General features: G+C 51.9%; 9 protein-coding genes and 1 long non-coding RNA gene across 34 annotated transcripts; 5 read left to right on the forward strand and 5 right to left on the reverse strand.

The window, feature by feature from the left end:
• Window positions 1-1,247: 1,247 nt before the first annotated feature.
• On the reverse strand, window positions 1,248-17,505 carry MBD6 (methyl-CpG binding domain protein 6). Of its 2 annotated transcripts, XM_041128864.1 has the most exons (7): window positions 16,433-17,505; window positions 16,262-16,364; window positions 12,799-13,015; window positions 12,563-12,684; window positions 11,970-12,146; window positions 9,156-9,161; window positions 1,248-1,459 (listed from the first exon to the last, which is right to left on the reverse strand). In XM_041128864.1, exons 1-5 carry the CDS (start codon window positions 16,543-16,545, stop codon window positions 12,018-12,020), a joined length of 684 nt encoding a protein of 227 aa, XP_040984798.1. In that variant the 5' UTR covers window positions 16,546-17,505; the 3' UTR covers window positions 1,248-1,459; window positions 9,156-9,161; window positions 11,970-12,017. The 2 variants fall into 2 exon arrangements, with proteins under 2 accessions (XP_040984798.1, XP_040984799.1); XM_041128865.1 differs by lacking the exon at window positions 12,799-13,015 and having other exon boundaries at window positions 1,257-1,459.
• A 680-nt stretch (window positions 17,506-18,185) lies between these two features.
• DDIT3 (DNA damage inducible transcript 3) lies at window positions 18,186-19,710 on the forward strand. The gene is made up of 4 exons (XM_030037418.2): window positions 18,186-18,353; window positions 18,705-18,752; window positions 18,866-19,030; window positions 19,125-19,710. The coding sequence occupies exons 3-4, from the start codon at window positions 18,890-18,892 to the stop codon at window positions 19,530-19,532; spliced, it is 549 nt and encodes a 182-aa protein (XP_029893278.1). The 5' UTR covers window positions 18,186-18,353; window positions 18,705-18,752; window positions 18,866-18,889; the 3' UTR covers window positions 19,533-19,710.
• Window positions 19,673-24,843, reverse strand: MARS1 (methionyl-tRNA synthetase 1). 4 transcript variants are annotated; one of them, XM_030037409.2, is made up of 22 exons: window positions 24,696-24,843; window positions 24,488-24,578; window positions 24,329-24,407; window positions 24,115-24,249; window positions 23,887-23,962; window positions 23,618-23,790; window positions 23,402-23,526; window positions 23,146-23,262; window positions 22,861-23,064; window positions 22,504-22,705; window positions 22,333-22,407; window positions 22,081-22,251; window positions 21,897-21,992; window positions 21,684-21,801; window positions 21,234-21,447; window positions 21,023-21,154; window positions 20,804-20,908; window positions 20,545-20,728; window positions 20,370-20,441; window positions 20,237-20,263; window positions 20,014-20,103; window positions 19,673-19,929 (listed from the first exon to the last, which is right to left on the reverse strand). In XM_030037409.2, the coding sequence occupies exons 1-22, from the start codon at window positions 24,796-24,798 to the stop codon at window positions 19,777-19,779; spliced, it is 2,742 nt and encodes a 913-aa protein (XP_029893269.1). In that variant the 5' UTR covers window positions 24,799-24,843; the 3' UTR covers window positions 19,673-19,776. The 4 variants fall into 4 exon arrangements, with proteins under 4 accessions (XP_029893269.1, XP_029893270.1, XP_029893272.1 ...); XM_030037410.2 differs by having other exon boundaries at window positions 23,402-23,514; window positions 24,696-24,842; XM_030037412.2 differs by lacking the exon at window positions 20,237-20,263 and having other exon boundaries at window positions 23,402-23,514; window positions 24,696-24,842.
• On the forward strand, window positions 24,811-33,626 carry ARHGAP9 (Rho GTPase activating protein 9). Of its 5 annotated transcripts, none has more exons than XM_030037413.2 (19): window positions 24,811-25,442; window positions 25,907-25,944; window positions 26,631-26,981; window positions 27,468-27,667; window positions 28,510-28,737; window positions 29,254-29,331; window positions 29,572-29,685; window positions 29,755-29,816; window positions 30,427-30,514; window positions 30,682-30,777; window positions 31,141-31,239; window positions 31,337-31,454; window positions 31,544-31,657; window positions 32,191-32,289; window positions 32,379-32,456; window positions 32,583-32,636; window positions 32,728-32,862; window positions 32,961-33,066; window positions 33,320-33,626. In XM_030037413.2, the coding sequence occupies exons 1-19, from the start codon at window positions 24,811-24,813 to the stop codon at window positions 33,498-33,500; spliced, it is 2,871 nt and encodes a 956-aa protein (XP_029893273.1). In that variant the 3' UTR covers window positions 33,501-33,626. The 5 variants fall into 5 exon arrangements, with proteins under 5 accessions (XP_029893273.1, XP_040984792.1, XP_040984791.1 ...); XM_041128858.1 differs by lacking the exon at window positions 24,811-25,442 and adding an exon at window positions 25,740-25,756 and having other exon boundaries at window positions 28,510-28,746; XM_041128857.1 differs by lacking the exons at window positions 24,811-25,442; window positions 25,907-25,944 and adding an exon at window positions 26,360-26,512 and having other exon boundaries at window positions 28,510-28,746.
• An 8,300-nt stretch (window positions 33,627-41,926) lies between these two features.
• Window positions 41,927-50,992, forward strand: LOC115351069 (dynactin subunit 2-like). Of its 4 annotated transcripts, XM_030037384.2 has the most exons (16): window positions 41,927-42,099; window positions 43,239-43,307; window positions 44,536-44,544; window positions 45,668-45,673; window positions 46,085-46,181; window positions 46,297-46,358; window positions 48,871-48,969; window positions 49,053-49,210; window positions 49,322-49,469; window positions 49,549-49,614; window positions 49,695-49,733; window positions 49,856-49,933; window positions 50,078-50,149; window positions 50,265-50,367; window positions 50,482-50,573; window positions 50,660-50,992. In XM_030037384.2, exons 1-16 carry the CDS (start codon window positions 42,064-42,066, stop codon window positions 50,744-50,746), a joined length of 1,221 nt encoding a protein of 406 aa, XP_029893244.1. In that variant the 5' UTR covers window positions 41,927-42,063; the 3' UTR covers window positions 50,747-50,992. The 4 variants fall into 4 exon arrangements, with proteins under 4 accessions (XP_029893244.1, XP_029893245.1, XP_029893246.1 ...); XM_030037385.2 differs by lacking the exon at window positions 45,668-45,673; XM_030037386.2 differs by lacking the exon at window positions 44,536-44,544.
• An 879-nt stretch (window positions 50,993-51,871) lies between these two features.
• LOC115351396 lies at window positions 51,872-54,323 on the reverse strand. Its single transcript, XM_030038067.2, has 6 exons — window positions 53,910-54,323; window positions 53,432-53,596; window positions 53,264-53,328; window positions 52,806-52,875; window positions 52,588-52,634; window positions 51,872-52,259 (listed from the first exon to the last, which is right to left on the reverse strand). The coding sequence occupies exons 1-6, from the start codon at window positions 54,321-54,323 to the stop codon at window positions 52,130-52,132; spliced, it is 891 nt and encodes a 296-aa protein (XP_029893927.1). The 3' UTR covers window positions 51,872-52,129.
• Window positions 54,324-58,971: 4,648 nt separating this feature from the next.
• LOC115351071 (patatin-like phospholipase domain-containing protein 7) lies at window positions 58,972-95,606 on the forward strand. 8 transcript variants are annotated; one of them, XM_030037390.1, is made up of 11 exons: window positions 58,972-59,911; window positions 60,907-60,961; window positions 61,060-61,131; window positions 63,860-63,948; window positions 64,334-64,474; window positions 65,881-66,070; window positions 67,107-67,187; window positions 85,450-85,530; window positions 86,134-86,277; window positions 94,511-94,652; window positions 95,443-95,606. In XM_030037390.1, the coding sequence occupies exons 3-10, from the start codon at window positions 61,102-61,104 to the stop codon at window positions 94,619-94,621; spliced, it is 867 nt and encodes a 288-aa protein (XP_029893250.1). In that variant the 5' UTR covers window positions 58,972-59,911; window positions 60,907-60,961; window positions 61,060-61,101; the 3' UTR covers window positions 94,622-94,652; window positions 95,443-95,606. The 8 variants fall into 8 exon arrangements, with proteins under 8 accessions (XP_029893250.1, XP_029893248.1, XP_029893249.1 ...); XM_030037388.1 differs by having other exon boundaries at window positions 58,972-60,961; XM_030037389.1 differs by lacking the exon at window positions 60,907-60,961 and having other exon boundaries at window positions 61,009-61,131.
• Window positions 95,607-103,993: 8,387 nt separating this feature from the next.
• LOC115351398 (RIMS-binding protein 3C-like) lies at window positions 103,994-105,958 on the forward strand. Its single transcript, XM_030038068.2, has 3 exons — window positions 103,994-104,312; window positions 104,384-105,174; window positions 105,835-105,958. The coding sequence occupies exons 1-3, from the start codon at window positions 103,994-103,996 to the stop codon at window positions 105,895-105,897; spliced, it is 1,173 nt and encodes a 390-aa protein (XP_029893928.1). The 3' UTR covers window positions 105,898-105,958.
• An 8,584-nt stretch (window positions 105,959-114,542) lies between these two features.
• Window positions 114,543-131,183, reverse strand: LOC115351077. Its single transcript, XR_003926688.2, has 5 exons — window positions 131,173-131,183; window positions 128,063-128,065; window positions 116,304-116,394; window positions 116,040-116,213; window positions 114,543-114,751 (listed from the first exon to the last, which is right to left on the reverse strand). It is a non-coding gene; the product is annotated as an uncharacterized LOC115351077 (long non-coding RNA).
• On the reverse strand, window positions 117,795-133,774 carry LOC115351073 (patatin-like phospholipase domain-containing protein 7). Of its 7 annotated transcripts, none has more exons than XM_030037399.2 (8): window positions 133,600-133,774; window positions 129,074-129,139; window positions 127,855-127,982; window positions 125,041-125,129; window positions 124,515-124,655; window positions 122,922-123,111; window positions 121,805-121,885; window positions 120,683-121,402 (listed from the first exon to the last, which is right to left on the reverse strand). In XM_030037399.2, the coding sequence occupies exons 3-8, from the start codon at window positions 127,882-127,884 to the stop codon at window positions 121,319-121,321; spliced, it is 615 nt and encodes a 204-aa protein (XP_029893259.1). In that variant the 5' UTR covers window positions 127,885-127,982; window positions 129,074-129,139; window positions 133,600-133,774; the 3' UTR covers window positions 120,683-121,318. The 7 variants fall into 7 exon arrangements, with proteins under 7 accessions (XP_029893264.1, XP_029893259.1, XP_029893258.1 ...); XM_030037398.2 differs by lacking the exon at window positions 133,600-133,774 and adding an exon at window positions 129,690-130,015; XM_030037401.2 differs by lacking the exon at window positions 133,600-133,774 and adding an exon at window positions 128,025-128,079 and having other exon boundaries at window positions 127,855-127,926; window positions 129,074-129,547.
• Window positions 133,775-135,858: the final 2,084 nt, after the last annotated feature.

The following is a 135,858-nucleotide window of genomic DNA, read 5'->3' on the forward strand; positions in this document are numbered from 1 at the left end:
TCCTCAGCAAGCTGCGCTGGGAGACCAATAGCGAGGAGGCTGCTCACATCCTCCGCCTCCAAGAAGAACTGCTGCTGCAGAGAAGACTCTTCCTAAAGTACGTCTTGGAGCGGTTCGATGGCGAGCAGCGGGCTTCCTGCAATGAGGCCAGGGCCAAGGCCACGGCCTGGCACCGCTGCACCCTCCTGGGCACCGGGCCATCGGGCCCTGCTCTTTGGAGAGCCTCATCGCATCTTCTTCCCGTGATGGAGAAGGGCAGCGGAAAACCCACCGGAGCTTAAACGACACTCGCCTCCAGGAGGAAGGCAACAGCATGGAGTCTTTGCCTGAGGCTGTGGGGCAAGACTTGACGCCGCACTGCTCGGACTCCCCGCCGCAAGGAACGACCCGCAGCAGGCGGTCTGTGGCAGAGGTGGGTGTTCAGACTGTAGGGCAGCAGGAGGACTGGCTGCCTGGAAGCAGTCACAGCAGGCTGCAGGAGCAGAACGCCCGCCTCCAGAGAGCCCTGAAGGACCTCGAGAGGCGATGCAGTGTCCTTCAAGAGGAGAACTGTCTTCTGAGGAAGGCAAGCTCTCCTGAAGTGCGGGAGGAGCAGGAGAGGATCAAGCAGAAGACTGCTAAGCTGTGTCTCATTGCCAAGCAGCTGCAAGAGCGAGCCAGGCGGCTGGAGACCAGCCATTGCCTGCTCAATACTCAAGTGCCACTGCCCATCCAAAGCTCCACCGAGGAACTGCGCATGACATCGTCTCCTCAGCAGAGGGCTGGAGAAATGGGAGAGCCTGCCAGAGCTTCCCTGGCACAGGATGAGCAGGTGACTTCTCACAGAAGGCGGCTGAGGAGCTTCAGGCCCAAGCGGCTGCAGATGAAGAAGGCTCCTATTATGTGAGCAGCCACTGCCAAGCTTGTGAGGAGTTACAGGTGCAGCTTAGGGAGATGACAAATGAAAACACCCGACAAAGAAAGGCAAAAAGAGAAAGAAAAGAGAAAGATCCAACCGTATCGTTGCCAGGCCGCGCCAGGCTACCCTGGGAGTAAACAAGGAATCCATCCTCCTGGAGGCTATGAGAAAACAACCGGCAGTGCTTCGAGCATTCATAGCTCAGCACAGCTAGGAGCCTTTCGACGGTCTCAATGAGCGCCCTGCACTAGAGCTCCCTCTAGTCGCTGGACAATATGTTTACATCTCTGGAGACATGGATGAAGACGGTTGCGATGTGGGAGAGCTGACCGGCGGCACAAGGGGATTTGTCCCCTCCAATCTTGTTGAAGAAGTTTCAGATGACCACCTGATGACGCCAGAGTCTCCAGAGACAACTGACTGGTACCAGGACACAGATGACGCCTGTCCGTCCTCTCATACCTTCTTATTAAATCTTTCCTTAACTATCTCTCTGTGTACTCTCACTCCTTCTCCTGCGTGTATGTGAACTGAAAGGACTATGCGCCAGCTACTGGAGTCAAGCAGGGGGTGCAGGCACCCCTGGCTTGCGGTGCCAGCCACTGGAGTGGGTCCCAGTGCAGCCAGTGGAGTGAGTGGGGTGATCTCAGTGCAAGGTCCAGCTCCTGGTTCAGGGCAACTCCCAGTATCAATACAGGCTGAGGGATAAAGGGATTGAGAGCACCCCTGCTCAGAAGAACTTCGGGATACTGGTGGATGAAAAGCTGGATATGAGTCGGCAACATGTGCTCTTAGCCCAGAAAGCGAAACCTATCCTATGCTGCATCAAAAGTAGCATGGCCAGCACTTCAAGGGAGGTGATTCTGTCTCTATACATAGTTCTCTGCTGAGAGAGACTCGCCCCCCCCCCGGAGTACTGCATCCAGCTCTGGAGTCCTCAGCACAGGAAAGACATGGACTTATTGGAGTGAGTCCACAGTGCGGCCACAAAAATGATCAGAGGGCTGGAACACCTCTCCTGTGAGGAAAGGCTGGGAGAGTTGGGTTTATTCAGCCTGGAGAACATGCGGAGAGAAGATTTGATTAAATATTGTAATCATTGGTGGCCTCTGTATAAGCTTGATGAAGGGGAAAAGTGGCCTGTGAATAAGACACTAAATTATAACACCCTGTTACAACTTATGTTATTTTTGAGACGTGAGCAGAAATGGGATGAAGTTATGTATTGTGATTTGTTCTTTACCTTAAAGAATCATCCTCAGTGGCAAAAGGATTGTGGAATTAATATGCCACCCAGCAATCCTTTTGTGCTATCTTTGGAAAAAGAGAAGAACAAAAAAGGTGATAATAAGCTCAAAAGGTGTTGTTCTGCATGTAGTATTGGGCAAAGATGTTTAAAGTTATACGAGCAAGAATGAGAGGATGATACTGAAATGATAATTGGATCTCAAAGGGCCCCACCTAGAATTGCTCCCAGAAATAGTGATGAAAGAGAACCCATGAATAGTCCCATCACACGGCGAACAAGAGCTAAACAGAGCAAAGTTATTCAAGCTCCTCTTTGTCAGGTGCTTGGGACTGAGGGTGTGGCAACTATTAAAGTACCCTTTTCCATTGTGGATTTAAATAACTAGAAAGTAGCAGCTGGGAGTTATCAAGAAAACCCTGATCAAACAGCCCACGCTTTTGAAACAATGATTCAGACTCAGGATCCTGATTGGAAAGATATACAAGTAATAATGGATGTACTTTTTGATAGTGCAGAAAGAGATATGATCCGGAGGGCTGCTAAAACCCAGGTAGAAGCACAAGCGGCTTCTGGAGTATTACAGGGAACAGTGGAACAAAATTTTCCATCTACTGATCCCAAATGGGATCCTAATAATTTGGCTCAGAGAAGACTGCTAGATCAATATCAAAAATGGGTTCTATTCGGAATTAGAAATGCTATGCCTAAGGCGATTAACATGTCTAAATTATATGAAATTAAACAAGATAGAAAAGAGTCTCCCACTGAATTTCTAAGCAGATTAAAAGATGCTGCTAGGAAATACACTAATATGGATCCTGAGTCTGAAGAAGGAAAAGCTCAATTGGCTCCTTTATTTATAGGACAATCCTCTGATGATATCAGAAGGAAATTACAAAAATTACAAGGAGCAGATTCTCGAGATTGGGGAAAATTATTAGAAGTTGCTTGGGTGGCATACAGAAATAGAGATGAATTACAGAGCAAAACAAATGCAAGGTTAGTAGCTGCTCTGGAAGTAGGAGCTGGCATGGGACGAGGCAGAGGAGTTATTCCTCAAGGAAGGGGACATGGCTGAGGAATGGGACGAGGGAGAGGAACTGGATTAGGGTCACCAGTGGGATTCAACCAGCCCCTACGACCGAATCAGTGTGCATACTGTAAACAAGAAGGACACTGGAAAGGGGAACGTCCCCTGAGACCTACAAGGTCACAAGTGATCCCAATTTCAACCACACAATCTCAGCAAGTTCCCCCTTTCTTGGGAAAGTTGAGTGAGAGTATCTGACGGGGACCGGAGGCGAGTCTCCCAGCAGAACCTCTGGTTACAGCTAACCTGGGAGAACAGAAAATTGAATTTTTAGTTGACACTGGAGCCACTTTTTCAGTTTTAAACACCTTAGAGGGGGAGTTAAGTTCTGAAGAAATTAGTGTTGTTGGTGCAACAGGTGAACAAGAGACTAGACCCTTCTTTAAACCTTTGACAATGAAATTAGGAAAGCAATGGGTCACTGTCCTGGTTTCAGCTGGGATAGAGTTAACTGTCTTCCTAGTAGCTGGTACGGTGCTATGTTTTGAGTTTGGTATGTGAAGAATGTTGATAACACTGATGTTTTCAGTTGTTGCTAAGTAGTGTTTAGTCTAAAGTCAAGGATTTTTCAGCTTCTCATGCCCAGCCAGCGAGAAAGCTGGAGGGGCACAAGAAGTTGGCACAGGACACAGCCAGGGCACCTGACCCAAAGTGGCCAACGGGGTATTCCATACCATGGGACGTCCCATTTAGTATAGGAAGTGGGAAGTGGGGGCAGGGAATTGCCGCTCTGGGGACTAGCTGGGTGTCGGTCGGTGGGTGGTGAGCAATTGCACTGCGCATCATTTGTACATTCCAATCCTTTCATTATTGCTGTTGTCATTTTATTAGTGTTATCATTATCATTATTAGTTTCTTCTTTTCTGTTCTATTAAACCGTTCTTATCTCAACCCGCAGGTTTTGCTTCTTTTTCCCGATTTTCTCCCCCATCCCACTGGGTGGTGGGGGAGTGAGTGAGCGGCTGCATGGTGCTTAGTTGCTGGCTGGGGTTAAACCATGACAGTCACTCATCAGTTTCTGTCTTTGCCAAATTCTCCTAAACCCGTGTTAGGGAGAGACCTACTTGAGAAATTGGAAGCAGAAATTAAATTTAAAAATGGTGAGATTAAAATTCTAATTCCAGAAACTAAACATATCGAAGCAGTGGCTTTGCTGTTACAGGACAGTCACCAAAAGCAGCGGATCATACCAGTCGAAGTAAATAATACTGTAATTCCAATCATCTCGGCTGGGGAAGTTCCTGGTAAATCCAAAAGAGCAGAGTCTGTGAGAATTGATTTAAAGCCAGGATCAAGTCCGGCAAGAATTAAACAATACCCCCTAAAACTGGAAAGTCGGAAAGGGTTAGTACCGATAATACAAAAATTTCTAAAGTACAAATTGTTAATAGAATGTGAATCCAAATATAACACCCCAATCTTGCCTGTTAAAAAGGCTAATGGAAAAGATTACAGGCTAGTTCAAGACCTCAGAGCAATAAATTAAATAGTACAAGATATTCATCTGGTAGTAGCAAATCCTTATACTTTGTTAACAACCCTAACAGAGAAACAAGAATGGTTCACAGTGTTAGACTGAAAAGATGCCTTTTTCTGTATTCCCTTGGATCCCAATAGTCAAGAGCTTTTTGCTTTTGAATGGGAAAATCCTGAGACTGGGAGAAAAACACAATATACATGGACAGTCTTGCCTCAAGGCTTTAAGAACAGCCCTACCATTTTTGGAAAATCAATTGGCACAAGAATTAGAGATTTGGGAGAAAGAAAATAATGAAGGAATCTTGTTGGAATATGTGGATGATTTATTAATTGCAGCTGAGACAGAAGAACAATGCACAAAGTTAACTATTAGCCTTTTGAACTTTTGGGGAATCAGTGGATATTGAGTGTCAAAAGAAAAAGGCCAAATAACCCAGAGAGAAGTAACTTATTTGGGTTTTGAAATCCTGAAAGGACAGAGACAATTAGGAACTGAGAGAAAGGAGGCAATTTGTCGTCTCCCTGAAGCTAAGACTCTAAAAGAATTGCGAGCATTTCTGGGAATGGTTAGGTGGTGTCGCCCATGGATTACAAATTATGACTTGCTGGTCCGACCTTTATACGAGCAGCTCAAAACCTCAAACAATGGATTTATAGATTGGGCTGATGCCGGGAAAGCTGCTTTCAAAGAACTAAAACAGGCTTTAATGGAGGCACCAGCCCTAGGCCTGCCAGATCTCACAAAGACATTTGAACTTTTTACTCATGAAAGAAAACGTATAGCTCTGGGTGTCCTGGCCCAATATCTGGGACCAAGTTGGCGAGCTGTGGCCTACTTCTTGAAGCAATTAGACAATGTGAGTCTGGGATGGCCTGGTTGTCTGAGAGCCATCGCTGCAACTGTGCTATTGATCCAAGAAGCTCGTAAATTCACCCTAGGACAAAGAATTACAGTGTATGTTCCCCACATGGTAATCACTGTGCTCGAACAGAAAGGGGTGCATTGATTATCCCCTAGTAGAATGCTGAAATACCAAGTGGTGTTGCTGGAGCAAGATGATGTTTACTTAAAAACTACTACTACTGTTAACCCTGCTGTGTTTTTAACAACTGATCAAGTTGAAGGAGAACTGGAACATGACTGCCTGCAGATAATTGAAGGAGTCTACTCCAGCTGACCGGATCTCCGAGATGCACCACTGGAAGAAACAGATTGGGAACTATATACCAACGGAAGCAGTTTCATCCGTGAAGGAAAATGTTTATGAGGATATGCGGTAACCACTACTGAGATGGTAACTGAATCACGAGCTTTGTCTTCGAATATATCTGCCCAAAAGGCTGAATTGATAGCTCTTACCTGAGCACTGGAACTAAGTCAAGGAAAGCGAGTCAACCTTTGGACAGGCTCAAAGTATGGTTTTGGAGTAGTACATGCACATGGAGCAATATGGAAAGAAAGAGGACTGTTATCTGCACAAGGAACCACCATTCAGCATGCAGAACAAATACTGAAATTGTTAGAAGCCATTCAAAAGCCAACAGCAGTCACAATAATGCACTGTAAAGCACATCAGTCAGGTAGGACTGTCCCTGAAACAGGTAACCAATTGGCTGAAAGAGCTGCTAAAGAGGCTGCAGAAAAAGGCATCCTAGCACTAGCTCCAGATAAAAGTGTAAATTTACCTAAAGATGCTCCAAATTATAATGAAAAAGATGAAGAATTAATTATTAAATTGCAGGCTAATAAAAATGAAACAGGATGGGCTATAACACCAACAGGTCAAATAATAGTCCCACCCGCAATAATGAGAGAAATTGCCCAGGCTGAACATAACAAAGTACATTGGGGAACAGAAAACCTTGTTAAGCATTTACAAAAGTGTATTTTGAGTAGAGATATGACAAAGATTATTCGAACAATTACAACTGGATGTGAAATTTGTATATGCAATAATCCCAAAACCAGTAATAAGATTACTTTTGGAATTACGAAACAAGGAAATTCTCCAGGAGAATATTGGCAAATTGATTTTACAGAATTGCCCTGAAAAGAAGAATATCGATATATCCTAGTTCTAGTTGATACTTTCACTGGGTGGCCTGAGGCTTTCCCTTGTCGCACCAACAAAGCAAGAGAAGTAGTTAAAGTCTTGCTCAAAGAGATAATACCAAGATTTGGGGTCCCTGTAGGAATGTAATCTGACAATGGCCCTCATTTTATAGCAAAGATTGCAAGACAGTTGAGCAAAGTATTGTTTATAGATTGGGACTATCACACCCCATATAGACCACAAACAAGTGGGAAAGTAGACAGAATGAACTACCCTCTGTGTGGATTGGCCAGCTCATAGTTCACAAACGAGTTTCACCATGTCTAGTGCACACAGGCGACTCATGGGGGGTTACAAAAGTGACCCAGCCTTGGGTTGCCTTGAGGCCCTGTCTCTCTGCAGAGACGACTCACAGGGAGCTGTGTAGACAGCTTAGCCCTGGGTTGTCTGATAAACCCTAAAGTAAACAGGGCAGTGGCTGCACTATTCAAAGAACCAAAACCTGAACTGAGCCTTGAAATCCCTTAACAAATAGTATGCCCTGAGTCTCAATCCAACCACTATTCAGTTGCTGAGGAAGCAAGGTTAAAAAAAACCCCAAACCTGGAGGGTTTCAGCTTCAGTTTCAAAAGGCAACCTTGTGTATTCAAACAATCACAGACCAATGAAGTAAAGATAAGGGGAAACTCCACTCAGATATACATAATCCAGTTAGGCATATATCATAATCCACTCAGACATAGTCGTACACACCATTCCACAAATCAGGGGATAACAACTCTAAGATTCAGGTTGGAAACAGGGGGAGTCACTTCTCTAACTATACAGTTGGCTTGCGAAGGAAACCCTTCCCCTGCCTTGATCGGGACACCGGTCAAGGTAACTTCCCTGGGATTGAGACCCCTTAACTGGAGGGGTAAGTGAATATTGTTTATGCTTTAAGTTTGTAAATGCGTTTGTGGTTGTCTGTGAATTGCTTGTGGTTGTAATAATGTACTACTCTTGCCTTAAAAATTGCAATAGTGCATTCCTCCATTGTATCTGTAAAACCTGCAATAGTGGCGTGTTAAGTCTGTAAGTGAAGTTCGAATAAGTTGTTTGCTTGAACCTTGCAGTTAAGTCTGTGAGTGAAGTTCAAGTCGCTTGCTTGAACCTTGCAGTTAAGTCCTTTTCCATCACACCCTCTCAAGCAACAGCTGAGTAAAATTTGTCAGGAAACCTCACTTACATGGGTTAAAGCATTACCCATGGCTCTATTAAGAATCAGAGTACAGCCAAAAGGGAAAGGAAATTTAAGTCCTTATGAAATGTTATATGGAAGATCATATCAAGGGTCCTATGTTCCAAATACCTTGAGCGCTTTTGGAGATATGTCTTTAAAGGGTGTTATGATTTCTTTAGGAAGCTCTTTACGAGAACTTCGTCAGTATGTCTCCACAGCTGGACCCTTAGAATTGGACACAGCAGCGCATCCCTTCCAACCAGGAGACTGGGTATATGTAAAATCGTGAATTTCAGAACCACTAGCTGAGAAGTGGAAAGGACCGTATCAAGTCATTTTAACAACATATACAGCAGTAAAGGTCTGGGGACCTTGGCTTCACTATTCAAGAATAAAGAAAGCACCAACAGGGAATTGGAAGTCTAAAGAAATCGGTCCTTTGAAATTGAAAATCTATAAATAAGTTCCATGCTATGTACTTGGGAGAACAATTGTGTAAAGCTTATAATATTGGGGTTGTTATTAGGGATATTGTCAGGGACAGTAATTCTTTTGTGTGTTATAGGTTTTAAATATTTCCTTTTAAGTTGTTCTAAACATAAGATAAATAACAGTAAATGTAAAATTACAAAGGTAAAATCACGGATTGACACGATAAAAGAATCTGTAGTATAAGATAAACAAAATGAAGCAATTATTGTTTGAGCTACTAATCCTGATACTAGTCGTCCCTGTGATTTTGATAAAAGATAATCTAGTTTTACAATTGATTCAACGTTTTGCGAAGGTATAAAATTTAACCTCAATAACAGCCTGCCTTCCGATTCCAAAGTCAGCTGAAAATCCAATTCCATGGGGAATATTGACATTGAATCTAACCAAAACTTGGGAAAGATGTGGGACAATGACAATCAGTTTAGCAGATTAAATTGGACGGATTTGGATGGCAATTATTCTTTAAACTCTGAAAGAAGGAATTACAGCATTTTGAACTGTAACATTACCAAGCCATCCACCTCATGGGCAAAAGAATTAATTTATCATCCTTCAGGAGAAACTTGTACAAACACCCCTTGGGGCTGCCAATTGCCAAAACCATGGAGACAAGTGCAGAGAGGAACTTGGGATCATATTCAAAATACAGAATGGTGTTTGGAATTTACTGGAGTTACAGGGCCCTTGTTAGATCCACCCAGAGCCAGAACTATCTATGGAAATTTAGATCAGACTACACAAACAGAGAAAAATCACACATCCTAAATGGAACTGTACGGAAGTTTATACTTGTAATTCCTCTGACCCAGAAGTTCAAAGACTTTATCCAGTAGCTAAAGCTCTAAGACGGGGATGTGCTTGTAGAAATTATAGTAATGTTTTAAATGATACTTGGTCCCCTCTTAATAATGGAAGGAAAATTTGACCTGGAATTGACTGTATTAAAGGACAGGTGGAAAGTTTAGGATTAACTGTCTGGGTGAGTAGTGATGGTATGTGGTCCACCCACCTTCCCACGAAAGACAAGAGTAAACAATGGACTTTAGGCTTATTAACTTTATGCCCTCTCTGGAAGAAATCCCCCTTGCGGCCTCGATGGTGGAATCAGGTAAAACGAGAAGATGATTCCTGACAAACACCAAGTACTGGAACCAAAACATGATGGGTATTGGAATCTATATTCTTACCACACTTAACAACTCTTCAAAATAAAATTACTCTCCACAATCTTTCACTCCAAGTAGAAACATTAGCTAATGCTACTCAAAGTGGGCTAAATGAACTCAATGCACAAGTACAGGCTACTAGTAAAAGGGCAATGCAAAATCGTATAGCTTTAGACTTACTGCTACTAAAAGAACATGGGAGTATGGGGGTACATTGGATTTTCAAATGATTCGTGTTGTATCCACATACCAAATGTGACAGATGATTTAAACCATCAGATAGACAGAATAAGACATGTAGCTCAAAGTAGTAGAGAATTGAGATCAAACGTACAAAAGTTTTTGGCTAAACAAAATATTTCAAAACTTTGGATTTTCTCTGACTGGATGGTTAGCTGGGCTTTTGCAAAATGTAATTGTGATTGTTATCATCATTATTATAATCTGTGTCACTTTTAGCTGTCTTAAAAGAGCTGTGACACGATCTGTATTCAGGTGAGACTACTAAAAGAATTAGTAGCCTCAAACAGAAAGGGGGGAACTGATAGCATATGTCCATACATTTCATGTCGTTTGTTCAAATTTTTATGGTTTTAATATTTTGTACCAGCCGTGGAAACTGGTTTGCTGCTAGGTGACTGTAAAAGTGAGATTTGGTAAATGATCATATATTAACATTAAGGTTGAAACAACAGACAAAGGGTAGCCAGGGAGATAATTACAAAAGTGTAGTCAAGTGAATAACTAGTAATTATTCATAAGTTTTGCCGTTCTTTGCTCTTACGACTAGATATTCCTGTACACTAGATGAGAACAATGTTGAAACTGACCACATGTGATTGAAACTGCGTTAAGCTTCAAGATCAAAGAACAAGGACAAGAACAAAGACTTCAAGGACAGCCAACAAGAACTTCAAATGGGTCGGTGGTCATAAAAGCAGCCCTTCGACTCAAATGGATCCTTCATTGCGCATGATCAGATGTAGGCAGTACTATGATCATCAGTTATAATCATTTTTATGTATATGTATACTAATCTGATTAATATGCAATTAGTTATTCTATATAACCTGTTTGTGCTAAAGCTGTGGTATGCACGCTAGGTGGAACTATCCCCCATGCATCCAGCGCTGCGATAAAGAATGCCGGCTTTCTAAAACTCCAAAACTAGTCTTAGAGTTTCTTCGACCGGCTTTTCAATATCAGGGGGTGCCCCCACCCTGGCACTGTCACGTCAGCAGCTTCCTCCAGTGGTTCTTGACAGGGCATCCAGGCAACGAGTGCCAAGCCACAGCCAGGTCCACCTGGGGGAGCAGATTATGGGGGAGGTGGGAGCAGAGACCTGTGTCTCCCCCATCCCTCCCCCAGTCTCCCTTCCCCTCTTGTCCCCCTCCTCCATTCCGCTCCCCCCATCACATGTCTGTCCCCACTTACGGTGGAGCCGGCCCCTGGCTTGGCACTAAGCCCCCTCCATTGCAGTGTCTCCAGGCAGGTGCTGGGCTGGGGGGTGCTGCAAGGACCAGGAGGTCAGGCAGGGTGGGGGGATGTGGCAGGGCTCCCCATGTACCCCACGCTCACCTGGCCTTCCTCCCTCAGCCCCGCCAGGATAAGTGCAGATGCAGGGAGTTCCTCTGCATGAGGAGGGGGTCAGCATGGGGGTCCCCAGCACTCCAGTGTCTCCCAGTACACCCAATACCTCCCTACGGCTCCCACAGTCCTGGCTTCACCCTAGCACCTACTCCTAGTGCCCTCCCAGTTGCCCTCCCCAGGGCCCCCCAGTGTCTCCAGTATCTCTCTATTGCTCCCCCACAATATGTCCCACCCCAGCACACACTCCCAGTCCCCCCCCAATACCTCCCAGTTGTATGCAATGGCCCGCAGTATACCCACAACAGCAACCAAATGTTGTACCCAGTGTCTCCCAGTATATCCCCACTGGCACCCAGTGGGTTCTTACATCCAACCCAAGGGCTCCCAGTATCCCCCCAGCAGGATCCAGTATCCCTCAATAGGTCCCAGTAGGTCCTAGTACCTTGATCTCCTCCACTCTGAGCTGCTGCTCAGCAGCCAGCAAGTCCCTGCTGCAGCACCAGGGAGGGGCGGGGGGCAGGGGGGCCTGCGGGGAGAAGCCCCTTCTCACCCCTGTCACCCACCTGCTACTGAACGCCCGAGGCCCCCCGGCCAGCCCCATGCCGGGGGCTCTTGGTGCTGGGGGGGGGGGGGCCACAAAGGGATGGTGTCTCCCTGTTGAGCCCCTCGGCCCGCCGGCAGCCCCGCTTGAGGGGAGGCTGTGAGGTGGGGCACCCTTGGGCACTCCCACTGGGTCTGGAGCTGCCCGGCTCAGCCGACAGGGCACAGGGGGCTCTAAGGCACTTGGGGTGCCCTCGGGGTGCCCTCGGGGAGGCTGGGAGGTGCAGGGGGGCTGGGGGAGCCTCCAGCACTGGGACCCAATGGTGTCGCCGACTTCTCAGAGGAGCCAAAGCTGGGGCCCAGCTGTTGGGGGGCAGGGAGAGTCAGCAAACACCCCCATGTGTCCCCCACATCCCTCCTTGTCCCATACAACCCCCATACCCTTCTTCCTGCCCAGCCCATCCCTGTGAGTCCCTCTATCCTCCCCGCACTCCTGTGTTCACCTATTCCCTTTGTGTCTCCCCATCACCCCCAGGACCCCCACATCATACCAACACCCCCAAGCCTCCAAAAGCCCCCCATCCTCCTAACACCCCCAGACTCCACATGGTCTCCAATTCCATCCATCACCCCCTCTGACAGTCCTAGGCCTCCCTCCGTCCTTTCCCATGTTCCCCCATGCCCCTCACAAACTACTGCTCAACACCTCCTGGCCCCACCACCCCCACTTCCCCCCCCAAAATCCCAGGGCCCCTCATGCCCCTGCCTCAACAACCCACCTGCAGACTCTGGAGCAGGCTGGACATGGGGCTGGCAGTGCCCAACAACACTCCCAGGACAGGCAGTGTGGGGAGCAGCAGTGGTTGATTCTGGAGCAGGGGGCTTGGCACCAGTAGGTTGCCTGGGGGGGTTGAGGGAGAGGCAGGATGTTACCCAGGAGCACCCCCTGCCCCCTGGCATGCAGCATGCCCCCGGTGCTTCCCTGGGCACCCAGCACCCCTTGTCCAAGCAGTACCTCCACCAATGCCTCCAAGGTGCCCAGTCCCCTGGCCCCACTCATCCAGCAGCATGGCACCCAGCAGGGAGCTGCCCAGATGGGGCCCCAGCAGGTTGAGGTGCTCTGGGGCGTCCACGGGGTTGTCAGGGGCCCAGCCCTCCCCACACGGGGCCTCAGTAGTCATGGAGGGGGTATCAATCGAGGTAGGTGCCACAAAGGGGCTCACAAGGCTGAACTGCTGGCAAGAGGGGCAAGTTGGGGGCACCCTCAAGACATGGGGCATAGACACCCCCAGGCCTCGCCACCAGGGCAAAACCAACCTATCCTCCTCATCCTCCTCCTATGCCCTGGGGGCAAGCACCCTCCTGCACCCTCCTCCCCAGCACAAAGATTCTGCTCTCCTGGGGGCACATAAATACCCCCACCTTCCTCCCCAAGGGCAGCTACTTTTCCTCTACCCCAAACTGGGTGCTAACACCTTCCACCACTCTGTTCCCTGGGGCAAACACTCTCCCTTGCCCTCATCCCAAGGACAAATAGCCCTCCTGCCAGTGCCTTGAGAATGATGTTCCCCTGCTGCTGCACTGCGGGCAAACACGCTCCTTCCTGTTTCCCAGGGTCAAATATGCACCCAACACCACACATTTGTGGGAGCAAATCCCCTAGGTACCATCACCCTCCCCACTAGAGGGGGGAAATAACTCCCCCTCATCACTCTCCTCCCTACAAGGGGTAAATAAACCCCTTCATCACTCTCCTCCCTACCCTGGGGCAACACCAGCGGGGCGGTGGGGGCAGGCTGAGGGGGGCCCAGCCCAGCGGCCAGCAGCGTGGGGTGGAGGGCGAGCGAGGCAGGCAGCGTGGAGAAGAGCGGGGGCCAGGTGGGCAGCACTGTGCAGCCCTCAGGGCTGCGCACCGGTGCCTCAGTGCCCCTCTCCCCTGGCCCAGGGGGCAAGGGCAGCAGGGTGGAGAGCAGGGTCCCCAATGAGGGCAGCAGGTCCAGGGCAGGCAGGGGGATGCCAAAGGGCAGCAGGAGCAGGGAGGCTGAGAGCAGGGAGGGCAGGCTGGGCCCCTCGGGATCCACCCCACAGGCTGGTGGGTGCTGGCCCAGGGCTACTGAGAAGGGCAGCGTGCCCAGGAGGCCTGGTGGCAGGAAGCCCCCCAGTGCCAGTGCCTGCTCCTGCACCACAAAGGCTACAGGCTTAGTTGCAGGGGGCAGCAGGCAGCCCAGCGCCCCCCCAGCACCCCCATCCCCATTACTGCCAGCCCCTGAGGTAACAGCACCTTTGAGGACACCTGGAGAAGCTGCAGCACCTGCAGGGGACGGGTCAGAGCACAGGGCTGCCACGGCCACGTCTGCTGCTGGCCCATAGACGCAACCCACCACATCCTGCCAGACCCGCAGCCACATCCCACCTCCCCCAGCATGAAGCTATGGCCACATCCCACCAGGTCCCACAACATGCCTTGAGATCCATGATCACATCCTACTAGGTCCCACCACCCACAGCACCAACCCACGGCCATGTCCCACTGGGTCCCACTGCCTCCCACCTGGGCCCAGAGCCACAAGGGGCTCCCTGGGGGCAGGAACCCCCCAAGCACCACTGCTGCAGTCACCCCAGAGCGGCGTCCATCCCCAGTTGATCGAGGGACATCTGCCACAGCCCTGCTCCCCACCAGCTGCCCAGCCCCATGGGCAGTGCCCCACATACCTGGGCCGCCATTACAGCCAGAGGCTTTTGACCGCGGGGAGGTCCCTGAGGTGGGTTCGGAAGATGCTGCCAGCTGCCCGAAGAGACCCCGGAGCCACCTGCTGAAGTCCTGGCCGGTGGGCAAGAGCCCAGTGCCAGGGCAGGGCGAGCCATTGGTGGCAGGCAGGGGGCCCAGGGGGAGGGTGGGGTCCCCCAGGTCTCCCCTGCTGGCGCAGCCCTGGGTACCCAGCAGCCTCAATAGGGCTGCAAGAGGCTGCCCGGTCACTGGGGGGTGCGTTCCCTTGGCGTCTGGGGGCACCCTGTAAGCTGCCAGGTCCTGGGCGTTGGGGCGCTGGGGCCACCGGGCCCCCCTGCCCAGGGCCCGCTCGCTCACGAGAGAGCGTGCTGTCAGGGACCAGGCAGGGGGGTAAAGTGCTTGGAGCGGGCACGGGGTTGGCGTTGCCCGGCTGGGCCTTGGCAGCCAAGCTCAGCAGGCTGCTGGCGGGGAAGGGGATGCTTGCTGGCAGCAGCCCCAAAACGCCCCTGCCCTCAGGGACAGCATTTAAGGGCACTGGTGGGTTATTGCTGCTTGGGCTGGTTAAGGCATCACTGACAGGTGAATCGACCTTGCCTGCCTGGGGGGCACTGATGGTGGCCGGCAGGCACAGCCCTGGCCCCCCCAGCTCTGGGCTTTCTCCAGTTGCCCCCTGTGACAGGACGGCCCAGCTGCTAGTCCTGCCTGGGGGGCACTGGCTCCGGGTCCCCTCAGCGAGGGGCACCACAGGGGATCTAGGGGGAGTCACCACATCTGGCAGGGGCAAGCAGAGGCCAAAGCAGGGGCTGGCAGGTGGGCGGCTCCTGGGGCTGCCGTTGGCCTGAGGGATGATGTCACGGGGTTGCAGAAAGGGTGGGGTGATGAGCCAGGTTCCCGTGGGGGCAGATGTGGCCTCTGGGATCTTCACACCCAGGGGGACCCTGGGGAAGCTGCTGAAAGTGCTGGGTGGGGGGACACCAGTGCTGGGGGCCATAGCCAGATGCCCCTCTGCTGAGAGCAGTGGGCTCAGGCCAGGACCTGTGGGGAACCATGGGGAAACGGGTGTCAAGCAGGTACCAGCGGGGCCTGGGCACCTCTATCCCTAAACTGGGGTGGATCAGGTAGGCAGGGGACAGGAAAGATCAGGGGGGCAGGATGTGACAGAGAAGACAGGGGAGGCCTAGGAAACATGGAAAAACTAGGAGGGCACCGAGAGGACTGGGGAGCATGCCAAGAACCTGGGACATACAAGGGAAACAGGAGGGCTCTGGGACTGGACAGGCATGACCAGGAGACGTATGGGGTAACATGGACAAGGTGGGTACACCAGTGGGAACCTGGGGGAGGACAGGCCAGGGACTAGCATGGACAGGGGACCCTGGTACCTGTGCCTGGGCGGCAGAGGCGCAGGGCGCCCTCCATGCTGTGGTACAGTGTGGCCATGGCTGCTGTTTTCCGGCAGTGATTGCAGAGTTTGGTCATGTCCTGCTGGCCCTGGGCCCCAGGGGCCCTCCACCCGGGCACCGCTGCCCCCGGGTCGAAGTTAAACACCTGCAGGGACAGGCCAGGCTGAAAGTGGCAACCAGCCACCCCACAGGGACCCCCAGACCCATCCAGCACAGGGCAGCCGCATCCCCCACTCCTGCAGCCAGGGCCATCTCTTGCAGCTCCCTGTGTCCGGGGAGTGCCCCCAGTGCAGCCCCTCCCCAGCTGCCCCTCCCTGTTTCACACCTGACAGCCCCCTGCCCCGCACCTTGTGCGTGTTGAGTGGACACTCAAGGCCACACTTGCAGGTCCCGTCAGCCAGGAGATAGGCGCAAGTCTGCTCCAGCGAGGTCAGCGTGGTGCCACTGGGGCTGGGGGGGCACGTGGGGTGAGTGGGGGCCGGGGAGGGGGCTGTGGGGGGATCAGGGGCTGCTCCTACCTGATGTAGCACACAGAGCCCTCCTCCACCTTGCGCTCCCAGCCCACAGGCACAGGCCCAGCCAACGGGCACGTGGGTCGGTCTGTTCTAGTGCAGTCATCACTGCTGCTCATTGTGCCCCCCCGTCACACAAACACCTGCAGTGGGCACTGACGAGGGAGTCACACCAGGAGAGAGGGAGAAAGCAAATGGGACAGCAGGACTCAGCAGGACTGGGGGTGCCAGGGCACTGGAGAAGCACTGGGGGGCCCAGGGGTGCTCAGAGCCATAAGGCAGCAGCAGGAGTCCTCGGGGGTGCCCAGGGGCAACAGGATGGGACCAGGGGGGTCTGAAGGTGCACAGGGAAGTAGAGCAGGACTGGGGGCAGCAGTTGTCCCCTCCTCCCCCTTGTCAGCCCTCCTTCCGCACCAGCCGCCCCCCCCCGTCTTGTTAATCCTGGTGTCTGGGGCAGGAGAAGACAACAGTGATCTATGAAGCACCATCGAGGAACTGCAGCTAAAAGGCAAACAGCTGCTGCTGGCCCTGATCCCCAGTGGCAGGGAGGCCGGGGACACCAGAATCAGCGGGGGCAGGGGTGGTGGTGGGGTGCACATCTCACCTGCTTATCCCTGCAAACATCTCTGCGCCAGGCCCATGGCCGGTGGGCTGCGGCACCCACATTTGGTGCCCCGGTGCAGCCCTACAGGTCTCTACACGACAGAGAGACTCAAGCCAAGCTTTGGGGAAGGGGTAGCACCCACGCAGGGCCCTACAGCTGGGGGTGGGGGGGGGGGGCAGCACCGAGACATCCAGAGACCTCCTCTGGAAAAGGGACCCCAGCGTCCTGCCCTGCCTCGCCCCCCCCGGTACCCCCAGGCTGTGCCTTTGCTCCCTGCAGTGACACGCAGGAGACACCCCCTCTCCATGGGAGCACTTCAGGGAGGGCACGGGGGTGGCTGGGCCACCACACCCCAAAAACCCTGGAGAAGGGGGAACAGGGGGCCAGGCCCGCTACATTCTGCCAGCAAGATGGGGGTCACATCGCCCCAGAGCAGGTGCTGGGGGAGCGGGGGCGTAAAGGGCCTGGCACAGCAGGGGGGCGCCGCGCCCCTCTGCGGTGGGGCAGGGGACGAGCCCCCGCACCAGCCATGGGGGGCAGAGGAGGGGACGCTGCCAGACTGGCCCGTCGGGCAGGGGCTGGGACGCCCACGCGGGTGCATGTCCAGGGTGACAGGCAGGGGGCGGGGGGGCAGGGCGTCCCGGCCCGCCCCCACCGACCCACCTGCGTTCATGGCGGCGGCCGGCGGAGGGCGGCAGCACCGGCCACCGGGCCACGGCTCCGGTCCGACTCCGCCAGGAAGAGGCGGGGCAGCGCGCGCTCCGCCCACGCGCCAGCACACAGCGGCGGGGAGGCGGCGATCCCGGCGTGCCCCGCGCGGGGGAGCAGCGGGAATGCCCCGGGGACGTACTGGGAAGTGCCGGGGCTCTGGCCCGGGAGCTCCGCTTGGGGCCGGGGGCCGCGCCGGGCCCCTGGGGCTAATCTGGGGCTCCCCCGGGGCTGCAGGAGACCGCCGCCCCTCGCTCCCGCCGCGGCGCTGCGGGCTCTTTAAGGCGGGGCGGGGCCGGTTTCCAGCCGTTGCATCATCCGCTCCGCCTGACTCACCCCAGGGCGCGCGGCCCGCCGGGGCCGCTCCTGCCTGGTGGGCGGTGGCGCGCGCCCCTCCCCTCGCCCGCTCCCATTGGCCCGCGCCGCCCCGCGCGTCACGGCGCGGTGGGCGTCCGTTGGCTGCGGCTGGCGAGAGCGTTGCGTCACGCGGGGACCCTTAAAAGGGGCGCGGGCGGCGGCACAGCGGGAGCGGAGCAGTGCGGGACGATGCGGACGAGGATGAGCGGGGGGCAGCGCTCGGGCTGGAGCCGTGGGGAGCCGGGGCCGCCCAGGAAGGTGCGCCGGGGGGAGGACGCCGGGGAGCACAGCCCCGAGCGCAGCCGGGGCGGGGGAGGTGACGGTAGACGGGACCGTTCCGTCCGGTCCTGGGGGGGACGCCAGGGCTCCCGGAGAGCGGGGTGGGCGCAGGCCACCCTCACCGGAGAGTGGCCTTAGGGGCGCACCACCACACTCCCCGCCCCCAGCGCGAGGCAGGCGGGGCGCTGTGCCCGGTACGTCGCCACCCCCCGCCCCCGCCGGCGGTGGTACCCCTGGGGGCGCGATGGGGGCTCCGAACCCCCGGGGAGCCCTCCACCCGCCGCGTGGTGGTGGGGGGCGCAGTCTGATCCTGTTCTTCTCCCTCCCCAGGCATCCAGGAGAAAGTGCGTCCTTGTCGACCACCACACCTGAGAGCAGGTAGGGGAGGGGGGGTGGCGGCACCGCGGGGTGACCGGCACCCCGCAGGGAGCAACGCCCCGTAGCTGCGGGTCTCGGCCTGACTCACCCCGTCTTCTCCCCACCCCCCACAGCCCTGCGCTGGCCCAGAGGTGACAATGGCAGCCGAGGGGCTGCCTGCGGGGGGACCCACCGGTGCCCTGCCTGGCTGGGAACTGGAGGCCTGGTACCAGGACCTGCAGGAGGTGCTGGCAGCAGCAGAGCCCAGCGGGCCATCCGTACCCTGGGGGGCTGAGCAGGTGAGCTGAGCAGCCAGCAACACACCCCTGGCAGGGGGGGCACAAGGCAGGGGACACTTGTCACCAGGGGCTGGCTCCTCCTCTCTCCCTGCAGGCAGAGCTGGCTCCACTGTGGGGCACAGGGGGAGCTGGCGGTGGTCCAGAGGGCTGCGAGCTGGATGCTGCCCTGGCTGCTGAGCTGCTGGAGCCAGAGAGCACAGCTGGCACAGAGCCTGCGGGACTGCCGGGCTCAGCTTCCAGCAGGAGCTCCCCACCCCAGCTGGGCGCAGAGGAGGATGAGGCAGGGGCAGCTGCGTGGTGTGGGGTGAAGAGGAAGAGGTGCAGTGGCATGGTGGCAAGCAGGGAGCTGGCCAAGCGCCGGGAGCAGGCCAATGAGCAGCGAGTGCTGGAGCTGACGGCCCACAATGAGCAGCTCCGGGAAGAGATCCGGCGGCTCAGCGCAGAGGTGGAGCGCACACGGGCAGCCCTCATCGACCACATTGTGAACCTCCGCCGGGCTTAGGTGCCAATGCTGCCCCACAGCTAGTGGGGCAAGGACTCCACTGCCTCTACGGACCTAGGAGGCAGCCATGAACTGGAGGGGCACTGCCCCACTGGCACAGACTGATGCTGTGGGGAGGGTACCACTTCTGTATGCGATTGTATAGTTTTTGCATTTTATTACACGCATATAACCACCAGCCAGCACCACTCAGTCTGCTCTCTGGGTAGCACTGGGGCTGCCAGAGCTATAGCAGAGCCAGGTGCTACTTCTTCCGCTTCCCCTTGGGCACAAGGACTTCAGGGCTTTTGCCCTCTGCAAGTGCCAGCTGCTTCTTCAGCTCCAACAGCTTCGCCACCTCTGTGTCAACCTGGGCCTTCTCTGCCTTGTTGGCCTTCAGCTGCCGAACGTGGTTGCCCTGGGGTGGGGGGAGGAGGGGAGGGTGTGATAAGGGTTTGGCAGGGTAAGGGGCAAGACAGGACCAGCCCCCAGCACCACTCACCTGCTTGGCCACCTCCTCTGTCAGCTCCTGGATCAGCTCGGGGTCACCTGGAGCCATGAGGGTCACTGAGGCTGGGGGGGTCTGTTTGGCCTGTGGAAGGACAGAAATAGGTGTGAGCCCTGGTCCCAGCCCCCAGAGGCAGAGCTCTGCACCCCCACACCCCCCCTCATGCTGGAGAGGGGTGGGTTGCTGCAGCACCACTGAGGCAGTGCCAGGGAGGTACCTGGGGCTCTACAGCAAGATCTTCAGGCTGGGAAAGGAGAGACAGCAAGTGAGGAGGGACAGAAAGCAGAGGTGGAGAGGCAAGGAGGTGTCCAAGGTGGAGGAGCTGTGGGGGCACTGCAGCATCCACTCACCTGCCCTCCCCCGAAGCGCTTGCGCAGGGCTTCAATCTGGTCATGCTCCAGCTTCTGGAAAAGGGGGCTCACCTGGAACCAGGAAGAAGAGGGGTCACCTCTGCAGGGCCAGCACCCCCAATCCTACCCACGCACTGCCCGGGGAGGCACAGCCTGCATCCCCCCTGCCACCTACAGTGCCCACACGATGCCCAGGTGGCAGGGTGCAGGTGAAGTTGTGGCTCAGGACGAAGCAGTCCGGGGGAATGCAGAGCTGCCCCTGGATGGCCAGGCTGACGCTAGGCATGTAGGGCTGTAACATGACAGCCAGCATGGAAGCCATGTTCACCGCCACACCGGTCACTGTGCCGGCACGTTGCCTGCGGGGCAGGAAACCCTCCGTCAATGCCAGCTCCCAGCCCTGCCCCACCCCCCATCCCCCCATCTCTCCCTACCTGTCCTTTTCATCCCCCTTGATCCGCTTCCAGGGCTCATTCACCTGGATGTACTGATTGCCATGGCGAGAGATGCTGAGGATACATCTCAGGGCATCACGGATGCTGGTGGGGGCGGGGGGGTAGAGGAGGGCTGAACACCTGCTGTAGGTCAGGTCTCTGCCCTCCACCCTCACAACAATTCAGCCCTGCTCCAGCCCCAGGCTTTCAGCTACCCACCGGACTTTCTCCAGCAGCTGATGGTACTGGTGCAGCTCCAGGGTGACACGGGCCAAAAGCCTCTTGTCATCTGGTGTCAGGACCATGTCTGGGACAGTGCCACCAAAGAACTTGCAGACGAACATGCCAGCTCTGGGGACAGAGGTGGAGCAGGCGTGAGCACAGCCTGGGGACAGAGATGGCCCCTGCCACTGCCAGGGTGTCCCAGAACCTGTTGATGAAGTTGCCCAGGTTGTTCAGCAGCTCCGAGTTGTTCTTGAGCATGAGGTCGCTCCAGGAGAAGGCGCTGTCCTGCCCTTCTGGTCGCAGGTACAACAGGTAGAAGCGCCAGATGTCCGCAGGGATGCCTGTGTCCTTGGCCATGTCCCCAAACACTCCCACACCCCGGCTCTTGGAAAACTTCCCATCCTCGTAGTTCAGGTACTCTGGGGAGGGGAGGAGAGACCCCACCATGGGGCCCAAGCATGGGCCCAGCCCTCTCTCAGGCAGGGAACAGCCTTGCAACACAGGGAGACACTGTCAAAGTGCCGATAGGCTCATGCTGAGCTCAAAGGGGCTTCCAAATCAAGGAGGGGCAAATGCAGTTCTGTGCCCATGCAGGGCAGACTGGACTGTTCCCAGGACTGAGGTAAAGCAGGGAAGTGTGGTGACCCCCCAGTACCTGTAGCAATGAGGTGGTTCACCAGGGTGTAGTTGTCATCAGCACCCAGGAGTGAGCAGGGGAATATGACACTGTGGAATGGGACGTTGTCCTTGGCCATGAAGTTGTAGAGCTCAACCTGGTAAGTAGGGGGAGGAGGTGGGGGGGACATCAGTGGACCCTGGTGTCCAGCTCTGTTCTTGCCTCCACCCTGCAGCAGCACCAGGCTCCTACCTGCTGTGGGTTCTTCCACCACCTCTCCCACTGGTCGGTGTAGTTGGCTGTAATGGACAAGTAGCCAATGGGAGCGTCAAACCACACGTAAAAAACCTGAGGGAAAAGTGATACATGAGCAGGGGACCCCCAGGCAGGGCACCTGGGGACAGATGCTGCAACCAAGGGGCCAGGTGGGAACCACCTTGTCACGGAAACCATCGAGGGGCACAGGTGTGCCCCACTTCAGGTCACGGGTGATGCAGCGAGGTTTGAGCCCATCCCGGATCCAGGAGCGAGTGATGTAGCGAGCATTGGCTGTCCAGTCCCCTGTGGCCCAGGACTGCTCCAGCCAGGGCTCCAGCTGCTCCTCCAGCTGTGGGGGAACACATGGGGATGGTCAGTGGTACCAGGGGGTGCCCCATCCCTTCCCCACTCTCCCAGGGATGAAGCACACCTTGGGTAGGTCCAGGAAGAGGTGCTGGGTAGGTTTCACCACAGGGACGCCCCTGCAGAGCTTGCATTGCGGATTCTGTCAGAAGGAGAAACCAGGACAAGGCTGAGGGTCCCAGGCAGAGCTGGCAGGGGGTTGTGGGGTGGGGTGGTCCCCAGAGGGATCCTGTCCCACCTTCAGCTCCACAGCATTGATGAGTTTGCCACATTTATCACATTGGTCCCCCCGGGCCTCCTCATAGCTGCAGAAGGGGCAGGTGCCCTCCACAAAGCGGTCAGCCAGGAACCGCTGGCAGTCCTCACACTGCAGCTGCTCCACAGTGTCTTGCAGCAGGAAACCACGGGCCAGCAGGCGCTGGAAGATGTCCTGAGCAATCCTAGGACAGGAGAGGAAGAGCAGGGGGGCAACCCCCATCAGCCAGGGAACCCTGGAGAGCCATAAAGCACCCTCAGCCAGGCATGCTGGGGCTCCCCCCAACATTCCCCAGCACCAGTCCCTCCATATGAGCCCCTGGGGGACAAAGCCACTCACATGGTCTGGTACGGTGTGGTAGTGCGGCCAAAGTAGTCGAAGGAGATGTCAAACCAGCGGTAGATGTCAGTGTGGATGGCGTTGTACTTGTTGCAGATCTCCTGGGGTGTCAGCCCCTCTTCCACCGCCTTGGTCTCAGTGGCTGTGCCATACTCGTCCGTGCCGCACACGTACAGCGTGTTCCAGTTCCGCAGGCGGCAGTACCTGTGACACCCGTGCAGGTGTTGGGGGCATTACAGCCCTCCATGATGATCCCCCAGCAGCTTTCCCACAGCCAGGTCTCACCTGGCAAAGGTGTCAGCACTGAGGACGCAGCCAATGATGTTGCCGAGGTGGGGCACGTTGTTCACATAGGGCAGAGCGCTGGTGATCAGGACATTCCTCATGCCCTCCACGGGCAGCCTGGCATAGACAGGGGCAGTCAGAGCAGGCACAAAGAGCAACAGGGCCACCCCAGAACAATGTGGCATCAGTCTGGGAGCCCCTGCCAGGCCCCTTGGAGGTCTGGGACAGCCAGCCGTAGTATCATCTTGGAACTCACACAGGTTTCTGAGGCTGCCAGGGCTTGGGCAGTGCTGCAACACCGCGGGCCCAGGCGTCCACAGCAGCTGTGATTTCCTCCTCTGTCAGGGCAGGCTCAGAACCTTCTTCCTCCTGTGGGGAAGGCTGGTCCCAGTGAGGGTCTGTGTGCCTGTCACCACCAGCCCCACAGGGGCCCATCCCTGGGGCAGGGCTGAGCAGGGGGCCAGGGCTGCACCTCGGGCTCGTTACTGGTGGCTCTCTCCATGGCCAGGCAGGGCGGAGGCTGCTTCTGCAGGTAGGACTTGAACTCCAGCAGTGCCTTGGGCATCAGAACAGAGTCAGCAGCTTTCCTGCAGGCCTCTGAGAGCGTCATGCTCTGGAACCAGGTCCTGAGCACCTGCAGCTCACCTTGGGGGAGTGAGGGAGAGAGAGAGAGCAGCACAATTCTTACAACCATAGGAACACAAGCAATGCTCCCCCTCGGCACCCCTATTTCACTCTTACTTGGCAGGCTGGTCTCATCCTGGAGGACAGGGAACAAGGTACCCCACACAACCACATCAGCCACTGACTTGGTGTCCTGGACCAGAGAAGCAGAGTCAGGCCTTGAGGCAGCCTCAACCCAGGCTCAGGGCTCTGCCTCAGGGCAGGCAGCAGCGAGCTCAGCTCTCCAGGGAGAAGGGCCCCCCCCCCCAGGAGGCAGTGCTCCCCCCACCCCACAGTCCCACTCACCCCAGCGAGGTAGGCAGTGCCTCTCCTGGACAAGTTCAGCTCTATGTGGACCAGCAACTTCCCCAGGACCTCCACTGCCTCCAGACCCTTCCTGCCGTGCACCAGCTGAGCGTACAGGGCAGCCGAGGCAGCCGGCTGGGGAGCAGAAAGAGGCAGAAGGGGTCAGGTAGGCCGGGCCCGGGGGTGGGAAGCCGCCAAACCCCGGGGCACCTACCTGTAGCTCAGTGGCCTCCCATTCCAGCCACTGGTTGGTGAGGTCGGTGGGCTCCTCCCCGCGGGCCAGGAAGAAGAACCTGGGGGGAAGGGGGGGGGAGCTGGAGGCTGCGAGGCCGTGCCCGCGCCTCCCCCCCCGCCCCCAGCGCTCCGTACTCACTGGCAGATGGCGTTGGGGGAGAAAAGGACGGTGCCGCTGTCCAGCTCCAGCGCGGGCGTCCACGGGGGGCTCAGCGGGGCGAGGGGCTGCTCTGCAGGGGGAAGCAGGCCCGTCAGGCCCGGCGGCCCCCGCCGAGGGGTGGGGATCACCGGGGCCGGTACTAGGGGGTCCCTGCCGGGGAGGGGAGCAGCTGCGGCGGCGGTCTCACCTAAGGGGCCGCCCCAGACGAGCCGCACCGGGGCAGCGGCGGCCCCGGCAGCCGCCAGCACCTTCAGGGCGGCGGGGCCGCCCGCCGCCACCCGCAGCCGCATCGCCGCGCGCTGATGCAACGAGGCCGCGCGCTGGGCACGCCGGGACCGGCCCTCCCGCCGCCGCACTACAGCTCCCGCAACGCCCCGCGCGGAGGCGGCCGGCCCGCTCCCCCAACTCTCGCGAGAGCGCCGGCCGCGCGGTCGCCATGGCGACACGGGAGCCGGCCCGCCGGGGTTGCCGTGGCCACCGGGCGGGGCCGCCGCCGCCCGCAGCATCCTCCGCTCCCGCCGCGGAGCGGGGACGTGATGTCGCGGCGCCGAAGCTGCCCGGCAGCACGGCGCTCCACGTCACACGATTGTCCCCCCTCCCTCCAGGACGTGGGCCCAGAGGTGGACCGGGGCGCGCCCCCCCCCCCCCCCCCGCACTGCCTCCCGGGGCCGCGGGCGAGGACCCAAGCCTCCTGCCCCCCGGGCCCGGAACAGCCCCAGCTCCGCTCGCCCGCCCGCAGCCCCCCCCCCCGGCGTCCGACTGCCCGCTCCCGCTTTCCCACCGGGATACTCTCCCTTCCCCCCGGGAGGACCCCCCCCTCCGCTCCCCGTCCCGCCCCGCAGGGCGCCCCGTCTCGTCCTGTCACATGGCCCGGGGAGGTGTCCCCGCCGCCGCCGCTACGGGCGAGCCGGACCCGCCACCCCGGCAGGACCAGGTGGGTTGGGGAAACCGGGGGGCCCCGCCGGGGGGTCGCTGGCCTGGACCGGGGATCCGTGCAGGCACAGCCCCCCCGGCCCGTTCCCCCTCGTCCCCCCCCCCGGTGCCCCAGGAACCGGTGGGGCAGAGAAAGCGAAGGGAGGCGGGGGCGGGTGTCGGGAGCGGCGTGGGACACAACCGGGCCGGCGTCCCGCCCCCGGGGCAAAGCTGATTTCCTCCGCCCCCGGGGCAGTGCCATTACCCCACTTGCCCTGCTTCGCCCCCCCCCCCGCCTGACCCCTCCCGGCAGCACAGCGTGGGCAGAGCCGAAAGGTGCTTAGAGCCGAGCTGGGTCGAGCAGGGCCGTGGGCTCTAATCCCTGCACCCCGTGGGTGCTCGGCTGGCTGGGTGCAGGCAGGATGCCGGCGTCCTCTGCCGACACCCCGTGGCAGCCACCCCCCCACCTCTCTGTCCTGGCATCAGGTCCTGCCCACCGGCCCCACAGCGGTGCCCCGAAGATGGTGAGTGTGTCTCCAGCTGGGGGGCAGGCCTGGGGGCTGTAGGGCCATGGAGTTGGGGAGGGCTGCAGCTCTGGGAGCCTAGGGCTGTGGGGCTGGGGACCAGGGAGTGTGGGGTGGGGGGCTGGGGGTCCTTGGCACGGGGACCAAGGGACTGGGAGCCACAGGGCTGCAGAGCCATGGGATGAGGACCAGGGGACTGGCAGCCATGGGACCATGGAGCTGAGGCCCCTGCAGCACCACCCCCCAGCCCCATGCTGTGTGGTGGGAGGAAGCCGCAGCCTCACTGCTTCCTGCTGCAGCAGCTGCTGGGTTTCCTGCACGCCCCTGAGCCCTGGCTGCCCCAGTACACCCAGTCCCTCTAGCCCCCCGGTGCCCCCGGTCCCCCCATTCCCCTGTACCCCAGGGCTGGGCATTGGCTTCCCCAGCACCAGGAACTGGGCCAGCACATGGTCCCTCCACTGCTTCTGAACAGGATTGCTGTGGGGTATTGCCATGGTTGGGTGGGAATCCACAGCCATGGGAAACAGCCTGGCCACAGGGCACAACATTGTCCTGGCCCTGCAGGCAGGCAGGGTCCCTGCTGCCACCCGTGGCACCACTCAGCCCCATTCCACTACAGCCCAGGGCCATGCCAGCCATGGGGAATGCAGCACATCTGCCCTGACCCCCAGTCCTGTGCCCTGCAGATGTTGAGGACCAGGCTGCAGTGTGCCCAGGCACCCTGAGCAGGGTGAGGATGCTGCCAGGGCGGTGGCGGCTGGAGGGGCGGCGGTGGCGGCGCACCGAGCCAGCTGTGGTGCTCCGCGCCCTCTACAACTACGCGTACCGTGCTGAGGACGGGCGGCAGGTGGCCATGGCTGCTGGGGAGCAGTTCCTGCTGCTCCACAAAGCCAACGAGGACTGGTGGCAGGTGAGACGGGCCAGCGAGCCCCGCTGGGCTCGGCCCTTCTTCGTCCCTGCTACCTATGTGACCGAGCTGGACCCTGGTGACACTGGGAGACAGAGCATGCTGCCCCCCAGCCAGCCTGCAGGCATGAGTGAGTGGGGCAGAGGGGCACAGGGCTGGGGCCATGGGGCAAGCAGACCCAGGATGGCAGGACACTGGGAGAATGGAGCCATGGGGCACTGAGGTGGGGGCAAGGGGTTGGGGGCATTAGGGGCATAGGATGAGGGGACACTGGCAGTACAGGCCTGGGGGACACATCACTGGGAGTCCCAGGCTGTGGGTCTGGTGCACAAGGCCGGGGGAAGATCGGGGCTGGGGGCATTAAGGGTACAGGATAAGGGGGCACTGGGGGTACAGGGCTGGGAGACACCCATGAGGGACGATGGGGGCCAAAAGGGCTGGGAGTGCAGGAGGTGGAAGGGGCACAGAGCTGCAGGCACTGAGAGACATCCGGGACATGGGGCTGGGGGGACCCTGGGGAAAACAGGGTTGGGGCCCAGGGGTGGGGGTCTGTGCCTCCCACCGCCAACCCAGAGTATCGTTTTGAGTTTATAGGTACCCTCCTCTCTTTCCCCAGGCCTGCCACCACAGTACTGCTCACTGGAGGACCTGTGTGGCCCACCCCTGCCCCCCCACCAGGAGGCCAGGCTGACCCCCAACCGCCCCGAGGGCTGCTGCATCAGCACCAGCCAGCTGGCAGAGGGGGCCCTGCCCATCCCCTCCTCAGCCCTGTCACAGTGCCAGTCCCAGCAGGAGCTGCTGGCCCAGGGCACTGGGGTGAGTGGGAACCAGGTGGCACCCAGAGGACACCCTGTGCCCCCAGCCCTGTTCCCCTCTGAGCCCCTGCAGCCTCACTGGTTCTCCCTATCCCCGCACACCCCCCAGCCTTTGCACCCTCCTTCCCTCAACCCGCACCCTGCGTCTCCAACCAGCATCCCCTCCCTGCACCCCTACACCCCCCAGCTCCACCCCCAACTTCACTCCTCTGCATTGCCCACCTGCACCTCCCACCTCCACTGCTGCACCCCCAACCTTGCCTCCTGCATTGCCTACCTGCACTCCCCAAATTCACCTCTCTGCATCACCCACCCCACTGCATCGCCCACCTGCACCCCCAACCACACAACCCTGCTGCGCTCCCTACATACCCCCACCCCAGCACCCTCCAACCCCGCCCTTGCTGCCGCCGCTTCCTCGTCGCCGTGGGGCAGCGGAGGAAGTGCTGGGGGGGGGGGGGGGGGCTGTCCCGCCCGCAGCGGGGTCGGGGGGGGCCGAGGGGCGCCGGTACTGCACGGCTGCGAGCAGCAGGTGGGAGCGGGGCACCGGGCCCGGGCCGGGGAGCACCGGGGGGGGGCCGAGGCTACCGGGGGGGGGGGGCGGCAAACGGCTCCGGGGAAATGATTGCAAAACCCTGATCCGGGCTGGGCAGGGCGCTGGGGGAATGCGGGGGGCTGAGGGGCAGGGCAAGGGGGCACTGCTGGGGGGGCTGAGGGGCAGGGCAAGGGGGCACTGCTGGGGGCTGAGCAGAGAATGAGGCTGGGGGCAGGGTATGCGAGGCACAGCATGGGGCTGGGTGTACGCTATGGGCATTGTCCATGTGCTCCCCCTGCAGAGTTTAGGATCTGTCCCCCCAGGTGCCCCCGCTGGGAGCTACCATGATCTACTGCAATCTTGAGGAGCTGCAGCGGGTGGGGGGCCAGGCTGAGCCGCCCATGCCAGCCGGGCCCCCCCTGCAGCTTTTGGGGGCCTGGGAGCGTCACCTGGACCCCAGCACTGGTCGCTGTTTCTTCTACAACCCCCAGACGGGCATGACCTCCTGGAAACCCCCCCGGCAGCACCGGGAGGCGGTGGGCATGGAGGGCAGCAGGGGGGAGTACTGGGGCCCTGCCAGCCTCCCCGCCAGCTGGGTCTACACAACTCCACCCCTCCCTGCCCCTCCATGTCCCCTCATTTCCCCACCAGCATCCATCCCACTGCCCCCCATACTCCCCATGCCCCCTAGCCCCTCCACCAATGCCCACACTTTGTGCCCATGTCCTTCAAGGTCCACTATATCTTCCTCGTGACCCCCATGATTCCTCGATTCTCCTAAATTATCTCCCCAATATCTTCCCTCCCACTCCCTCTGTGTGGCCCCACTGCTGCCCCCCTCTGACTCCCCCAGTGCTCTCCAGGTCTCCCTCACTGCCCCTCCCCCCCCTCCCCCCCCCCCCCCCCCCCGTGTCCCTGGCACAGCCCCGCTGGGCTGCTGGCAGTTAGTGCCAGCGCTAATTGCCAGCGCTAATTGCTGTGTAGGGCCCTGTCCTGGGGTCCTGGCTATGCCATCCCCTGAGGCTGACCTATGTCTCCTGTGTCCCCTGCAGGGCCTGCCTCCCCCTGCCGAGCCCCCCAGGACCACGGCATGCTGGACCTCCAGGGACGCTGGGGTTCCCGGTGGCACCGTGAGATCGGGGATGGGGACGGGGACGGGGACGGGGATGGGGACGGGGCGGGGGGGGGGGGGGGCAGAGGCACAGGGAGAGGGCAAGATGGGAGGGGGCTGGAGAGGAGGGAGGATGGGGGGACACTGGGTGGTAGGGGAGGGGGATCAAGGCATGGATGCATAATGGGGGGCACTGGGAAGGGTATGGGGGGGCACCACAGAGGGCCTGGGCTGTGCCCCCCATGCTGTCCCCCCACAGCAGGTGAGCCACGGCCGGACCCTTGCCCACCACAGCCTGCAGGACCAGGCAGCAGCCCCCCAGCCCTCCCTGGCCCCATCCGAGCCCCCACCCTGCATCCCCACCCTGCCCACTGTGAGTTACCTTGGGGGCCGGGGGGGCGCTGGGGGGGCGGCAGGGGCGGCACTGACCCTGTCCTCGCAGGAGGTGCAGAAGGCCGGGCAGCTCAACAGGACCAAGATCGCTGAGGGTGGAAGGAAGCTCAGGTGGGGGCTGGGTTGGGGAGGGGGCTGGTCAAGGCTGGGGTCCTGGGAGGGGGTTCCCAGTGCAGGGGGCTGTGGTCCTGCTCCAGGGGGCTGTGACAGGTTGGGGTCCCGGGGGGGTGGTGCTGGTGCAGGGGCCTATGCCAGGCTAGGATCCCTGCAGGGGGTGCTGTGCCAGGCTTGGGGAGGCCCATATTGAAGCAAGGACTCTCTGTCAGTCTGGGGGGCCATGCGAGTTTTTTGGGAGGTCCCTGCTTGAGCAGAGGGGTTTTGCCAAGCTGAGGGGGCCATGCCAGCCTGGGTAGGGGCGAGTTTATGCCAGGGGGGGCTGTGCCAGCTGGGGGCGGGCATTCCAGCCTGGGAGGGGGGGTGGCGTGCCAGCCTGGCTCCTGACTCTTCACAGCTGAGGGGCTCCAGACAAGCAATGTCCCTGGCACACAAAGGCACTTTTGGCCGTGCCAGGCTGGGGGTGAGGGAGCGGATCTGGGGTGCTGCCAGCGCCCAAATGATGCCTGGGGCCTGTGTGGGGATCTGCTAGGGCAGGGGACACCCAAGCCTGCCCCCAGCCCTGGCTGGGGAGGGTTTGGGGGTGCCCCTCACCTGCTGCCCCCAGGAAGAGCTGGGGTGTCTCCTGGGTGGTGCTGGCCGGGAACAGCCTCATCTTCTACAAGGAGTCCAAGGGGCCGGCACCCACTGCCTGGGTGAGTGGGGGGCACGGGGGTGGGCTGGGAGAGTGGGGGCATGCCAGAGCGTGGGGAGGTATGGGGGGGACAGTGGGGACAGCAGGCAGAGAGGGCTGTGGAGGAATATGGGGTGCTGTGGAGACACAAGGGGGACAGGACACCTGTGATGCCTGGTGCTCCCCCAGTGCCCTGCCAGCAGCTGCCCCGAGAGCAGCGTGGACTTGCGGGGGGCTGCCCTGGATTGGGCCCGTGAACTCTCCAGCAAGAAGAACGTCATCCATGTGAGTGGGGTGGGACCCCAGGCTGCGGATGTGGGAGTGCCTCAAGTGCAGAGCCCTGGGGACATGGGGCTCTCCATAACGGTCCGAGCATCAAAGGGATCCTCCTAAATGCAGCCCATGGAGAAGGGGACCCCACAGCCCAGCATGTACAGGAACCCCCAAAATGGGATAAAGGGGTGCCACTCATATACTCCCCTGGGGTGTGGGTGGGGGGCATAGGGACACCCCTTGGGTTAGGGTCACCCCTGGAGCCCGCCATTGGAGAGGGAGTAGGGCACCCCTGGAGTCCCTGGGTCCCCCTGGCCCCTGTAGAGGTCCCCAGGGGTCTCTGCCCCCCCCCCATCCTGCTGCCCCTCCTGCCAGCTCCGCACTGTGACGGGTAACGAGTTCCTGCTGCAGTCGGACCAAGAAGCCACCATCCAGGAGTGGGCCCGGGCTATCCGGGGTGTCATCCGCCGGCTGGTGAGTGCCTGGAGGGGGGGGAGGCAGCGCCCCATGGCTGCCCCCGGCCCTGTCGGCATCCCCAACTATCCCTGACCACTCTGCCACCCTCCCACAGGACCTGGAGAACCCTGTGGACGTGCCTGTGGGTTGGCTGCACCGTGGGGACACTGGGGGGGAGCTCAGCGGGGACGAGGACGAGGCGCCGCGGGTCACTGAGGGGGCCAGGGCTCCAGGTAGGTCTGGGGGGCCAAGGCGGGGGAGCAGGTCTCAGGGCTGGTGTGACTGTGACCATGACTGCACTCTGGGCCCACTGTGCCCCCAGGTGCCCCCCACACCCCCGATGCCTCAGAGAAGAAGCGGGTGAAGAGCAAGCTGAGGCGCTTCATCGTCAAGCGGCCCCCGCTCCAGAGCCTGCAGGAGAAGGGACTCATTCGAGGTGGGGCTCCCCGGCTGTGGGACCTCCCGCCAAGTCCCACCACACCCTCGGGACCTCCCCAAACCCTCCCACAGCCTCCCTCTGCCCCCAAAGTGGGAGAGGAAGCCTGAGAGCTGTTGAGCCTTGGCTGCCTGTCCCCAGTGGGTCCCAGTGCCTCCCCCCCGTCCAGTGTTCCTGCCCTGAGTCCCTGTGCACCCATGGGTCCCAGTGTCCCTCCCAAGTCCCAGCATCTCTTCCTGGTCCCTGTCCCCCTCCTGATCCCAGTGTCTCTTCTCCACCCCCCGCCCCGAGTCCCAGAATCCCCGCCTTGGTCTCTGTGCACCCACCGGTCCCCGTGTCTCCCTCCAGTCCAGTATCCCTTCCTGGTCACACCGTCCTCTCCCAGTCCTGGTGTCCGTCCCTGCCCTCGCCACCACCCTCCCAGACCTCAGCATTCCCTCCTGGTCCCTGTACCCCGCTCCCAGTCCCATTTACCCCCCACCAAGTGCCAGTGCTCCCCCATCCCGGTTTGCCCCAGCGCAGCCCTCTCCCAGACCAGGTGTTCGGGTGCCGCCTGGATGCCCTGTGCCAGCGGGAGAGCACCACAGTGCCCCGCTTCGTCCGGCTCTGTGTGGAGACCGTCGAGGAGAGAGGTAGGGTCATCCCAGCTGGCAAGCCAGCATGCCCCCCACAGCTGGCATGGACTTCCCCCACCATGTCTCACCCCCATCATTGTCCCCAGGCCTTGACGTTGACGGGATCTACCGGGTCAATGGGAACCTGTCTGTGATCCAGAAGCTGCGTTTTGCCGTGGACCGGGGTGAGGAGACTGGAGGGGCACAGGATGGGGGTGCTGGGGAGGGTACGGGGGAACTGTGTTGGAGCATATGCCCATGGATAGGGGAAGGTGGTTTGTCCCCCCATGAACCCTCCTTTGTCCCCACAGAGCGAGCCGTGACCTCGGATGGACGCTATGTCTTCCCCGAGCAGCTGTGTCAAGGTCAGCTGGGGTGGCTGGGCAGGGGGTGGCCCTGGCGGTGCTGGGGCCTTGGGGGGCCCAGGCGCAATCTGACTTCCCCTGTTCCTCCCAGAGGAGCGACTCAGCCTGGCAGACCCCGAGTGGAGCGATGTCCACGTGGTGACCGGTGCCCTCAAGCTTTTTTTCCGGGAGCTGCCCGAGCCCCTAGTGCCCTACGAGTTCTTCAACCCTTTCATTGAAGCTATCAGTAAGTGCCCCCCTGCAGTGCTCTCCGTTGGCATCCCCAGGATATGGGTGCTGGGGGGCGGGGGGGCCACTGTATCTGACTGCTGTGGTTCCCCCCAGAGCTGCCGGACCCCCAGGAGCAGGTGGAGCGGGTGGCTGAGCTGGTGAAGAGCCTGCCCCCCACCAACTATGCCACCCTGCGCTATCTCCTGGCTCACCTCTGCCGGTAAGGGGAGGGCCACTCCTGGGCTGGGGTGGCTGTGGAATGGGCTTAGAGCTGCCCCACAGATGGATGGGCTATGGGGTAGTATGGGGTAGCTGGGGGGGATATGGGGTGGCCCTGGTATGTCAGGGGAGGCGGGGGAAGGATCAGGGCATGCCAGTGATGAAGCCCTGGCACATGGACCCCCTGGGGTGATGGAGGGAGGCCTGGGCAGATGGCATGCATGGGACCACCCCCCAACCCTGCACATTCCCAGGGTGATGGAGCGGGTAGATGTCAACCGCATGACACGGCAGAACATCGGCATCGTGTTTGGGCCAACACTGCTGCGGCCGGAGCGGGAGCCGGGCAGCCTGGCGGCGGGCATGGCCCAGCAGAACAAGGCCGTGGAGCTGCTGCTGGCACACTTTGACCGCATCTTCCCCGCGCCCCCCTGAGCCTGGTCCCCTGCCCCCCCCAAGTCTGGTATGGGTGCTCTGGCTGCCAGTGCCCCTTCCTGCCCCCCCAGTCCTCCCTGCCCCATGTACCTTCAACTCTGCAGTAAGCGGGCACCTTCCCTGGGACCACCAGTACTTCCTGCTCTGGCCAGGGTTGGGGGCGTCTGTGGCACCAAGAGCCACCCACCTCCCACTGCCTCCCCAGAGAACGTCATCATCCACGCATATGGCAGCCCCCAAATGCCCTTCTCTCTGCCCCCTGCCATGCCCTGTACAGCTCCCCAAGGTCATTACAGTGCTGATTTATTTCCACCATTTATTAAATACATATCTGTCGCCATCAGATCCCCCCCAGGAAGGGCCCCCGGCTCTGCTGGCAAAGCCAGTGCCAGGGCAGAATCTGGCCATACCAGGGCTGGGTGTCTCTCCGGGGAGTGCCCTGGGGTGCCTGCACACTGCTGCAGCCGCCACCAGCCCCTGCAGACCACAGGGTGGCCAGCACCACCAGGACTCCTGCCTGCAGGAAGCAACAGTCAGTGTCTATGGGAGCTGTCAAAATGCCCCATCAGGGTCACCATCCCCCTGGGCCTCCCAGTGGGCCCAGCCCCTCCCAGGGCCTCAGCACCCTCCCTGTGTCTCCTAGTTTCCCAGTTCCCATCCCTGTGTGTCCCCCAGACCCCTGCTCACCAGTTGCACCAGCAACTCCCAGTTCCCAGGCAGCAGTGTCCACTGGATCTGTTCTTGGACCAGGGCAGGCAGGAGGTGGAGGGCAGGCAGGGGCCCAGGAGCTCCAGGCAAGAAGAGGCAGAAGGGGAGACACAGGAGACTTGGGAGGCACAGAACCCAGGGGGGTACAGCTGGATCCCGGGGGGCTCCCAGGGAGACACCAGCCCTGCTTTGGGCAGGGACTGATCCAGAGGCTCATCAGGGTCTGGGAAGGACCCACTGATGCCCAGGGGCGGTCCGCTGGTGTGGCAGTGCAGCCCTGGCTCTGAGTGGTGGCTGGTGCCTGTGTCGTATAGCCTTAGCAACCCCCAGGCATCCCAGTGCCAGGGTCCCATCCTGGGCTGGGTGGGGGTTCCAGAGGGTGGAGGGTGTCCCAGGAGACACCAGGAGGTGTGCAGGTGGGTGGTGTAGGAGCTGGAGTGGGCGAAGCATTTCTGGCAGCCAGCACAACAGCAGGGCTGCTTGCCTGGAGGAGAGTGGTTCAAAGGCACTGGGCAGGGGCTGGGGGGTGGCCCAGGGGCAGAAAAGGGTGTAGGGGATGGGGTTTTTTAGGGAATGGGGGACCTCATGCTATGAGTCTCAGACAAGCTCAGAGTGATGGAAGGGAGGGTACAGAGGTGATGGATGCACGATATGGGGCAGGGTGATGTGGGCTCACAACTGTGGATGTGCAGATGGTGCCAGGACTTGGTTTTTCCCACACCAGGCACAGGGGAAGCATCACCCCGTCCTCCCCGCCCCCACTCCCTGCCTGCAACGAGACAGCGGCTCAGGGCCCCCTCTGACCACCACACGGCTCCCCTAGCCTGCACCCCTCAGCATACCTGGCTGGGTAGGCGGCTCCCAGGCGCCCCTTCCTCTTAGACCTGGGGTGCTGAGAGCAGGGCTCTGCCCAGGGCAACTTGGAGTGCTGGGAGGACAACGACCTGGCTTGGCCCATTCTCAGTGGCATTGTCAGGTGTCAGAGCTGGAGCAGAAGGAAGCAGGTAGTCGAAGGCAGTGATGGTGGAGATGGACAGACAGCCCGAATCCCCAGCACCTAAACCCCTGGGCACCCCCCGATACCTCCTTCCCCTGCTGCCCTCACCCTCATCCCAGGGAGGAGCACCCCTGGATCACAGGTAGACCTCAGCTCCTGTATCCAGCCCTTGCCCGCCCCAGGCTCCCCATCTGCAGGTGAGAAAGCGCCCAAGGCCAGCAGCCCCTACCACCAGGGAACCCCACCCTGCTCGGGTCACACCTTGTGTCAGGGGGGTGCAGCAGTGCCCCCTCAGCCCCACGGGCAAAGGGTACCACAGGGACTTGGACCTGGAGCTAGCCTGGGACACCGGGTATGGCGAAGGGGTGTGAAAGAGGTTGGGAGCCCCCACTGCACTCACAAGACCCTCTCCCATCCAGGGACACTCAAGCCCCACTCCTGCTGCCTCATCTGCGCATGACCCCTCGCACACACACTCTTGTATGCATGCTCTTGCACACGCACCCTCGCACAAGTGCCTGCTCTCCCCACAGGCCCCAAAGTGCGAGTTCCCTCCCGGAAGACCAGCTGCTCTGCCCCATACCAGGCAGCCACAGAGTGGTATCGGAGAGGTGTCCAATCCCCCCTGCAGTCGGGGTGCACTGGGGGAGGGGGTCTGACGCCACCCCACAGATCCTCCCCTTGCATAACCATCCCATGCAAGCTGTGCCCTGGCATCACATGGGCTCCATCACACGGAACATGGGGGTCCCAGGGGTCTCCTACTCTGCAACACCCAGATAAGCTGTGCCCCCCCCCAATCTCTGCCTCCCACAGCCCTCCTTGTGCCAAGGCAAAGCCCCCTGGCATAGCCCCCACGCCAGTAAGAACAGGTGTAGAGTGGTACTGGCGGTACCACCACCGAGCATGGCCCTGTAGGCACCTACACCCAGACCAGACCTGCCCGCAGCAGGAGCAAAGCCTGCAGTGCCCTCCCCCCCCGAGCTGCTTGGGGGCCCCAGGTGGGAGGGGGCCACAGCTCCCTGTATGCACCCCAGCTGGAGCGGATCCGCAGGACACCCAGCTATAAGCCAGATGCCTGGAATCCAAGGATGGGAGAGGGGATGCACTGCCAGCCCATGCCTGTTTCCTCATGTGAACAGGACTGGGGGCTCAAGACACCTGAGCCGCAGGGACCCCTGAGAATGGGTTGCTGCAGGCAGGCATGGTACCAGACACCCCAAGCCACCAGTGCCCTGGGATGTGGGTGTTGTGGGTTAACCCTGTAGGCAGCTAAGCACCACACAGCCACTTGCTCACACCCCCCCATCCCATGGGACGGGGAGAGAATTGGAAGGGTAAAAGTGCAGACACTCATAGGTTGAGATAAAGACAGGTCAATAAGAAGAAATAAGAGAGAGAGAAAGAGAGACAAAAACAAGTGATACAAAAAAAAGAAACAATTGGTCATCACCAGCCAACTGATGCCCAGTCAGTCCCTAAGCAATGGCAGCCCCAGCAAACTTCTCCCTTCCAGGTTTTTATTGCTGAGCACAATGTCCTATGGTCTGGAATATCCCTTTGGTCAGTTGGGGTCAGCTGTCTCAGCTGTGTCTCCTCCCAACTCCTGTGCACCCCCAGCCTGCTCGCTGGCAGGGCAGGGTGAGAAGCAGAAAAGGCCTTGGCTCTGTGCGAGCACTGCTCAGCAGTAACTAACACATCTCTGCATCATCAACACTTCTCAGCACAAATCCAAAACATAGACCTACACAAGATAGTATGAAGAAAATTAACTCTATCCCAGTCAAAACCAGTACAGTGGGGCATTGCCCCACGCTCACCCTGTGCTGGCACCAGGGCTGCACTGGGGCTTGGCTGGCCCCTTGGCCACGGCTGCCACGGGAGCAGGTCCCACTGGTGTGAGGGCTGGGGGTGGGGGGCAGGTGGGGGCAGGCAGGGCACAGAGGGGAAGGCGAAGCAAAGCTCAGGGCACTATTGCATGTGTGAGGTCTGCAGGGGCCACCAGAAGCACATGCTGGGGTGCGGGGACTGTGCCCCTGCTCAGACCCTTCCCCTGCAGCTACATCCAACACCCATGGCCACCTCCTCCCGAATCCCCAAACACCTTCCTAAAGCCCTGGCTGTGAGCCCCAGGGGTGGCACTGCCAGACCCTGCTGTGCAAGGCAGGCGTGGGTGGACCTCAGTCTCCACATCCAGCCATCACCTATCCAGGTTCCCCATCTGCAGGTGACAAAACGCCCGCAGCCTGCATCCCCTACCTGCCTGGGCCCTCCTGCCCCAAGCCTGCTGCACAGAGGCAGGGCTCGCGTCCAGACGTGGCAGCAGGGTCTTCACTCTCTGGCCATGCACGCAGGGGAGAGAGACAACCCAGACCTCTATCTTCAGCCCAGGCTATTTCACCTCCTGCTGAGATATTGGGGACCACAATGGTTCTTCCTCCCCTGGGCCCATGAGCCACAGCCCAGTGTCTGATCCTGTACCCCTGGCACAAGAGCTGCCATGTTCATCAGTCACTGGGGCAGGAGCTGCTCAAAGCGCAGCAGCTCCATGTTGCTGGGGTAATGCAGCACTGCAGCTTTCCTCAACACTGCACAGGCCCTGGTTACCACTTCACAAAACAAGTAAAAAGCATCAACTGGAGTACAGAACCAGGGGTCACATCAACCACCATGATTTAGTTAACTGCACAGGTCAGGACATTTTCTGGGAGCTCCATAAAAGTAGCCACTCATACTTCTGTACATATTCCCCCAGTCTTCTCAAGCAGCACTGTGCAAGTTCATGTCTCCTGCTCTGGAAACACAGGGGCTCCCCAAAGCAAGGACGCTGTCAAACCGCACCCACTCCCCACACCAGTATGAACCAGACTGGTAATTTGTTTAGTGCAGTCGTCTCCAGAGTGGAGTGGGGGAAGAAAATGTTAAAACTTATGTTTAATTTTTACCTTAGAAAAAAAGAAAGAAATTAAGCCGTATTTATATTTATTATACAGCTGACCACTGACACCCTCATGCAGTCTGTGTGTCAGATGGTCCCATGTCATGCACGGTACAGGCAGGGTGTCCTGGAGGAAGAGTGGGTGCTCACAACGCAGAGTGGTTCACAGTGCCACCCTCACTTGCTCACTCAATTCTGACACATTGCAGTTTACCTGTGGCTGGTTAAGTGCATTTATGGATTATATTATCTAGTTTTAACTAAGCTAACCTTCACAAAAGCGACAAGTGGCTTAAAAAGATACCTGCAAAGAAACTGCGCGAAGGTGATGCTGATAATGTGAGCACAAGCAAACAGCAAGAAAACAGCAAAGCCAACACTTCTCCTCCTCATAGGAACTCTTTGCTAGCTGTATTATGAGGTAAAAACAATGATGATCTAATCAAATCTGACAAGAAATCAGCCAAAAAAATTCAGAGTTATCAAGAAGACTTTCAAATCTGGATTTACATTCACTACCATTAGCAGTGAACCTAAGTGCGTATTGTGCCTTGAGATATGAGCTATTGGTAGCAGGAAGACATCACGACCAGCAAGGCATTTAAAAAATGAAGCATCCAGAACATAGACAAACCTGCAATACTGACATCACTAGGGATTTTCCAGCTTGTTAGCCCTGGAAACAGGTGTGCAATATGACCAACCACACATACCTAGCTGGGACCAGCCCCCTGGACCACTGTGGAGCCAATTGATCAGGTTTTCTTCAGAGGACCTGGCCTCTGTCAACTTGGTGTTACACTGCAGAACTGCAGAACTGGAGAATGACCACCTCTGTGTGGTCTGCACCCACCACAGAGGCATTAACTTCTTCCATGGTATCTGCTGTAATCTGTGCAGAAAGACTTGTGCACAGCTCAGCCTTGAGGAGTTTCAGGAGACCTCAGCATATACTGCCCTTTCCAATAGTTTTGCTAGCCAGCTTTATAATCCACCAATAGCAGTTTAGAGACCGCAAGAAAGGAAATCGAGCAAGTCCCAGACTCTTCCCAGCCCTGCTGGTGATGATCTCAGCTGTCCTTTACCACCTGTGCCTGCAGCATGCTAACAGCAGACCAGAAAAATCACAGAATAGGAAAAATTTAATTTCCTATGTCATTTACCCCAAATAACTTCACTTGCTTTCTTGCAAACTGTAGACAAAAAACAGACTCCACTCCAGTCATTTCCAGGAAACAAACAGCATAATCTGAAAAACTTTCAATCTAAATCTGACATGTCTGAAGTATGGAAGAATAACCTGAAGTTTGACTGTGGTTAGTAGCTCAGATGTCAATATAGGTGGCTATGAGAATGACAGATGTTGGTGGTACGCCAGCTAAGGCTGACGATGGTATCTATTTCAAGGGAAAGAATTGAGCATACTGGTGTTGCTCTCCTTTTCAGTCTGACAGCTTTCACATGGAGGGATCCCAGCCCTGTGGGAGATACACAGCACTGGTTAGCTCAGTGTAAACACCATATACCCTCCAGCCAGGAATTTCATAGAATCGCAGAATGGTTTGAGTTGGAAGGGACCTTTAAAAGCGATCTAGTCCACCCCCCCTGCAATGAGCAGGGACACCTTCAACTAGATCAGGTTGCTCAGAGCCCTGTCCTTCGTTAAGTTTTAGCCAACAACACACCAGTGAAATTGCCTGATCTTGTAGCTGACCCTGCTTTGAGCAGGAGGGTGGACCAGAGGCCTCCTGAGGTACCTCCAAATCAAATTATCCTATGAGAGACAACACCTAGCCTAGTGAGACAGAAATGGAGCTGCTGCCATAACAAGAAGACACAAGTCCTTGCAAGGAATTGCGACTCGGCCAAAGTGAAACAAGGAGCAGTAGAATGGATTAGGTAAATTGAAATGGATTTTTACATAATCATCTAAAAGGGATAAGTGATCAGGACTGCCATCCACTGGGAGTGAGCAGTAATGCAGAGGAGAAAAGTTTTGACAGCTGCCAATTGGGAGGTGTTAGGGTCCAGAGAGTACCAAGAGTCTCTACCACCCCTTCCCCCAACACCCCAGGCATTTTGCTGCCTCTATTCAAGCCGACCTCTCACAGGGTGCATCTGTGTAACATGGGAGCAGACTGATGTACCAAGACCTGAGCTGTGAGCAAGAGCTGTGAGAAGCTTCATCCGGGACCTCCACCCATACGCCCTCTGCCCATTGGCTTGGGAGTTGCGTTGAAATTCACTTCCCCCGCCTTGGAGCAGCCAAGGCTGCTGCTCCCTGGCTGTTAGTTGAGTCTTTCTCAAGCCCTGACCTGACTATGATTGGACCAGGCCCTAAGGCTGTGCAGTACCCTGAGGACCAAACTTGCAGACTAAGTGCTGTGAGTCTTACACCCTGGGGACCCCCTGGACTTCATGGCGAGTCCCTCAGCTATGTCCCCCTGGACACATCAAATGTGACCCAGCAGCAAATGAGGACTGATTCATAGTGACCCTGAGACTGTTGACCCAAGTGAAGTGAGCCCAGCCCCAGGGTACCAGTGGGGCTCAGGCACCAAAGCACACAGCAGCGTGTCCAGCCCTGGGGTACCGGCTAGGCTCGGGAATCCTCACACACAGCAGTGTGCCCAGCTCCATGTACCATCAGGGCTTAAGGCCCTTGCACACAAACATGTACCCAGCCCTGATGCTCTGGAGAGACTTGGGGATCCTTGCGCCCAGCAGCAGGTCCAGCGGGTGCATTTGTGGGGCTCAGAGACCTTTGCATGCAGCAACATTGCTGTTACTGGTGCACTAGAGGGATTTGAGGATGCTTGTACACAGCAGCTGACCCAGTGCCAGTGCATCAGCGGAGCCTGGAGACTCCTGTGCCCAGCAGCTTTGCAGAGCTCTGAGCTACCAGTGGCTCAGGCACCCGTGTACACAGCAGCATGTCCAGCCCCGGCCTACCAGCAGAGCTCAGGAAGCCTTGCACATAGCAGCCTTTTCTTCCCAAGGCTACTGGTGAGGCTCATGAATGCTTGCCCTGTGGGCTCCATGACCTGCTCTGTGGAACTGGCAAGGCTCATCCACCCTCACACTCAGACACAGCTGCATGACCAACCCTGGGACACCAGGGAGACTCCGGTACCCTCACACACAACAGTGTAGCTATGCCCGGTGCAGTGGCAGGGCTCAGAGACCCTGGCACACAGCAGGTTGCCCATCCCCAGGGTAACAACAAGGCTCAGGAATCCCCACACTCAGCAGCATCTCCAGTCTGGGGGTACTGGCAAAACTTGGGAATCCTCACACAGAGCAGCACACATTTCCCAACTCTGGAAAATAGACAGGGGCTGAGAATCAATGCACACAACAGCGTGCCTAGTTTCCCAAGCCTCGATTCCCAAGCGGCGCTGAACGATCGTTTCGCCGCTTTCCTAGAACGGGTGCGGGCTCTGGAACGGCAAAACGGGGCCCTGCGAACCGCCCTGGGCCGAGCCGCCGCCGCCGCGCCTCCCCCCGCCCGGCGGGTGCATGGGGGGCCGCGGGAGCCGCTGTAGCACCTCGGCCGCGACCGCGACCGGCTCCAGGCCGAGCGAGACGGGTTGGCCGCCGATCCGGCGGCCCTGCGGCAGCGGTGGGTGGGCGGGCGGCGGGGCCGGGGGATGCAGCGGGGGAGGGGGGAGCATAGGGATGGGGGTGCACCGGGGGGGGAACCGGGCTGGAGTCCGCGGGATGGCCCGTGTGCCGCGCCCCCCCGCACAGGTACCGCCCCCCGCGCTGCTCTCGCGAGAGCGGCCGCGACCGCCCCGGCCCTGCTCGGCGCTTCCTGGATCGCAGCACCGATCCCCCCTTACTGGTCCCCCCGGTTACCGACCCCACCCCGTTACCGATCTCCCCCGTTACGGTCTCCCCCCCTTTATCGATCCCCGGCCATGGCCGACCCCAAGTATTCCGACCTGTCCGGCATCGTGAGTGCAGGGCCGGACCGGGAGGGTTTGCGGGGGGGGGAACCTCTGGGTCTGAGGGGAGCAGGGAGTCTGAGGGGACTGAAGGGATCTGAGGGGATATGGGGACCTGGGGAAGAATGAGGGGATCTGGTGGGGCAGGTGTCTGAGGGGATCAGGGAGTCTGAGGAGACCGAGGGGGCGGGGCTGGGGATCTGAGGGGATCGGGGGCGGGGGTCACAGGGGTACTGAGGTGGTCCAAAGGGATCGGGGGGGTCTGAGGGGATTAGGGGGCCTGGGGGAGAATTAGGGGATTGAGGGATCAGGGGTGTCTGAGGGGGTTGGGAGTGTCTGAGAGGATTAGGGAGTCTGAGGGATTTGGGGGTTGGGCCTGGGTGGTCTGAGGGGAGCAGGGGGCTAGAGGGAGAATTGGTGGTTCTGGGGGGTTCGAGGGGACTGAAGGGGCCTAGGAGGATCAGGGGGCCTGGGGCAGAATGAGGGGTTCAGGGGTATTTGGGGGAGGTCTGATGGGTTGGGAGCGGTTTGAGGGGATCAGGGTGTCTGAGGAGATCGGGGGGGGAGGATGTGTGGTCTGAGGGGGTCAGGGAGCAAGGGAGAGAATGAGGGGATTGGGGGGCTTGTCTTATGGGTTATGGGAGGTCTGAGGAGATTGGAGGGAGTCTGAGGGGACTGAGAGAGTGTGAGGGGATCAAGGGGAACTGAGGGAGTTGGGGTTGTCTTGGAGTAGTGGGGGAGCCAGGGGGTCTGAGGGGATCGAGGGGGTTGTAAGAACTGGGGGGGATCTGGGGCAACTGTGGGGATTGGGAGGGAATGAGGTGATTGGAGGGGTTTGGGGGGGTCTGAGGGGATTGGGTGTCTCTGGGTCAGTAAATGGGGCATTTGGGGAGACTGGGTGACTGGCATTTGGAGGTGTCAGGGGGATGGGGGCCGTAAGTGGGATGTCTGGGGACATGAGGCGTGTCCAGATAGGATGTGGAGTCTCTGGGGAGGTGGGGGGTGTGGGGGCGGGCAGCTGCCACGCATGTCTGTGGGCTGAGGTGGTATCTGAAGCTGTTTGGGGCAGTTGTGGGGTATTTGATCAAAAGCAGATAATAAATAGCTGAGGAGAGCTGGGGTTTCACCAGAGCCCATTTGTGCCCCAGGCCAGGAATGAACCTGATGTCTATGAGACCGGTGACGTGTCCGAGGATGACCAGGCCAACTTTGAGACGGTAAGGCCTTGCTGGGGCCGTGCCGCAGGGTGGGGGCGAGCAAGCATGCCCATGCCCCCATCCTGCAGCTGTCGGGTGCAGCAAGAACAGCACCGTGGCAGGGAAACAGTTCCTGTCCCTGCACACATCCTTGCAGTGCCACATCCCCCCTACCATGATGTGTCCCAGTGACACACCACCCCCATCTCTCAGCCTGCCAGTGCTTTGGGGGGCCAAGAAGCGAGGGCAGGGCTCAGCCCCCACCTCATGCAGGGTGCGTGTCCCCATCCCCGGCATCTGCATCCTGCGTAATGTGGCTGAGGGCAGCAGAAGTAAGCAGGGCTGGCCAGCCGCCTGACCCTGTTTACTTTGCTCAGGCTGTGCCCACTGGGCAGCACACGGAGGACGAATGGGACCTGTTGAGGGGGGTTCACCCCCATAAAACAGTTCTGAACAGTGGCAAGGGTCCCGCAGACCAGACCTGCGCCGGAGCCCATCATGCCCAGGCCGTGGCTGTTCTCTGTGGGACTGGTGCGTGGTGGCTTTAATGTGGGGTGATATAGGGGGCCTGTCCTCGAGGCCAGCACAGCATGAGGGGTGCACCTGGGACTGCGTGGTGACCCCTGGCTCTGCCGGCGAGGCTGAAAGCCAGCAGGTGCTCATGGTTCACGGCCTAAATGGCTGCTTAGTCCCCCTCGGGCACTGCTTCACCGGCACGTGCTCCCGGTTGGCCCAAGCTGGGGAGGTGGAGCTGGGCCTCGGTGGCACGGAGTTGAGACCTGGCTTCTCCCGGCAGTGCAGCCAGCATCTGTAGGGGACACGGGGTCAGCGCAGCCCCACCACGTGTGGGCTGGCATGGCACTGTGTACTGCATGGGGAGCAGGGGCACGCCGGGCACCCGGCCCCCAATTCTGAGGGGGACAAAAACATCCCTTGCAAGATCCAGGGCAGCAAGATGGACTGAAATGGGTTGTCTCCACCCAAAGTTGCCCTCGTCAGGCCTAGGTCACCCCAAAATGGTGCCCGAGAATAGAGAGGTGCCACACTGGTGAGTCCCTGTGGTTTTCCTTCCGTGTGGCCTTGCTGCAGGCAGGAGGCAAAGGGTTACCAGGGTTTTAGTTGCTGTCATCTCCTGTCCTGGGAACCCCCTGTGCAGCTTTGTTGTGTTTCTTGGCTCTTGCGCACTGAACTGACCTGAGTTTTTCCACCGCTCTTCCCCTCCGTGCTCCCCACCTTGCCTGGACACTAGTTTGCACAAGTAAGCCTGCTCACTGCTTCTAATTCGGCATGCTGTTTGGGATTGATTTTTGCATGCGGTAGATGTGCACGGGGTCCCGTAGCCGCTGCCTTTTGCTGCATTGCCTGGTCGTGGCTGTGGGTCACCCTGCCCTGGGGCAGAGGAGAGGCAGCTGGCAGTGGCTGTGGGTCCCAGGGTGCGACGTGCTACTGCTGCTGCCCCCCTGCTCTCCCTTGCCCTCTTTGCATCTGCTCTGCCTGACTGCACACGCTGTCCTCCTTGTCCTTCGGGACCCCCAGGGACCCCCTGGCCCCCCACGATGGGTCTCAGCCACAACATGCTCCTGCCCCGGCGGCCTTGTGCCCCCCCCCAGTGATGCTGCCTGCACAGAGGGGTGCTGCCCAGGGCCAGTGGCTGCCATCCTGCTGCAGCCCGTCCTGCCAGGCTTCACAGTACTCTGCAGGCGTGGGCAGGACATGGGCAGGCGAGTGGGGCTGCGCTGAGCTCCCATCCTTGCTGCCAGCACAGCATGGGTCTGGCTGCTAAGCAGGGGACAGGTCGTGCCCCTCCAGGGACCAGCATCGGGGTTTTGTCCCCCTGGACTGCAGCCAATGCCTCCCTCCTACCCTGGGAGACCCAGGCACCCGCCAGGCGTTGGGCTGCTCCGTGGGGGCCCATCCTGCCCTGAGCTCTGCCCACATCCCCCCAGGGGAAAAGAAGAGCTGGAGCTGGAGGGGAGGTTATCAGAATGGGGGCTCAGCTGCGTTGTCCCCGGACTCTGGCTGCCCCCTGCTCCCACACTTTCTTTGGGCACCTTGAGCACCCCTCATGGTGGCCACGACCAGTGTGCCCCTGGCTGTCCCCAGCCCCGGCTGCCCTGGCGCACCCAGCCAAGGGGTCCAGCCCACCGCTGCCCCTGCTCTTGCAGCCACTGCCCCCGCCACTGCCCTCATTTCCACACTGGCGGTCCCGTGTCCCATGTGGCTGCTGAGCCCTCACGTGGGGCCAGCCCAGCAGCAGCCTTGGCAGAGGGATGTGGGAGATGGTGGGCCGAGCATGGGACAAACCTTCTAACGCGATTTTTGTCTCTCTCTCGCCCCTCTCCTTACCTTGCTCTGGCTTTCTCACCTCTGGGAAACGCAAGGAGCTGGTAAGAGCCCGTCTGTCGGCCAACGTAACCCTGTGCTCTGCTCATGGGTGCTTGCTCCTGCCTCCCCTCAGCCAGACGGCCCCCCCTAATGCTGCTAGTGCTGCTCCCACTGCTTTCACCCCTTCTTGTCCACCTGCAGCACACTAGGGCTCCCCGAAAGCACTTCAGGCCATGATGGGGCACAAGGGCTGGAGAGGGGCTGCTGTGGCCCAGGGCAGCAGGTGGGGGATCCTTTGCTGGCTTCCATTGCTGTGTGTCAGTCCCTGGAGGCTGTGCCCCTGTCCTGGGGAGGACGGGGCCACCGTCACCCCCTCTGTTACTTTCCATCCTCTCCCCAGCGCCGGCCCCAGACGGCTGCCAGTGCTGCACCCTCGCAGCTGCCTCATCCCTAACGCTGAGCGTTGTGTGCAGGAGGAGCTCACCAGCACCAGCGTGGAGCACCTCATCATTAACCCCAACGCCGCATACGAGAAGTTCCGGGACAAGCGCCTGAGCACCGAGGGAGTGGGTGAGCCAGGGGGTTCAGGGAAGGGTGGGCTGTGGGGATCCTGAGCTGACCCCAGGGAGGGCACAGCCACCCCAGGTATTTTGGGGTGACACCCTGCTCCTCCTCCCTCTTCCAGATTTCTCCGATTGCATCAGCAAGCCCAGGACAACGGGCTACAAGTCTGGGGAGTATGAAATTGTGAGTCCAGAGCACAAGGGGATGTGAGCCACCCCAGTGCACAGCCCCTCGTCCCCACTCGCCCCACAGTGATGTCCCTGCCCAGGGCCACAGATCACACAGCATTACAGAAGGGTGGTGGTGGGAAGGGACCTCTGGACCATCTGGTCCAATCCCCATGCTCAGGCAGGGCCCCTTAGAGCCAGTTGCCCAAGACCATGTGCAGGTAGCTTCTGAATATCAAGGATGGAGATTCCACCGTCTCTCTGGGCAACCTGTGCCAGCGCTTGGTCGCGCTCACAGTAAAAAAGTGCTTCCTGATGTTCGGGGGGAACCTCCTGCACTTCAGTTTGTGCCCATGGCCTCTGGTCCTGGCACTGGGCACCACTGAGAAGAGCTGGGCTCTGTCCTCTTGGCCCCCTCCATTCAGGTATTGATAAGATCCCCCAGAGCCTTCTCCTGTCCAGGCTGAACAGTCCCAGCTCTCTCAGCCTTTCCTCATAGGAGAGATGCTCCAGCCCTGTCCATCTCTCTCTCTTCTGTACTGGGGAGCCCAGCACTGGACACAGCAGTCCAGGTGTGGCCTCAGCAGTGCTGAGGAGAGGGGAAGGCTCACCTCCCTCGACCACAACACTCGTAACGCTGCCCAGGACACCGTTAGCCTTCCTTGCTGGATCATGTTTAGCTTGGTGTCCACCGGGACCCCTGGAGCCTTTTCCAGAGAGCTGCTTTCCAGATGGGTGGCCCCCGGCATAGACTGGTGCCGGGGGCTGTTCCTCCCCAGGAGCAGGACTTCTCCTTGTTGAGCTCCATGAGGTTCCTGTTGGCCCATCTCTCCACCCTGTCCCAGGTCCCTCTGGACGGCAGCACAACCCTCTGGCGTCTCAGCCACTCCTCCCAGTGTGGCGTCATCTGCAAACCTAGTGAGGGTTCACCCTGCCCCATCATCCCAATCACTAATGAAGATGTTAAAGAGGATCAGACCCAGCATTGACCCCTGGGGCACACTGGTTGTACTGGCCTCCAACTAGACTTTGGGCTGACGATCATCACCCGATGAGCTTTGCTGTTGGGGCAGTTTCAATCCACCTCACTGCCTGCTCATCCAGCCCAGACTGCAACACCTTCTCTTGGAGGATCTTATGGGAGATGGTGTTGAAGTCTTTCCTGAGGTCCTGGTAGACAATACCCACTGCTCTTTCCTTGTCTACCAGGCTGGTCACTTCATTGGAGAAGTTGATCGAGTTGGTGGAGCATGACTTCCCCTTGGTGAAGCCATGCTGCTTGCTTTTCATGTTTTTTCTGTCATTCATTTGCCTGGAAAGGGTTTCCAGAAGTAGCTGCTCCATTGCCTTCCTGGGGAAGAAGGTGAGGCTGACCAGCCTGTGGTTCCCTGGGTCCTCCTTCTTGCCCTGCTTGAAGGTGGGGTTGACATTTGCTTCCTGCCTGTCCTCTGGCAATTCTCCCAGTCAGAGAGTGAGGGTGGCCTTGCAATGCCATCAGCCAGTTCCCTCAGCCCTTGCAGGTGCATCCCACCTGTGTCCATGCACTTTTGTCTGTCCCATTTCCTTAAGCGTTCCCTGAGCTGTTCCTCTTCCACCAAGGGTACCTCTGCCTTGTGCCAGCCTTTCCCCAGCCACTGTCACTGGGGATTCCTGATGGCCGGTCGAGACAGAGGCGAAGGTGGCCTTCAGTGCCTCAGCCTGTCCCATGTCCGGTGTCCCTGGCCAGGCTGAGTTCCAGCTGGACTTTGGTTTTCGTAACCTTGTCCCTGGCTTCTCAGGCAACATCTCTCCTCCTCCCAGGTTCCCTGTCCCTGCTCCAGCTTCTACCTTCTTCCTTTCTGTGTCTGGGTTTGGCCAGGAGCTCCTGTTCACCCAGACAGCCTCCTGGCTTTTTTGCCTGACAGCCCACCCATTGGGACAGAGCGGTCTGGAGCTTGGAGGAGATCATCCCTGAATATCAACCAGCTTTGTTAGGCCCCTCTTCCCTCCATTGCCTGATCCCAGGGGACTCTTCCAAGCAGACCTTTGAAGAGGCCAGACTGTGTTCTCCTGAAGCCCAGGGCTGTAAGCCCCCTCCTTCCTGCCCTCAGCATCCTTGTGGTCACTGCTGCCCAGGCTACCTTTGACGTCCACATCCCCAATGAGCCCCTCCTTGTTGGTGAAGATGAGCACCAGCGGAGCCCCTTTCATTGGCTCCTGTGTTACTTGGAGGAGGCCGTTGTCATCAGTGCCCTTAGGAGCCTCCTGGGCTGCTCATGTCCTGCTGTGTTGTCCGTCCAGCAGGTCTCTCTGAAGTCCCTCATGAGGACCAGGTTCCTCTGAACATGAGGCTGCTCCTACCTGTCTGTCAAGGGCCTCACCCGCTTGTCCTCCCTGGTCAATCCCTTTTCTTGCCTTTCTGCACAGGTATGGGCAGGCACTGAGGGGAGTTGGGTACTAGCATCCTACCCAACCCCTCCTGCCCTGGGTGCCTGGTGCACGGGCAGGCCGTGAGCCCCCACCTGACCCCCCTGTTCCTCTCTCTGCAGCTCGGCAAGGGTCTTGGTGCCAAAGAGATGCCCCAGCAGCGGTACCAGCGGCTGCAGCATGAGGTGCAGGAGCTGGTTAGGGAGGTGGAGCAGATCCAGGTGAGCATCACCCCTCCCCTGGGGACCAGTGGGGAGGCTGTCCCGGGGGGGTGACACAGCCACCTTTCCTCCCCTTCCAACAGAGCACGGTGAAGGAGGTGGCAAAGGAGGAGCTGATGCCCATGGCCTTGGCCAGGCAGGTCGAGGGCCTGAAGCAGCAGCTGGTCTCCAGCCACCTGGAGAAGCTGCTTGGCCCTGCTGCAGCCATAGACTTTGCAGATCCCGAAAGTGCCCTGGCCAAGTGAGTGGGGTCCCAGGACCTTGGGGCTGCAACTAGGGGAGTTGAGGGAGGATGGCAGCATCCCCATGGGGTGGTGCTGGGGCCCCGTGCCCACCTTTGCCCCCTGCCCAGGCGCCTGCTGCAGCAGCTGGAGGTGGTGAAGTGCAGCAAGGTAGCATCAGGGAAGACCCCTGACAAAGCCCCGGTGCCCACTGGAGGTGCTGTCACCTTTGAGCTGTACTGGTGGCTGGAGCAGGACCACGTTGCCCAGACTGCCAAGGTGAGCATGACGGGGGGGGACACTGCGCCTGACCCCAAAATGGGGTGTCCTGCCATCTCAGCCCCTCACCTCCCCCCAGATCACAGAGCTGGAAAAGCAGCTGGCGCAGCTGGAGACGATGATGCAGTGCAAGCCCGACAGCCAGGTGAGGGGCCAGGGTTGCCTGCCCTGCCACTCTCCTGCCCCCCCCATCCTGCCCCACTGATGCAATTTCCTTCCCCACAGAACCTGCTGTTGGTGGGGCTGAAGGGCACCAGCCTCGTGGTGAGTCAGGCAGGGTCTGGGGGCGTGCAGGGTTCCTTTCCCCCACTCTGTACCCATAGCACTTGGGGAGGGCAGCCCCAGGGTGCTGCCGTGTCCCCCCTCACCCTGCTTTCTGTCCCCAGGAGACCATGCAGGTCCTGCAGGCCAAGGTGAACATCCTGGACATGGCTGTGCTGGACCAAGTGGAGGCCCGGCTGCAGGTGAGGCGGGGGCAGAAGGAGGGAACTGCACCAGTGGGTGTCAGGGGTCCACAGGAGAGCCACAGGACAACAGTGGCCAAGGTCATGAAACTGGGGGTGGGCAGTGCTGGATTTGGGATCTTGAATCTGCTTCCCCTTTCCCAGAGCATCCTGGGGAAGGTGAATGAAATTGCCAAGCACAAAGCAACCGTGCAAGATGCTGACACGCAGAGCAAGGTAGGAGCTGGAGGGGAGGGCCCCTCAAAGGCAAGCCCGGCACAGCGGGGGATATTCGGAGCCCCCCCTCCACACTGTGCTTACCCCCAACTTCTTGACCCGGCCCATCCCCCAGATCCACCAGATCTATGAGACGATGCAGCACTGGGACCCCGTGGCCAGCACCTTGCCTGATGTTGTGCAGAGGCTGGTGACCCTCGGGGACCTGCACGAGCAAGGTGAGGGGCTGGAGGGGATGTTGGGGACAGTGGCATGTTGTCACTGGGAGCATCTTGGGAGGGGTGGTGGCTCTGCCTCCCGCCTCCCGCACTGAGCTTTCTTCTCCCTCCCAGCCACACAGTTTGAGCAGGTCCTCATGCACTTGGACACCACGCAGCAGGAGATAGTGGGTGCTCTCAAGGCCAACACCATGCTGCTGGCCGAGGTGGGTCCCACCAACACCCACTGGGCTGGAGTGGGATCCCCTTCCTGCCCCCGCCACTCACCCCCTTCCCCACTTGCCCCCCCCAGGTCCAGCAGACAACGAAGGAAAACCTGGCTGTCGTAGAGGACAACTTTGTGGACATAGATGCCCACGTCAAGCAGCTGCAGAAGTGACAGCACCCTGGAGTCACCCTCGCATCGGGCATCCCTGCCGCCGCCAGGGCCCTGCGACCCTCTGGGGAATCTCTCCCTCCCCAAGCAGGTACCAGCCCCTGCGTGTATACACCCTGGCTCTGCCCCCCTGCCCAGCATGGGGGCTGGAGGGGTCCTCCCCACCCCTCCATTCCCACCTCGGGGCGGGGGGTGGTGGTGTCTCTGTACACCCCCGATTTACCCCAATAAACAGCTCAGCTCAAAGTGTATCCGTGTCAGCATGTCCTCTAGGCTGTGGGGCATGAGCGCGGCCCAGCTGCTGGGTTTAAGTGTGTCTTTTCATGGTGCATAACCCCCCCACCCCACCCCCCCCGCAGCCTCCTCGGTGCACTAAATCCAATTGCTCTGTCAGAAAGCTGCGACCCACGGGGAGAACGTCTCCTCGTTGCCAGCCGTGGGGCAGGAGGTAGTGTGTGTGTGTGGGATGGGGATGACCCCGAGCGGGTGGGGGTGGCCTGGGGCAGGGGCGCATGGCCCCCCCACAGGCTGGTGGAGATGATTATTGCTGGGACTGGGGGATGGAAGGGGGGAACCTCGTTCTTGGTGAGGGAGAACCTGGTGCAAAACTAACCCTGAGTAGATCCAGCCATGGGGCTGCGACCCCCTCAAGCCAGAGGTGAGGGGGGGCAGAGGGACCCCCCAGCATGCAGAGTGGGCACTGGGGACGGAGCCCTGGCTGCATCCCCTCACACCAGTCCTGTCCCCCCAGCGCGGGGGCTTCCCTGGGGTGGGGGCCACCTCTGGCCCTGGTGGGTTTGAGCCCTGGGGGCAGTTGCTGGGCCATGATCTTGTGGGGATGGCGGCCAGGACTGGGGTGAGCACTGGAGGGACACAGGCTCTTCTGGAGGGACAGGCCAGCACAAGGAGGACGGGAGTTGCCCTTTATGTGAGGGAGCAGCTGGAGAGCGTGGAGCTCTGCCTGGGGATGGGTGAAGAGCTGACTGAGGGCTCCTGGGTAAGGACTAAAGAGCAGACAGGGAAGGGTGACGTTGCAGTGGGTGCCTGCCACAGGCTGCCTGGCCGGGGAGAAGAAGCGGGTGAGGCCCTCAACAAACAGGTAGGAGCAGCCTCATGTTCTCGTGGGCCCTGGTCCTCATGGGGGATTTCGGAGAGACCTGCTGGAGGGACGACAGCAGGACATAAGCAGCCCAGGAGGCTCCTAAGGGCACCGACGACAGCGGCCTCCCCTTCCAACAGCAAGGCCCTTCCCCTTCTTGTCAGTCAAGGTCCCTTGCACATGGCTTCAAAGCCATCTTTACATGGTGGTTTTTCTTACGTAACGTTGACAAGGTGACGCGCTTGTCCTACAATCACAGATTTCTTTGTTCTCTTTCTAGTTTTATTTCAAGAGAACCGGGACCTCACTGGGCAGCTCCCAAAGGCGTCTGTCAGCACTCCACTGAGGATGTCCCTCTTCAGGAGGACCAAGATGAGGATGGCGATCTGCAGGAAGGCGAGGAACAGAAGAAATCTCCTGCGGGACAGGAGAAAGGTTAGGCCGAGCAGGGGGTAAATTTGTCTCCAGCTCTCGACAACCACCCTCTTTGAATGCCACCGTGGGACCTTGCACCGTGCTGGGCACAACACATCCTGCTTGGGACTGGGGTGAGGCTCTGCTGTACATCTCCCCAGTGGGCCCCCAAAATCCCCTGCTATGTGCTGCCCAAGCAAGGAAGAAAAGAAATCCTGAAGTACTTGATCCCTGACAAGTCCAAAGCTGCCCAATGCCCTTGGACCACTGGCACGGGCATCCCGCTGCGTAGGGAAGAGCCCCGTCACCCCGAGCCCCCAGAGCAACTCACCGCAGCCAAGAAGTGACCTTATGCCTCCTTGACGCCAGCTGCTCCTCCTACAAGCCAAGGCACACAGGGACATGCGTTGGGGTGCGTGAGGCAGCTGAGGTCTGGGGGCTCAGACCCCCTCCCTCGTCCCTGCTGAGATCAGTGAGTGCCCCCATGTCCCCTGGGCACAGTGCAGACCCTTCCCTCCCCAAGGCCCACAGTGGGGTTGTCTGTCCTACCAGCCGCGCAGCCACCAGCTCCTGCAGCAGGCTCTCGCCTGCCATGTCTGCCTGCGCCGTCTTCCCCCTGCTACGGACACCACGGGGTTTGGGCTGTGAGAAGAGACCTTGGCCAGCACGGTGAACCCCTGGGTGGCCAGCAGAGAGCCAGGGTGCTGCCCAGCCTCTGCTGGGGCTGGCACCAGCCAGCCCCGGCATCCCGGCACCGCACAGACCCACCCCGCACCCCAGGCCCGGAGGGCACGGAGGAGAGCCTGGGAGCTGCTCAGAGCTGCTTCCAGGAGTCCCGAGATGCTCAGTGTTGTTTTGAGCCGCTTACGCAAAGTCAAAGGGCTCTCCAGAGCAGGCTGGAGGAGCCAGAAAGATGTCTGTGAGCAGCAGAGGCCTGCCCAGTGCTGCTCAGCAACCCCCCCGACCCCCCTGCCCCAGATTTCAGTCAGGGCCCCGTTGGCACTCACAAAGCTGTTGGCTCTTGGAGACCTGCCTGTCTCTCCAGCAGGTGCTGGAGCTTGTTCCTGAGCAGCTGCAGAAGCAAAGGCCCTGGTTAAGGATCCGTGCCATGCCTCTTCTAAGAGAGGGGTTCCCCCACAAACGTGTTAAGCCCCCGTCCCTCCTGTCCCCAGTACCTCATTGATCAGAGCCTGCTCCTGAAGAGCTTCTGCCACCTCCGACCACTGCTCCCTCTGCGAAGCCAGCGGGCGACGTCGCAGGGAGCCATGCGCCGGAAAGGGTAACTTCTGCGCCACTTCCAGGCTTGCGGCTGCCTCCCTCTTTGCCATTTGAAAGTGCTCCTGCGAGAGAGGAGGGGGGAGGAGGAGGAGCCATCAGGGCACCGGGACACTCCACAAGGGCACTCCCCTCCGCATTATCCCTTCGCGGCTGCCCTCGGGCACTGCCTTTGCCCTCGCGTCCCCTCTCTTTCCCAGCCCTGCAGGCAGACAGAGGGACCCCCAGGCCCAACTCTGGACACAGTCCACATCTGGACATGGTCCTGAGCAGCTGGCTCTAGGTGACCGCACCTGAGCAGGGGCATGGGACGAGACCAGATCATCCCCGAGGTCGCCCCTTTCCAACCTCAGCCAGACTATGGTTCTGTGAACTTGCCTTCATCTGGGCCACCTGCCTCTCCAGCTGCTGCAGCTCCTGGCTGTTCTTTTCCAAACAGCGTGCCACGACGCAGTCCCAAGAAGACGAGCTGCACCCAGGCACCATCTTCCCCCTGCTGCGGACACCATAGCAGGAGGTGTTGCGGGCACCAGGGACTGATGGGGAGGGAAGGAGCTCCCCCATCCCTGCTGTGCCGGGCGCCCGTGCGGGGTCCACGAAGCTACTCTGCCCTCGCTCTCTCTCCCCCGTCGGGGCCTTCCGCTGCACGGTGGACACAGGACAGGTTGTTGGCGAGTCGTCTCCAAACTCCTGCCTAGCAGCACCGAGGTTCTCCCCCAAATGCTCCCCCCCTCTGGGAGCAGCCCCTTTTATACCCGCCGGGGCGCCGATGTCACAGGCCCAAGGTGACATCACAGAGACACAGCATCACTGGGTCATCCCTGTGGCTCAACTCCCTGGGCTGGCGCCAAGAGCTGAGCTGGGGCCCAGCCGCTTCCACTGGGGAACGGGGCATCACTCTCAGCATGGCTCTTAGCCCACCGGTGGGAGCGACCGCAGGCACCACCTGTCGATGTCTCCCTGCCGGGTTTGCTGGTTCCTTCACCAGCCGGCTGCCACAGCTCCCCACCGCAGGACCAAGCAGGAGCCAGGCTGCGCATGTAGTCCCAGCAGACGCTCACACAGGCGTGCGTGCACCACGGGTGTGCACATGTGCATGGATGGCCACACCACATGGGCTCCGGCGTCCAGCGCCCACCAGGATCCAGCATCCAGCCCCAGGGGGGAAACAAGAGCCCAGGAAGGGGAAGAATAAAGACTAGCCCTCTGCTCTAGCCCAGGCAGGCAGCATGCTTGCAGGCTCCCAAGAGGAATGGGGTCTCTCGCTTGCTCAGAGAGCAGCAGCTGCTGCCATGCGAAGGGACACCAGGAGGAAGGAGTCGGGGCACGCGGCAGGCAGGCAGTGACCCACAGGCTTCGGCTCTGGTCCCTCGAGCAGCTGTGTGCAGCGGCATCGCATTCGGGAGGTGGCAGCCCGGGTCGTTGCGGCCACTATCCGACAGCAGCGAAACCTGCGAGCGGCGGGAGAAGCTGGCAGGGAGCAGCCAGGGCTGTGCCGGCGGGTGGCTGTGGGTCAGCGGGGACAGGGCCACCGGCTACGAGATTGCTCAAATGCGCCCCGTGAGATGGGGTGCAACCGGCCACAGGGCCAGCTCCACTGGGGATGGGGACAGGCGGCCACAGCGCTGTGGGGCCATGAAGGATGGCATCCTGGGGAGGGGGGGAGGCCTGGGGGGCAGTGGGTGATAACGTTTGCCACCTTCCGTGTAAACGTGTCCCCGGCTGCTGGAGCCTGAGTAGTCTCTGTAGTAGTCTTATGTAGGTCTCTGGCAAGACATCCTTGAGCTCAGGCTGCAGGGGAGCTCGCTGCCTGATGGAAGTGAATAGAATTACTCACCTGAGAGAGGTAAGCCCATGGCATACCACTAAAGCCGCATGGGTTTAGTTAGGTATGCATGATCATTTTTCGAAAGTTATTGTTTGCCAAAACTGAAGGTAGTAAAATAAGGTTAAATGGGTGAAAGGCTTTTTTTTGGCTTGGTACGAGAAAGCATACACAAGTATCACAGACTTGCTTTGGTTTTATGTGCATGTGCTCTGCCTTTTGTGCTTGGGTAATCAAAGCTCATACAAGTTAAGCTACTAAAAAATGACAAAATTCGCATTCAGCTCATTGCCTACAAACAGTAACTAATTGCAGTAAGCTGGCTATTCTAACAGCCTACCTCCAGCTCTAATTTGGGAATTGTCAAAGCCTCGGGAAGTTACAGTAAGATGCAGTGTTTCAACAAAGTGGGCGCTGCTCTCTGGTGGGGACCCTCAGCTGAGAGAGAGAGAGATCCCCAAGGAAACCAAACAATCAAACAAAAAAACCGAGTGCTGTGGACAGAAGAGGTTGAGAAACCATATCCGAGGCCGCCTCCGCTCCCTGCCTGTTACAAAGCTGCCCTTTCCTTGGTGGGGGATAATACTGTGGGCTCAAAGGGGGAAAGGATGGTCAGTAGGCCTGTGACGCATTTAAAACCGCTTGTCAGAACTGCTGTGCTAAAGACATAAAAGTGATGATGGGCCTGGCTGGAAAGCAGCCGTCTGACCCGTCTCTAGGACCGTCAGTCAGTTCTCCCCCCCCCGTCCCCCGGCGGGTACCGTGGGAGAACAGAATTTCACCGTCGGGTAACGAGCAATGCAAAGCGAGGCTTACCGGCAATCGCCAGGTTTCTGAGAGCACCCAGTGCAGCGTGCTGCACACGTACCTTTCCATCCTCCACATGGCTGTCTAGCAGAGCCATCAGCTTTTGAGCTATGCCATTAGCCAGCATAGGGATGCAGTTTCTGCCTGTGCGAGACAAGTCACTTGTGAATGGAAGATTATTACTAAGATTTTTGCAAGAGCTTTTTAAGAATAGAGGGGTTATTTCCTTGCTCCTTTCTAGATTTCATTGTTGAGAATTTGACCACCATCCCCAATGGGAGTTGCAGTGCTCAGGACAAATTTAGAAAGTGATACAAGAAACCGCTGAAGAAGGCAGAAATCCCCTATGCCTTTCTACAGATGTGAAACAGTACTTTTAACGTAGGCTTAATGCTTTTCAGGACTGTAAAGTATAAAACTACTGATGTTGCCGTACAGCTCAACGCCAGCTTTACCGCGACACGCAGTTTTTTGTTTGTAGCTGTACAGACAGAGCACGATAGAAGGGCACAGATAAATTTACGTAAGCTATGAGGGCACATTCTTACCATTTCTGGCAAAATTTGCAATAGCCAACGCTCCTGCAAGCTGTAGCTGATGGCTCTTGGAAGGAATCCATGAAAGTACTCTTTGGAACACACCGCCTTTTCCTCCTTCACATCACTTTTGCGGGGAGTCATCTGGGGTAAAAAGCACAGACAGTCAGCAAGCCAAAGAAGTGTTTGTTAGGGAGAATTCTTCTCTTCATATTTGTGACGCTCTGCTGGCTTCACTACAATTAATCCAGTCCTGCAATGGGATGAGAGACAAAACCTGACCCATTAAATGTTAACTGGCAGGTAGCAGGTCCTCTAGGTTATTCAGAAAATTAGCAAACAGTAAAATTCAGCAGCCAAACGGCATTACAAGTATCTGCTGTTGCTTTGCAGAAGATCGTGACGCACCGTAGTTACCTGCAAGCAATAATAAAACCGTAAGGTCAGAAGCTGTTTTGAGCTCTGCAGTGTCATCCTCTTTGTCACTGTCCACAGTCTTCCGGACGATCTCAAGTAAGCACTCCACCAAGCCTGCTTCAACCAGCTGCAGTTTAACGACCTCTGAAGAATAGCATGGATGATAGGAGTCAAAACCATGATTTTACATACATCTATTGTACGTACACGCAGGGCAGACTGTGAAAAGAAGTAGTGGTGTCAATGGTTTCACTGACAGCTTGCGTAGGTAAACCTGCAACTTCTTTCTTTAAATTCTCAGGGCCGACTTCTCTTGTTAGTCATCTACCAGGCGCTCCCCCAGCTCCGGACTGCCTTTAGTGCACAACTATGCACTGAAGCTGTATGGAGCTGCTCTTCCCTTCTCAAAAATGAGGCTACTTCTCTACAGCAAACTGCGGGCATCTCAGTCGTCACGCAGCAGACTCACAAGGCCTGTGCCGTGTTTGGGCTCTCCAAAGACTTTGGACTGTATTGCAGAACAACCTTAGGGTTCCTTATTCTATTTCAGGTACAGAAGAGCTACTGACTTCACTGAGACATGCAAGGATAAAATACAGAACTTTCTGATGAAATCTCAGAGCAAGTAATGACCCATTTCTTTTAGCTGAGCCAAGATCTCTGCCATTCGTTGAAGGGGCTGCAGGAGGAGTACAGCTAAGGCCAAATCCAAAAGGCTGGGTTGGGAGAGAAATTTGCTGTGATTGAAGGAAAACTGGAAACTGATGAGGTAGACTCATTTCTTAGTTGTTATTGGCAACAAGGCTCAACAGAGAAGGTGACAAACGTGTTTTTTCAGGTGGTGACACAGGACTTGGGAGCAGTATTTTTTTTCTGTTGTTTCTGCAACACAATCTTTAGCAGAGTTTTCCCTGTGAACTTGGAGCTGGGAATCTCCTTTACATGCCTGAACTCCCTTTCTGTTAAGTGGGAATGGCAGGTCATCTGATGCTACGTCTTTTGGGTATGTGATAGTGATTCTGGTAGGTTTTGCATGCTGATTTTAGAAAGTACAGTCACAGACCTGTGCAGAAACGTGCAAACAAATGGATTTCTCTTAGCTTTCTGCGTGAAATGGTGTTTTAACAGTCAGGATTTCAACCCAAGTTAAAATATCTTTAAAGGCCGAAGCTTTGGAAATTTTTTTTTTTTTTTTTTCCCATATAGTTTACAAGTGACAGTTGGGTGAGGAAAAGTGTTCTCCCTCTGGTGAAGGATGTGTCTGACTCCCAATTTCCTGTTGTCGCCAGGCTTTCTGCCTGAGTGAAATTCATTGTTCCTCTCAGAGCAGCCGACCTTCTCAGGCTCTTTGTTAGGGAATGCAAAATACCCAGTTGGGTTTTTTTTTAAACAGGCACTTTTGCACTGAGGTACTTGAAAAAACAGAGAGTTCCCTTAGTTACAGAATACCAGGTTGCAGCCCGTGGGAAGGACCCCCGGTGGAGAAGTTTGTGGAGGACTGTCTCCCATGGGAGGGACCCCACGCTGGAGCAGGGGAAGAGTGAGGAGTCCTGCCCCTGAGGAGGAAGGAGCGGCAGAGACAACGTGTGATGAACTGACCATAAACCCCATTTCCCCGTCCCCCTGCGCCGTTGTGGGGCATAGGCAGAGAATCCGGGAGTGAAGCTGTGCCCGGGAAGAAGGGAGGGGTGGGGGGAAGGTGTTTTAAGATTTGGTTTGATTTCTCATTACCCTGCTCTGGTTGACTGGCAATAAATTAAGTTAATTTTTCCCTAAGTTGAGCCTGTTTTGCCCATGATGGTAATTGGTTGAGTGATCTCTCCCTGTCCTTATCTCGACCCATGCGCCCTTTGTTGTATTTTCTCTCCCCTGTCCAGCTGAGGAGGGGAGTGATAGAGCGGCTTTGGTGTCCAGCCAGGGTCACCCCCGCCACCGTGATTTATCTTTCCTGGTCATTTTGATTTTAAGAAGTCCTTCACGGTTAATCCTTGTGAGGACCTTCTGCCTCGTCCTGTGATGGCGCATCCTTTTTCTCTTGGTGACGAAGCTAAATGAAGAGGTCATCCTGGTCTGGAACCGAGGACAAAAACTGGGACCAGAACTGCGTGTCGTACCTAAGATTCAAGTACTTGTAAGGTTCAAGACTTCCAGGAGGACATACCTGTCCCTGTACTCGGTTTGTTTCCTACTTGTTCCCAATATTTGGTTTGCTTCTTCCCCCCCCCCCCCATTCTGGTAGGTTTTGAGCTGGCATTTGTGAGACTATTTTAACTGCCAGATTTTCTTGCTGAGTAACAATAGCTGCCACAGGACCCAAGACAGTAAACCTGAGGTTAGAGCTTTGTCCCATGTGCATAATTTTCCTTTTATGATGAATTTAATCTGCTGTTTTATGACTTATTGTCTCAATCTCATAAAGTCCTTTACGTTCAGTTCTCGTCCTTGTTGCTCTGAATAACATAGCATCATCAAAAAAAGTTATCACCTCACTGTTTGACCCTTTTTTAGGACTATTTAGGAATGCGTTGAACTGACACCAATGCAAAAACTCCACTAATGACCCCTCTCCACTGAATGTCTTGTGTTTGCAAAGTGGGCTATAGTTGAAAGCAAGCTGTTGGAAAATACAATCAAGTTGCGTTGTACGTGCCAGACGAGGCATCGAGATGTTTTTATGGGGGCTTTTTGCCAGTCGTGGGAAACTAATTTCACCTTCCGTTTGGTGGTAGGCTGTGTTACCAGCAGGTGGAACATGAATTCTTCAGTTTGTAGAAGACAGAACACAGGCTACTATGGTAATGCATAGCTTTAATCAACTGGATGAAAGATTGTGTGTGCGTAAATAGTGTGTAGCTTCTTGTAAGTTCTAGGAACTCTACTAAGTCACGGTCAAAGTCTGAGCATTTGTTTCTTTGCTGTCGCTGTGCATGAGAGAGGAATTAATTCCTGTTATTTTGTCCTGTGTACACTGAGTTGTTCAGTTCACAGATCTTTGGGGGGGGGGAAATGCTGAATATTTTGCATGTGAGCTTGCAGTTTAAACTTCTTGCATGTTTGATGTTCTAATTAAGCATTAAGTATTTACGAATGTGCGTGACTTGTAGACATCTTTTACTGAGCGAAGTGTTCTTCAGGCCTCCAAAAATAATTAATAATTAATATTAATTAACAAATAATTCTTTTCAACTTTAGGAGTTACTAACGTCTTTCCCCTGTAAATTCCTACCGCAGCTGACCGCAATTGCAGTTGGAGCTGCAGTCGCATTACTGCTGATAGCAATTGTTGGGTTTGTCGTTTACAGAAGAGTGAAACAATCATAGCTACATATGTTTTAAAAACGGTTTTCTCAGCTGTCTTCAGTATTTTTATGATAACATGTGGTAAATGCTATGCCGATTTGTAATAACTGCTTTCTGTGAAGGTAGTGGTTCTTGCAGGGAAACAGCTTTAAAAGGATGAAGAACTTGTGTTGATTCACTTCCCCAGGTCTGAACATAGAATTCGGAACTGTCTCCTGCAGGACGCTGGAGGTTTTTATTTCTCTAGTGTATGATAGCCTTAGTATCAGTTGGCATGCAAATAACTTCAACCCTGCTGCGATTTCACTGTTAAAGTAATGAGAAATGGGTGAATTAGAGTTTTCCTTTGTGAGATTAAATTCGCCTGATCCTTCTCTCTGTTCAGAGAGCCTTTGTATCTCCTCCAGCGATTAGGTAGAGCCTCTTCCCTAGTCTGGCTTGGGTAACCAGAGTTGGATAATGAGCTATCTTGTGTTGGTTTAAATTCCAGATGCTGGCCACAAGAGCGTGCTGCTTAGTAGACAGGAGCCACAGCTGTTACAGAGGTAGCAAAATTGACAACCTGTGCTGAGTTTTCCTTCCCTTAGCACAGAGCCGCAGATGGATTCTGATGTGATGCTTCTCTGTTTCCGAATAACTTCAGCCACACGTGCCTCAGTACAGATTTTGCAAGAGAGACAAAGCGATGTTCTGTGGGTGGAAGATCATGAGAAAGGTAAGTGCATCTGGCACGGTGGGAGGGAAGTAAAGGTTACAATCCAGTTCGGGAGGTGTTGTAAACTTTGCAATACTTCACTTGCTTAGCCTGCCCCAGGGCCTTCAACCTATAACATCTCACTGCAATTTTGGGGACGTTTCAGGGCTCCTGGAGTTCTGCCTGAATTGCTGGTGGAACAGCAATAGCTTCTCTTTCTGGCCAAACCTTACCTCTTTCAAGAAAATTTGCAGACAATGAGGGTAGGAATAAATCAGAGAATATCTAACTCATCTATGGAGTTGATGGTTGTTTAAATATGTACAGTACTCTGTCTTTCTCAGTGTTCAGGATTATATTCCAGATGTTCAGTGCCTATATTCAGGATTGTCCTTTTCAGATAATGACTTCCAGTACTGCCATTACATTCAAAGCTGACACCTTCTTTCCCATGTGAGTCTTATCTGCGGAGCAGATACTCGAATTTACCTTTCTGCAGCCTACCTGTGAAGAGCACTCAGCACATGAGCCCTTGTTTTCTTGTACTCAGTTGCAAATAGGACTTGTCAAACTGTCTCATTAGAGACTGTTCAAGAGGGGTTTATCCCAAGGTTGACCTCTTTGCCTTCGAGTGTCACAAGGAATACCACCTGTGCCCTCAGGTTCCTGTCCTGATGTTGTTCCTGTTCTATTATTCTGAAAGGTCTCCTCAAGAATTTTCCATCAGTCAGGAATCTGTTTCTGCATCAGCTGGTTAAATCCTTCAAGGCTATGGCTGCCTGTTTGATATTTTGTTCCTTGTTTGTTTCTTTTTTTTTTACTTTTATCTTTGCAAGTAGCTTTTCTTGGGGAATTGCAACAAGAAGTCTTGAGGAAACCTGAAGACAGACATTTCCTTTAATGGATTAGGTTAATCTTAGTAGGTATGCTCGGCGTTGAGCACTGATTGCCTGGAATTCATTTAACTGAGAAGATTAATCTTCCTGTCTTTCTCCTCAAAATACATGCATCCCTTGAAGCTACTTAGTGCATGTGGAACGTTGAGACTTGTTTTTCTTCTGACTGACAGTTCCACCATGGTCAAAAGAACTCATCTGTTCTGAGGTGTCATGAGGGGCTATGTCAGCGCAGAGATTTTTTGCATTTGGTTTTGTTGTAAGCTTGTGCAATAGAGCCTAGAGGTCGAGGTGACTTCCTTGCTCAACGCTTCCCATACCGAAATTTACGTAGCAGCTTCTTGGACCTCCACGTGCAGTTTTAGTATATATGATGCTGTTGATAAAGGCTGACTTTGGAAAGTCAGGTGGGGACTCTGACCCCTTTTCAGAGTAGCAAGCGTTTATCGCTTGCTGGTAGTCATCTCTTGAATGAATGATGGTAAATACGAATGGTTAGTGAAGGAAAAAGGTTATTTAATTCTGACTGCGAGAAGTGCTCCCCGCCCTCTGTCCTGCAGAGTCAGAGCCAGGGTGTGGGTGCGGTGGGCTCCCCAACCCAGGGGAGCTGCGAGGCAGGAATGGGACCGGCCCCTTTTGGGACCAAAGGCAGAGCGTGGCTGGGGGGGTCCTCGGTGTGCCCTGTGGGGGGGTAACCTGCTCGAGTCCAGGTGTGCACTCACATTGCCAGGGCACCGAACACCAACATCTATAGAAAAATAAGGCACAGGTAAGTAAGTAACTGCTTGTGGAGGAACGCTTTCCCTTGTGAACTGCTGCAGCCTTCTGTCTCACACACTGCTGAACTTCGCTGAGGTGAACTCAAATACTTGGACTTAATTGGACACTGGGCTGGTTTTGGAGCTCTGTTTCACTGTGGAGGGAGGAGATTACTCCCTGAACCTTGCTTTTGCATTGCGGATCAGCCTGGATGTAGAACTTGGCCAAAACAGCCCTCAACGAAAGGAAATTGTGCGTGTTGCCAGCAACTTTGTAATTTTAATATTCAGCTGTTTATATGTAACACACCTAAGTAAAGAATGCTTAGAATTCCAGGTGGTAACATCATCTCGGGTAGTTTTTGGTTTGGGTTTTAGACCTTGCTTTTTTTGCTTTTATTCCTGAATAAGCCATAGAATATTACAAACTAACTGCTGTTGATTGTACTTCATGTATTTTTGATAAAATACCAAGATTTTACTTTAAAAAAAAAAAGAGCCCCCAAACTAATTAAAGATTTCTTTTGTGAGGATTTTATTCTTTGAGAACCAAATGGAGAACTAGTAATGTTTTGAAAGTAACTAACGAGGCGTTTTCTCGGTCTTGCAGTTGTTGCATTTCTCCAGAAGGTGGCACTTAGTAACTACTAAAAACAAGTAAAAACTTTGCTGCATGTCCGTGGTGCTGTTTGTCAGCAGCTCAAGAATGAAGCAGGCCCTAGTGTGTCAGCAGCGCAGACCACCGTAGGACTACTGGAGCTTTCAGTGTTGCTCGTCTGCCTGATGTTGAGTGTTCCTGAGTGAGAACTGTATAGCTAAGGGCTTCTTTTTTCCCCTTCTGCCACCCATTACCACTGTAGTAGTTGCTTATTAAAACCAAAGCGTACTCCACTTGCTTTCTAGGAAGAAAGGGATCCTGAAACAGATGTTGTTCCAGCCCTCCAAGGTCTTATACGAGTGCTTCACTCTGCTCATGCTCTAATGACTTGGTGGATGAGTTGGAGCCTTTGCAGGGTTGGTTGGAACTAGTGGGTTGGTTTTTTTGGCCTGTTTTGGTTTTTAGTAAATGTTTTTGTTTTCATTATTTCCTCCTAGGTTACGACTCTTCCGAACTCTCTGGTTGGGGACGCTGTGCCTCGCCAAAGGATGCGGAAGCGGGCAAAAGTTTTATCTTTGGCTAAAAGGTACTTGGGCTTTTGGGAAAGGGAAAATTCACGCCCTAGCGGCTGGTTTTGTGGGTTTTTTGGTTTGTCGTGTGGAGCCTTTCCCTAGCATATAGCACTTTTCCATCGCTGCTGCTTCTTCAAAGTCCTGTCAGCTGTGCCTCAGCCTAGCATTTTGCTGGGAAGGTTGTTGAAATGGAGTGGTTTATGCACACAACAGCACTGTCTCTAGTTTGGCTGAAGAAAGGCAGAGGGTGGAATGCTACTGTTTTATCAAATTGATAATGGGTAACTTGGCATGGCGTGCATTTAGTACTGCAGTCAGCCTATGGCGTCAGTATACAGCCCATACTTAAGACAAATGAGGAGACTTCCTGAACTTTCTGACTTGTGTTTTTCTTTGTAGGATTCTGTGTAGTAATAGGGAATGTCCAACTCTGCAGCCGAAAGAACCGCCTCCTTCTTTGCTAGAGCCAGATTTGACTGAATTTGATGTAAAGCATTCCCATTTGCCATCGGAAGTCCTATACGTGCTTAAAAATGTTAGGTAATGTTGAATGGAAGGATAAGTTTGGATTTTAGTTTTGGCGGGTGTTCAAGTGATCTAAATATTTTTATTTATTTTAATTATTATTTGCAGTTTGTCGCAAGTCTTGAATTTTATCAGTGCATGGTCAGAATCTTTAAGCAGTTGACTGAAAATTCTTCTGAGCGTGAGGAAAGAATAAATGACTTCTAATTTTTTAGAAACGTTAAGGCAATAGTTGAGTGTGTTTTTAGGAAAAAAAGGAAAAAAAAACCCAAAACCCAGAAAAAAGATGTAGATTAGTGGCCCAAATTCAGGGCTACTGATAATAAAGCTATTCTAACATGGACAGATTTCCATTAGTGCCTTTTAAAATTCCCTTTAGACTACATCAGACAATTTTTTGGTACAGAAAAGCATCAGAATTGGTAAATGTTAATTGGATACCATATAGACAACTCTCTGAACTGCAGAATCTTTTACTTCTCTGGCTGAAAAGGTTGCAAATGGAATCAAAGTCAGCTTAATCCCCACAGCTCTTTGGCAGGTTGAGAAGAAGGGATCGTCTTTCTGCCTGTTCAGCACAGGGTTAAATTTGCTGAGGCAGCAAAGAGGGTGAGCTCCTCCGATCTGTGATTCTGGTTTTGTTTGTGTATGTTCATTTTTCTCCCCATTATGATATAATTTAGTCCTGAAGGTCATACATACTCTAATAAAACTGCTATTTCAGTCACTTAAACTTTCTACTGTGGAACTCTGATCTCCTATGACTCATCGATGTTGCAGTAGAATTTGATTGATTGATCCTGTTAAGTGCGATCTAATGGAGCTATGTGGAGGGCCCTTCTGGTGCTGTGCACAGAATGATCACGTTTAAGACGTGTGTTTCTGTCTGCCTGGTAGTGACCGACTAGTTCCAATAGCGAAGGACTCCAGTTGCACGTTACCTGCAGGAGATGGAATATTCCAAACTTAACAAGTATGTGCAAGTGACAGGCATTTTCCCCTTTGTCTTCAGTATTTCTCTGGTTATGTGGACAGGGTAGCTGTTCTGAAAGGGAAAGTTCCGTAGGGTAACTTTTCTCATGCAGTGTGTGAATCTTGCGGGTTTTTACATTTCTTCCCCTTCAAAAGCCATGCTGGTGTTTGCTTGAGGAAGACTGGATATACTTCCTTCTGAGCCCGCTGGCAGGCTCAGCGTGCTACTCAAAAAGGACCTCCAGTATTTACAGGTTTTGGCATCTCACAGTATTTTTGCACTTCTGTCTTGGGGAGTGCTGCTCCTTCTGCCATGCTGTTGGACTGCCATGCAACAACTGACTCTGGGGTTGCTCTGCTATTTGTGCCTGGGGCCTTTGCAAATTTAGGAAGGATTTTCCAAGGGCAGTGGCGATTTTAGGTTTCCCTTTGCGTTTTCTCTCCTGCAGGGTCCTTGGCCACTTTGAGAAACCTCTTTTCCTGGAACTGTGCAAGCAGATGTTATTTGTGCAATTGCATGAAGGTGAATACGTCTGCTGTCCTGGGCAGCTGGATGACAGCATCTACGTTGTGCAGGATGACAAGCTGGAAGTTTGCATTCAAGAAAGCGTAAGAACAAACCGATCTGCGGTTCTTGAGGTAAAGCTGTTGGCATAGCATATAGGTTGGCATGAATCATTAAGCACTGATTAAACTTGGACATTTGAACCACGGTGATTTAGAAAGGATCACTTCCAACCCTTCGGGGCCATGATATTTATAAAGATCGACGTTTTTATCTGTGGTCCTCCATGTCTTAGATGAGAGAGCAAAACACAATGCCGACCAGGCTTTCTGAAATGTGCTCACATACTCTAGTCGCATAGTTATTGCGGGAGGGCAAGGGTGCAAGAGGGGCTTTGCACAGCGTTGGAAACATTCTTCTTTTGGATGGTAGTTATATACAATAGTTAGGTGTACGGAGCAGGAGAGACTAAGTACACTTCACTCCATAGTATTCTAGCGTGGTAGTTAGCGGGTCTGCCTGGGAGGTGGAAGATTCAGATTCACTTTTGGGTAGACAGGGAAAATAAATGATGGCTTGTTTTGTGGGTGAGTCTTAAGCATTGGGTGCTAGTCCTTGCGATCCCTGCTGGCAATTTAGATTTTTTTTTTTTCCCCTTCTTCCTGACTGAACTTTGAGTTTAGCTTTAACACGTGAACAGTTTTGTGATGGCTGAAAATGCAGGGGGGGTTGTGTTTGTAAATTACGCCAAATTTGCTGTTATCTGTATATTTTTGCACTTTGCTGTTCTTTGCTTTGTACTACCTCTTGACATGTAATGCCTTGATAAAGGGAGCTAATTCTGTCTCAGAGTGAAGGAAGCTGGTTTTTTTATTGGTTGTTACGTAGCAAAGACAAGCAGGTCGCATCTGCCCCTAGACAAACCTGGCTTTTAGTTTCTTTTAATTTATCACTCTTAGGACGGTGGTTTACAGCTCTGGAGGTTTGAATTAGCACATTTCCATCAGAGCAGCGAGAAAACAAGCATCCAAGTTACCACGGGGGACCGTTTCTTTTAGGGCTGCTCAAAGTATCTGGGAGAATGAGAGCAAGCTGGGCTTTCTGAAATGCTCCATAGATGCCAAATATGCAACTGTGAGCCTGCTGTAATCTTCTGTCCTACACTTGCAGGGTGGAACAGAAGTGGTTGTTAAGGAGGTGCTGGCGGGAGCCAGCGTCCACAGCCGCCTCAGCATCCTTGATGTTACCGTGGTAAGTTCTTGAAAGTGAAGGTTTTCTGCAGCGCTGCTTTAGGTCGCAGAGCGTGTTGGGGGAAGTAGACTTTGAACATTGCTAGGAAAGAATCGGCATGGAAAAAGTTTCTTTGACTAATTCTTTTCCTCCTCCCAGGCCTTCACAGCTGTAAACTTAGTGCTGTGGTGTGTAAGTTGGTTGTGAAGCATGTATGCTTGACAGTGTAACACCGGCTATTTCTGATAAGCAGTAGGATATGAATTATTCTTTTATGGCCGGTCAGGGCCCAGAAGTCCAGGCTTTTACACCGTTTGCTTACTGAATTTATTTTTATTTAGTCTAATGAAAATAAACCTGACAGTTGTTATTACTGTAATTATACTGTGAAACCAGTTGATGGATTTAATTTTTTTTCCTAAGCTGGTGACTATCGGAAGGTTGTGCTCCTTGGCAGGTGACAAGATGAGCTACATGGTAGTTGGTCGTATTTATTGCACAAATTAGCGGTGTGGATTTTGCTTCAGTTGGAGTTACAATGGTGGTTTTGCTGAAATTGTCACAGTGTCTCTATTTAGGAATACCTAAACAGAAGGTGGTGAATTCATCATCTTTGATAATATGCAAGCACTTCAAGCGTTTGCTTGAAGGATTTTGATAGTTGAGAGGATGAAGATAGTGTAATCAATAAGTTGTTCATATTTGACCTTGTATCATGTTTCTCTTGTGCTTGGCTGTCTCCGTTCATTAAAAGGTACTGTTATTCCATCTGTACGTAGTTTTAATGATTCTGTAAAGTGTTCTTTGCCACTTCTAGGTGCAAGCGTGTATCTGTGTATCTGTACGTATAATTTCCATAAAACCTATTGAAAGTGATAAACAATTTTTAAGCTTGGTCACGCTCTCTTCTGTAGAAAGTAATAGCACATGAATAATTTGGACTGCAGGAGTCTAGTTCATGCCGTCAAATCCGTATTAATAGCAGATGTAGAGGCATCTTTGCCCTTGTTACTTCCACCAGTAAATTTTCTTAATGACAATATTCTAAAGAGCAGGACCATCGTATAGGAACGTGAATACTAGTCATGTTCTTTTCCTATATTCTTTTTGAATAAACAAGAAGAAATCCTTCTGGTATAACAATGGTTTGTGGTTTTGGTTGTTTTTTTTTAACGGGTGGTTGCCATTCATGTTGTGTTGTGGTGGGGTTTTTTTGCTGTGGTGGGGGTTTGTTTGTTTGTTTGTTTGTTTGTTTTAATTCTCCTTCTAGCTTTTTGTCTTTCACATTAGTTATCCCACTGGTAAATCAGAAAATAAAAATTACTGAAAATGTGTTGAAAAGAGCTATCAGCATGCGGAAGCATCTATAACAAAAAAAACCTTGCAAATTTTTTCTAAAGTAACTTGTTCTCGCTTATATTTACAACTCTCTTCCTCCCTTGTTTCCCTGCTTGAACTGGTTGTTTTAGTTCTGGTTTTCATCTTCTTTATGCTCCTTGCTGACTTGAGGTATAGAAGTAGCATGAAAATGGGCGAGAAGAGAGAAAGTAGCATTGATCAAAATAGAGGAGGCTTCTTGGTGGCATTCCAAACTAGTGAATGAGTCTTAGAACTTCCTGCAGATACCACAACCTTAATTAAGTTTCACTGTACCACCAAACAGATGGATCTGACATGAAGAAAGAATGCTCAGAGAGGATTTGAGTTGTCTGAGCTGAATTTGTGATTCCTTTGACTGATTTTGTAACACATGATGTCAGGCCGGTCCCCCACTTGGTTGAGAGATGTGCAAGACAAGTGAGGTTGCTGCAAGCAGTGGTGACCTGTTGTTATTGGATCTAAAAAAAATAAGAAGTCACACAAGAGGTACTTTCTAATGAAACTTTCCAATTTTTTGAATTGAAAAGTCCCCTTCGATCTACTAAATACAGAGATACCAGCTGTGAGATAAGAGCCGCCTTCTGTGTTTCCCTTATTCTGAGAACAGATAAATGCTGCTTTCTGAAAACGCGCAGAAACTGGACGCTTTTGAATCCAAGTAGGTGCTAGCCCTTTCCCGGTATTTTGGAAAATTTGGTGTTGTAGTTAATCAGACTCTGAGTTGATACTGCCTCAAATATTAAAGCAGCCTCTGAACCGAACATGGTTGATGTCCATGCGAGTGTTTTCAGAAGCTGTTGCTGAGTGCTCCCTCTACCCATATGTGCAGTCAGATCTTTTTCCTGAACGATGACTTTTCGTTCAGAGTTAAATGGGACAAATAGAGATGGTGTTTGATGCTGGTGGCTAGAGCTTTGGGCTTTACTCTTCTTTTGTCCTCCGTGTGGAGATGGTATTTGGAAAACTGTGAGCAGGTGGCATAGTTGGAATGAAAAAGAAGAGGCCGGGAGGAATATTGATCAATTGCCAGTGACTGAGGGGAGAAACATGAAAGTCTGAGGCTTAAAAGAAGCTGCAAAAACACTGGGGTAACGGTGAGCCTGTAGGGCTCAAGTCTGTTTAAACGGCGGTGGACAAGAAAGATGAGATTATAAAGAAGCAGTTTGGTTGCCGCAAGAACTTTGGGTTGCAGCAGTGTTGGTGTAGTGCGGAGGATGGCAGGTAGGAACGGAGGAAGACAAAATCCAGGCAACGGGAATAGGTGAGAATGTGCCAAGATTGGGGGAACAAAAAAGGGCTTACTACTCCAGGTGGGAAAATGTAAGGCACTTGTGTCTCTTGTAGCAGATTTCTAACAAATTCATTTGGGATTTGGCCCATTAGCTGACATCTGGATTCAACAACAGCTTTAGCTGTGACATTTGTCACCTACAATATTTAATTACTCCGCAGCTCTGGAACGAGACAGAAGTAAATAGTTATCACGTTGAGAACAAGAAGTTCTCTGTTGAAAAAGCCCAAGTTCACTGCTGATTATAGCTTAACTGTTCCTTGTGACCTCAGTGTGTGATTGTAAAATAGTAAAATTTAAACATGGTATATTCTCTGTGTACTGCTGATTACGTTATATTGAGAGAAGCTGACAATTACAGGAACATTTCCTCTCTTTGCGTCCTCTGACAGCTTTTAGCATGTTCCAAACCAATGAGACGTGGTGGTTGGCCCTTTCAAAAGCAGGCTGCTCTCATGCAGGGGTTTCGAAAAGGAGAAATTATGTGCTGAAAAGGCTGCTGCATCCCTATCCTTTATTATGCTAAAACTGGTTTTTCTGAGAGACCGTCAGCATTGGTCTGTCCTCAAAAAAGCACTGTTCAGAAAAAAAAAAGCAACAAACACTTTACTGGGTAGAGTGTAGACCATATAACCTTACACATGGCGGTTATTTTGCCCTTTGAATCACTGTTATGGAACGCTGTTAAACTTAATGCTATCCTTTGTCCAGCGACTAAAGATTAATAGACTTCCTTAGTTTTTCAGCATGTATTTGGTGTAGAGATTGGGTAGGAAATAGAGTCGATGGCAAGTATAGCGATGTAATGTACTTAAAAAGCCGACTATATACATGGGACCCGATGAGATGCATCCGCGCGTCCTGAAGGAACTGGCGGGTGAAGTGGCAAGCCACCATCCCATCGTATTTGAGAAGTTGTGACGTGGGGGGAAGTTCCCACCGAGTGGAGAAGGGGAATGCGGAGGCACAGGACAACACACACAGACCAATGTGATCAGGTGAAGTCCACTTTACTAGAGCATCAGACATCATTTTATACATTAGTTACATCTGTACATGCGCTTAGCTATTTTACTGTTGGTTGCCACACATTATTACGCACTGTCCACGCGTCTAGTTACACTTAATGATTGGTTATATCAACACTGTACACGCGCATAAACATAAAACATAATTGGTTATACTAACTAAAACATGCGAGACTTGTCTCAGTCTAATTGGTCAAGATAAACTGCCGAGTTGAGGTTGTTTGTGCCAAGTTCTCTTTATCGTGGAATGCGCACCTGTGTTTTTTCTAATTGGTATCTTTCTTATTTTTGTCTTCCGTTTATTCTGTTCAAGGCCTTCTAAAGGCGTCTGGAATGCTCTTGTGACCATTAGCTAAAAATGTTTCACAACATTTCCCCCCTTTTTCTTTAAAAAGAGCATTAACAGATCTAGTCACCACCATCCGCGAACTCAGCCCAGCAATCGGTAGGTGCCAGCTTTACGTGGGCGTCCCCACAGAGGCAACGATGGCCTTGCCGTACACCAACCCGATGCTCTTCGGAAAATCCCGGTATTTATACATTTGCAGAGGAACAGATTTCAGCACACGTGGCCAGCGGGTGCCAAAATTCGCCTCAGTTGAAACATAGGGAGCCTATGGCGCATGCGGTCGCTGGCCAGGCGTGCTGCACGAGTCATAGCCATCCTGTCTATTGGTTCACGGGCTTTGTGATGCGGTTGCAATGCACAGAGAATCTTGACCTGTTATGTTGGTCAAGGTGACCTACACGTTAATTTTTGGCTGAGGTGGTATTCACATTGTCGCACCATCTAGGGTGTACCAGATGATGATGGTCGTACAAATCGAGCGGGAGTCCATCGTGGGCCTGTGAACTCAGCCCTTTGCAAATATCTATGAATACAATTAATTAAAACACAGTTAAAGCAACATTATACCTAATAAAATACACAGAATAAAAGAAACCCCTATTTTTAACAAAGATACAAACCAACTCCTAAGTCCCCATCCCACAGCTAAATGTTCTAAGCCGAAATGGCAGCTTCTTAATTGCGTTGAAACCTTGCAGCTCCTTCTTGCCTCTGCAGTTCTGTTATCTTGTTGATTAATTGCTCCACTGTCCAATTTCCTCATGTCCGTTGTTTCTCTGGTGGTTCAAAGGTCCGTTCATATTGTAGCTGTCACGTACTCCGGTCCACTCATGTTGACTGTGGGCTACTTATGCTAACTCTAAATAATCAGGCTCAAAGAAATGTTCCCCATTTCCATGAAATCTCCCACAATCCCTTCTTTTGTTTATGAGCAATCCAGACTTGACTAATAACTTGGGATGCCATTTTCCTCAACAAGCTAACCAAAGAAGGTAAAATTATTACAATAGCTAAAATCACGGTAACTACAACAATACCCATGCGACATAATTCTTTAAACCAACCTGTTATCCCTAATGACCCAAACCATTCATCCAAGGGGTTCTTCTCTACTATCACTTTATTCATGTTATCTTTCAACTGCTGCAACTTTTCATGTATAGACTTCGAATGACCTGATATGTTCATACAGCACATTCCTTCAAAATCCTCACAGCCATGTCCTTGTGCTAACAATAAAAAAACTATAGCCGCCCTATTTTGTAAAATAGCATGCCTTATGTTTGCTGTGTCTTCTAAGAGATCATTTATAATACTAGATGTAAGATTTAATTGCTTCGACGTCCAACATGCTAAACGTTTGCAAACTCCCGTAACGCATTACCCGCTGCCGCCCCTGGTGTAAAAAGAGATAGCAGCACTCTTGTGGCCTTGCCTAACAGTCGTACGTTATCGTTACAATCAGGCCCAAGATTTTCTGTAGATCGCTTGTGTCTTTGATTGTCTGTTAAATTCAGTAACTGAATAATAGAGGGTGCAAACAATGTAAGCTTACCCAAGTAACATGGTCCGCCAAAAGATCTCACTGGGATGCCATGCCAAGCACGATCACCGCATATCAAAAAATATCCGCTCGGTAAAGCCTTGGCAGTATAATTAGTACCTATAAATATCTTACTCCCCTGGGTTTCTGCTCCCATGGCTCCTACACAATAATCTCTACTATCCATAAACTTATACCAAGAGCTTGGACTAGATACATTTGTCCACCCCGACATATTGTGTTGCCGATAATAATAATTCCTGTGCTAAACCCTCCTGCCAAATATACACATGACTTATTACCCATATGTTGATCCTACTAAATCAAGCTCTTGCGGATCCCAGGGCAATGTAACATTAAGAGAATTGATAATCTTTGCAGTTGCTACCCCTGTAAGATTTTGACAATGCTGCTGTGGGATGTGCGACGAATACAAGCTGTAACAGGTCTCATTGATCTTTGTTTCATTCAAAGCACTGCCATCAGAAACCCATGCTCGAAAATCTGGCAGATACAAATATGGCACTCCCACCAACATGTTCGAAATGGATCTGAGGGTTGTACTCATGAGAGGCAAAAAGACTGTTGTCCTGTCTGGGTGGCCCAGGTTATCCACATATTTTGCCTTGGGTTAATTCGGTGTAATGGTAATGCTGGCTGTACCACCGCACATATGGCGATGAGGCAGCAAAGTGTTTCCACCAATGGTGGCGCACCTAATACCTTCTTGTGTCGTTCCATGTCTTGTCAATAATCTGATAACTTCTGGGCATCTGGATGTTTACCCCACACTGTTTCCCCACTTTTTTTTTTTTTTTTTGAAAAGCCAAGTTACAAGAAACGCTTTTGCAATCATGCGTTCAACTATTTTATGATACGTGGTACAATCATTACAACTGCTAATATTACAATTAAAATAACTAAGTTATGTATAAGCAAATCTTTCAACCATCCCGTAATTCTCAAACTAGTTAGCCATCCACTTAACCCTGTGTCGGTTATCGTGAGCCTTTTACTGTGAATCATATTGATATCAGGTGTTAGTAACGTAAGTTGTCCGAGGCTACATGGCCTCCCATTAAGTTTTGATGGAATTCCTCTCCCACGCTCTATTCTCTCAAATAAAAAAAAAAAAACCATCACCGCAGGTAAAGCAGCTGGAATAGAAAAAAGAGTGTGATATTCTGGAATAGATATAGTTACACCAAGCTGTAGCATTTCTATATACAGGCAAAATAGCATTTCCATTCTGACCCTTTCGAGTGGTGTTATAGATGTAATTAAACATCACACAGGGATTCATGATGACTGATCCTAACAACTCTAACTCTTGAGGTTCTTGCATTTCTTGAGGCGGGTGTGCATACAACAGGAAAAGTAAACATGGTATCTCCTTGCTGTAGAGCTTTTTCTCGACAGCTTCCATCAAGCTATGTGTATTTTTTTTTCCCCAATCATTAAGTGAATCGTCACCGGATTAGGACAGAGGCATAGAGTTAGAGGGGTTAGTAGGAAAAGGAGATACAGGTAGTGCAGTAAAGTTAGGTTCTGTTTTAAGTTCAGCAAACCCTGGAGAGGGAGTACCAGGCGATTGGGGTGGGGGGGTGGGGGACGGCAGCGGCACGGCAGTGGCCGCAGCCGCGCAGAGGCCGCGGGAGGCAGCAGCGGGGCGGCCGCGGCAGGCAGCGGTGGAGATAATGGGGGATATAAATGCGGCTCTTTTTCAGAGTCCACCCTGCCTGATGCAAAAGAATTATTATCGGAATCAGAATCCTGCTCGTTAGCGGCCTCCTTACAAACTGCCTCCTCAAAAGCAGTATCAAGTTGTATTGATATGATTTTTCTCTGCCGGCTTGCAAATGCACCAGCGCCAGTTATAAATAAATTTCCATGTCGACAACAAGGTTTTAGCAAGCATTCGCCGAGTCATGTGAGTTAAAGGTGACCCAGAAAATGTATGGGACAAACTGCCTGCGTAAAAGGAGATTTTAAACCATACTGAGCAATTGTAACTTTTGTTTCTTTTATGATTTCCCAATCAAATAGAACCCATTGATTAGGTCTACCCCCAGCCCCAGCAATAACCAGAAACGCTGTGGGAGCTGCTATGATTTCTCCCTCAATTAAGGCATCGCGAATAATTCACGCGCAGGTTTAAAGGGGTGCATCAAGGATACGGTGGTGGTTTTTCTCACTTCATAGCAGGCTCAGCTGTGCAGCTTTTCTATTATGACCCACAACTGACTGCCGAAGTGAGCTCCGGCCCCCTCTTCGTGCTCTTGAGGCGACCCGGGCGTAGACGAAGGCAACGGAGGGTATATGCTAGGTATAATTTGTTTCATGTGAGCGGCGATATCTGGGGGCTGTTTTTCCCTAGGCAGATTTTTACTCGCTTCCTGATTCTGTAGGGTTTCCTTACGTGTACGGTTAGGGAGGCTTGGGAACTGTCAGATGGCTGATTAATATCAGCAGTCCCAGGGAGTGGAGCAGAATTCAAGGGCACAGGAGCAGGCGGACAAGCTCCGGGAAAGCCCAAAAGTTTTCTCTCGCTGCCATTATGTTTTTCTCCCCAGCGTTTCCCCTTCGCTTGTGGTTGGAGAGAGAGCGCAGCAAAAGCAGACGCAGACGCTTTACGATCTGCTTTCATTTCTTGTAGAGTTTGTCTTAATAATTTCCATAAAGTTGCAAGACCTTTAACTTCTTTAGACCTGGCACTAATTCATCCAAAGGGAGGTTTCAGATAGCTTCTACAATCTGTATATCCACATTAATCACTTCCGAGTCTGCCTCGTCCGAATCAATCGGACGAGAAATGGCCCCCCCTAATTCCTCCGTCTCTCGTGGAGTAACAGGCAGGGGGATACTTTCGGCGCCAGCGACCTGGCTGGGTATAGGCAAAGGCTGTGTCTGTACAGACGTATCAGCACTAGCAGAAATGGATGCTCGGGGGGGTAGAGACAGCTGCGTAGAAAATGTTCCTCTAACTGCAGTGGGATAGGCTGACGCGGCTGACATGGAGGCATCAGAAGGGGTCACGGCCGCGCAGACAGCAGCGGCTGCCTGCCGTTCCACCCTCATTGCCTGCAGCACATCCCAAACTACCTTCCAGTGCGTTGCGTATTTGATTGCTTCCTTTGTCTTATCTCCCCCGGCGCTAATAGTGTCCCACAGTGCCTTGCCTACATCGTCCCAAGTCGCTACTTCAAATGCAACATTTATACTCGGAATAAGTTCTCTCGCCCAAGCCCATAAAAGTAACTCCTTTATAATGGAGTTACCACATTTCAACCCTCTCTTAGAGAGAATATGTTGAAGGAGGTTTAGGACCGCTTCTTGCTCTTTGTCCAACCCCATCTCCTTCTCCGACTGCTCACCTGATTAGGGTGAGACCCACCAGGGTAAGATTCCCCTTTTCCGCCGCGCACGCGGTCTTTGTCAGCCCCAGCCCAGCTGGTTATCCTGCCGGGGCAGCAGGAATAATTTCGGCCAGCTTCTCCGCTCCCTCTCTCTGTCGGCTCTCGTCGAAGAATTCAACACCGATCCGAGGGTCCCTGTTCGGGCGCCAATTGCGGAGGCACAGGACAACACACACAGACCAATGTGATCAGGTGAAGTCCACTTTACTAGAGCATCAGACATCATTTTATACATTAGTTACATCTGTACATGCGCTTAGCTATTTTACTGTTGGTTGCACACATTATTCACGCACTGTCCACGCGTCTAGTTACACTTAATGATTGGTTATATCAACACTGTACACGCGCATAAACATAAAACATAATTGGTTATACTAACTAAAACATGCGAGACTTGTCTCAGTCTAATTGGTCAAGATAAACTGCCGAGTTGAGGTTGTTTGTGCCAAGTTCTCTTTATCGTGGAATGCGCACCTGTGTTTTTCTAATTGGTATCTTTCTTATTTTTGTCTTCCGTTTATTCTGTTCAAGGCCTTCTAAAGGCGTCTGGAATGCTCTTGTGACCATTAGCTAAAAATGTTTCACAACAGGGAAACATAACCCCTGTTTTTAAAGAGGGGAAAAAAGGAAGACCCGGGGAAGCTACAGGCCACTCAGTCTCACCTCTGTGCCTGGCAAGATCGTGGAGCGGATCCTCCTGGAAGCTGTGCTAAGGCACGTGGAAAATAAGGAGGTGACTGGAGACAGCCAACACGGCTTCACTAAGGGCAAATTGTGCCTGACAAATGTAGGAGGCCTTCTATGACGGGGTTACAGTCTTGGTGGCTAAGGGAAGAGCAATTGATGTCACCTGCCTGGACTTGTGCACAGCATTTGACACTGTCCCGCACAACACCCTTGTCTCTAAATTGCAGAGACAGGGATTTGACAGATGGACCACGCGGTGGATCAGGAATTGGCTGGATGGGCGCACTCAAAGAGTTGCAGAGTCAACGGCTCGAAGTCCAAGTGGAGAGCAGTGACGAGTGGTGTTCCTCAGGGGTCGGTCTTGGGACCGGGGCTGTTTAACACCTTTGTCGGCGACATGGACCGTGGGATCGAGTGCACCCTCAGCAAGTTTGCCGACAACACCAAGCTGTGTGGTGCGGTCGACACACTGGAGGGAAGGGATGCCGTCCAGAGCGACCTTGACAGGCTTGAGAGGTGGGCCCGTGTGAACCTCATGGCGTTCACGAGGCCAAGCGCAAGGTCCTGCACGTGGCTCGGGGCAATCCCAAGCACAGATACAGGCTGGGCCATGAGTGGATTGAGAGCAGCCCTGCGGAGAAGGACTTGAAGTTGGTTGACGAGAAGCCCAACGTGACCAGGCAATGTGCGTTTGCATCCCAGAAAGCCAGCCGTATCCCGGGCTGCATCCAAAGCAGCGTGACCAGCTGGTTGAGGGAGGTGATTCTCTCCCCGTACTCCACTCTGGTGAGACCCCACCTGCAGTACTGCGTCCAGCTCTGGGGCACCCACCATAAGAAGGACATGGACTTGTTGGAGCGAGTCCGGAGGAGGGCCACAAGATCGATCGGGGAGCTGGAACGAGCTGTCCTCGTAGGAGAGGCGAGAAGGAGTTGGGGTTGTCGGCCTGGAGGAGAGAAGGCTCGGGGAGGACCTTATAGCAGCCCCCCAGTACCTAAGGGGGCCTACAGGGAAGCTGGAGGGGGACTCTTTTACAAGGGTGATGTAGCGGACAGGAAAGGGGTAATGGCTTAAACTGAAGGAGGGTAGATTGAGATTAGATATGAGGAAGAGCTCTTCGCTGTGGAGCGCGGTGAGGCCCTAAACAGGTCACCCAGAGAGGCCGTAGCTGCACCATCCCTGGCAGTGTTTGAGGGCCAGGCTGGATGGGGCTTGGAGCAACCTGGTCTGCTGGAAGGTGTCCCTGCCCATGGAGATGATCTTTAGGGTCCCTTCCAACCCAAACTGTGATAAATGAGTTTAGTCCCAAACAGGATTCCAATCAAAGTTTACAATTTAGTAAATGAATAAACGCAAGCAAACAGCGCTGGGTGCGTCGGGAGTCTCTGCTCTACCAAGACGCACACTGTGAAAAACAACCCAGCTTCTTTTATAGTCTAACATCAGTTACATCGTGTCCTTCCAAAAGACTCTCCACCTCCTGGTTGTGCAGGTGCAGTAGTTCTCCTAGAAACTTCTCGAACTCTCCTCATTGGCTGAGGGGTCTTCTGTACAATGTATCTCCGACCAAGCTCCTCACTGCTCGGGCATGACAGCAGACATCCTGTGCAACAGGCGACACCCTGCACAGCACCAGCTGTGGCCATCAAAAGCCAAGCAAGGCCGCAACGGACACCTCCCCCCCCCAACAAGTGCATATAACAAATTGCTCACACACTGCCACTTCAATACACCCTCTATTCATACATACTAAAGATCACCCCGTTCGTAACCTCGCTTAATACTATGATAAATGCCTCAGTTCTCCCCTAGGATCTCTTGTTTAACACTGCGCAGTTAACAACAAAACCGGTTTGGGGCTGGCAAAAAAGAACTATATACATATCATCTGTTTCCTCCTGGCCTGCGGTTATACGAGGACCGACAAAATGGTTACAGTGAGGGTCACATTTTATTATGCGGCCCTAGCATTGTTTATATTGACACGAATCAGATGAACACATTTCAGAGCCCGCCCACCCCCAGCACACAAAATTTGTGTCACCTAATGCCATCTCCTGTGAATGTGCAGTTGCGTTCATCGTCTCGTTGAGTCCTTTTGACTAGTCTGGCTTGGAACATCACGAGACGTTTTGGTTATTTTGATTACACAGGACCCCTCCTCTCATTTTGAGGGTCCAAAGCCCTCTCTTACAGCTGGAAGCCTCCACTGGAGTGCCCAAAGCCCTATATTCACGACCAAAGCTTCCTTTCTGGGGGTCACAGAGGAACCAAGAGGTTCCCCTCCTTTTCAGGGTCCAAAGCTTCCTTTTTAGCACCTAGCCCATTCTTTTGAGTGCCCAACGCCCCCTTTTTAGGGCCGAAATCCTCATTTTTAGGGTCCAAACCTGTCTTTTATGACCCCATAGCCTTTTTTTAGGGCCCACGGTTTCAAGTTGAGGGTCTAAACCCTAAAGGCGGAGCTTGTCGCCTGGCAACATCCGCCTGGTAGCCTGTGGGGAGTCAGGGGACCCGGGACAGGCAATCGCATTTGAGGAGGTGGGGGCAAGGCAAGGCACGTGATTGATACGTAGCCAACCACTCAGGCTTTGAGGCCTGCAGGAAAGGGGGGCAAGAGTCGAAAAAGCTGGGCAGCGTGTGGGGCGGGGCATGCTGGCTCCACCAATCACGCCTGGTGGGAGAGCAGCACACGGAAGATTGATAAACTGTCTGACCCATCATTTGATGGGAGGAGCAAGGGGGAAATCCCAGGCAGCCAGCCAGATGAAACGTCCCCTCAGGGCAGGGCGGGCACTGTTGGTGGCGGGAGGGTGACCACCCCAGGCAGCCAGTCAGAGGCAGCATCACCTCAGGGATGGGCCGTGCGAGCCCCAGACCAGGTCAGAGTGGCAGCCCAGTGGGCCAGTCGGGGAGAGCGTCACCTCAGGTGAACTGCACCTGGGCAGCCTGACCACCTGGGGCTGCTCAGAGGCAGCCCTCAGGGAAGGGCAGGCGTCAAACCAGGGCAGAGTGACAGCCTAGGTGACCAATCAGAGGCAGCATCACCTCAGGAGAGGAGACTGACAGCCCCCCAAACCTATGCCGGTGAAGACCCATGTGAGAAGAAGGCGGGCTCTGCTGGCGGCCAGGCCGAGCCTCAACATGGCGCACATGGGGCCTGCCCCGAGGCCCAGCAGCCCTGGGCCCAGACCTGCGGCCCCTCTTCCCCCCCTCCATCCCTGCCCCCCACTCCCGCACCCACCCCCATGCTCCAGAACCCCCCAGTCTCCATGGGAGCCCCCGGCTCACAGACAGTCAGTATCCCATGGCCGTGCCACTAGACAGCAGCCATGGGCCACCGGGCTTCTTGCCGCTATCGCTGCCGGCACTCGCCAGGCGGTGACGAGGACGTGCCGGTGAGGCTGCCAGGGTGACGGTGAGGCCGCCGGTGTGACGGTGGAGCGCGCGAGGATGGGTGGGGGGTGATGCTTGCCGTGGGGCTGCCCGCCACCACCTCACCCACATCCCCTCCCCGCAGCCGAGGCAACCCCACAGCCGCCATCCAGCGTCCCCCCCCCGAGATGGTGAGTTGAGCGGGGGGGGGGTGGTGGGGCTGGGGTCTCCCCCTCAAAGCAGGGGGGGGATCCCAGGGTTGATGCTCTCCGCCCCTCCCCACAGCCGCTGCGCGTCCTGTGCAACAGGCGACACCCCGCACAGCACCAGCTGTGGCCATCAAAAGCCAAGCAAGGCCGCAACGGACACCTCCCCCCCCAACAAGTGCATATAACAAATTGCTCACACACTGCCACTTCAATACACCCTCTATTCATACATACTAAAGATCACCCCGTTCGTAACCTCGCTTAATACTATGATAAATGCCTCAGTTCTCCCCTAGGATCTCTTGTTTAACACTGCGCAGTTAACAACAAAACCGGTTTGGGGCTGGCAAAAAAGAACTATATACATATCATCTGTTTCCTCCTGGCCTGCGGTTATACGAGGACCGACAAAATGGTTACAGTGAGGGTCACATTTTATTATGCGGCCCTAGCATTGTTTATATTGACACGAATCAGATGAACACATTTCACACAAACCATTCTAGGATTCTACGAATACCAAATTCCTTCTTTGCCTAGAGCCAGGTTTTAACTGGCCTGCAAAAGAGCAATGCTGCATTTACTTTTGGGTGCGGCAAAAGCACAGAAATGTCACTTGATAATTTCTTTAATTGAAAGAAACTGGGGAAAAGCGCGGACGCCTGGTAGCTTTGCACTGTAGGTCAGAGCGATGTTTAAAATTTGAAATCCCTCACGAACTTGAAGATCAAAGCCGTTAATATCATCCTCAGATTTTCCAGAAGGTCCAGCTGAAGTTGGTGTAACTAAGAAATCAGTTCCAATTAGTGCAATTTAACTTTGGAATCTGCTTCACTGTGACTTCCCGACCGGCGGGGCAGACGGAGCTGGAGCTTTGTTTTCCAGAGCGGCTGTCAGAGACTGAAGGCGTTAACGTCTCAAACATCGCGGGGGGGCAAGTTCGCCGTGATGGCGCGCTCAGGCTAACAACGAACCCTGCCTAGCAACGAACCGCAGGCAGGTGAGACGGCGGGCGGCAGCAACGGGCTCGGAGCGCGGGCCGGAGGGCACGCAGTTCCCTGTTCTGATAGGCTGAGCGGGGCAGCTCGCCATATATGGCCCAAGGGCAAAGCACGGTCATACCTGCAGGGAGGGAGAAGCTACTCGCCGAGCCGACCCCCAAGCCCGACGACCCATCTCCCGAAGGCTCTGGAAGCACAAACCGTGCATGACGCCTGATTAGCCGAATGGCTCGAGTGCCCGCCCGAGGGCGGGGCGAGGAGATGATAAAAGGACACGAAGGGGAGCCCCACGGGCGTTCGCCCACCGGAGCCGGCGCCCTCTGGTGACGGACGGACGGACGGACGGACGGACTGACGACCTCGGCTGGCGGGACCCATCGGCTGAGCGGCTGGCGCCCTCGGCTGACGGGCGCCCGCGGCGGACTGGCCCAGCGCTGCAGCGAGGACAGGTGAAATGTCTGCTTTCTTTTCTGTCTCTTGGTGCCGTTTTTTCTTTCCGTGATCCCTCTACCTCGTCCCTTTAGAGATGAACCGTTGCCCAAGTCTGGGACCAGGGGTGGATCTAGCCACCCCTAGGCTCCTCTGTGAGAAGGAGTCTGGAAACCAAGGGGGTCCGCTCTGAACCTGGTGACTCAACGGGAGGGCTTCTCCTTACTGTCTTGCTGAGGTGATCCCTAATTCACCAAGGCTGGTATGTTTAATGACATGGTTACCACGTTTTACATGGTCTACTGTCCTAGTTTCATGCCACTTCTTTCTATGACCATGCTAATTCTCAGGAGGATACCAATTCTGGTGAGTGGGAATTCCTGTTGAGCAAATAAAAGTTGAATTTTGTGACTTACAGGAACCCTGGTGTCATTTTGCCTTAATCCTGACCTGGGTATGGGCAAACTTGAGTCATCATCTTGAGCAGCTGGGAGATGGCAGCGGTTAGAGTTGTACAGAATGTGGTCTTGTTAGGTTTTGGTGTGTTCTTCAGGCAGAAATTGTTTCGCAGGGATTGTATTTAGTTCTCTGATAAAGACCACTTTTATCATTTGTAGTGAGTAGTTGGCATCTGTGTTTAGTGTGTGGAAAAAGGTGTTTTCTGCTGCTCAGGAGGAATGAAAGGTTCAGGAGCCATAAGGTGACTGTTAACAGTAGAAAGTCCTTTTTTTTCTTTACCGCCTGGTCCATACTGTAAAAGGAGTCCTTTTATGTTGGAAATGGTGGATGAATCAGTATTTCAGGTATTGGTAAATGGATTCATGAGTTGGAGATGCTTCTCTTAGTTCCTAATGGGGTAGAAGGGGTGTTGTCTGGTTATCAAAGTGTTTGGCAGTAGATTTTGTTTCACAAATTGAGCATTCGGTGATGGAGTTCAGTATTCTTTATTGCTGCGCTGGAAGCACGGGGGATCGCTCCTCCAAACGTGCTTAACCACGAGCTTAACTGTATGGGTTAAATACATGTCTTACATACATATTCACTAGATTTCCGAGAAATGTTATGCATAGTCATTAGTTATCCGGGAAACTATTAGCATATGTAAATGTCCTTTACGCAAGCACATTGGAGGTCTCTGGTGGTCTTTCGGAGTCCTCTGGTGGTCGTCCATAGTCTTCCTCACTTGTCCGCTGTTTGACCCTTGTTGTATGAGTTTGCGCAGCACGCTCCTCTTCTGGGCCTCACAAGCAACTTCTCTGCTTATCTCCTAACTTTGGCTCACTCATCACAAAAGACAGAACATATTCCCTTATCACACAGGATACCTCCACAAACAGGACATATCATTACATACACAGGCTTATGTCCTTGGCTTGTCTACATAAATCAACTTATGGAGACAGTTGTTAGTCTTTTAACAAATTCCAAACTCCTTTATCTGGCAATACACTGAGTCTAAACATACGTTCTATTTCTGCATCTACTAGGCCTAGTGTCAGCCTCTGCATCAATTTCCTTTAAAATCTATGCCTGATTCAGCGGTGAAAATCCTAACTGAGAGGCTTGCCATCTCGTGTTAAAAAAAAAAAAAAAAAAAAAAAAAATCCTCTGTGTTCCACCCATTTACAGGTTTTTCCATTGGTTTGCTAATTTTGCATCTGTTTCTGGAGCAACTTGGGATGGTCCAGGCCCAGTTTATTTCAAGTAAAGAGAAGCTGTTTGGTTTTGTCACTTAAAATATTCATATGAACATATATGAGGATAGATACATCTTAAAACACTGTTAAGTCTGGCTGGTTTTTCTCTTCCTCCATTATGTGTGTAACGGCTATGCAGTTTCCTTGATTTTTTGCTGATGATGTGAGTCTGATTGTTAGTGCAGTAAGTAGCTTGGTTGCCAGTAGAGATCATAAACCTAACAAAACGTCTTTTCTCTGCAGTTTTGAAGAGCTGGAAGTTGAAATACTTCTGAAGCGTGGCTTTGTCTGTAATGAAACTGCAACAGAGTTGTCAGACTGGCCAGTTGCCCTTAACTTGACACACATTCTTAGAGCTCTGACTTCTGTACCTCTGTTCAATGTTGGTGAAATGGCTGGTGTGAATTCACCTGGCCATAACTGTCTTCATGACACTGCCTGTAGGTCATGGAGCATAACCCCGGGTAGCCGTTCTGTCCCCCATATTGCAACTTCCACCAAGTGTCTTTCAAGATGTCTTCCAGAAATCCCTGAGAGACTTACAAGTGGCACAGGTAAACATTGTTGTTGAGTAGAATTGCAAGGGGGGGGGCAACATGACACCACTCTAGTTTCAAAGTTACAAGAAGACATTTTGAAGTTCAGTAAGGTCGTTGTTCTTCTGCAGATATGGAACTGTTGAGTACAGTTTTTTTCCAAGATTGGAGTGGTTCTGCTGTTCTTCTGGCTGTTGGAGCCCTAGACTTAATAATCTTGGCATTAATCGTATATAGGAAGAAATAATTCGTATGTATGTATAGACACAGGTTGGATCTATTTCTGCATGTGACAGCCTCTCGAATTAGCCTGCCCTGCAGTGTAAGCTCGTTGATCCAGGTGCAGTAGAATGTGTTGGCATGGCCTCTGCATCATGGTTATGCACTACCAAGGCTTCAAAAGGGCTTAGAGTCTGGAAAAGACTGTCACATAGTCTGAACAAGGACTGATGGAGCCTCAGAAACTTTTAGCTGAGGGGTGATGTTTTGTAAAATTCACAAAATCCAGGTTGATGTGTATCTCTCCTTCAGAAGCAGTTGTCAGCATCTGAAGAGAGCGAGCTGTGGTTTGTATTAAAGTTCACCTTCCTTTGCCTTGCAGGAGGATGGGTAGTTCTTGAGCTAGTGCATGGACCAGTGTATTAATGATTTCAGCTGGGAGAATTTGCCAGCTGGTGCACTGTCCCATAGGTACAACAGTCAAATGAGTGTATGTGACCTGATGAGTCATTCTTGTCTGTTCTTTTGCTTTACTATTGCTTCTGAATCTTTCTGTTCTTGCAGGTTGTTCTAGTATCTGGATAATTGAGTGACAAGTGAACCTAATACTAGCAGTTGAGAACAGATCATGATGCCAATTTAATTTGCTGTATGAGAGCAGCTACAGAAGAGGACAGCTTAAGAGTGGGATTAAGCTGCAAGGGTAGAGGAAGGTCAGGTGGCAGATGTCTTATGGTAGGGTTCTTAATAGCAGTAGCCTAGGCTCTGCATGGAGAAAGCTGGAATAATTTTTTTAATGTGGAAGAAAAAATGGAAGCAAATGCCTTTATTTCAAGGCATGTTTATTATTAATGTTTACAGAAAGCAAAAAGCATTATTTGGTGTTTCGGAGTAAGACTTTGGATTCTTGTGCCATCAAACGATTGTGAAGTCTTTGGTAAATCCCTTGACTCTGTCTTTGCGTCAGTTTATCAGTTGCTGAAAAGGAGTTTCAGCTTAGGTGTAGTCTTGGGTCTTACAAAGTTGCTTTCAGGTAGTCTGGTACATAACTGGATCTAAATGCAAGAACGAGTGTGGGAGAAGCTAAATCTATTCCTGTTGCTTCTTGATTTCCTGTTTCTAGATCATCATGGTAAGGCTGCAGAGAGTGACATTCCTCGGTTTGCACAACTACCTTGGTCTGACTACTGAGCTGTTCACTCATGTAAGTTTGGGGTATGCTTTATCTGTTCTTCCTATACAGCCTGTCTGTGACTGGGCACAGAGAGGTTTTCCTTCTTTCAGAAGATTGTAAAGCAAATGGTACAAACTAATTTAATAACAGCAGAAGCTGGGGAGTGAGGTACTTGCTATAACCAGCCCATAAAATGTGGTCTGCACTGATCTTGGGGAATTGGGTTGGTGGGGAAGCTTAAATTTCAAAAGTTGGAAGTAGTGCATCACTTCCCACTGGTATATGTGCCCTACTGTGCAGGTACATCAGTATGTTTCAGCAGTCCTGATATTTGTTAATGATACTGAGTTACTTCTACTTAGAACAGTTCAAAGGACGATGTACCCATGGTGGAAGAGGATCAGGTAAAGGAACACTTAAATAAAATTGGCCATATGTAAGTCCACGGGCCATGGTGGGATGCACCTAGGAGTGCTGAGGGGGCTGGCAGATACCATTGCAAGGCCACCCTTGGTAATCTTGGATAGATCACTGCAACTGGGAGAAGTATTCTAGGGGTCGATAGAGGGTCCAGTCCTGTTTAACATTATGAGCGTGTGGTTTATGTTTGCCTTTTCACTTCGTTTCTTGCAGCAGAGCCAAGCCATCCCGCTCATCCCTGACAAGTGTAACATCTGGAGGAAGTTAAAGCAAAGCAGTAAAAAGACAAGTGTTCTGTGTATCAGAGGAAGATTGTGGAGAAAAGTTTTGAAGAAGCTGGGGAAGCACTGGAAATGGGTGATGTTCCTAGAAACGTGTAGTAACTGTCCTTTGTGATGTTCTTTAATTGTTGTGCTATCGATCAGAGGATTTTTATTTGATTAGAGGAGTCAGGGATTGTTTTAAATTGGTTTCAGTTTTTAAATCAGTCTTTGGATAGTCTTCAGCTTTAATATGAAATTATTACTGTGTTGTTAATGATGTGGAGGGGGGTGAGGGTGGGTGGGGGAAAAGTGGGTCCTAATGTTGACTTCATAGGAGGAGCTGTGAGAATTCTGCACTCTCGATACTAGCAGAAGAATTGCTGAGTATGTGTAGGCTTTCAGGTTGAAGCTAAACCTAGGAAAACTGATGGAGCTGAATTTTGCCTCTGCACAAAAAAATTAATAAAAGCAGGTTTAAACAATATTTAGCATTGGTGTTTCAAAACCTTTTAACACAGCCTTTAGTAAGTTTTAAAAGTGGATAGTGAGAGATTCTTGTTGTCAGTGAAATTTATTTTACTAGGGAGTAGCTTGTTTACATTTGTGTAACTTCTGTTTCTAAATTTCATATATGTTGAAGATTTCTGGTACAGAAAACTTGTGCATGTTTTTGGAAAAAAACCTTTCTTAGGTCCCTATGCAGGGTCCGCAAAGGCTTCTAGTAAGTAGTGTTTGGTAAGACTGTGGGAAATATGTGATGTATCAAAATATATGGGGGAAGACACATGCTTTCTGGAGCACTGGGTTAGATAATATTCTGTTCATGTTCGATACTCATCTTGCAGAAGTACCGCTTCCTAAGTAGTTTGTCAAAAATTAATTTTCTGAAATAACAAATGGACTGTTGGCTAAGACAGCGTTCCCTTACTGTCTTAGCAATGGGGACGTAACAGTAATCCAGCTACCCAGACACCTGCAAATGAAGAGCATTATTAATTAATATAACTGAAACAAAGTTATATGCTATCATCTTTCATGCAAAAGACGACACACGATTGTTGCTTGGCTGATTGTCCCGAAGGTTATGTTAAATGGTTTTGTTGCTTTTAGAGGAATGTTTTTTGAGCGGGTAATAAAGGTGGTTTATCATTGAATGCTCTGCTGAGACATTTACGAGGCTGAGCTGTTTTGATGCTGCAGTATTTGTTTCAGTGAACTTTAGTCATCCCCACTGTAGACATCTGCCTCTGAGCCAGTTTAGTTCTATGTTCAAGGTAGAGAAACTGGAACTTCTTGGGTGAATCACAGAAGGGAGGCATCTGTCTTCCATTAGCTGAGTACCAAACTAAACATCTTGAGGTAGGTGCAAGGTCATGCTTGAATACTGTAGTCACTATGAAGGTATTTTTAGTAGAGAAGTCATAGGAAGTTTAATCAGTGAAGTAAAGGTACCCTGGATACATTAGAAGATACATGTATTGTTTACATTGACTACTAAATGGCTATTATGAGGTCTTAGAGAGTATGCAGACAAGGAGAAAGGAGGGGAGACAGGCTGAGGGAGCTCTCAGCGTCGAGGGCTTTCCCCAGTCTAAGGTCTGTAACGCTTGCTGCTATCAAGTTAAGTTGGTGGTATGTAAAGACCAGCAGAAAGGGTAGTTGCTTCATTTTTAACAGTAGAGAGCTGATTCACTTCCTCTTCAATGTCTGCTGCGCAAATGTACAATGTCCCAGTTCCATTTTTTCATAACTTCTGTGTTACTGTCCAGAGGGATGGCTGTGATGGAGAAGTAGGATTTTGGCTAGTGATAAGTAGATCATCTTTCTGAACCAGGGAAATAAATAAAGGGAAAATACTGAACTGACCCATGCAAGACTTGGATTTGTTGTCATACATGTTAGGTGGTTTTGCACTATGCATTGTAAAATATACCAGCAGACTTAAGTGGTGAATGGAGTAATGCTTACTCTGAACATGGCCATTTTTCCCCCAGGTAAATGAAGTAGTTCAGTGAGATTGGCTTATGCTGCCTTGGAAGGCTTTTAAGGTAGAGTCCATGAGTGTTCTTAGAAGCTTTTACGTGGAAGGATCCCTGCATGCCCGAGAGTGAATATGTCCATTTGTCCTTCCTTTCTCCTTTTATGTGTCATGAGAGTTCTGTGAGGGTACACATAGCTTAGCTGAGAGAGAAAATTGATTTTTATTGACAGAAAGAGCATATGTAATCCAGTGATTATGATTTGCCTTGGTTAACGGAGCTGATTTCTGATGGCTGCACTGAGGTTACAGTCACTGTTGAGCTTGCACGGGAAGTATCTTGATGCCTGTAATGAGAAGAGCAAGATCTTCCTCCAGATGCTATTCCACTATCCTACTGTGTGTTCAGAGTCCATGGGAATATTGATTACATTTGTTATTGATTCAGAGAGAAGAGAACTGTCTGTTTAGTACTAGAGTCATACAGGTGCTATTATCTCAGCATCTCTTTAACTTGCTTTGCTTGGCTCATAAGAATTAACAGAAACTGCTGAAAATTACTTTGGAAAAAAAATTTTGCCTCAGTTGCTCCTGGGGTTGGGGTGTAGTTTGTTCTGGTTTTTTGTATAGCTATCTAACTTGAAACATCGTAGTTGTGTAGATGAGGAATTAATGATCCTGCCAACTTAGGCTAGTCTACTTTGTAAGTATACTAACCCTTTATGTGGAGAAAGATGTATTTAAGTCATGTGGAGTGTCTGGGCTGGTGGACAGAAGAATTGGATGAAGGAAATAAACCAGCGGGATCTTCTGCATGTGATAACTTCATTGGTTTTGTTGTTCCTGGAAGTAAGTGTTCCCAACTTAATTTTTCTAAAGTTAATTAGCTGTCATCTTCTATTGGTTGGTTTGTTGGTTTTTTTTATCAAGACTTAAGAAAAACTGTTTCTCCTTCCTTCAAAACTGAAGCCATGACCCTACAGCATGCATGCAGGAGCCGCAGCACCACCCGCATGAGGAAAAACAGGTAGTTGGCGAGTGAGTGCTTGGAAGGAAAGAGGCAGCTGAAATACTGCCAGGGACTATGTCAGTTGCCATTGTTTTTGCAGTGACTTCATACCAGCAGAGTGTGGCAGGCAGTGAGCATGTGTTCACCAAACAGGATTGCATTCCACTCTTGAGTTTCCCCACTGCCTTCTGTTCTTTTGACTCAAGGGTTCTAGTTAAAGCTTGTTCTGCTGTATCCTTTCTAACTCCCATTTGAGCAACAAGACAGTTTAATCAATCGCTGTGTGGGAAGCTTATGTCTGCGACTGAGATGAAGACTTCTACTTTGAATAGAAGTCTAGTAGACGTAAGCTTTCAGTCTTGGAATGCCTGTTCTTTTTCGTCTGATGGCTTTTTTTTAAATACGCAGAACTATGTAGAGGATGCTTTTCATGCCTACTATCGGGTTACTTAGGTAACGTGATCATATGTCACAAGGGTGTAAATACAGAGGAGCTCCATGTTTCCAAAAGCAGCTTTCCAAAGGTCAGGGCAATCCTGGGCAAACCCGTGTAGGGGGAAGGGATGGGGGAGGAATTCGGAACTAAAAATCGGAGCCCTTCCCAAGTTTATTAGGTAATGAAATTCAATAATGAGGAAAGACTCCACCTCAGGGCCCACCCTATTTTTGAGCAGCAATTTGTATTTAAAAAAGCAAAACTATAAGAACAATGTAGTAACAGAAAGAAAAAAGTGTAAGGGATAAAATGGAAGCTTTTCTGAATACAGTATATTTTTAGACCTATTACGCATAGAAATAAGATAGAAATGATTATAGGTTTATTTGTTAAAGCAAATTGCAGTCTCTGCCTATTACGCATAGAAATAAGATAGAAATGATTATAGGTTTATTTGTTAAAGCAAATTGCAGTCTCTGAGTGATTCTTAAACTTGTCTGTAAATCATCAGATACGTGGGTATCCTATTCAAGGTAGTTGCATAGAAAGCGTTTCCCAGTTAACATTTGCGTTACTGATTACCTCAGGTAAGTTCCTGGAAGGTGGATGGGACAGCCAAGGAGCTAATATAATTAAAATGTATTAAAATGGGTAATTCAGGAATAGAAGTTGTCAGTGACTTCAAATTCATGAACTAAATAAGTGAGACCTCTAAGGGGAATTCTTAGGTACCTTTCAGCACAAGATGTGCATTGAAAATTTGGACAAACTGTAGAAAAGATCTGAAGTTATTTTAGGCATTGGGGGGAATGCTTTCTGTGGAGAGACTTTCAGAAGTTGCCGATCATAATGGTCTCCCTATGAAAGCTCTTGCAATATATTGGTACAAAAAAAGCTCTTTGGTTTGGTGGAGAAAAGGTTAGTAAGAATAATTTCCTGGAAAGAATAAGCAAAATCTGTTTGCTTCTTCCTGATAATCTTCAGATTGGAATGACTGTTCTGTCTACCCCAAAGTAATTATTGTACTCTGTGCAAGAGTGGATGTGGGAATTCAGGGACATGCTGTATACAGGAGCTCAGACGAGATGGAAAGTTCCCATCAGATCTTCTGGGTCAAAAGAAAATAGGAAATAAGTAAGGGTATGAGGATGCCACTTCCTATTTTATCCTCGGCTTCAGAAACAAAAAAAGAGGCAAAAAGTTGCTCAGCTGTGTGTACTATCTGCTGTTTCTGAGAAACTGTAATAAAGAAGGTGCTTAGAGTAAGATTTTTACATTGCTCATAGATAATTCCGGTGGTGCAAAGTCAGACAGGGGCATAGCGTATGAAAGAGCCAGAGTGGCCACTTTGGCTTGGAGGACATTGCCAGCAGTCCAGTTGTGGGCAAGGTAGGTCTTTTCCTTTGGAGAGTCTGGCATGTTTCTTGTATTGTCCTTCCTTACATCATTATTCTTTGAGTAATTTAAATGTTTTCTCCCTTAACTTTGAAACGCTGCCCTTGCAACTCTGTACGAGTTGTGATATTCAATCGTCTTGAACTGGCGTGTTTTAACTCGTAGTTGTTTCAGTAGATTTTGGTGACTGTTGAGGCTTTTTAGTGCAGGTCTTGAAACTCTGTGGAGATTCCTTTGGCAAGTAATGGGAAAGCACTGCTGCAACTTCTTGGTTTTAGGTATTGCTTTCCTCTGACTCAGAAAAAGGATGATTTGGAAAGGTGAATTTGTCAGACCATGCTTTATTTGTGAGAACTACTTGGCAGCAAGGAATTAAAACCTTGTATCAGCCTGTGAACTTCTGTAGGCTTTCAGTCATGATTTATAAATCTGTTTTTCTTTTTGTGGTCTGCTTTTTATGAATACTGACCTGGAAGTTGAGAGCACAAAAAATGCTCTTGAACTATAAAACTGCAAACCAAAATCTGAAGAGAAACTGTGGCTCAGTGTGACCTTGGCGGACGTTTTATGTTTTCTTCCATCTTTGTATACAGTGTTGATCAAGTTTTGGCTCTATTAAGCTGGCAGCTGCCCAGTTTCTGAAAAGTCTTATACTCTTCCCTTTAGCAAGCTGTGATGAGTAATTTTGTTTGACTCGAGTGTCAAGCTTTGTAGAAAAAGACAAGGACAATGAAGTCAGCAAGCTGTTGCTTTTTGGAAACGTAGGGGTTTTTAGCAGGCCACCAGTTGGGGTGGATAGAGGACATGGATGATGTGGCAAGTTTTTGCTGAGTAGATGCCAATTATAACATTTAAATCAATGCTGTTGTGTATCCGTTCTTTGCAGTCAATACTGAAGAAGACTATGATGGTGACAGAAACTTCTTCAGCAGTTTCCCATTGTAGTGCCATGCCAGATTCCTTTAATAGCTAACGTGTTGATGCCATCATCGAAGTGGCAAAGATAGACCTTTCAACCTTGACGTAAGTTACTGCAGGAAGAAATGGCTTTGGTTTTGCTTTTCGTCTCATTCTGCCAGGCAATAAAAAGTAACTTTTCTCCCTAGTATACTGTAGACTAGCTGAATGTTCTGTTCTCTAGTCTGCTGAAGTTACTAGCAGGACTGAAATAAATCTGAATTATTCTGCCATGTGGAAAGACCGTACTGAAATGCACTGCATGAATCTTTTCTCACTGGGTACAGATTTATCCACGTGAGAAGTAAACGTGTAATTTCTGCTGTCTTGTAATTTCATGCTCTCAGATACTGTGTGAAGAAGCTCTGTAAAGGCATAAAGGCATTCAGGTGATTGCTGAATCTAGTAATCCTGTTGCCATAGCATTCGAGTGCCTCGTTTGGTTTTTGGAACTGAATCTCTGCATTGGGCTAATGGCTATGAGTGCATCTGACAGCTGAGTGGCTCTGCCATGCCCATTCCAAGTTAAATGCTTGACACCCTCACAATTGTCATTATTGAGTTCAGCCCGTTTATCAGCTTTGTGTTGTAAGGAGGAATGAAAATGTTTGTTTTCATCATTCTTAACGATTCCAGCTACATTTCATTATGGAGGTGTATCTGTTCATGCAGCTAATGGGACCATTTAGTACCATTTTCCCAAATTGTCTCAAGTCAGTCACAGATTTTAGTAGCTCAAGTCTGTTGATGCTGCCAGAGGGCTGGGTGCAGCTGCTGCAGCCTCTTCCCCTGCTTTAAGAGCTGTCACCAAATGACACTTGCTGGAACTTAAAAATCCCAAAGTAAAATCTTCTAACATTCCTTGCTGACTTGCAAATCACTCCCCTTGCAACTTGAAAAATTTTGGTCATGATCTTTTATTTACCAGCAGTGAGGCTCGAGATAGATGTTACACATTGTCGCTGATTTGACGAAGGGCTGCAGTGCTGTCTTGTTACGTTACATCTTCAGGAGATGTAACTGTCTTGTTACGTTAATGTTCATTTCAGGCATGTATATCCGCATGAAAAGCTACGGATAACCTTGGAAGAAATTCTTGTTACAGATGGAGTGATCTCTTCTGTCAGTCTTCTGCCCTTGATAGGACTGGCGTCAGATGCTGCATGTGACAAAAGTTTGCATCCAACATGCAACTGAAGTCTTCCTTTATAGACCTATTGGATCATGAGCAAAAATTCCAAGGTCACTGAAGCTACTGATGACAGCACTTTCCTTTCAGAATCAAAAACAAATTTCTCAGTGGCTAAGATGTTCCCATGAAACAGACAGTTTTCAGTAAAACTAACTTTTGATGAAAATCTGTCCTTTTTATCAGCTGTAGGTGTAAAGAATAATTCCTGATGGTTTCACTTGCTCTATTTTTTTTCAACCAAAAATGAAAAGGGGAGAAATCTGGCCTAACAATTAGAATGGTAAAATGTTTACATCTCTGCTGTATTGTTTTCCTTCTGCAATAAGGTTAATGACTATGGGCAGATTCTGCTATGCTGCCTGTGCTGAACTGTATCTTACTGCGCATGCAGCACTCGTTGCTTTTAGTGGTTCTATCTCTATGGCAAAGTACTGGACACATTAGTGTTCAGCTTTGCCTTGCAGAGGTTAAGCTGCAAGACGCCAGGACTGGACGCACTGTCACTCTTCAGCATAGCGCAAGAATCACGTAATTGAGCCTAGGTTTTGATAATAAAGTGTTGCGCTTCTGAAGATTTTGTGGTTTGGGTGAAAGTTTTGTTGAAGCAGAGGTGGCCTGAAGCGCTAGGGTTTGATGCTGGCTGCACACAGGACACCAAATTATATGGGCAGTTCCTTGAGATGGAAAGAAAATTTTTTCCGTGCCTGTGGTTGCCTGTGTTACGTACTCAGGGTTGTCATGGTGACCAGCTTTGGAGCTGGAGAGGAATCTTCTGATCAGCTGATGCATTTAGCTGGTTCAGCTCTGTTGCCAATGCAAGGGTTTGGGGTTGAGTCCAAACCAAGGGCAGGCTTTTGGAAAGACCCTGTCTCCCATGTCTCTTCAGTCAGGAGGAAAATTCCCACTCTGCTGTGCAATGCGTGTGTGAACGCACACAAGAATTCATTACTTTGGGGAAGCTTTTGGTCTACTGTGTGTATGAAAACATACGTACGCACACATATGTATGCACAGCACAGCTGAGCTGCGTGACCAGGAAAGGGGTCCGATAAAGCAAGTGTTAGATAATCTTGTCCAGTTCCTCCATGATGTAGATGGTCTCCTCTAGTTTCACCTTCCTTGGAAAATAACTTTAATGTTTCATGATTTTTATGCCAGCTGATAACAGGTCTCTTCATTAGAGACCCTGGGAGTCTGGGGTTAAAAACGATAACTACAAAATCCTTACGAATCCAAGTCTGATCAATTGAAACAAATTAAACCTTATTTTCTTCTGGCAGTTTGGATGCTTCCTCACATTCCTGGACCTTTACATGTGCACGGAGAAGTAAATGGCACCCCCTGCCCCTTTCTTCTCCAGGATCCTTCATTGTTGAATGGCAAAGCGACGCTGCATCAGGTTACTGCTGGGACTGTGCTATCGAGGCAAGGAGGTGTGAGTGAGCATCATCTGAGAGTAGAGAGAACATAAGTCTGGCTCAGTCTTTGCCCCCCACCATAAGGTATTTATACACATTGATGATACGTACAACATCTCCCCTGACCCCTCCCAAGCCTTCTCTTCTCAGGGTGAAACAATGCCAGCTCTGAGCCTTTCTTGGCACATGGAGTAGCAGTGTAGGCAGCTGAAATGTGGTACCTGTCTGTTTTCAGCTCTCCTGTACCTTCATGAGAAGGTATGGAGTATCACACCTCCATCCTTCCTGAGGAGGTACGAAGACCAGGTGGCCTTTTTTCCTGCCCTGCACTGCAGGCTTTCAATGATACCACTCAGTTGCAGTACAGTATTTTTTCCCCCCATACAATACAAATACAGTGTTACTTGTTCACAGCAAGTACACTGAGCTTCAGGTGTAATAATACTATGTAAATAGACAAGCTTCTGCAAAGCAGATGAGGGGCAGCTCCAATTACAGTGGTGCTGTATTCTGCTCTGCTGAACTGCAAAGTCCCTCATCATGCTGCTGTCATTACCCCATCATCTCTATTTGCAATTCTGTTATTTCTTGAGATCTTACAGATGCAGCCTTGATTTTTCATAACCATACAAAGAGAAACATGTTTTTCAATATTGTGGCTCCTTAGTTTCAAATACTCATAACCTGCTTTTAATAATTCACTACTGTGTCGTCTTTTATCACCGAATTGTTCAAAAACTATAGGGAGCTTCTGGGAAAAGAGATGGTCATGATAGTACTGTCACTGTGATAATTGCTTTTAAAATCTTAGGGGATTTTATTGAGCTCTTTGTCCATTTACTCCAGAATGTTAACGTTTGCTTTGTGGTCTCAGGGATGCTTCACATGTAGCAACAGAAGATAGACTCGGAGGAGGACAGCTGTCTTTTCATTACCCATCCAGGAGAATTCAGGTCAGCTTGCTGTCCTGACTGGGGAACCGCTGCTTTTCACCATCAAGGCCAATCAGGACTGCAGCTTCCTGACTCTTTCCAAGTCCCATTTTTTGTGAGTGAGTTCTGCCATGAAAATATGTATTGATTATTTATTTAATTTTTTTGTGTCCCTTCTGAACAAACATGGGTGGTGGATGTATGTGTGGCGTAGTACTGCTACGATACATCCTGCAGCAAACTGTATATCTTGCATGGGGGTTTTAAGTACCCGGATGAGCTCTGCCCCATCTGTCAGGTGGCTTTACTTGAGCAAGAGGTAATGCAGGGAACATGGTAATACTTACATGGCAATGCTTCCTTTGTTCCAGGTTTATAGAGCTCTTAACCCAGTGGGGTGTGATGTGTGAGCCAAGACTCGCATACTTCATACTCTTAAGTAAGAAAGTCTGGCCAGAGCCTGTGCTTTGCTGGGTTAAGAGCTTCTTTGCCAGGCCCTTCCTCTTAGATTCATCATTGCTTTTTGCTGGAGAGCCACCCCAGTTCGGTTTCCAAACACAGCCCAGGCTGTTGGGTGTGCTACGAATGATTGGTCTTGGTGTAACTGTAGGTTTTCAATGCTTGCTAATAGAATAGGTCAAAAAATAATGCCCCTGTGCAAGACAAGTTTCTTTCTGGACCCTGGAAGTAGTAAATGACTGGTGACTTAATTTTGAAAGAGGCATATAGGTATTTCTTAATGAAAAACCCAGTATGATGACTGCAGTTAGCCTTGTTGTCCAGTACTAATGATTAATGTCCTTGATTTACTCCATGATCCTATTGTTAAGACTTTCTATTAGTTCGCAGGCATAATTTGTGTCAAATACCTCTATTTCCTTTCATAAACACCTTTTTCAACTTCTTGGATGTGCCATCAGTCCTGTGTTACACGTAGGACTTTCTGAGGTTGTGGTTTCTAGGCCGCTATGTTGTATACTTCTGCATACTTCTTAACTTCCTAAATAATGCTAATGGTTTGTATTCCTAATGAACTCTACCACAGAATCTTACTCTGTGGTTTTTGTTGTTTCACCTCAGGCAAAAGGCTGTATGCTATAAAACTGAACACGCTGTTCTCAGCAGTGTACTTGGTTGATGAGCTGTGTTTTTACAAGTCTGTGCGGTGAATGTCAACTCTTTGACCTAATTTCTGATAGAAGTTTCAGAAGTTTCTCACTTGACCCATTCTATGAGGTATCAGATCTATTTTGTCTAAGCTCCCGCTTTTCTCTTCTTGTACTGTTTTCCTACTTGTTTCTGACTTCAAATTTCATGATGTCATGTCAGCCAACCTATTGGATTCCACCTTTTCCTCTTCTTTTTGTTTAGATATTCAGTCCTGGATTAACTCTTAAATTTGCTTGAGGTCATTTTCCTGAGTTTTCTCTTACCTCTCAAGAATCAAGTTGTCTCTTGTTCATTCCAACTTAGCTTTTGCTTTTATTTAGCCCTCGCCAGTCAGTGATTTCAAACTCATCAGTGTGTCACCTCTTTATCGTTTTTGGGACCTTTCCAAATGTTTTTCTTCCTTAACAAGTCTATTGCCATTTCTCTGCATTTATGAGCTCTGTGATCTTCCACTGTTCCATCTTCACAACTTCTCCTGAAACCCAAGCTTTCTTCCGCTTCTAACTCGTGTTCCCATATTTAAAAGTGTCATTGTAGAAAGTTTTTGAAAAGTATGAGGTTTCTTCATTCGTTCATTTTTGCTTTGAACTTGGGAGAAAGAAAAACTTGCTGATAAAATTAGAAGTAAGTTTTATTTTCCACTTTCTGTGCCAAATTTTGTGTTCATAGTCCCTACAGTGTTACGCTTTGTCCTTTGCTCAGAATCTCAAGAGAATGATTTTTTCCTTTTTTTTTTTTTTTTTTTTTTTTTTTGCTTTTCTGGCTTTTATCTTACCAGAAGAAAATTAATAAGAACCTCCATTATTCTCCAAAATTTTTCTTCCTTTCTTGTCAAATATATTACTCTTTTCCTTTGAGCTGCCCTGGAACTTTGTATGTGTTTTTTCTCAATAATTCATGAGAGGGCAAAGCAGAAAGAACATGGTCAGTAGTTGTCATCAGGCAAAGAGCACAGTAATGGAAGCAGTCCAGGGTTTACAATTGCATGTTGGACAGCAGATTAAATCCTTTTCACTGAAACTTTGCGGCAGGAGCCTTTTACAGGGCACTAACATGACTAAATAACTGTCTGTAAATGTAGAGTTTTAACTATAGGGGTCATACAAGCTAATGGTATAGTATATACCTTAAATGCTTTGCTGTTCTGCTGAAAGGATATACTAAGTGTGCAGTGCCTACGCTGCAACTGTTGGTGTCTCCTGAAGAACAGTGTAACCGAGTTGTCGCCAGACTCTCTTGAGGGAATACGTTTAGGTTCTGCAGGACTAGGGACTCTTGGATGTTTTCTGCTTCAGTAAATTTCACAGTTTGGAGTCTTAATTGTGGCCACTTGCCAAGGAAGCAGGAATACTTTGATTTTTATTTGCTGTTGCCAGCCAAGCTGAGTATCAAATTGCATGCACATCCACAAGAATATCTGGTTAAGTCCCAGGCTTTCACAGACACTAGTTAAGCCCTTTCATCGCTCTGTTGGGTGAGCTTTCTAATAAAGAATCTTAAGGATCCCTTCAGAAACAGGTTTCTGTAGTACAGAGCTTTGATTTTTAATTTTCCCAGTGTTGGGCATGTGCCAAGCAGAAGACCAAATATGAAAATGCCCAAGTGAGAGGAAGGAAACACGGCTGATAAAGGGGGAAAAAAAATCTGCTTTCTTGTTGTTGTGCATAAGGGTGGGCTTTTAGCTTCCATGCTAATACTGTTGTAGAAGCTGTACAGCGCTTGGTGAAGTAACAGAGAGCTCCAGGTGGAAATAAAAGCAGCCTGTCAGTAGTTTACATTTTGAATGCATTAAGATACATATCTTGAGGGAGGAAAAGGAGTAAATGGCTTTTATCGATCACAGTAGACAGCCTGTGTGGGAGGAAACTTTGAGGGCTAGCTAAGCAAGTAGAGTAAACCATTCAGGAGTTTCGGGGGTGGGTGGGTGGAAGGATTTAAGTTTTCTATCACCTGAGAAGGGGGATAGGGCTGGGTGTTTTGCATGTGTTGAGGCATTAGGGTTGTCTGTTCACTAGTGCTTATCCTGGGGTGCCCCTTCCAGCTCTTTGTCCTCTGCTCCAAGTTACATTGGTGTGGTAAAGTTTCCGTAAGATACCATGTTTTTTTCATGTGCAATAATAGCTTATTGAAACCAAGGTAGTCTGTAGGTATCTCTGGTAGGAGTTGGTGGGCGGCATGGAAACCTCAGGGCAAGAGGAGAGGGGCAGGAGAGGAAGGCTGTCGTGCTTTTTTGTAATCCTGTTTTGATGGCCAGATTTTAAACCATGCTAAATGTCAAGAGTTGGTGTTTAGTTTAATTTGCCTAGTAGCACATAGTGCGGGCAGGGGTTACGAGTGTGATGAGCTCAATATGTAGTAGGGATATATGCCTATGAATCTCTCCGGTTTCAATTCCAGGGATTTCGGCTGAAGAAATTATAAGCTTCATTATTGTGAAAAGTAGCAATTGAGGCACTGGGTAAGGAGAGTAGATGAACATAAAAGCTCCCTGCAGTGCCTGGTGTGCTGCACTTGACCCCAGTCACTGTCAGCTCTGGGTCTCTTGGTGTAGCTATAGGACTAAGGAATAAGAGATGTGATGTTTTAGAAACTTCAGGGCAGCATGTATGCTACATGCAGGCAGTAGGGAGCTCCTTGTGAGTCTGCTTTTGCTATCACATTCTAGGATTATGGATATCTGCTTGGGCTTTCTCTGATGTCTGCAAGGTCACAGTGGTCCACAAGGAACTGTTACTTCAGTTAGGGAACAAACACTGACAAAGCTCCTTCCATGCCTTTCTCTCCTCCTCTCTAGTTTTTAGGGGGTAAGGTTAGATATGAAGTGTTACAGACGCTCCTGACAAATTGGAGGAGCCAATTTGTATTAAATAAAAGATCAAATTTATTAGCAAGCGATAAAAGAGCAAAACAGCGCTGGGCGGCTGGGGAGACAGTGCTCCGCCACAAGCTCGCACCCAAACAGGGGAAGAGCCTCTTTATTTATACAGTCTTTTTAGTCCCTGATACTTGACGGCTGGCTGGTATTTTCGGTATCTTGTGCCATCAGGTGTTAAGTGGTCGTAATTTGCCTTCTGGTGGTTGTTGGGATGAAGGCAGAAGTCTTCCTCAGCTGTTCTTTAGGTGACTCAAGTCCCATTCATGCTCTGTAAACGTCTCTCTACATATGCTAATCATCGGTACTCATGGTCTTAGACAAGTGAAGAATATCCCTACCTCCACATGCGATTTCATGAACAAAGTTAACCCGTTCATTACAATGTCCATTTTTTGTTTCTCTGACATAGTTAACAACTGAAATAGGAGTCCTACATCATAAGTACACATTGCTTGTTTGATTTTTATATTTAAAATTGGAAGGTTTCTGAAGTTCTGAGATAATTCTTCAGGCCCTCTTCTGCTTTCTGAGCTGAAACATTCAATGCGTATCTGTTTGTAGCCAGAATTAGCATAGCTCTGAATAAAGAAAACACAAGAGTTGGTATTAGTACTATGAAAAGAAGTTCTTGTTTAGAGAGATCAAGAGGAAGGAGGAAGACAAGGCTGTTACCCTCTAGCGAGGCAATTCAAGGTTGTGCAGATTGCAGAAGGTGATGTTTTTGGAAGTGGCATGAACCAGCAGTTGAGTGTTACCCACTGGTGTAAGAGGTTCTCCTCCACTACGTTGCCTCTTCCCCTTCATCAGTGGCTGTGTCTATAATGGAGGACTCTCTCTGTAGCTGGGGCAGGAATACAACATCAGCATGTGAGACCTAGTTGTCTGTGATGGCAGGTGGGTCACGGACCTGTATCTGTATTGCAGTGTTCATGGCAGAGGTCTTGTGTGTTCCAAGAGACTGGGAACTGAGCTGACATCTCTTGAGAGAAGTAAAAAGTTTTCTTGTAAGGAGGGTGAAGTCTCTGGACCTTTTCAGGTTGTATTGACAGCTCATTTTCACTTGCTTAGTAATGTTAAAATAATCTGGTGATATTCCCAGCAGAAGACAGAGGTGGTCTGGACTGGTGACTGCACCGTATTCATCGAGTTACATGTGAACAGTATTTAAGGGTATCTTCCCAAGATCAGTGCTACATGTGGCCGAGGAGTTCTGTTGGCTTGGGACTGTATTTGAAGAAGCAGGTCTGTGCTTGAGTGTGCTAGGCACACTCAAAAATTCTATTTGTTTTTTTCTTTCTTGGGCTACTGTCACGACCCAGACTGGACAGACCAGGGAGTCGTGTTTAATTTGAAATTCCCTCGGGCTAAAATAAGGTGAAACGACACCAAACGATCAGTTAAAGATTTTATTTATGACACAAGCAAACTGAACTGGGGAGGCATGGTAGTAGGTGGCAGGGTTTCTCACAACAGGAATTGGCATAGGACTACTTCTGTAAACTGTGTAACCATATACATCAATTCAGGGAATAAGGAGATCCCTCCCGTTCAGTCACAAGGTTCAGAGCAGACGCCCTTGCTTTCCAGACTCCTCCTCAGAGGAGGGTCTAGGGGCGGCTGAATCCACTCTTAGTCTCAGACTTGGTCAGTGGTTTATACCTTGAAACAGATGAGGTGTAGGAATTGTGGAAAAGGAATAGGAAAGAAAGAAGAAAGAGAGAGAAAAAGCAAGAAAGATTTCACTGGTCCTGGGTCCAGGATTGGTTCAGTCAGCCAAGGGGTCCAGTCCCGGTGGGCTTGTGCACCCAGGGCTTCAGTTTGTGTCCTTTCATCATCCTTGCCCCCCCTTCGGGTGGGCACCCGAACTCATCAGGTTAATGAGCAGTTTGTGAGCCTTCGGCTTGGGGGTTGTTTGTGGAGTAACTTCTCCTTCTCTGCAGACATGGCCATTGTTTGATCTTTGTATCGGAACAGCTTATCAGAACAGGGAGCTGAGCACCCTCCACCATGCCCTCCCCCTCCTGTTGCTGATGTCTGAGCTGATGGGCTTTTCACCTTGGTTCCTTGCTGTGCAGGGTTTGTCTTGAAGCTGAACTTGCCCCACCACAATGTTTGAGACATTAACTCTTTCAATCTCTCACAGCTACCTCCTTGGGAGACTTCGTTAAATGTAAAATGACATGGTTTGGCAGGAATGAAAGCTGAGATCTTTTGTGATTAATCACGCTGGTATGAGGCCTTGTATTGTGTGAATAAGGGTTTGTCAGTTTTGAGACTTACAACCATTTTCCAGTTTGTTTACCTGCTTGCTTTCACCAGCAGTGATCCACAGCTCCACTGTCAAGCTTCTGGGGTTCTGCAGAGCTCCTACATTAAAACAACAGAGCTGTTTTTCTACTTTCTGAAAGCAGTTTTGAGTGACAGTGGAGTGTACAGTCTAAGCTCTTACCTCCCCGTACGAGCACTAGTGCTGATTTTCGCATAACATTTCATGCTGGCTCAACCGTTGATGTGGTGAGGAGAGACGGAGGTTGATTTCGGGGGGTGGGGCCGGGACATGTTTGCTGTAATAGTGCCATGTTTGCTGGTGAGTCCATAGGCACAGATAGAGAAATGCCTATATAGTGTATGTCTAAACGGTAAGTCACTTTTCTGGATCCATGTTAAGACATGAATCATTTTGAAGACTTTTGCGACTCCATGTGTTACCGAAAAGCTCGGAATGAAGAACTTATCAACACCAATTTAGTGTAGATAAGCAGGTACTTCTTTATTGATGGCCAGGTGCGCAGGCGAGTCCTCTCACAAACCACGCACACCTGTCACCAAAACAATACACCTTATATTAGGACTTATTGATGCATATTCATTAGATTTCCAAGAAAAGTTATACGTATTCATTAGACTTCTGGGAAATCATTAGCATATGTAAATGTCCTTTACGCAGGTGCAGTGAAGGTCTCTGGTGGTCCTCAGGAGTCCTCTGGTGGTCTTTCATAGTCTTCCTCACTCGTCCGCTTCTTGACCTCTCAGGTGTCTCCAAGCAGCAAACTGGTGTCCATAACGGTTTCCTTAGTGTTTAAAACAAACACTACAAGACTACCAATCTTTGTCAAGACTTCTGTGGTTAAATGATTTTGAACAATACTTAATTCTTATGGTTACACATTATACATTTCTAAGCTCCTAAGTTCCTAAGGCTGCATTTCAAACTTAACACTCCCATACTTATGCTTCACAATTTTCTACTTTTTTAGTCAAACCAAACTCTTTTATAATCAGATTTTAATTTCTTTATCTTGTTATCTAAGTTCTAAATGTTCCTACTAGATGATTTTAGCCAATTTCTCCGGCCTTGGTACGGGGCTATACAGGGGATTTCACAGCAGACACTGGTTGGTGGTTAAATGTATAAAAGACAACATACATATGATTTTGCTAAAATATTAAAACTAAATATGATTAATTCTAATTAATAACAAATCAATGACAAATCAGTAACAAGTTCACCAAAACACCAATTACCAATACCAGCTGCTAATTTAATTCCCTGCAAGCACCTAGAACCCTCCTATTACTTTACTTTCAGGGAAAAAAACCCTCAACCCTACAGCAGGCTTTTGAAGGTTTGTAACAGATCCTGCATAAGGGGAGCAACAGATCTTTTTGAAAGGAAAAATGTCATGTTACTAATGCCCTCTGCAAAGAATGGCTGTATTAAGCTTGGCAATCTTTACAAATCCTCCCCATGTTTTCAAAGGACAGCCTGAGCATTGAGATCCATTCAGCAAATGGCAGCGTGAGTCAGTGGGCCTGGGAGCTGTGGGTAGGAAGGAGTAGGTGACATCCATGTGTTACTGATTTGTCATTGATTTATTATGAATGAATAATAAATTCTCCTCCAATGAGGAGAGTTCGAGAAGTCTCTAGGAGAGCTACTGCACCTGCACAACCAGGAGGTGGAGAGTCTTTTGGAAGGACACGATGTAACTGATGTTAGACTATAAAAGAAGCTGGGTTGTTTTTCACAGTGTGCGTCTTGGTAGAGCAGAGACTCCCGACGCACCCAGCGCTGTTTGCTTGCCTTTATCCATTTACTAAATTGTAAACTTTGATTGGAATCCTGTTTGGGACTAAACTCATTTATCACACGGGCCATACCTCATAAGGCCACACAGCCCCACCCCTCCTTTGTGTGCTGGCGGTGGGGGCGGGGCCAGGACATACCTTGCAAGGCCACACAGCCCCACCCCTCCTTTGTGTGCTGGGGGCCAGGACACCTATATGGGGCCAGGACACCTATATAAGGCCACACTCGCCCACCCCCGGCTGATGGCAGACGCTGCCTCTGCTCCTGCACGGTCAAGGGAGGCAGCAGCTGCTGAGAGGGAGTGACGCACGACGTTGGTGGCTGTTGGTGGCAGCGTTTGCTTGCCATCCCTGCAGCCATGAGCCGGGACAGTGCGGGACCGGGGACCGGGGCGCGCAGCCGCCCCTCGCCCTGCCGGGGCCCGGCGCAGAAGGATGAGCACAGGCGGCAGCTGGAGAGGCTGCAGGCTGAGCTGGAGGCTGAGCGACTCCGCTCCCAAGAGCTGTGCCGCCGCTTTGCCGCCGAAACTCGCAAGCTGAAGGAGGCCGCAGAGCGGGATCGGCAGCTCCTGGCCGAACGGCTACACTCCAAATGGGAGCAGCGGCAGGCACGGGAGCTCCAGCGGCTGCGGGAGCTGAACCAGCGGCAGCGGGAGGTGGAGATCCGCCAGCTGCTGCGCTCGAAGGAGGCTGAGCTGCACGAGGTGCAGGGGGTGCTGCAGCAGCAGCGCGACGACGCCATCCGTCAGGCACGGACCTGCAGCAGCAGCTGGCCAAGGAGTTGGTGAGAGGCGCCTCGAGCAGCAGCGAGGCCCGCATTAAGCTGCAGGACGTCCTCAGCAAGCTGCGCTGGGAGACCAATAGCGAGGAGGCTGCTCACATCCTCCGCCTCCAAGAAGAACTGCTGCTGCAGAGAAGACTCTTCCTAAAGTACGTCTTGGAGCGGTTCGATGGCGAGCAGCGGGCTTCCTGCAATGAGGCCAGGGCCAAGGCCACGGCCTGGCACCGCCTGCAGACCCTCCTGGGCACCGGGGCCATCGGGCCCTGCTCTTTGGAGAGCCTCATCGCATCTTCTTCCCGTGATGGAGAAGGGCAGCGGAAAACCCACCGGAGCTTAAACGACACTCGCCTCCAGGAGGAAGGCAACAGCATGGAGTCTTTGCCTGAGGCTGTGGGGCAAGACTTGACGCCGCACTGCTCGGACTCCCCGCCGCAAGGAACGACCCGCAGCAGGCGGTCTGTGGCAGAGGTGGGTGTTCAGACCGTAGGGCAGCAGGAGGACTGGCTGCCTGGAAGCAGTCACAGCAGGCTGCAGGAGCAGAACGCCTGCCTCCAGAGAGCCCTGAAGGACCTCGAGAGGCGATGCAGTGTCCTTCAAGAGGAGAACTGTCTTCTGAGGAAGGCAAGCTCTCCTGAAGTGCGGGAGGAGCAGGAGAGGATCAAGCAGAAGACTGCTAAGCTGTGTCTCATTGCCAAGCAGCTGCAAGAAAGAGCCAGGCGGCTGGAGACCAGCCATTGCCTGCTCAATACTCAAGTGCCACTGCCCATCCAAAGCTCCACTGAGGAATTGCGCGTGACATCGTCTCCTCAGCAGAGGGCTGGAGAAATGGGAGAGCCTGCCAGAGCTTCCCTGGCACAGGATGAGCAGGTGACTTCTCACAGAAGGCGGCTGAGGAGCTTCAGGCCCAAGCGGCTGCAGATGAAGAAGGCTCCTATTATGTGAGCAGCCACTGCCAAGCTTTGTGAGGAGTTACAGGTGCAGCTTAGGGAGATGACAAATGAAAACACCCGACAAAGAAAGGCAAAAAGAGAAAGAAAAGAGAAAGATCCAACCGTATCGTTGCCAGGCCGCGCCAGGCTACCCTGGGAGTAAACAAGGAATCCATCCTCCTGGAGGCTATGAGAAAACAACCGGCAGTGCTTCGAGCATTCATAGCTCAGCACAGCTAGGAGCCTTTCGACGGTCTCAATGAGCGCCCTGCACTAGAGCTCCCTCTAGTCGCTGGACAATATGTTTACATCTCTGGGGACATGGATGGACGGTTGCGATGTGGGAGAGCTGACCGGCGGCACAAGGGGATTTGTCCCCTCCAATCTTGTTGAAGAAGTTTCAGATGACCACCTGATGACGCCAGAGTCTCCAGAGACAACTGACTGGTACCAGGACACAGATGACGCCTGTCCGTCCTCTCATACCTTCTTATTAAATCTTTCCTTAACTATCTCTCTGTGTACTCTCACTCCTTCTCCTGCGTGTATGTGAACTGAAAGGACTATGCGCCAGCTACTGGAGTCAAGCAGGGGGTGCAGGCACCCCTGGCTTGCGGTGCCAGCCACTGGAGTGGGTCCCAGTGCAGCCAGTGGAGTGGGGGGGGGGAGGGGGGAGAGGGCCCCAGTGCAGCCACCGCAGCGAGTGGGGGTCTCGGCCACCAGGCACTGGGGCGGGAACCGCGCGTGTCCTGCAAACCACCTACTGGGGGGGACCAGCACGAGTGAGGTGTGTGAGAGGCTCTGTGAGCGTCTGTATCTTCCCCAAACCTGGTGCGCTTGGGGTGTGCGTGTGCATTCACCAGCAAACTTCAAGCTGGACCAGCTGGTGAGTAGGGGGGTCCAGTCCTCGGGCTGAGGAAGCACATATTGTCCAGGTTGTAGCGGCCCGCTCCGACACTGCCTGCTTTCTGCCAGGCCATGCAAATCTTCCACGGAGGAAGCAGCACCCTTTGTGGCAAAGCCATTCTCTCACTAACGCCTGCAAGGAAATCAGATGCTAAAGGAGGTTCTAGCCTTGTGGCTGAAGAAGGGCTTTTTAGAAAGCAAGTCCTCTGCACAGGAGCGCCCAGAAGAACCGGCTCTCGTCTATAACCCACGCACACAGAGTAGAGGCAGCCTTAGCGCTGCCATTCTCCTTCACCCCGCCACACACAGCTTTGGAAAAGGGCGGCTTCCTTTTGCTCATGTGCAAGAAAGCACTTCTCTCATTTCACTAACTCTGGCCAACTTCCCTTTCCATCCACAGTCTTGCATCTGATTACTAGTCCAATTAGGCGTTTGCACTGATTGTCACTTACACCGCAATGCTCTGTGTGTAATCACCTGGTAAGAAGTGTTAAGAGCAAAGACAAGAAGAAGCAAGTAAGTAGCACGCAAGGTAACCCCGCTCGTATCGCACTTTTCTGCAAGCCATCTTGTCTTTCAGAGAAGTCTGTCTCTACTCACAGGAGTCACTCTGTGTGATGGCCATCGCTCCCCTCTGTAAGAGAGGAGAAAGCTCTGGTTGACAAAAGAGTGTCAAGCACTCTTGTTACTGAAGCAATGGCTAAAGTATTTTATTTGATAACTAATTTAATTTAAACCACTGTGTGTAGTCCTGAGCTATTTTAATAAATGGGGAATCTTACTGGGGCTAGTTCTTACTGAAAGTAAGTACTTCACTACTTGAAGACTTCCTGAAGCAAGCGAACAATTGCAGTTATCTGTTATCAAATGTAACATCGTTTACTGTCAGAAGTAATGGCGGCAGTCACGTAACCAATTTCAAATGAGAAATGTCAAGAGGCCCAGGCTTAGCTGCTGCCCGGTATCTAGAGTGCAAAACATAAGCCACGCTACAAACAGAAAATGACCTTAAGATCAACATTTAGCTGTAACATTTGCAGGGCCGGGCGCTCTTGGCGGCGGGGGGGGAGAGGGGTGCAGAGGTGGCGCCAGGCGGCCTCGCTGTCGCACGCCTCGTGGAGGCAGTGGCAGGTCTGGCCCGGTCTCAGCAGGTCGGGCAGCGTCAGGAAGGAGATGACGCGCAGCGGCTGTGGGGAGGGGCGGAGAGCATCAACCCTGGGATCCCCCCCCTGCTTTGAGGGGGAGACCCCAGCCCCACCACCCCCCCCGCTCAACTCACCATCTCGGGGGGGGGGACGCTGGATGGCGGCTGTGGGGTTGCCTCGGCTGCGGGGAGGGGATGTGGGTGAGGTGGTGGCGGGCAGCCCCACGGCAAGCATCACCCCCCACCCATCCTCGCGCGCTCCACCGTCACCCACCGGTGGCCCTCACCGTCACCCTGGCAGCCTCACCGGCACGTCCTCGTCACCGCCTGGCGAGTGCCGGCAGCGATAGCGGCAAGAAGCCCGGTTGGCCCATGGCTGCTGTCTAGTGGCACGGCCATGGGATACTGACTCTCTGTGAGCCGGGGGCTCCCATGGAGACTGGGGGGTTCTGGAGCATGGGGGTGGGTGCGGGAGTGGGGGGCAGGGATGGAGGGGGGGAAGAGGGGCCGCAGGTCTGGGCCCAGGGCTGCTGGGCCTCGGGGCAGGCCCCATGTGCGCCATGTTGAGGCTCGGCCTGGCCGCCAGCAGAGCCCGCCTTCTTCTCACATGGGTCTTCACCGGCATAGGTTTGGGGGGCTGTCAGTCTCCTCTCCTGAGGTGATGCTGCCTCTGATTGGTCACCTAGGCTGTCACTCTGCCCTGGTTTGACGCCTGCCCTTCCCTGAGGGCTGCCTCTGAGCAGCCCCAGGTGGTCAGGCTGCCCAGGTGCAGTTCACCTGAGGTGATGCTCTCCCCGACTGGCCCACTGGGCTGCCACTCTGACCTGGTCTGGGGCTCGCACGGCCCATCCCTGAGGTGATGCTGCCTCTGACTGGCTGCCTGGGGTGGTCACCCTCCCGCCACCAACAGTGCCCGCCCTGCCCTGAGGGGACGTTTCATCTGGCTGGCTGCCTGGGATTTCCCCCTTGCTCCTCCCATCAAATGATGGGTCAGACAGTTTATCAATCTTCCGTGTGCTGCTCTCCCACCAGGCGTGATTGGTGGAGCCAGCATGCCCCGCCCCCACACGCTGCCCAGCTTTTTCGACTCTTGCCCCCTTTCCTGCAGGCCTCAAAGCCTGATTGGTTGCCTACGTATCAATCACGTGCCTTGCCTTGCCCCCACCTCCTCAAATGCGATTGCCTGTCCCGGGTCCCCTGACTCCCCACAGGCTACCAGGCGGATGTTGCCAGGCGACAAGCTCCGCCTTTAGGGTTTAGACCCTCAACTTGAAACCGTGGGCCCTAAAAAAAAGGCTATGGGTCATAAAAGACAGGTTTGGACCCTAAAAATGAGGATTTCGGCCCTAAAAAGGGGGCGTTGGGCACTCAAAAGAATGGGCTAGGTGCTAAAAAGGAAGCTTTGGACCCTGAAAAGGAGGGGAACCTCTTGCTTCCTCTGTGACCCCCAGAAAGGAAGCTTTGGTCGTGAATATAGGGCTTTGGGCACTCCAATGGAGGCTTCCAGCTGTAAGAGAGGGCTTTGGACCCTCAAAATGAGAGGAGGGGTCCTGTGTAATCAAAATAACCAAAACGTCTCGTGATTGTTCCAAGCCAGACTAGTCAAAAGGACTCAACGAGACGATGAACGCAACTGCACATTCACAGGAGATGGCATTAGGTGACACAAATTTTGTGTGCTGGGGGTGGGCGGGCTCTGAAATGTGTTCATCTGATTCGTGTCAATATAAACAATGCTAGGGCCGCATAATAAAATGTGACCCTCACTGTAACCATTTTGTCGGTCCTCGTATAACCGCAGGCCAGGAGGAAACAGATGATATGTATATAGTTCTTTTTTGCCAGCCCCAAACCGGTTTTGTTGTTAACTGCGCAGTGTTAAACAAGAGATCCTAGGGGAGAACTGAGGCATTTATCATAGTATTAAGCGAGGTTACGAACGGGGTGATCTTTAGTATGTATGAATAGAGGGTGTATTGAAGTGGCAGTGTGTGAGCAATTTGTTATATGCACTTGTTGGGGGGGGGAGGTGTCCGTTGCGGCCTTGCTTGGCTTTTGATGGCCACAGCTGGTGCTGTGCAGGGTGTCGCCTGTTGCACAGGATGTCTGCTGTCATGCCCGAGCAGTGAGGAGCTTGGTCGGAGATACATTGTACAGAAGACCCCTCAGCCAATGAGGAGAGTTCGAGAAGTTTCTAGGAGAACTGAAGACCCCTCAGCCAATGAGGAGAGTTCGAGAAGTCTCTAGGAGAGCTACTGCACCTGCACAACCAGGAGGTGGAGAGTCTTTTGGAAGGACACGATGTAACTGATGTTAGACTATAAAAGAAGCTGGGTTGTTTTTCACAGTGTGCGTCTTGGTAGAGCAGAGACTCCCGACGCACCCAGCGCTGTTTGCTTGCGTTTATTCATTTACTAAATTGTAAACTTTGATTGGAATCCTGTTTGGGACTAAACTCATTTATCACAGTTTGGGTTGGAAGGGACCCTAAAGATCATCTCCATGGGCAGGGACACCTTCCAGCAGACCAGGTTGCTCCAAGCCCCATCCAGCCTGGCCCTCAACACTGCCAGGGATGGTGCAGCCACGGCCTCTCTGGGTGACCTGTTTAGGGCCTCACCGCGCTCACAGCAAAGAGCTTCTTCCTCATATCTAATCTCAATCTACCCTCCTTCAGTTTAAAGCCATTACCCCTTGTCCTGTCGCTACATACCCTTGTAAAAAGTCCCCCTCCAGCTTCCCTGTAGGCCCCCTTAGGTACTGGGGGGCTGCTATAAGGTCTCCCCGGAGCCTTCTCTCCTCCAGGCCGAACAACCCCAACCTTCTCGGCCTCTCCTACGAGGACAGCTCGTTCCAGCTCCCCGATCATCTTTGTGGCCCTCCTCCGGACTCGCTCCAACAAGTCCATGTCCTTCTTATGGTGGGTGCCCCAGAGCTGGTCGCAGTACTGCAGGTGGGGTCTCACCAGAGTGGAGTACGGGGAGAGAATCACCTCCCTCAACCAGCTGGTCACGCTGCTTTGGATGCAGCCCAGGATACAGCTGGCTTTCTGGGATGCAAACGCACATTGCCTGGTCACGTTGGGCTTCTCGTCAACCAACTTCAAGTCCTTCTCCTTGTCTCGCACAGGCAGAAACTGCATCCCTATGCTGGCTAATGGCATAGCTCAAAAGCTGATGGCTCTGCTAGACAGCCATGTGGAGGATGGAAAGGTACGTGTGCAGCACGCTGCACTGGGTGCTCTCAGAAACCTGGCGATTGCCGGTAAGCCTCGCTTTGCATTGCTCGTTACCCGACGGTGAAATTCTGTTCTCCCACGGTACCCCGCCGGGGGATGGGGGGGGAGAACTGACTGACGGTCCTAGAGACGGGTCAGACGGCTGCTTTCCAGCCAGGCCCATCATCACTTTTATGTCTTTAGCACAGCAGTTCTGACAAGCGGTTTTAAATGCGTCACAGGCCTACTGACCATCCTTTCCCCCTTTTGAGCCCACAGTATTATCCCCCACCAAGGAAAGGGCAGCTTTGTAACAGGCAGGGAGCGGAGGCGGCCTCGGATATGGTTTCTCAACCTCTTCTGTCCACAGCACTCGGTTTTTTTTGTTTGATTGTTTGGTTTCCTTGGGGATCTCTCCTCTCTCTCAGCTGAGGGTCCCCCCACCAGAGAGCAGCGCCCACTTTGTTGAACCATAACTGCATCTTACTGTAACTTCCCGAGGCTTTGACAATTCCCAAATTAGAGCTGGAGGTAGGCTGTTAGAATAGCCAGCTTACTGCAATTAGTTACTGTTTGTAGGCAATGAGCTGAATGCGAATTTTGTCATTTTTAGTAGCTTAACTTGTATGAGCTTTGATTACCCAAGCACAAAAGGCAAGAGCACTGCACATAAAACCAAAGCAAGTCTGTGATACTTGTGTATGCTTTCTCGTACCAAGCCAAAAAAAAGCCTTTCACCCATTTAACCTTATTTTACTATCTTCAGTTTTGGCAAACAATAACTTTCGAAAAATGATCATGCATACCTAACTAAACCCATGCGGCTTTAGTGGTATGCCATGGGCTTACCTCTCTCAGGTGAGTAATTCTATTCACTTCCATCAGGCAGCGAGCTCCCCTGCAGCCTGAGCTCAAGGATTGTCTTGCCAGAGACCTACATAAGACTACTACAGAGACTGACTCAGGCTCCAGCAGCGGGGACACGTTTACATGGAAGGTGGCAAACGTTATCACCACTGCCCCCCAGGCCTCCCCCCCTCCCCCAGGATGCCATCCTTCATGGCCCACAGCGCTGTGGCCGCCTGTCCCATCCCCAGCTGGAGCTGGCCCTGTGGCGGTTGCACCCCATCTCACGGGGCATTGAGCAATCTCGTAGCCGGTGGCCCTGTCCCCACTGACCCACCGCCACCCCGCCGGCACAGCCCTGGCTGCTCCCTGCCAGCTTCTCCCGCCGCTCGCAGGTTTCGCTGCTGAGGGGAAAGGCCCTGTCGGATAGTGGCTCGACGACCCGGCTGCCACATCCCGAATGCGATCTGCCGCTGCACACAGCTGCTCGAGGGACCAGAGCCGAGCCTGTGGGTCACTGCCTGCCTGCCGCGTTGCCCCGCCTCCTTCCTCCTGGTGTCCCTTCGCATGGCAGCAGCTGCTGCTCTCTGAGCAAGCGAGAGACCCCATTCCTCTTGGGAGCCTGCAAGCATGCTGCCTGCCTGGGCTAGAGCAGAGGGCTAGTCTTTATTCTTCCCCTTCCTGGGCTCTTGTTTCCCCCCTGGGGCTGGATGCTGGATCCTGGTGGGCGCTGGACGCCGGAGCCCATGTGGTGTGGCCATCCATGCACATGTGCACACCCGTGGTGCACGCACGCCTGTGTGAGCGTTCGGCTGGGACTACATGCGCAGCCTGGCTCCTGCTTGGTCCTGCGGTGGGGAAGCTGTTGGCAGCCGGCTGGTGAAGGAACCAGCAAACCCGGCAGGGGAGCATCGACAGGGTGGTGCCTGCGGTCCGCTCCACCGGTGGGCTAAGAGCCATGCTGAGAGTGATGCCCAGTTCCCCAGTGGAAGCGGCTGGGCCCCAGCTCAGCTCTTGGCGCCACAGCCCAGGGAGTTGATGGCCATGCCACAGTGGACAGCGATGGCTTGTGTCTCTGTGAGTCACCTTGGGCCTGTGACATCGGCGCCCCGGCGGGTATAAAAGGGGCTGCTCCCCAGAGGCGGGGGAAGCATTGGGGGAGAACCTCGGTTGCTGCTAGGCAGGAGTTTGGAGACGACTCGCCAACAACCTGTCCTGTGTCCACCGTGCAGCGGAAGGCCCCGACGGGGGAGAGGAGAGCGCGAGGGCAGAGTAGCTTCGTGGACCCCGCACGGGCGCCCGGCACAGCAGGGATGGGGGAGCTCCTTCCCTCCCCATCATTCCCTGGTGCCCGCAACACTCCTGCTATGGTGTCCGCAGCAGGGGGAAGATGGTGCCTGGGTGCAGCTCGTCTTCTGGGACTGCGTCGTGGCACGCTTGTTTTGGAAAAGAACAGCCAGAAGCTGCAGAGCAGCTGGAGAGGCAGGTGGCCCAGATGAAGGCAAGTTCACAGAACCATAGTCTGGCTGAGGTTGGAAGGGACCTCTGGGGGATGATCTGGTCTCGTCCCATTGCCCCTGCTCAGGTGCGGTCACCTAGAGCCAGCTGCTCAGGACCATGTCCAGATGGGACTGTGTCCAGAGTTGGGCCTGGGGGTCCCTCTGTCTGCCTGCAGGGCTGGGAAAGAGAGGGGACGCGAGGGCAAAGGCAGTGCCCGAGGGCAGCCGTGAAGGGATAATGCGGAGGGGAGTGCCCTTGTGGAGTGTCCCGGTGCCTGATGGCTCCTCCTCCTCCCCCCCTCCTCTCTCGCAGGAGCACTTTCAAATGGCAAAGAGGGAGGCAAGCCGCAAGGCATGGAAGTGGCGCAGAAGTTACCCTTTCTCGGCGCATGGCTCCCTGCGACGTCGCCCGCTGGCTTCGCAGAGGGAGCAGTGGTCGGAGGTGGCAGAAGCTCTTCAGGAGCAGGCTCTGATCAATGAGGTACTGGGGACAGGAGGGACGGGGGGCTTAACACGTTTGTGGGGGAACCCCTCTCTTAGAAGAGGCATGGCACGGATCCTTAACCAGGGCCTTGCTTCTGCAGCTGCTCAGGAACAAGCTCCAGCACCTGCTGGAGAGACGGCAGGGTCTCCAAGAGCCAACAGCTTGTGAGTGCCAACGGGGGCCCTGACTGAAATCTGGGGCAGGGGGGTCGGGGGGGTTGCTGAGCAGCACTGGGCAGGCCTCTGCTGCTCACAGACATCTTTCTGGCTCCTTCCAGCCTGCTCTGGGAGAGCCTTTGACTTTGCGTAAGCGGCTCAAAAACAACACTTGAGCGTCTCGGGACTTCCTGGAAGCAGCTCTTGGCAGCTCCCAGGCTCTCCCTCCGTGCCCTCCGGGCCTGGGGTGCGGGGTGGGTCTGTGCGGTGCCGGGATGCCGGGGCTGGCTGGTGCCAGCCCCAGCAGAGGCTGGGCAGCACCCTGGCTCTCTGCTGGCCACCCAGGGGTTCACCGTGCTGGCCAAGGTCTCTTCTCACAGCCCAAACCCCGTGGTGTCCGTAGCAGGGGGAAGACGGCGCAGGCAGACATGGCAGGCGAGAGCCTGCTGCAGGAGCTGGTGGCTGCGCGGCTGGTAGGACAGACAACCCCACTGTGGGCCTTGGGGAGGGAAGGGTCTGCACTGTGCCCAGGGGACATGGGGGCACTCACTGATCTCAGCAGGGACGAGGGAGGGGGTCTGAGCCCCCAGACCTCAGCTGCCTCACGCACCCCAACGCATGTCCCTGTGTGCCTTGGCTTGTAGGAGGAGCAGCTGGCGTCAAGGAGGCATAAGGTCACTTCTTGGCTGCGGTGAGTTGCTCTGGGGGCTCGGGGTGACGGGGCTCTTCCCTACGCAGCGGGATGCCCGTGCCAGTGGTCCAAGGGCATTGGGCAGCTTTGGACTTGTCAGGGATCAAGTACTTCAGGATTTCTTTTCTTCCTTGCTTGGGCAGCGCATAGCAGGGGATTTTGGGGGCCCACTGGGGAGATGTACAGCAGAGCCTCACCCCAGTCCCAAGCAGGATGTGTTGTGCCCAGCACGGTGCAAGGTCCCACGGTGGCATTCAAAGAGGGTGGTTGTCGAGAGCTGGAGACAAATTTACCCCCTGCTCGGCCTAACCTTTCTCCTGTCCCGCAGGAGATTTCTTCTGTTCCTCGCCTTCCTGCAGATCGCCATCCTCATCTTGGTCCTCCTGAAGAGGGACATCCTCAGTGGAGTGCTGACAGACGCCTTTGGGAGCTGCCCAGTGAGGTCCCAGTTCTCTTGAAATAAAACTAGAAAGAGAACAAAGAAATCTGTGATTGTAGGACAAGCGCGTCACCTTGTCAACGTTACGTAAGAAAAACCACCATGTAAAGATGGCTTTGAAGCCATGTGCAAGGGACCTTGACTGACAAGAAGGGGAAGGGCCTTGCTGTTGGAAGGGGAGGCCGCTGTCGTCGGTGCCCTTAGGAGCCTCCTGGGCTGCTTATGTCCTGCTGTCGTCCCTCCAGCAGGTCTCTCCGAAATCCCCCATGAGGACCAGGGCCCACGAGAACATGAGGCTGCTCCTACCTGTTTGTTGAGGGCCTCACCCGCTTCTTCTCCCCGGTCAGGCAGCCTGTGGCAGGCACCCACTGCAACGTCACCCTTCCCTGTCTGCTCTTTAGTCCTTACCCAGGAGCCCTCAGTCAGCTCTTCACCCATCCCCAGGCAGAGCTCCACGCTCTCCAGCTGCTCCCTCACATAAAGGGCAACTCCCGTCCTCCTTGTGCTGGCCTGTCCCTCCAGAAGAGCCTGTGTCCCTCCAGTGCTCACCCCAGTCCTGGCCGCCATCCCCACAAGATCATGGCCCAGCAACTGCCCCCAGGGCTCAAACCCACCAGGGCCAGAGGTGGCCCCCACCCCAGGGAAGCCCCCGCGCTGGGGGGACAGGACTGGTGTGAGGGGATGCAGCCAGGGCTCCGTCCCCAGTGCCCACTCTGCATGCTGGGGGGTCCCTCTGCCCCCCCTCACCTCTGGCTTGAGGGGGTCGCAGCCCCATGGCTGGATCTACTCAGGGTTAGTTTTGCACCAGGTTCTCCCTCACCAAGAACGAGGTTCCCCCCTTCCATCCCCCAGTCCCAGCAATAATCATCTCCACCAGCCTGTGGGGGGGCCATGCGCCCCTGCCCCAGGCCACCCCCACCCGCTCGGGGTCATCCCCATCCCACACACACACTACCTCCTGCCCCACGGCTGGCAACGAGGAGACGTTCTCCCCGTGGGTCGCAGCTTTCTGACAGAGCAATTGGATTTAGTGCACCGAGGAGGCTGCGGGGGGGGGGGGGGGGGGGGGGTTATGCACCATGAAAAGACACATTTAAAACCCAGCAGCTGGGCCGCGCTCATGCCCCACAGCCTAGAGGACATGCTGACACGGATACACTTTGAGCTGAGCTGTTTATTGGGGTAAATCGGGGGTGTACAGAGACACCACCACCCCCCGCCCCGAGGTGGGAATGGAGGGGTGGGGAGGACCCCTCCAGCCCCCATGCTGGGCAGGGGGGCAGAGCCAGGGTGTATACACGCAGGGGCTGGTACCTGCTTGGGGAGGGAGAGATTCCCAGAGGGTCGCAGGGCCCTGGCGGCGGCAGGGATGCCCGATGCGAGGGTGACTCCAGGGTGCTGGCACTTCTGCAGCTGCTTGACACGGGCATCTATGTCCACAAAGTTGTCCTCTACAACAGCCAGGTTTTCCTTCATTGTCTGCTGGACCTGGGGGGGGGGGGCGAGTGGGGAAGGGGGTGAGCGGCGGGGGCAGGAAGGGGATCCCACTCCAGCCCAGTGGGTGTTGGTGGGACCCACCTCGGCCAGCAGCATGGTGTTGGCCTTGAGAGCACCCGCTATCTCCTGCTGCGTGGTGTCCAAGTGCATGAGGACCTGCCCAAACTGTGTGCTGGGAGTTTTACCGAAATCCGGAATAAAACTCCTTAATACCATTGTGAAGTTAAGAAGCAGGCACTTCGTTTATTGCAGTCCTGGGGACACAGGGGATCGCTCCTCCAAAGGCATGTCCAACTTAATATCAAAAATCCATCAGTTTTTATAGACTTTTTCTGTCGGGTCATTGTTACATGAGCTCTTTACATAAAAATGCATAGTATGCCCGTTCTTAAATGTAACCTTTATAATGATTGGTCCTTTGGTTATATAACCTTATCACTATTCTTGTTTAAAAACACTGATGGGTCAATTTCACTTCGCTCTACTGATTGGAGTCTTTGATACTCAAATCAAGATGGGAAGGGTAAGGGGGTTTCCAAGCAGCAAACTGGTGTCCCTGATGGTTTCCTTAGTTTCTTGAAACAAAACAGAAAAACCAGGAACTTCCTGGTGAGGTTTCTGTGGTTAGCTATTTCAAACAATATTAAGGTTCCTATAGTCACCACAGAACAGAGTTCCTAAAGCCTCTATGGCTACATTTCAAACTTGACAATCCTATACATTATGCTTCACAATTTTACTTCTTAATCAAACCTAACTCTAGTATGTGATTAAATCTTGATTTCTTTACCAGAATATTTGCAACACCATGTCCCCGTGATTGCTGCTCTCAATCCACTCATGGCCCAGCCTGTACCTCTGCTTGGGATTGCCCCGAGCCACGTGCAGGACCTTGCGCTTGGCCTCGTGAACGCCATGAGGTTCACACGGGCCCACCTCTCAAGCCTGTCAAGGTCGCTCTGGACGGCATCCCTTCCCTCCAGCGTGTCGACCGCACCACACAGCTTGGCGTTGTCGGCAAACTTGCTGAGGGTGCGCTCGATCCCACGGTCCATGTCGCCGACAAAGGTGTTAAACAGCCCCGGTCCCAAGACCGACCCCTGAGGAACACCACTCGTCACTGCTCTCCACTTGGACTTCGAGCCGTTGACTCTGCAACTCTTTGAGTGCGCCCATCCAGCCAATTCCTGATCCACCGCGTGGTCCATCTGTCAAATCCCTGTCTCTGCAATTTAGAGACAAGGGTGTTGTGCGGGACAGTGTCAAATGCTGTGCACAAGTCCAGGCAGGTGACATCAATTGCTCTTCCCTTAGCCACCAAGACTGTAACCCCGTCATAGAAGGCCACCACGTTTGTCAGGCACAATTTGCCCTTAGTGAAGCCGTGTTGGCTGTCTCCAGTCACCTCCTTATTTTCCACGTGCCTTAGCACAGCTTCCAGGAGGATCCGCTCCACGATCTTGCCAGGCACAGAGGTGAGACGGAGTGGCCTGTAGCTCCCCGGGTCTTCCTTTTTTCCCCTCTTTAAAAACAGGGGTTATGTTTCCCTGTTGTGAAACATTTTTAGCTAATGGTCACAAGAGCATTCCAGACGCCTTTAGAAGGCCTTGAACAGAATAAACGGAAGACAAAAATAAGAAAGATACCAATTAGAAAAACACAGGTGCGCATTCCACGATAAAGAGAACTTGGCACAAACAACCTCAACTCGGCAGTTTATCTTGACCAATTAGACTGAGACAAGTCTCGCATGTTTTAGTTAGTATAACCAATTATGTTTTATGTTTATGCGCGTGTACAGTGTTGATATAACCAATCATTAAGTGTAACTAGACGCGTGGACAGTGCGTGAATAATGTGTGCAACCAACAGTAAAATAGCTAAGCGCATGTACAGATGTAACTAATGTATAAAATGATGTCTGATGCTCTAGTAAAGTGGACTTCACCTGATCACATTGGTCTGTGTGTGTTGTCCTGTGCCTCCGCATTTCCCCTTCTCCACTCGGTGGGAACTTCCCCCCACCGTCACAACTTCTCAAATACGATGGATGGTGGCTTAGCCACTTCACCCGCCAGTTCCTTCAGGACGCGCGGATGCATCTCATCGGGTCCCATGTATATAGTCGGCTTTTAAGTACATACATCGCTATACTTGCCATCGACTCTATTTCCTACCAATCTCTACACCAAATACATGCTGAAAAACTAAGGAAGTCTATTAAATCTTTAGTCGCTGGACAAAGGATAAGCATTAAGTTTAACAGCGTTCCATAACAGTGATTCCAAAGGGCAAAATAACCGCCATGTGTAAGGTTTATATGGTCTACACTCTACCCAGTAAAGTGTTTGTTGCTTTTTTTTTCTGAACAGTGCTTTTTTGAGGACAGACCAATGCTGACGGTCTCTCAGAAAAAACAGTTTTAGCATAATAAAGGATAGGGATGCAGCAGCCTTTTCAGCACATAATTTCTCCTTTTCGAAACCCCTGCATGAGAGCAGCCTGCTTTTGAAAGGGCCAACCACCACGTCTCATTGGTTTGGAACATGCTAAAAGCTGTCAGAGGAACGCAAAGAGAGGAAATGTTCCTGTAATTGTCAGTTCTCTCAAATATAACGTAATCAGCAGTACACAGAGAATATACCATGTTTAAATTTTACTATTTTACAATCACACACTGAGGTCACAAGGAACAGTTAAGCTATAATCAGCAGTGAACTTGGGCTTTTTCAACAGAGAACTTCTTGTTCTCAACGTGGATAACTATTTACTTCTGTCTCGTTCCAAGAGCTGCGGAGTAATTAAATATTGTAGGTGACAAATGTCACAGCTAAAGCTGTTGTTGAATCCAGATGTCAGCTAATGGCCAAATCCAAATGAATTTGGTTAAGAAATCTGCTACAAGAGACACAAGTGCCTTACATTTTCCCACCTGGAGTAGTAAGCCCTTTTTTGTTCCCCCAAATCTGGCACATTCTCCCTATTCCCGTTGCCTGGATTTTGTCTTCCTCCGTTCCCACCTGCCATCCTCCGCACTACACCAACACTGCTGCAACCCAAAGTTCTTGCGGCAACCAACTGCTTCTTTATAATCTCATCTTTCTTGTCCACCGCCATTTAAACAGACTTGAGCCCTACAGGCTCACCGTTACCCCAGTGTTTTTGCAGCTTCTTTTAAGCCTCAGACTTTCATGTTTCTCCCCTCAGTCACTGGCAATTGATCAATACTCCTCCCGGCCTCTTCTTTTTCATTCCAACTATGCCACCTGCTCACAGTTTTCCAAATACCATCTCCACACGGAGGACAAAAGAAGAGTAAAGCCCAAAGCTCTAGCCACCAGCATCAAACACCATCTCTATTTGTCCCATTTAACTCTGAACGAAAAGTCATCGTTCAGGAAAAAGATCTGACTGCACATATGGGTAGAGGGAGCACTCAGCAACAGCTTCTGAAAACACTCGCATGGACATCAACCATGTTCGGTTCAGAGGCTGCTTTAATATTTGAGGCAGTATCAACTCAGAGTCTGATTAACTACAACACCAAATTTTCCAAAATACCGGGAAAGGGCTAGCACCTACTTGGATTCAAAAGCTTCCACTTTCTGCGCGTTTTCAGAAAGCAGCATTTATCTGTTCTCAGAATAAGGGAAACACAGAAGGCGGCTCTTATCTCACAGCTGGTATCTCTGTATTTAGTAGATCGAAGGGGACTTTTCAATTCAAAAAATTGGAAAGTTTCATTAGAAAGTACCTCTTGTGTGACTTCTTATTTTTTTTTTTAGATCCAATAACAACAGGTCACCACTGCTTGCAGCAACCTCACTTGTCTTGCACATCTCTCAACCAAGTGGGGGACCGGCCTGACATCATGTGTTACAAAATCAGTCAAAGGAATCACAAATTCAGCTCAGACAACTCAAATCCTCTCTGAGCATTCTTTCTTCATGTCAGATCCATCTGTTTGGTGGTACAGTGAAACTTAATTAAGGTTGTGGTATCTGCAGGAAGTTCTAAGACTCATTCACTAGTTTGGAATGCCACCAAGAAGCCTCCTCTATTTTGATCAATGCTACTTTCTCTCTTCTCGCCCGTTTTCATGCTACTTCTATACCTCAAGTCAGCAAGGAGCATAAAGAAGATGAAAACCAGAACTAAAACAACCAGTTCAAGCAGGGAAACAAGGGAGGAAGAGCGAGAACAAGTTACTTTAGAAAAAATTTGCAAGGTTTTTTTGTTATAGATGCTTCCGCACGCTGATAGCTCTTTTCAACACATTTTCAGTAATTTTTATTTTCTGATTTACCAGTGGGATAACTAATGTGAAAGACAAAAAGCTAGAAGGAGAATTAAAACAAACAAACAAACAAACAAACCCCCACCACAGCAAAAAAACCCCACCACAACACAACATGAATGGCAACCACCCGTTAAAAAAAAACAACCAAAACCACAAACCATTGTTATACCAGAAGGATTTCTTCTTGTTTATTCAAAAAGAATATAGGAAAAGAACATGACTAGTATTCACGTTCCTATACGATGGTCCTGCTCTTTAGAATATTGTCATTAAGAAAATTTACTGGTGGAAGTAACAAGGGCAAAGATGCCTCTACATCTGCTATTAATACGGATTTGACGGCATGAACTAGACTCCTGCAGTCCAAATTATTCATGTGCTATTACTTTCTACAGAAGAGAGCGTGACCAAGCTTAAAAATTGTTTATCACTTTCAATAGGTTTTATGGAAATTATACGTACAGATACACAGATACACGCTTGCACCTAGAAGTGGCAAAGAACACTTTACAGAATCATTAAAACTACGTACAGATGGAATAACAGTACCTTTTAATGAACGGAGACAGCCAAGCACAAGAGAAACATGATACAAGGTCAAATATGAACAACTTATTGATTACACTATCTTCATCCTCTCAACTATCAAAATCCTTCAAGCAAACGCTTGAAGTGCTTGCATATTATCAAAGATGATGAATTCACCACCTTCTGTTTAGGTATTCCTAAATAGAGACACTGTGACAATTTCAGCAAAACCACCATTGTAACTCCAACTGAAGCAAAATCCACACCGCTAATTTGTGCAATAAATACGACCAACTACCATGTAGCTCATCTTGTCACCTGCCAAGGAGCACAACCTTCCGATAGTCACCAGCTTAGGAAAAAAAATTAAATCCATCAACTGGTTTCACAGTATAATTACAGTAATAACAACTGTCAGGTTTATTTTCATTAGACTAAATAAAAATAAATTCAGTAAGCAAACGGTGTAAAAGCCTGGACTTCTGGGCCCTGACCGGCCATAAAAGAATAATTCATATCCTACTGCTTATCAGAAATAGCCGGTGTTACACTGTCAAGCATACATGCTTCACAACCAACTTACACACCACAGCACTAAGTTTACAGCTGTGAAGGCCTGGGAGGAGGAAAAGAATTAGTCAAAGAAACTTTTTCCATGCCGATTCTTTCCTAGCAATGTTCAAAGTCTACTTCCCCCAACACGCTCTGCGACCTAAAGCAGCGCTGCAGAAAACCTTCACTTTCAAGAACTTACCACGGTAACATCAAGGATGCTGAGGCGGCTGTGGACGCTGGCTCCCGCCAGCACCTCCTTAACAACCACTTCTGTTCCACCCTGCAAGTGTAGGACAGAAGATTACAGCAGGCTCACAGTTGCATATTTGGCATCTATGGAGCATTTCAGAAAGCCCAGCTTGCTCTCATTCTCCCAGATACTTTGAGCAGCCCTAAAAGAAACGGTCCCCCGTGGTAACTTGGATGCTTGTTTTCTCGCTGCTCTGATGGAAATGTGCTAATTCAAACCTCCAGAGCTGTAAACCACCGTCCTAAGAGTGATAAATTAAAAGAAACTAAAAGCCAGGTTTGTCTAGGGGCAGATGCGACCTGCTTGTCTTTGCTACGTAACAACCAATAAAAAAACCAGCTTCCTTCACTCTGAGACAGAATTAGCTCCCTTTATCAAGGCATTACATGTCAAGAGGTAGTACAAAGCAAAGAACAGCAAAGTGCAAAAATATACAGATAACAGCAAATTTGGCGTAATTTACAAACACAACCCCCCCTGCATTTTCAGCCATCACAAAACTGTTCACGTGTTAAAGCTAAACTCAAAGTTCAGTCAGGAAGAAGGGGAAAAAAAAAAAATCTAAATTGCCAGCAGGGATCGCAAGGACTAGCACCCAATGCTTAAGACTCACCCACAAAACAAGCCATCATTTATTTTCCCTGTCTACCCAAAAGTGAATCTGAATCTTCCACCTCCCAGGCAGACCCGCTAACTACCACGCTAGAATACTATGGAGTGAAGTGTACTTAGTCTCTCCTGCTCCGTACACCTAACTATTGTATATAACTACCATCCAAAAGAAGAATGTTTCCAACGCTGTGCAAAGCCCCTCTTGCACCCTTGCCCTCCCGCAATAACTATGCGACTAGAGTATGTGAGCACATTTCAGAAAGCCTGGTCGGCATTGTGTTTTGCTCTCTCATCTAAGACATGGAGGACCACAGATAAAAACGTCGATCTTTATAAATATCATGGCCCCGAAGGGTTGGAAGTGATCCTTTCTAAATCACCGTGGTTCAAATGTCCAAGTTTAATCAGTGCTTAATGATTCATGCCAACCTATATGCTATGCCAACAGCTTTACCTCAAGAACCGCAGATCGGTTTGTTCTTACGCTTTCTTGAATGCAAACTTCCAGCTTGTCATCCTGCACAACGTAGATGCTGTCATCCAGCTGCCCAGGACAGCAGACGTATTCACCTTCATGCAATTGCACAAATAACATCTGCTTGCACAGTTCCAGGAAAAGAGGTTTCTCAAAGTGGCCAAGGACCCTGCAGGAGAGAAAACGCAAAGGGAAACCTAAAATCGCCACTGCCCTTGGAAAATCCTTCCTAAATTTGCAAAGGCCCCAGGCACAAATAGCAGAGCAACCCCAGAGTCAGTTGTTGCATGGCAGTCCAACAGCATGGCAGAAGGAGCAGCACTCCCCAAGACAGAAGTGCAAAAATACTGTGAGATGCCAAAACCTGTAAATACTGGAGGTCCTTTTTGAGTAGCACGCTGAGCCTGCCAGCGGGCTCAGAAGGAAGTATATCCAGTCTTCCTCAAGCAAACACCAGCATGGCTTTTGAAGGGGAAGAAATGTAAAAACCCGCAAGATTCACACACTGCATGAGAAAAGTTACCCTACGGAACTTTCCCTTTCAGAACAGCTACCCTGTCCACATAACCAGAGAAATACTGAAGACAAAGGGGAAAATGCCTGTCACTTGCACATACTTGTTAAGTTTGGAATATTCCATCTCCTGCAGGTAACGTGCAAGTGGAGTCCTTCGCTATTGGAACTAGTCGGTCACTACCAGGCAGACAGAAACACACGTCTTAAACGTGATCATTCTGTGCACAGCACCAGAAGGGCCCTCCACATAGCTCCATTAGATCGCACTTAACAGGATCAATCAATCAAATTCTACTGCAACATCGATGAGTCATAGGAGATCAGAGTTCCACAGTAGAAAGTTTAGGTGACTGAAATAGCAGTTTTATTAGAGTATGTATGACCTTCAGGACTAAATTATATCATAATGGGGAGAAAAATGAACATACACAAACAAAACCAGAATCACAGATCGGAGAGCTCACCCTCTTTGCTGCCTCAGCAAATTTAACCCTGTGCTGAACAGGCAGAAAGACGATCCCTTCCTCTCAACCTGCCAAAGAGCTGTGGGGATTAAGCTGACTTTGATTCCATTTGCAACCTTTTCAGCCAGAGAAGTAAAAGATTCTGCAGTTCAGAGAGTTGTCTATATGGTATCCAATTAACATTTACCAATTCTGATGCTTTTCTGTACCAAAAAATTGTCTGATGTAGTCTAAAGGGAATTTTAAAAGGCACTAACGGAAATCTGTCCATGTTAGAATAGCTTTATTATCAGTAGCCCTGAATTTGGGCCACTAATCTACATCTTTTTTCTGGGTTTTGGGTTTTTTTTTCCTTTTTTTCCTAAAAACACACTCAACTATTGCCTTAACGTTTCTAAAAAATTAGAAGTCATTTATTCTTTCCTCACGCTCAGAAGAATTTTCAGTCAACTGCTTAAAGATTCTGACCATGCACTGATAAAATTCAAGACTTGCGACAAACTGCAAATTAATTAAAATAAATAAAAATATTTAGATCACTTGAACACCCGCCAAAACTAAAATCCAAACTTATCCTTCCATTCAACATTACCTAACATTTTTAAGCACGTATAGGACTTCCGATGGCAAATGGGAATGCTTTACATCAAATTCAGTCAAATCTGGCTCTAGCAAAGAAGGAGGCGGTTCTTTCGGCTGCAGAGTTGGACATTCCCTATTACTACACAGAATCCTACAAAGAAAAACACAAGTCAGAAAGTTCAGGAAGTCTCCTCATTTGTCTTAAGTATGGGCTGTATACTGACGCCATAGGCTGACTGCAGTACTAAATGCACGCCATGCCAAGTTACCCATTATCAATTTGATAAAACAGTAGCATTCCACCCTCTGCCTTTCTTCAGCCAAACTAGAGACAGTGCTGTTGTGTGCATAAACCACTCCATTTCAACAACCTTCCCAGCAAAATGCTAGGCTGAGGCACAGCTGACAGGACTTTGAAGAAGCAGCAGCGATGGAAAAGTGCTATATGCTAGGGAAAGGCTCCACACGACAAACCAAAAAACCCACAAAACCAGCCGCTAGGGCGTGAATTTTCCCTTTCCCAAAAGCCCAAGTACCTTTTAGCCAAAGATAAAACTTTTGCCCGCTTCCGCATCCTTTGGCGAGGCACAGCGTCCCCAACCAGAGAGTTCGGAAGAGTCGTAACCTAGGAGGAAATAATGAAAACAAAAACATTTACTAAAAACCAAAACAGGCCAAAAAAACCAACCCACTAGTTCCAACCAACCCTGCAAAGGCTCCAACTCATCCACCAAGTCATTAGAGCATGAGCAGAGTGAAGCACTCGTATAAGACCTTGGAGGGCTGGAACAACATCTGTTTCAGGATCCCTTTCTTCCTAGAAAGCAAGTGGAGTACGCTTTGGTTTTAATAAGCAACTACTACAGTGGTAATGGGTGGCAGAAGGGGAAAAAAGAAGCCCTTAGCTATACAGTTCTCACTCAGGAACACTCAACATCAGGCAGACGAGCAACACTGAAAGCTCCAGTAGTCCTACGGTGGTCTGCGCTGCTGACACACTAGGGCCTGCTTCATTCTTGAGCTGCTGACAAACAGCACCACGGACATGCAGCAAAGCTTTTACTTGTTTTTAGTAGTTACTAAGTGCCACCTTCTGGAGAAATGCAACAACTGCAAGACCGAGAAAACGCCTCGTTAGTTACTTTCAAAACATTACTAGTTCTCCATTTGGTTCTCAAAGAATAAAATCCTCACAAAAGAAATCTTTAATTAGTTTGGGGGCTCTTTTTTTTTTTAAAGTAAAATCTTGGTATTTTATCAAAAATACATGAAGTACAATCAACAGCAGTTAGTTTGTAATATTCTATGGCTTATTCAGGAATAAAAGCAAAAAAAGCAAGGTCTAAAACCCAAACCAAAAACTACCCGAGATGATGTACCACCTGGAATTCTAAGCATTCTTTACTTAGGTGTGTTACATATAAACAGCTGAATATTAAAATTACAAAGTTGCTGGCAACACGCACAATTTCCTTTCGTTGAGGGCTGTTTTGGCCAAGTTCTACATCCAGGCTGATCCGCAATGCAAAAGCAAGGTTCAGGGAGTAATCTCCTCCCTCCACAGTGAAACAGAGCTCCAAAACCAGCCCAGTGTCCAACTAAGTCCAAGTATTTGAGTTCACCTCAGCGAAGTTCAGCAGTGTGTGAGACAGAAGGCTGCAGCAGTTCACAAGGGAAAGCGTTCCTCCACAAGCAGTTACTTACTTACCTGTGCCTTATTTTTCTATAGATGTTGGTGTTCGGTGCCCTGGCAATGTGAGTGCACACCTGGACTCGAGCAGGTTACCCCCCCACAGGGCACACCGAGGACCCCCCAGCCACGCTCTGCCTTTGGTCCCAAAAGGGGCCGGTCCCATTCCTGCCTCGCAGCTCCCCTGGGTTGGGGAGCCCACCGCACCCACACCCTGGCTCTGACTCTGCAGGACAGAGGGCGGGGAGCACTTCTCGCAGTCAGAATTAAATAACCTTTTTCCTTCACTAACCATTCGTATTTACCATCATTCATTCAAGAGATGACTACCAGCAAGCGATAAACGCTTGCTACTCTGAAAAGGGGTCAGAGTCCCCACCTGACTTTCCAAAGTCAGCCTTTATCAACAGCATCATATATACTAAAACTGCACGTGGAGGTCCAAGAAGCTGCTACGTAAATTTCGGTATGGGAAGCGTTGAGCAAGGAAGTCACCTCGACCTCTAGGCTCTATTGCACAAGCTTACAACAAAACCAAATGCAAAAAATCTCTGCGCTGACATAGCCCCTCATGACACCTCAGAACAGATGAGTTCTTTTGACCATGGTGGAACTGTCAGTCAGAAGAAAAACAAGTCTCAACGTTCCACATGCACTAAGTAGCTTCAAGGGATGCATGTATTTTGAGGAGAAAGACAGGAAGATTAATCTTCTCAGTTAAATGAATTCCAGGCAATCAGTGCTCAACGCCGAGCATACCTACTAAGATTAACCTAATCCATTACAGGAAATGTCTGTCTTCAGGTTTCCTCAAGACTTCTTGTTGCAATTCCCCAAGAAAAGCTACTTGCAAAGATAAAAGTAAAAAAAAAGAAACAAACAAGGAACAAAATATCAAACAGGCAGCCATAGCCTTGAAGGATTTAACCAGCTGATGCAGAAACAGATTCCTGACTGATGGAAAATTCTTGAGGAGACCTTTCAGAATAATAGAACAGGAACAACATCAGGACAGGAACCTGAGGGCACAGGTGGTATTCCTTGTGACAATCGAAGGCAAAGAGGTCAACCTTGGGATAAACCCCTCTTGAACAGTCTCTAATGAGACAGTTTGACAAGTCCTATTTGCAACTGAGTACAAGAAAACAAGGGCTCATGTGCTGAGTGCTCTTCACAGGTAGGCTGCAGAAAGGTAAATTCGAGTATCTGCTCCGCAGATAAGACTCACATGGGAAAGAAGGTGTCAGCTTTGAATGTAATGGCAGTACTGGAAGTCATTATCTGAAAAGGACAATCCTGAATATAGGCACTGAACATCTGGAATATAATCCTGAACACTGAGAAAGACAGAGTACTGTACATATTTAAACAACCATCAACTCCATAGATGAGTTAGATATTCTCTGATTTATTCCTACCCTCATTGTCTGCAAATTTTCTTGAAAGAGGTAAGGTTTGGCCAGAAAGAGAAGCTATTGCTGTTCCACCAGCAATTCAGGCAGAACTCCAGGAGCCCTGAAACGTCCCCAAAATTGCAGTGAGATGTTATAGGTTGAAGGCCCTGGGGCAGGCTAAGCAAGTGAAGTATTGCAAAGTTTACAACACCTCCCGAACTGGATTGTAACCTTTACTTCCCTCCCACCGTGCCAGATGCACTTACCTTTCTCATGATCTTCCACCCACAGAACATCGCTTTGTCTCTCTTGCAAAATCTGTACTGAGGCACGTGTGGCTGAAGTTATTCGGAAACAGAGAAGCATCACATCAGAATCCATCTGCGGCTCTGTGCTAAGGGAAGGAAAACTCAGCACAGGTTGTCAATTTTGCTACCTCTGTAACAGCTGTGGCTCCTGTCTACTAAGCAGCACGCTCTTGTGGCCAGCATCTGGAATTTAAACCAACACAAGATAGCTCATTATCCAACTCTGGTTACCCAAGCCAGACTAGGGAAGAGGCTCTACCTAATCGCTGGAGGAGATACAAAGGCTCTCTGAACAGAGAGAAGGATCAGGCGAATTTAATCTCACAAAGGAAAACTCTAATTCACCCATTTCTCATTACTTTAACAGTGAAATCGCAGCAGGGTTGAAGTTATTTGCATGCCAACTGATACTAAGGCTATCATACACTAGAGAAATAAAAACCTCCAGCGTCCTGCAGGAGACAGTTCCGAATTCTATGTTCAGACCTGGGGAAGTGAATCAACACAAGTTCTTCATCCTTTTAAAGCTGTTTCCCTGCAAGAACCACTACCTTCACAGAAAGCAGTTATTACAAATCGGCATAGCATTTACCACATGTTATCATAAAAATACTGAAGACAGCTGAGAAAACCGTTTTTAAAACATATGTAGCTATGATTGTTTCACTCTTCTGTAAACGACAAACCCAACAATTGCTATCAGCAGTAATGCGACTGTAGCTCCAACTGCAATTGCGGTCAGCTGCGGTAGGAATTTACAGGGGAAAGACGTTAGTAACTCCTAAAGTTGAAAAGAATTATTTGTTAATTAATATTAATTATTAATTATTTTTGGAGGCCTGAAGAACACTTCGCTCAGTAAAAGATGTCTACAAGTCACGCACATTCGTAAATACTTAATGCTTAATTAGAACATCAAACATGCAAGAAGTTTAAACTGCAAGCTCACATGCAAAATATTCAGCATTTCCCCCCCCCAAAGATCTGTGAACTGAACAACTCAGTGTACACAGGACAAAATAACAGGAATTAATTCCTCTCTCATGCACAGCGACAGCAAAGAAACAAATGCTCAGACTTTGACCGTGACTTAGTAGAGTTCCTAGAACTTACAAGAAGCTACACACTATTTACGCACACACAATCTTTCATCCAGTTGATTAAAGCTATGCATTACCATAGTAGCCTGTGTTCTGTCTTCTACAAACTGAAGAATTCATGTTCCACCTGCTGGTAACACAGCCTACCACCAAACGGAAGGTGAAATTAGTTTCCCACGACTGGCAAAAAGCCCCCATAAAAACATCTCGATGCCTCGTCTGGCACGTACAACGCAACTTGATTGTATTTTCCAACAGCTTGCTTTCAACTATAGCCCACTTTGCAAACACAAGACATTCAGTGGAGAGGGGTCATTAGTGGAGTTTTTGCATTGGTGTCAGTTCAACGCATTCCTAAATAGTCCTAAAAAAGGGTCAAACAGTGAGGTGATAACTTTTTTTGATGATGCTATGTTATTCAGAGCAACAAGGACGAGAACTGAACGTAAAGGACTTTATGAGATTGAGACAATAAGTCATAAAACAGCAGATTAAATTCATCATAAAAGGAAAATTATGCACATGGGACAAAGCTCTAACCTCAGGTTTACTGTCTTGGGTCCTGTGGCAGCTATTGTTACTCAGCAAGAAATCTGGCAGTTAAAATAGTCTCACAAATGCCAGCTCAAAACCTACCAGAATGGGGGGGGGGGAAGAAGCAAACCAAATATTGGGAACAAGTAGGAAACAAACCGAGTACAGGGACAGGTATGTCCTCCTGGAAGTCTTGAACCTTACAAGTACTTGAATCTTAGGTACGACACGCAGTTCTGGTCCCAGTTTTTGTCCTCGGTTCCAGACCAGGATGACCTCTTCATTTAGCTTCGTCACCAAGAGAAAAAGGATGCGCCATCACAGGACGAGGCAGAAGGTCCTCACAAGGATTAACCGTGAAGGACTTCTTAAAATCAAAATGACCAGGAAAGATAAATCACGGTGGCGGGGGTGACCCTGGCTGGACACCAAAGCCGCTCTATCACTCCCCTCCTCAGCTGGACAGGGGAGAGAAAATACAACAAAGGGCGCATGGGTCGAGATAAGGACAGGGAGAGATCACTCAACCAATTACCATCATGGGCAAAACAGGCTCAACTTAGGGAAAAATTAACTTAATTTATTGCCAGTCAACCAGAGCAGGGTAATGAGAAATCAAACCAAATCTTAAAACACCTTCCCCCCCCCCTCCCTTCTTCCCGGGCACAGCTTCACTCCCGGATTCTCTGCCTATGCCCCACAACGGCGCAGGGGGACGGGGAAATGGGGTTTATGGTCAGTTCATCACACGTTGTCTCTGCCGCTCCTTCCTCCTCAGGGGCAGGACTCCTCACTCTTCCCCTGCTCCAGCGTGGGGTCCCTCCCATGGGAGACAGTCCTCCACAAACTTCTCCACCGGGGGTCCTTCCCACGGGCTGCAACCTGGTATTCTGTAACTAAGGGAACTCTCTGTTTTTTCAAGTACCTCAGTGCAAAAGTGCCTGTTTAAAAAAAAACCCAACTGGGTATTTTGCATTCCCTAACAAAGAGCCTGAGAAGGTCGGCTGCTCTGAGAGGAACAATGAATTTCACTCAGGCAGAAAGCCTGGCGACAACAGGAAATTGGGAGTCAGACACATCCTTCACCAGAGGGAGAACACTTTTCCTCACCCAACTGTCACTTGTAAACTATATGGGAAAAAAAAAAAATAAATTTCCAAAGCTTCGGCCTTTAAAGATATTTTAACTTGGGTTGAAATCCTGACTGTTAAAACACCATTTCACGCAGAAAGCTAAGAGAAATCCATTTGTTTGCACGTTTCTGCACAGGTCTGTGACTGTACTTTCTAAAATCAGCATGCAAAACCTACCAGAATCACTATCACATACCCAAAAGACGTAGCATCAGATGACCTGCCATTCCCACTTAACAGAAAGGGAGTTCAGGCATGTAAAGGAGATTCCCAGCTCCAAGTTCACAGGGAAAACTCTGCTAAAGATTGTGTTGCAGAAACAACAGAAAAAAAATACTGCTCCCAAGTCCCGTGTCACCACCTGAAAAAACACGTTTGTCACCTTCTCTGTTGAGCCTTGTTGCCAATAACAACTAAGAAATGAGTCTACCTCATCAGTTTCCAGTTTTCCTTCAATCACAGCAAATTTCTCTCCCAACCCAGCCTTTTGGATTTGGCCTTAGCTGTACTCCTCCTGCAGCCCCTTCAACGAATGGCAGAGATCTTGGCTCAGCTAAAAGAAATGGGTCATTACTTGCTCTGAGATTTCATCAGAAAGTTCTGTATTTTATCCTTGCATGTCTCAGTGAAGTCAGTAGCTCTTCTGTACCTGAAATAGAATAAGGAACCCTAAGGTTGTTCTGCAATACAGTCCAAAGTCTTTGGAGAGCCCAAACACGGCACAGGCCTTGTGAGTCTGCTGCGTGACGACTGAGATGCCCGCAGTTTGCTGTAGAGAAGTAGCCTCATTTTTGAGAAGGGAAGAGCAGCTCCATACAGCTTCAGTGCATAGTTGTGCACTAAAGGCAGTCCGGAGCTGGGGGAGCGCCTGGTAGATGACTAACAAGAGAAGTCGGCCCTGAGAATTTAAAGAAAGAAGTTGCAGGTTTACCTACGCAAGCTGTCAGTGAAACCATTGACACCACTACTTCTTTTCACAGTCTGCCCTGCGTGTACGTACAATAGATGTATGTAAAATCATGGTTTTGACTCCTATCATCCATGCTATTCTTCAGAGGTCGTTAAACTGCAGCTGGTTGAAGCAGGCTTGGTGGAGTGCTTACTTGAGATCGTCCGGAAGACTGTGGACAGTGACAAAGAGGACGACACTGCAGAGCTCAAAACAGCTTCTGACCTTACGGTTTTATTATTGCTTGCAGGTAACTACGGTGCGTCACGATCTTCTGCAAAGCAACAGCAGATACTTGTAATGCCGTTTGGCTGCTGAATTTTACTGTTTGCTAATTTTCTGAATAACCTAGAGGACCTGCTACCTGCCAGTTAACATTTAATGGGTCAGGTTTTGTCTCTCATCCCATTGCAGGACTGGATTAATTGTAGTGAAGCCAGCAGAGCATCACAAATATGAAGAGAAGAATTCTCCCTAACAAAGACTTCTTTGGCTTGCTGACTGTCTGTGCTTTTTACCCCAGATGACTCCCCGCAAAAGTGATGTGAAGGAGGAAAAGGCGGTGTGTTCCAAAGAGTACTTTCATGGATTCCTTCCAAGAGCCATCAGCTACAGCTTGCAGGAGCGTTGGCTATTGCAAATTTTGCCAGAAATGGTAAGAATGTGCCCTCATAGCTTACGTAAATTTATCTGTGCCCTTCTATCGTGCTCTGTCTGTACAGCTACAAACAAAAACTGCGTGTCGCGGTAAAGCTGGCGTTGAGCTGTACGGCAACATCAGTAGTTTTATACTTTACAGTCCTGAAAAGCATTAAGCCTACGTTAAAAGTACTGTTTCACATCTGTAGAAAGGCATAGGGGATTTCTGCCTTCTTCAGCGGTTCTTGTATCACTCTTCTAAATTTGTCCTGAGCACTGCAACTCCCATTGGGGATGGTGGTCAAATTCTCAACAATGAAATCTAGAAAGGAGCAAGGAAATAACCCCTCTATTCTTAAAAAGCTCTTGCAAAAATCTTAGTAATAATCTTCCATTCACAAGTGACTTGTCTCGCACAGGCAGAAACTGCATCCCTATGCTGGCTAATGGCATAGCTCAAAAGCTGATGGCTCTGCTAGACAGCCATGTGGAGGATGGAAAGGTACGTGTGCAGCACGCTGCACTGGGTGCTCTCAGAAACCTGGCGATTGCCGGTAAGCCTCGCTTTGCATCGCTCGTTACCCGACGGTGAAATTCTGTTCTCCCCCGGTACCCCGCCGGGGGATGGGGGGGGAGAACTGACTGACGGTCCTAGAGACGGGTCAGACGGCTGCTTTCCAGCCAGGCCCATCATCACTTTTATGTCTTTAGCACAGCAGTTCTGACAAGCGGTTTTAAATGCGTCACAGGCCTACTGACCATCCTTTCCCCCTTTGAGCCCACAGTATTATCCCCCACCAAGGAAAGGGCAGCTTTGTAACAGGCAGGGAGCGGAGGCGGCCTCGGATATGGTTTCTCAACCTCTTCTGTCCACAGCACTCGGTTTTTTTTTGATTGTTTGGTTTCCTTGGGGATCTCTCTCTCTCTCTCAGCTGAGGGTCCCCACCAGAGAGCAGCGCCCACTTTGTTGAAACACTGCATCTTACTGTAACTTCCCGAGGCTTTGACAATTCCCAAATTAGAGCTGGAGGTAGGCTGTTAGAATAGCCAGCCTATTGCAATTAGTTACTGTTTGTAGGCAATGAACTGAAGGCGAGTTTTGTCATTTTTTAGTAGCTTAACTTGTATGAGCTTTGATTACCCAAGCACAAAAGGCAGAGCACATGCACATAAAACCAAAGCAAGTCTGTGATACTTGTGTATGCTTTCTCGTACCAAGCCAAAAAAAGCCTTTCACCCATTTAACCTTATTTTACTACCTTCAGTTTTGGCAAACAATAACTTTCGAAAAATGATCATGCATACCTAACTAAACCCATGCGGCTTTAGTGGTATGCCATGTGCTTACCTCTCTCAGGTGAGTAATTCTATTCACTTCCATCAGGCAGCGAGCTCCCCTGCAGCCTGAGCTCAAGGATGTCTTGCCAGAGACCTACATAAGACTACTACAGAGACTACTCAGGCTCCAGCAGCCGGGGACACGTTTACACGGAAGGTGGCAAACGTTATCACCCACTGCCCCCCAGGCCTCCCCCCCTCCCCAGGATGCCATCCTTCATGGCCCCACAGCGCTGTGGCCGCCTGTCCCCATCCCCAGTGGAGCTGGCCCTGTGGCCGGTTGCACCCCATCTCACGGGGCGCATTTGAGCAATCTCGTAGCCGGTGGCCCTGTCCCCGCTGACCCACCGCCACCCGCCGGCACAGCCCTGGCTGCTCCCTGCCAGCTTCTCCCGCCGCTCGCAGGTTTCGCTGCTGAGGGGAAAGGCCCTGTCGGATAGTGGCCGCAACGACCCGGGCTGCCACCTCCCGAATGCGATGCCGCTGCACACAGCTGCTCGAGGGACCAGAGCCGAAGCCTGTGGGTCACTGCCTGCCTGCCGCGTGCCCCGACTCCTTCCTCCTGGTGTCCCTTCGCATGGCAGCAGCTGCTGCTCTCTGAGCAAGCGAGAGACCCCATTCCTCTTGGGAGCCTGCAAGCATGCTGCCTGCCTGGGCTAGAGCAGAGGGCTAGTCTTTATTCTTCCCCTTCCTGGGCTCTTGTTTCCCCCCTGGGGCTGGATGCTGGATCCTGGTGGGCGCTGGACGCCGGAGCCCATGTGGTGTGGCCATCCATGCACATGTGCACACCCGTGGTGCACGCACGCCTGTGTGAGCGTCTGCTGGGACTACATGCGCAGCCTGGCTCCTGCTTGGTCCTGCGGTGGGGAGCTGTGGCAGCCGGCTGGTGAAGGAACCAGCAAACCCGGCAGGGAGACATCGACAGGTGGTGCCTGCGGTCGCTCCCACCGGTGGGCTAAGAGCCATGCTGAGAGTGATGCCCCGTTCCCCAGTGGAAGCGGCTGGGCCCCAGCTCAGCTCTTGGCGCCAGCCCAGGGAGTTGATGGCCATGCCACAGTGGACAGCGATGGCTGTGTCTCTGTGATGTCACCTTGGGCCTGTGACATCGGCGCCCCGGCGGGTATAAAAGGGGCTGCTCCCAGAGGCGGGGGAGCATTTGGGGGAGAACCTCGGTGCTGCTAGGCAGGAGTTTGGAGACGACTCGCCAACAACCTGTCCTGTGTCCACCGTGCAGCGGAAGGCCCCGACGGGGGAGAGGAGAGCGAGGGCAGAGTAGCTTCGTGGACCCCGCACGGGCGCCCGGCACAGCAGGGATGGGGGAGCTCCTTCCCTCCCCATCAGTCCCTGGTGCCCGCAACACCTCCTGCTATGGTGTCCGCAGCAGGGGGAAGATGGTGCCTGGGTGCAGCTCGTCTTCTTGGGACTGCGTCGTGGCACGCTGTTTGGAAAAGAACAGCCAGGAGCTGCAGCAGCTGGAGAGGCAGGTGGCCCAGATGAAGGCAAGTTCACAGAACCATAGTCTGGCTGAGGTTGGAAGGGACCTCTGGGGATGATCTGGTCTCGTCCCATGCCCCGGCTCAGGTGCGGTCACCTAGAGCCAGCTGCTCAGGACCATGTCCAGATGTGGACTGTGTCCAGAGTTGGGCCTGGGGGTCCCTCTGTCTGCCTGCAGGGCTGGGAAAGAGAGGGGACGCGAGGGCAAAGGCAGTGCCCGAGGGCAGCCGCGAAGGGATAATGCGGAGGGGAGTGCCCTTGTGGAGTGTCCCGGTGCCCTGATGGCTCCTCCTCCTCCCCCCCTCCTCTCTCGCAGGAGCACTTTCAAATGGCAAAGAGGGAGGCAGCCGCAAGCCTGGAAGTGGCGCAGAAGTTACCCTTTCCGGCGCATGGCTCCCTGCGACGTCGCCCGCTGGCTTCGCAGAGGGAGCAGTGGTCGGAGGTGGCAGAAGCTCTTCAGGAGCAGGCTCTGATCAATGAGGTACTGGGGACAGGAGGGACGGGGGCTTAACACGTTTGTGGGGGAACCCCTCTCTTAGAAGAGGCATGGCACGGATCCTTAACCAGGGCCTTTGCTTCTGCAGCTGCTCAGGAACAAGCTCCAGCACCTGCTGGAGAGACAGGCAGGTCTCCAAGAGCCAACAGCTTTGTGAGTGCCAACGGGGCCCTGACTGAAATCTGGGGCAGGGGGGTCGGGGGGGTTGCTGAGCAGCACTGGGCAGGCCTCTGCTGCTCACAGACATCTTTCTGGCTCCTCCAGCCTGCTCTGGAGAGC

This window comes from Aquila chrysaetos, chromosome 15, assembly GCF_900496995.4.
Source record: "Aquila chrysaetos chrysaetos chromosome 15, bAquChr1.4, whole genome shotgun sequence".
Taxonomy (NCBI): domain Eukaryota; kingdom Metazoa; phylum Chordata; class Aves; order Accipitriformes; family Accipitridae; genus Aquila; species Aquila chrysaetos.

Bases quoted from the DNA above. Each gene is read 5' to 3' on its own strand.
- MBD6 (XM_041128864.1), bottom strand. From the start codon at position 16,545: ATGAGCAGCAGTGATGACTGCACTAGAACAGACCGACCCACGTGCCCG. The intron at 16,365-16,432 runs GTAGGAGCAGCC...GTGCCCCCCCAG, and splicing joins GGCTCTGTGTGCTACATCAG to CCCCAGTGGCACCACGCTGA. The intron at 13,016-16,261 runs GTGCGGGGCAGG...TCTTGCCAGCAG, and splicing joins GTCCACTCAACACGCACAAG to TTCAGCCTTGTGAGCCCCTT.
- DDIT3 (XM_030037418.2), top strand. From the start codon at position 18,890: ATGGCAGCCGAGGGGCTGCCTGCGGGGGGACCCACCGGTGCCCTGCCT. The intron at 19,031-19,124 runs GTGAGCTGAGCA...CTCTCCCTGCAG, and splicing joins TACCCTGGGGGGCTGAGCAG to GCAGAGCTGGCTCCACTGTG.
- MARS1 (XM_030037409.2), bottom strand. From the start codon at position 24,798: ATGCGGCTGCGGGTGGCGGCGGGCGGCCCCGCCGCCCTGAAGGTGCTG. The intron at 23,791-23,886 runs GTAAGAGTGAAA...CACTCCCCCAAG, and splicing joins GGATGAGACCAGCCTGCCAA to GTGAGCTGCAGGTGCTCAGG. The intron at 23,263-23,401 runs GTGAGTTCCAAG...TGTCTATGCCAG, and splicing joins TGGCAGCCTCAGAAACCTGT to GCTGCCCGTGGAGGGCATGA.
- ARHGAP9 (XM_030037413.2), top strand. From the start codon at position 24,811: ATGCAACGAGGCCGCGCGCTGGGCACGCCGGGACCGGCCCTCCCGCCG. The intron at 31,455-31,543 runs GTAGGTCTGGGG...CTGTGCCCCCAG, and splicing joins TGAGGGGGCCAGGGCTCCAG to GTGCCCCCCACACCCCCGAT. The intron at 32,290-32,378 runs GTAGGGTCATCC...CATTGTCCCCAG, and splicing joins GGAGACCGTCGAGGAGAGAG to GCCTTGACGTTGACGGGATC.
- LOC115351069 (XM_030037384.2), top strand. From the start codon at position 42,064: ATGGCCGACCCCAAGTATTCCGACCTGTCCGGCATC. The intron at 46,359-48,870 runs GTGAGTCCAGAG...CTCTCTCTGCAG, and splicing joins AGTCTGGGGAGTATGAAATT to CTCGGCAAGGGTCTTGGTGC. The intron at 48,970-49,052 runs GTGAGCATCACC...CCCTTCCAACAG, and splicing joins GGGAGGTGGAGCAGATCCAG to AGCACGGTGAAGGAGGTGGC.
- LOC115351396 (XM_030038067.2), bottom strand. From the start codon at position 54,323: ATGTCACCTTGGGCCTGTGACATCGGCGCCCCGGCGGGTATAAAAGGG. The intron at 53,597-53,909 runs GCAAGTTCACAG...CCTCTCTCGCAG, and splicing joins GGCAGGTGGCCCAGATGAAG to GAGCACTTTCAAATGGCAAA. The intron at 52,260-52,587 runs GTGAGTTGCTCT...CCTGTCCCGCAG, and splicing joins AAGGTCACTTCTTGGCTGCG to GAGATTTCTTCTGTTCCTCG.
- LOC115351071 (XM_030037388.1), top strand. From the start codon at position 61,102: ATGTTCTGTGGGTGGAAGATCATGAGAAAG. The intron at 64,475-65,880 runs GTAATGTTGAAT...TCTCTCCTGCAG, and splicing joins TACGTGCTTAAAAATGTTAG to GGTCCTTGGCCACTTTGAGA. The intron at 66,071-67,106 runs GTAAAGCTGTTG...CTACACTTGCAG, and splicing joins ACCGATCTGCGGTTCTTGAG to GGTGGAACAGAAGTGGTTGT.
- LOC115351398 (XM_030038068.2), top strand. From the start codon at position 103,994: ATGAGCCGGGACAGTGCGGGACCGGGGACCGGGGCGCGCAGCCGCCCC. The intron at 104,313-104,383 runs GCTCGAAGGAGG...GCCATCCGTCAG, and splicing joins GGAGATCCGCCAGCTGCTGC to GCACGGACCTGCAGCAGCAG. The intron at 105,175-105,834 runs CTGCCCATCCAA...TCTCATACCTTC, and splicing joins TGCTCAATACTCAAGTGCCA to TTATTAAATCTTTCCTTAAC.
- LOC115351073 (XM_030037399.2), bottom strand. From the start codon at position 127,884: ATGTTCTGTGGGTGGAAGATCATGAGAAAG. The intron at 124,656-125,040 runs GTACTTGGGCTT...TTTTCTTTGTAG, and splicing joins GTTTTATCTTTGGCTAAAAG to GATTCTGTGTAGTAATAGGG. The intron at 123,112-124,514 runs GTAATGTTGAAT...TCTCTCCTGCAG, and splicing joins TACGTGCTTAAAAATGTTAG to GGTCCTTGGCCACTTTGAGA.